The following is a 144,179-nucleotide window of genomic DNA, read 5'->3' as shown; positions in this document are numbered from 1 at the left end:
GGGTATTTTTGTGGAACGATATCATTTTGGGGTTTTCATAATGTTTTCCTTTGGTACATGTACACATGATAATTTGTAATAAATATAATTTGTGAAAAAATCTCCAACAAGTTTGAATATCGGGGACGGGTCTCTCTGCATGTCAAAGCCCTGTAAGCTGGTACTATGGACCTGAATTAAAAAAGCCCGGCGATAATTGAGGCTCCCGACCATGGTACGCATTGCGTAAACTAGCTATTTTTGTGACAAAATGGCTACACTTTTACTGATGCTTGCATTTATTTCATGTAGACCATTACTGTAAAGATTGTGTAATTAGTAAATGCAGCATTAAATGTTCTTTCAAGCTACATACATGATTGCTTTATATCTTACATTAATTTATATATTTTTGATATGTTATTGAGATATATTTAGTAACAATACAGTGACTCGTGCGTGCATAACAAAATGGCTACACTTAAGAAAGCCTTCCTAACATTTACGTTGGAAAAGTAATATAAAATATATCAGCTCAGTTAATCTAAGAAATATATGTACTAAAAGATTATTCACCAAAATTAATATTTGTTTGGGATTTATGTCTGGTACACATCTCCATTTTGACTAATGTCAGTGTAAGGAAACGATTTCTTACAAAAGTTCTAGGTTAAATGTTGATAAAATGATGTTAAAAACATGCCTAAATATCTTAAAGAATCTATATTTTATTTATCATATTTCAAAATTCCATCAATTGTAAGCCATTTTTTTCAAAGAGAATAAAAAGATTAATTGAAGACTGTGAATTTCATAAGTGGGAACTCATTATAATATTAAATTATTTAAAAGAAGCCTTACTTAGTTACTACATACCTTTCTGTAAATACTATCGCAAAACTCTCTTTCTTGTGGCCTAGTTGAAATGCAATACAAGTCTTTGCAAGTAAATGGCCAAAACCCTCATTGAGAGTGTAGGGCTCAAATAAATTAGGACATTTCTGAATGCTGAAGATGGTTTTGATTTCCAAATATCTTCAGAATAACACAGATGAACAAACCAAGCATGGCTTGTGTCTCCATGTTGGTTAATATTCGTTGTGAATAAGACGCTTTAAATTACACATTCAGTGCTGCCATTGTCAAATTTAAAGATTTTATTTGATAAAGATAATTTTTAAAACCAAACTTGGGTGGATATGAAAATTCCGGATTATTTTGTTTAGAAATCGGAAAAAATCGGGTCGGCGGATCCGTAAAACGAAAAATATAATTTCTCTCGCCTTATTAGGTTTATACATGAATAAAATTTGAACAGTTTAAAACAGATACTTTATAAGAGGTATATAAATTTTCATAAAAATCAAGCTTTAATCAAGAATTTTTTTTTTAATTTGCATAGGGAAAATGGCTTTAAGTACAAAATATGTTAATCATTTAAATTCACTTGTCATGCCTCTAAATTTGTTATATCCTTCTAGAATAAGATAAAACTCTTCAATAGGCACTTTTTTGTATATTCGCTATGTTTTAATATTTCGTTAAAGATTAAATTATGACAATTTAAGCAGTTTAGTATAAAGCAAACAAAGAGATAACAATGTAAATATTTTCAACCATTCCTCTTCAGGTGAAGATCAATATATATTTGTTTTTTTAATAATGAATATGTCATATGGTTAATATTGATTAAATACTAGGTATAAATACAATGGAAATATCGTTAAACACTGTATTTGACAAAGAGAAAATTTAAAAGCCTAATGCTTTTAAATATTCCCAGAGAGGATTACATGTATTAACAACATATAATATTTAAGCGTTGATTTTATTAAGCAGGAATCATGAAAATCTTCAATTATCTTAAAACTGCTTTTATTATCCTTAATATCATTTTACGTATCCATGGAGATTTAAAAGCTGGATATTCTTCTATACAATATGGCTACAGACTTCTTTATAGAATGATAGAATCTTACGTGAACTATAGCCTACTGGACTGTGTTGAAGAGTGTCTCAGAACCAAAAGGTGCAGGTCGGTCAATTATTACAAAGGCGCAAACTTTTGTGAAATTAACTTCAGAAGAAATATTACTCGACCAGCATTTTACAGACAAGCCCCGGGCTGGTTATACACTGACATTAGGTACTGGGATGAGGTAAATATCTTTGTATTCTCTATCTAGAGAGAAGAGAGAGAGATGAAATACAGAGGGGGACGGGTTGAATTTCAGTACTGAAATAAACACTAACTTCTTCAGGAATCAAAGTGTATTTCTTATGCGATAGTCCACATTTTATGATAACCATTAAATTTAATGTTTAAATGAAAACTAGTTATAAAAGTTTAGCATTGAACATTTAAAACGTTAATGTTCCTGTTATTGTGTAATTCTGTAGGAAACACACTGGCGATTATCAGCATCAAATGAATACCTATTTGACTAAAAGATATTTTTTATAAGTACAAAATGTTGATAAAAAATCAAATGGTATACATTGAAGAGCGGATATGATGTTATCGACTTTAGCTAATGAACTATGATAATAGCTAATGACCCATATGTTATAGATATGTGACGTTACACGGTTAATTCTAAATTAACTATAGTAAATTGTAGTTAACTATCATAAACTATAGTTAACTATAGTTTTTTTGTTAGGGTTACATTTGCAAAATTTCATTACTTTTCATCTGTTGAACAGGAATTATCTCAATTAATGTCAGTAATTTTCAGGTTCATAATTTCATTATTTCTGTCTGGTGAACAACCTTATAACATCCATTTATGTCAAAAATTTTCAGTTTCAATTTTTTTCTGTTGAACAAGAATTATCTCTCTTTTTTGAATATACGTTTTAGGTTCTCGCAGGATCTTGTGCAGGATCACCCTGTAAAAACTATGAAAAATGCATCCCTAAACCTTTTGGAGAATACGAATGCGTTTTGTCAGGTGAGATATTAAAGAAATCGTTAAGTATTAAATTTTGAAAGTAAAATAGAAGAAATGTCATTGAAAAATGAAAATGTATTTTTTTATACACCTCCCAGCCTCTCTAGGCGATAAACTCGCTTGAATGAATTTTCAGCAATCCAACAAATAATTCTAATCAAGCGAATTAATCACTTGTAGAGAAATTGAACCATGAGGGAAAGTGGAGAAATTCTCCCCAAAAGTGCACATGAAATCGCGCCGTAAATTGTACCTGTTTTGCCTTACGGGATCTGTAGAGTTATAGTTAGAGACTAATATATGTATATTTATTCTCTCTAATAATCCTGTCTTCATACTTAGTGTTCAGCAGATAAAAAACAACTTTTGATTGCATAATACACCCATATGGGTCGAGGAATACAATCCATCTAATATTATTATTTTTTCAGTGAAATAATAAAAACAATTATTTTAACTTTAAAATAGGTATTAAGCCTTCTTTCGTTTTGAAATTATTTTGAACTATATTGCGTGAAGAATCGTGCGTTTGCTTTAGCAATCGTGTAAGATCGTGACATGTGTAGAATCGTGTGCGTGAAGGATCGTTCGTGTAACAGATATTATCGTGCGGAATCGTTCGTGTAACGTGATCGTGCGTGTGAGTTGTCAACAATAATTAACGTTGCAGCCACTGTATATATATATATATAACGGAAAATCACTCATAATTATTTATTTAATCAAGAAAATATTGCCGTTTGTTACAAATTCTTGCAAATATCGGTAAATAATTATTTTGAGCTCTATTTCCTTATATGGAGCAATCAGGGCGGAGCTACTGTCATGACGTAAAACCTCATTACCATATTACTTTCATATGTAGCCTTAATAACTGTACTGCTAATGAAAATGCACAAATTTGTTGAAAATCTTCTCTGCTCCTTGGTATTTAATAAACGCTCCTTGGTATTTAATAAACTATCCAAGTACGTATTTGTGTTGAATAAGGCTGAGCCTTCCAAAATTGTAAGTTTCATGGCCCCTGGTTTGGGTTTTTAGCTCTATTATTAATCTAGTGAAAATTCATTAATTCTTTAAAAATCTCCTCTTCACCTGGGTGATAATTTAATGAACTATGTACATAGTTATGATGAGGAAGAATGCCTCTTCCAAATTTGAGAATTTCAGGAGCGCTAGGTCAGGGTGCTTGTGTTAGGACGGGCTCTAATGATTTAATTGCAATGACCTACTTACATATTTATGATGAAGAAAGGCGTTTCTTCCAAAATGGTTAATTTCAGGGCCCCAGGATCAGGGTTACCGTGGGTGGGGTGGGGTAACAGAGTCCGAAAATAAATGCATTGAATTCTCCTCTGTGGTATTGATCAACCTTTTATGATGAAAAAGAATTTATGATAAAATTTCCAAAATCTTGAAATATGTGACCCTGAGTCAGTGGTTCCTGTGGGATGGGATGCACAACTGGTTATAAAGTGGAAAATGAATGCATTTTTCTTTTTGTTACTTTCATCTACCTCTAGGTGCTAAGTAACCAAAGTAAGCGTGCTTAGTACCGTAAATCTCGAAATTTTTGCTGTAGATAAATTTTTAGCTAATTTGCAAGTTCATTGCATTCGCAAAAATATTTTTCTTAAAAATAAATTACAATAAGAAAATGTGAACAAAGCAGCGGTCATTCGTAAAAATTAATCAACAGCATTTTAACCCGAATTCGCAAAATGAAATCGACGTAAAAATTTCCAGATTTACAGTATATACATGATTGTGTAGTTATGATACGTAATGATGCCTCTTTACATATTGTGAATTTCATGGTCTCTGGTTTAAAACAAAAGCCAAATTCAGTTGTTGAAAAGTTGTTACAAATGTACATCATACTAGGGTAACCAACAATGTACAAGGCAGGGGCGTAGCAACAGGGTGGGCCAGGGGGGGGGGTTTCCCCAACCTTACTTATACTATACGAAATGTTAATTGAAAGCCTGGTTGGCCCCCCCCACTTTTTAGGCTTATAGTGATGTCCAGAAAATGTAGTATTAGAATTGGTACTGAAAGTAGTTGTAACTGAGAAAAAGTTTACCTCTACCCCCCCCCCCCCCCCCCCCCCCCCCCCCCCGAAAATAGGATTTTCGACTCTGGGCAAGTTTTCTTTTTTTTTTTTTTTTTTTTTTTGTTTTTGCTTTTTTTTTTTGTCAACTTTTTCAGGTAAGTAAAAAAAAATTTTTCTCTGGCTGGCCCCCCCACTTTCAAAAATGCTACGCCACTGCAAGGTCGGCACTCAGAGTCATTAAGCAGTGAGGGATCTTTATCGTGCCAATGCTTTGCGTGACAAGGGACCTCGGTTTTTAATGTCTCATACGAAAGATCCGCAACTTTCACTTCAATTGCCGAGCGCCTGACGAAGGAACAGCTGTCACTCGAGGCCAAGATTACAACTCACGACCTCCCGATTACGGAAGTTTCGCTCTAATAAATGATTGTAATGGTACGAAAATCTCTGTAGGAGTCAATGCAGCTTTGCAGCGTTCATTTTTAACAATTAGTTTAAAATTGTTTTAGAGATTTAAAGCACGCAGTCAAACAAAATACTTTCAAACCCAAGATGGAACATTAGCAGTTCAAATATGTCTTGTCGCTTGGGATGTTCTCATTCATGGGGTATAAATTTTTGTCCCCCGCTTGAAAAGTGTGGGATATTAATTGGGTCTGTCCGTCCGTCTGTCCGTCATTCTGTCTGTCTGTAACGCTTACGTTTCCACACCATATCTCGAGAACCCTTTGAGCTTTTGCAATGAAATTTTGCGTAGCAGCTCCTTATGGACTAAAGAAAAACCCTATTGATTTTGAGGTCCAAAGGTCAAGGTCATATATTCGCAAATTCTTTTTCTTATAACACTTTCGTTTCCGCGCAATATCTCGGGAACCCTTTGAGCTTTTGCAATGACATTTTACAGAACAACTCCCTGTGGCTTAAAGATTGATTTTGAGGTCAAAAGGTCAAAATTCCAGGTCATAAATATATACATTCTGTTTGTGTGCAACACTTTCGTTTTCGGGCGATATTTCAAGAAGATGTTGAGCTTTTGCAATGTAATTTTATACCAAAAGTCCCTATGACCTCTCTCACCCCTCTCAAAGTGCCCCGCCCCGTTTGTTTTATTAGTATTTATTGTATTACATGTCGCTATTTTTGGCACAGGGACATGAAGGAGAGTTATTCCGTATGAAAAAGGTTCTCGGCTGACTTTATATTTTACATCTATTAGAACTTTTTAATAAAGGTTAAATTAGACACCATGCATTGTGTAAAATTTTTACAATATCGAACGTATATACATGTATGTGTCTTTATCTGTGCATATTATTTTTGTTAAAGTACAGCAGTTCCGTGGTGTAGTGGTATGTCTCCCGCTTCACATGTGAGAGGTCCCGGGTTCGATTCCAGGACGATCCATTTTTTTTTTCCGAAATACTTTTTTTTACTAAATGATAATATTCAGCATGTGAAATGAAAAAAGTATGAGGTCTAGCTTGTATAACCTCATAATATCATTACAGTGTGATAAATATTCCATATAAAAGGAATCTTCTATACACATAAGCAATCAAATCTTTATATCCATACTGACATATTTTATTTGATTCAGTATACATGTATACATTTAAGGATACACCAAAGGTTTCCAAAGGGCAAAATTTAATTTGCTTGTAATTCTTTCATTAACAAAGATAACATATTAAAAGTATATATCATTTGAAAGCTTGTTAAATTCACTATTTAATGATCTTAATTTAAATTTTCATTTTTATCTTATTAAAAAATTATTAATATTTTAATGTAAATATTGGTGCATTTATATTTTATAAATCAACGTTTTTGTATTCCACCTCTCAAAGTCAAAATTCTGCCTCAATGTAGACTAAAGATTGAACTTTAAAACCGTATCTCAGATTTTTGATAAATCTTCTTATTCAAAAGTTACATCCATTTGTCTTTCAATGTTACCAATTTATTAGCCTAATTCTACATTTCCCCCAGTAATTCGAGAACTGAGCAAGATATCAAAAATCTGAGATACGGTTTTGTGAAAACACATTTGAGACACATTCTGGCCACTTTTCAGAGAAATTGGTCAATAAATAAGGGAGCTGAATCCTTTCAAATAATACCACCAACTGTCTGATCTTACTTTACAGTAGAGGGCAAAAACCCATTACACAACAAAGTCTGCCAAAGCTGGAAATATATGACACCTCGGAGATTCAGCTTTGGATACCTGTCACTTATCCATATTTCCTATGCATATTCACAAGAATGGGAGGTTCTGTTCTTTATTTAGGTGCTTTTAATGAAGTAAAATAGGTTCAATTCTGAATCAGAAAGATTTCCCGGCAAAATGGCAAGAGTTAAGCTCCACCTCCTATTTCATGGTCATTAGTGACCTGTTAGATCTCCTTCCCTAAATCTAGAGTCCCTGTAGTTTAATTACTGATAGTGGCTAGTGAAGAATTCCCCAAGTGGTCACAGTGATTTATTGCTCCTTTCAGAAGCAGGCAGTTACAGACCAAATCAGAAGCTTCAATAACGGCACATTCACATGTGTTAGTGTTTATGTTTGATTATTGTTAAATAATTAGAAAACCATTTAATAATCAGCAAGAATTTTTCATGCATTATAAAGCAATAATTAGCATTGTTTTCTTAGCCAAAAATCTCAAAATTGACAAAAATCTTGAAAAAAGTCTTTGGTGTATCCTTAATAATTCTACAAATTCAGTCAGGGAGATCCGACCCCCTCCCCCACCGAACTGCGCATGGTTTACTTTTTCCCTAAGCGGGCGACACAAATTAATTAATATACAGGATGTATACTTAAAAAGCGGACCTGATATTTTAGCGGGATTGGCGGATACAGCGATGCACTTACGCTATTTCATAATCACCGTTAATTAATGAAAGCGATATTATTTTTTAGGTCACCTGGGTAAACTCAGATGACCTATTGCTATCCGTTTTCGTCCGTCGTCGTGCGGTAACATTTGAACATTTTCAGCTTTTTCTCTGAAACCCCTGAACCAATTTCAACCAATTTTGGCATATAGCATCTATAGGTGAAGTGGAACAAAAATTGTGTATTTCATGGTCCCTGCCCCCCTAGGGCCTGGGGGGTGGGACCAAAACCTCTCAATTTAGTGCAATCTTTAAAAATCTTTTTCTTTACTACTGGACATCAAGCAGTCAAACTGTTGGTATGATCGTAATCAGCATTGAGTTCTCTACCAAAATTGTGAAATTCATGGCCCAAAGGACAGGGGTTCTACCGGTACATATGTAGTGCTAGGGCGGGGCTATATTATATAGTGAAAATGCATAAATACTTTGAAATTCTTCTTCTCTGCTCAAGAGCACTAATGAATTAACCAAGTGCATAGTTATGTTGAATATGGCTGCCTCTTCCAAAATTGTGAATTTCATGGCCCCAGGGTCAGGGGTTCTTGTGCTAAGGCGGGGCTATATAGATTAAATAGTGAAAACGCATAAATTCTTTGAAGTTCTTCTCTGCTCATGCGCATTAATTAAACTAACCAAGTGCACAGTTATGTTGAATATGGCTGCTTCTTCCAAAATCGTACATTTCATGGCCTCAGGGTCAGGGGTGCTAGGGCGGGGCTATATATAAAAATTATCTAGGGTCTGGGAAAATGAATTGTTTCTTTGAAAACCTTCTTTTCTGTGCTTGGGTATTAAACCAATGAACTATGTACATAGTTATTGGAGGAAGGATGCCACTTTGCATCAAGCAGTCAAACTGTTGGTATGATCTTCATGGCCCCTGGGTCAGGGCTTCTTGTGTTAGGGCGGGGCTCTGTTTATATAATGAAAATGCATTTCTTTGAAAATCTTTTCCTTCGCTCCTAGATATTATGCCATTTATCTAAGTACATATTTATGATGAAGAAAGCTGCCTCTTCCAAAATGGTTAATTTTTGGGCCTTTGGGTCAGAGGTTTTTGGAGGGGGTGGGGTACATAGTCTGAATATAAATTAATGCTTTAATATTCATCAACAATTTATGATGAAATAAAATTCTTGATAATATTTCCAAAATTTTGAAATATGTTGACCCAGGGTCAGTGGTTCCTGCGCGGAGGGATGCACAAGTGGTTACAAAGGTAATCAAAGTAAGCATGCTAAGTGTATAATTATGATAAGCAACGGTGCCTCTTTCAAAATTGTGAATTTCATGTCCTCAGGTTTAAAATACGAATGAAGTTCAATACGGGATACTCAGGTGACCTATAAGGCCCATGGGCCTCTTGTTTATTAATTTACTTGCTTTGATCTGCCAATTAACAGGCCTTGAACACCGAGTCTATTTTGATAGGCAAAAAGCCTATATAAATGTATGTAACACAGGCCTTTGGATCGCTTATAAAAATGTGTGTAAAAAAGATATATTTTTTTAACATCTCAATTTTTTTCTAAGCGATCTAAAGGCCTGTGGTATGTAAATATAATTCCATGTTTAATATTTTTTTTCAAATTCACCTAATAACATTTTTAGCGCGTATTATCACTTCGCTAACCACTCCATACCGAGATATAATGTCAAATTTTGAAGACGCTAATTTCTGTACACATACCATATATTAGGCTGATTATTTTCGTCACATTTCATCCACCTTTAAAACACCTTTTGTATTCTAGAAATGTTGCCCGCGTGGCGCAGTGATTAGAACGCAAATCGCGAAGGAATCCACCCATACGTCACTGGTTCAAATTCCACTGTAGGACGTGGCGTCCCATTCTTCGTACGGGACCGTATTAACAGAGTCCCTGTGTCGGAGTAGGTGCCGGCTCGATAAAGATCCCTCACTGACCAATGGCCCTAAGTGCCGAGTATAGGAAGAAATTTGAAGCTCTACATCGACATATAGTAGCGTCTCCATATGAGTGAAAAACTCGGGAGAGAGGGGCGCTAAACAACATATAATCAATCAATCTTGCTTTTAATACCCCCCCCCCCCCCGCTTGTAAATGTTGAGATGAATAAAGTTGATAGATTTTTTTTTTATCAGATTGTGGGATCCCTGTCAAAAGAATAAAGAATACCAAGTGGGATGTACGGGACTGGGAAGGAATAGGGATAAGAAAACGTATGCACATTAAATGCTTGAATTCCTTTGAACAGCAAGGATCCGGAATGATCGTGTGCCATAAAAATGGGACCTGGATAACGGACTTGGTTTGTCAAGGTTGAAAAAAAATGTTGTTTTTAAGTCTTTGTGTTTTTTAATTATTTACTTTCAAAATCCGTATCTAATACAAAATGTATCTGCTTACCTCGAGAACAAGAGGCCCATGGGCCATATCAGTCATCCGAGAACATTGGCTAAAAAAAAAAGCTAAAATCAATACTAGTAGTTAAACACCGGGGTCTGGGTTGAATTTTAATTTGAATTCTGAACTTCCTGAAGATACTTTAACATCAATATAACCAAAGCCTTTCCTGATCTTGGACATTAAACATTTTTATTTCTACATATTCCTTTTCAAAAAATCGCCATTGTGGCCCCCTCCTCAGGGAGAGTCATAACTTGAACAAACTTAAAGATGCAAAGACACAGATTTGAAGTTAATATTTTCTGTACAATATCACGACTTATATATTGTATTAGCATTTCACACAAAATTTTGGATTGGTTTGATTGTCACATCCTTGCACTTTCACAAAAGTTTATTTTATACTTAATACTAAGGAAAAGTAGCAATCTTGTGTATTAATAAAAATGCACGATTCTAAACATAATGATACAATCAATCAATATTATCGGCCAGTCACTCCATACATATATAATGAGTGATTAAATTTCAACATCATTTTTGTAAAAAGAACCAAAAGAAAGCCTATCATACAAGAAGGAAGCAGTAAAAACAATATCCTGTAAACACACAATATTAAGGTAGAAACAGTAGAACTATGTGATTTTATAGTTTGATAAGGTATTATCAAGGATTAATTTTACAATCGTGAATTGAGTTTAAACGGACCAATCAAAAGGGAAAAGAAGTGGTCCCCAGTATAAAAGCAAAAAAAATATTAAATTATTTTTGTAGCGACGAGAACGAAAACATTTGAATTTAGATGCTGTGGAAATAAAGGTTTATTAAAGCTCAGTTACTTGTTAAATCAATGATAACACTTAAATGTATCTTTGTAGTGGATAAATGTTATGGAAGCATTTTTATATTAAAGGGTATTTATATTAAATTTCTCAGTAATTGAATCTTTAAAAGAAAATTGAGGAAGATAGATCGACTGATCATTTTGCTGACATCCCTGAATAAGAGGTCCTAAGATGGGCCACAACGATTACCCGAATCAATACGGCTCTGCTATTCATCAGCAGTTTCTTTTTCTATCGTATAATCTTTTATATAACTTGTATCCCTATCGTGACCCCCACCCTACCCTCAGGGTCATGATTTGAACAATTTTACATAAGGATTTCTCCATATCAATTTGACTAATAGCTTCCTTGTTTTTGAGAAAACCGTTCACGGAGCTCAGTCCGCAAAGCACTCACTCAGTGATCGGGAGGTCGTACGTTCGAATCTCGGCCGCGACTGATCTTAGTCGATAAAATGTGTAGCCCACCGTTCTTTCACCGAGCGCCCTGCACTCTGAATCTTAAGCTGCGGGTCCTTCGGAGGAGACTTCAAACAACCGGGGCCCCGTGTCACGGCAGACGTTGGCAGGATAAAATCCGTTGCTGCTCAATGTCCTGGAGTATCGAGTAAAGGTCAAAATTTGGTACATGTATATGCTGACGTCTCTATATGGAGTGAAATTTTTTTCGAGCGGGACGTAAAACAATATACAATCGATCATTTCCTGTATATTTCCATGTAAAACTATGTGCTAATATTTCTCATTTGAGCTGAAATAAGGCATTCATAAAGACTGAGAATGAAAATGTCAATGCAGAAACTATAGAACACAATACTATTCTACAAGTATTTGCAGTGCAGTGTAAGAAAACTGTGCAAGATAAGCGATATATTAAAATTGAAGAGGAAAAGATTCTTTAGGGTCCTTTTTTTTTTAAAAACTTGCATATATTCCAAGTGTTAATATACGTGTGATTTTGTTTCTGTTTCAGTTCGTACTGATTGTAAGGATCACCTTGAGAAAGGTCACACTAATTCCGGTGTATACCCGATTTATCCTTATGGTACCGACTCCAGTCCTATCAACGCTTACTGTGACATGATCACAGAGGGAGGCGGCTGGACGGTATCTGTTATTTTTACGAATTAAGTTTTAAAATTGGCAAAAGAAATATTTATTTGTATCTCATTCTGTTGAGCAAGTGATTGATAAGGGACAAGAAACACAATCTGAATCTTTATTGAACTTTCCACAAACAAATATTCGTCTCTATAAAAATTGAATGAATAAGTAGATGTGTTTTTTGTTGGAAGGTTATACAAAAACGAGTGAATGAATCCCTGAGCTTTGAGAAGAACTGGGAGGCGTATAAGAATGGTTTCGGAACACAGGAACAGAATGTTTGGATCGGTAAATAAAAATCCTATGAAAACTGAGCCATTATTCCGATTAAATATTTGACAAATGATCCATTTAGGAACATATCAATTTTTTCAGAGGAATTTAAGGCCAGAATCTAGCACAGATTATTACATGTATGTAATTTACATCATGTTTTTGGTAATTCTCATTGATTAGTACTTAAACATTAATGTGAGGAAAACATACCATTTTACTTTAGGCCATATTACAATGCTTGTGTTGTGTCCTTCCCTATTATACATGTAATAAGAATCGAAAAGTCTAAGAAGAAAAAATACTGTAGAAGTACATTTTTCCGCGTGGTATTAATATACGCTATGTACGCGGTCACAAATTTTGCGCGGAAATTTGTCCAAGCGTACTTAATATAAATGTAAAGCGTATACTGACAGTCTAGGAAATCCGCGTAATTTTCTACCCGCGGATTAAACAGAAATGTAGATTCCGCGGAATTATGACCCCGCGGAAAAAAAGTACGTCTACAGTAATATAATTTTTAGGGCAAAGAGAGAATAAAATAAAATAAATGTCCAGTTGAATATGGAAAACAATCTTCATAATCGGTCAGCTGCTGTGGAATCATTGTAATTCATGGTGGTCAAGGTTCGTTTGTAACCAAATTTGACCTGTTCGTGGGGATGTAATTTCATGGGTTACTCGTAAATATAATGACTCAATGAACTAATATGATAACAAAATAAACGTTAGTGCAGGGAATGTAAATTCGTTGGTGAGGGTGACTCTCGAAATCCACGAACATTCACGAACATTAGCCCCCCACGAACAATGATGATTCCCCAGTACCTTGATTAAATTGAAAAAGAATATAATCTGTCACATTTTGGGGGAATATTACTTTTAAAACTGTGTGCATTGCAATATACACCTATTAATCTGTATACAGGAAATGACGTCATTCATCGGTTAACAAAGGGAAACAACTCGTCCCTTTATGTCTCCATCACTCTCCAGAATGGTACAAGTCTGTACGAGTTGTACGAAAAGTTCGCCATTTCTGACGAAACAGAGAAGTATAAACTATTTCTGACGGGACCTGCACGGGGAACATTAGGTAGGTGACAGGTAGATTGTTACACATAGTGAAATATATTGGCAAATTTGTCACATTAAGAGAAAAAAAGAAGTATATCGATAAACGAGAGGGGTGAGGGGGTGTAAAACGTGTTGTTTACAAAATAGTCTTCATTTAAACTTAAACGTTAACCTTACGTGCAAATTTGATTACGCTTTACATATCTGTAATATTAGGTATAAATTTGCGATAGAAGTGTGTTGATAGGAGTATTAAAAATATTATTTTACTTTCAGACGTCTTGTGTTGATTCTATGGAGTAAGGAGATCCATGAAATCCAACTTTTTTTTCTATTAAATTTCAAATATATAACATTACAAGTCAGCAGTTCCTAAACTATGATATAAAATTCCCATGAACAAATATTGCGTATAATCTTCAAAATTTGACCCGAAGAAAATTTTGTGTTTGTTTGATTATTGTTTTACGTCCATCTCGATAATTTCACTCAAATTGTGACGACACCACTTCCTGGCGGAAAGCTGCAAACCTTGTTCTAAACTTGGCACTTAGAGGCATTGAGCAGGGAGGAATGTTTTCGTGAAAACACCTACAGTTTCATTTGAAGTACCAGTCTTCAAGTCCCACAGTGGGATTCGAACTCGCGACGTAAGGATTAACGCCTCACTCCGCGATTCTAGAGGAGAAGCTCTAATCACGATGTGGTTCTACAGTAAACTTAAATTGAATGATAGAAATCTTTATCAGTTTGGAATCAATAAGTTCTGATGAACTAACTCGAAAGTGTCCTAATTGCGACCTTTTGATATATCACACGTACTTGGATATACAGATGCTAAGCAATTGCTTGGCTGACATGTTAACTTGTCATTAGACTGTAAATAAGGGACTCAAAGGCATACCGCCAATGACCAGGCAATTTTTTTAATCCCTATGTCCAGACCTGTTCATAAAACATCTTCCTTCCTGCCCATGCCACGTTCATACATATATAACTAACAATCTGTTGACATACAAGTTCCCTTCTTAATGAGAGATGATACAATGAAAAATTAGATGTTAAACTTTGTGTTTTGATGTTTTTAATTGTTATCTTTCTGGCCTTGTTTTTGACGTTTATTTTAATTTAATTTTGGCTAACGTGAGTTCTGTTTAATCAAATGACCACACTTCGATATGTTTATGTGATGCTATAATCTTGTAAATATTTAAAAAATGTAAACTTTGACTTTGATGTTTTTAATAATTTATCTCTCTGCAACCAGCCTTTTTAACTCTTTATTTATTTACTTAAAAAGACGAGCTATTTTATGGCGACTTTCTGTCTGCTGTACGAGTTCAATATCGTTTTGTGATGCTGTAAGATTTACGTAGAAGATAAGAAACGATTCAGCTGTTGCTGCTGTTATAAAAATGACAAGCGTTTCTTTCCATAGGTGGGATAATTGAGCCACTCAGTTGACAAGAATTTATAATGGATTAACAAATGTATAACAGAAAAGAATATTATCTGAATAATGAAGCTGTTTAATTTTAATTTGGTTTTCTGTAATTTAATAGGTGACAGTATGTTAACTGCAGATTCCCGCTTTCGGTTGCCTGGGATGTATTTTACTACGTACGATAGGGATAACGACAGGTCATCTGATTATAACTGTGCTATAAGGTTTAAAGGGGGCTGGTGGTTTAACAGGTGCTACAACGCCTTTCTGAACGGACCCTTGTCAACTACAGATTGGGCTTGGCCTTGGAATCCTAGAGTTATGAATGGCACATCCGTCAGAGAAACAATGATGATGGTCAGACGTCGCTAGGTAACAATATTCGGTGTTTCTTTTTAATTTATGATTCAGAGTGGCAGATTACGTGATACGCGAATGATTTTATTTTATGGTTATATGACATCTGATTTACCACTATGTCTTTATATTTTTAAGAGGTATTTTTTCATATATAGGGCGTTCGATTGCTTTCTTATCCACTCTCTAAGATGTATACTTTAGGGGTCTTTTATATTTAATCTTTCACTCACAGATGATAATTAAAAAAGGACTTCCTAAAGGATCTCAGAACTTTTCCCATGAAAGAAACGTTTTACATCTGTATTGCAAGAGACACAATTTTCTTTGACTTAATCAATTTCGTGTAATTTTTATGCCCCTCCCCTATTGAAAGATTACGGGGGTATATTTTGTCCTGTCTGTTGTCAAATTTAACCTACATTTTGCTATTAAGTGAGTGGGGCTATGGCTTTACGGGCTATACGGAGGCACCAGTGTTTCAAAAACACATATTGTTCTTGATTATAATAGACTTTCTGTACGTATTAAAGTGTTTTCAATAAAATTGAAATCAAATTACTTTGTTCTTGTTTTAAGAAAACTGCGATATGGACATACCTGCACAACTGATAAAAGGAGGATAGTTGTTTCCCTTACCTCATGAGTTCAGTTCACGCAAATCGAGAAACGCACTAGTGGGGCAAATTAAACCTTCTGTCGATATCAATGTTGTACATCAACATTTAAAGTAACTCAATGAGTCAAATTGATGTGCTTCTTTTAAGATATCAGTAGTATACAGAGAATATAGCTACGATATGACAATTAAACTGCAATTAAGAAAAGACTGCACAATAAAAGTGCCGGAAAAAAGGTGGTTTCTACCGTTTCGTTGTATGTCAATTAAAGCCACTTTTTTTTTAGCTCAAACTTGTAAACAACATTCAACTGGAGCATACATAGGTGAGAAATATGTTTTAACACCTTTTTAACTCACCTGAGCCAAAGGCTCAAGTGAACTTTTCTGATAAAAATTTGTCCGTCGTCGTAGCCGTAAACTTTTCACACTTTCATCTTTTTCTCAACAACCACTGGACTGGCAAATTTCAACCGAACCTGCCACAAAGTATCCTTGGGTGAAGGAGATTTAAGTTTTTTCACATGAAGGGCCAAGCCCTCTTCCAAGGGGAGATAATTATGTATTAATGAACATTTAATGGCATTTTTCAAAAAATCTTCTTCAGAACAATTGGGCCAGGAAAGATGAATCTCATGTGGAAGCATCCTCAGGTAGTGTAGATTCAGTTTTGTTCTAATCATAATCCCCTGGGGGTAGGGCGGGGCCACAATGGCCGATCACAGGTTTACATAAGAATAAATAGGAAAAGTCTTTAAAAATCTTATTCTCCAGAACCACTTGATCAGGAAAGATGAAACTCATGTGGAAGCATCCTCAGGTAGTGTTGATTCAAGTTTGTTGAAATCATGACCCTCGGTTGTAGGGCTAGGCTACAACTGACGATCAAAGATTTACAAAGGATTATATAGGAAAAATCTTTTGAAAAACATTCTCAGATAGTGTAGATTCAATTATGTTCAAATCATGACTCCCGGGGGGTGGGGCCATAGCTGACGATCAAAGATTTACAAATTAATATATAGGAAAAATCTTTTGAAAATCTTCTTTTCAAGAACCACAGGACCAGGAAAGATGAAACTTATGTGAAAACATCCTCAGATAGTGTAGATTCAATTATGTTCAAATCATGACTCCGGGGGGGGGGGGGGGGGGGGGGTAGGGCCGGGCCACAGCTGACGATCAAAGATTAACATAGGAATATATAGGAAATATCTTAGAAAATCTTCTCAAGAACCACTGGGTCAGGAAAGATAAAACTTATTTGATAACATCCTCAGGTTGTGTACCGGTAGATTCAAGTTTGTTCAAATCATGACCTCCAGGGATAGGGCGGGGCCACAGTGGACGATTTAAGTTTTCCATAGGTGTGAATACATCGGAATTTTTTTTTTAAAAAACTCTTATTCTTAAGAACCACAAAGTCATGATTGGTCATATCTTATTGTAAGCATCCTCATGCAGTGTTGATTGAAGTTTGTTTAAGTCATAAACGGGAAGTAGGGGTTGGGTAGGATGTGCCACAATTGGGGATCAAAGTTTTGCCTAGAAATATCAAGGATTTTTTTTTTCCCAAGAACGGAAAAGCCATGTTTAAACATAATAATTTGAAGGCATCTTCAGGTAGTACAAAGTCATACTGAATCAATTTAAATAGGATTCCCAGGGGTAGGGCTGGGCGACAATGGGGGGGGATGAATAAATAGGGAAAAAAAATGATCTGCTCAAAAACAGCAAAGGCATTTGTTTGATGGAAGCATCATCAGGTAGTTGGTAGTTTCAAATTCCAGACCCCCAATTCCCTTGTAAACTTCTCAATACTGAAGTGATTTTTTCTATTATTTCATAGCCTATGTGCTCAGGTGAACGATGTGGGCCATGGGCCTCTTCTTTAAAAGATTGAATCACAATTTTGTTTTACTTACAATCATTCTTTGGTACATGAGACAATGGTTACTATGGAAACACTTAATTTTCGGAAACCTAATACTTTTAGAAATTGAACAAAATTTACACGTCGAGTCATGCAAAAATTATACATTTGTCAGTTTTCCACTTTTATGCGTCACGGTGTCTCGTTAAAGTTATTGTTTTAAAGAATGAACTCTCAAGTGCCTTCGAAACACACTTTTTATAAACAAAAATAATTGTCTTTAATTTATGAGATAATTTTGAAATTTTGTCATTAGTTGAACACCTCTCACTTTTAAAGAAAGTAAATTGTGTGTAAATATTCTATACATTTTTCAATGAATTAAATTTAGACTTTAAACATCAATGTTACAATAGGTCATTAAAGTGACGATCGATTTTGTTCTGAACTTTTCTCTCTAACAACAACTAAGCAACAATCACACCAGTGCATAAGTCATAATCAGCAGCATTTTTAAAAAAAAAAAAGGAATTCAAATAGAATAACCGATTGTTTTCTCTCCCTGGAGAGCATGTAAAACATGCACTTCCTTATTAAATGTCTGATACAAATTACATGTAAAAGATGAAAAATAACGTAGCTATTAGAATCAATATAAAACGTGTAAAATATTTATTTTAATGCGAAGTAATAGTTGAAGGTGACAAAAGCGTCACAACGCAGGAAATGCGATAGCATCCATCCTTAGCTTTCCCCTTGTGCGTTATTCATTTTTAATAAAATTAATAAATCGGGAAGTTAACAAAAAATTAACGATAGAGTTTAGCTAGAATATTTTGAACTCGCATGACTGATAAAGTGGGAATGTCCCTTTATTTTCTTCTTTCTTAAATTCAGTATATTTGTGCCCAATAACGAACTTTATTTCTTTTTTGTGCTCTTTCAAAGCTGAATATGTTCAATATTCTTAGGTATAATTTAAAGACTTTGGATCCTTTTTTTATGAGAACACACATGACTTAATTAAAAACGAGGCCATTTGTTTTAATATCTATTGCACTTTGTTGTCGTCAGTCGTCCTACATAAACAATTAAACATGTTCAGCTTCTCTCTGGAACAAGTGAACCATTTTCAAGAAATTTTGGCCTATAGCATCTATGTGTGAAGGGGTGTTAATCTTGTAAAATCTAATACACCCTCCCCCCTTGACTTATCTTTTACAGTGTTATATTATACTCATCTTTTACAGTGTTATGTTAAACAATTCAATTTGGTGTGTTTTAAACCAGAGGCCATGAAATTCACAATTCATAATTTTGAAAGAGGCACCATTGCTTATCATTATTATACAAAGTTTGAAATGTGCAACTCTATTTACTTAATACCTAGGATAGATAGTAACATTAAGAGAAAATGCACTTCCACTTTATAACCAGTTGTGCACCTCATCCCAAATAAACCACTGAACCTGGGGCCACATATTTAAAAATTTTGCAAATTTTATCATAAAATGGTTGATTAATACCAAAGAGCAGATTTCAAAGCATTAATTTATTTTCAGACTTTGTAAACCCCCCCCCCCCCCCCCCCGACCCAGAATAACCATTTTGCTAGATGCACCTTTCTTCATCATAAATATATATACTTGGATCATTGGCATAAAACCCAGGAGCAAAGGAAAGAATTTCAAAGATGTATTTACACTATATAATCAAAAGAACAAAGGGCCACAAAATTTAAAAGAAGCACTCTTGCTTATCATAACTATTTATTATATAGTTTATTTAATACCCAGGAGCAGAGAAGAAGATTTTCACATTTTCAATATAATAACCCCATAACAAAACCCCTGACCCTGGGGCCACAAAATTCACAATTTTGCAGAGGCACTTTTCAAACTATTTACTTACATAGTTTATTTAATACCCAGTAGCAGAGAAGAAGATTTTCAAAGAATTAATGCATTTTCACTATATAATCAATAAGGCCCCACCCTAACACCAGAAATAAAAATTCACAATTTTTTAACTATTTACTTACATTTTATTTAATACCCAGAAGCAGAGAAGAAGATTTTCAAAGAAAATGGCATTTTCAATATAACAGCAATAGAGCCCCGCCCTAACACCAGAAAAATCTTTAAATCCATTTGTCATTAACTATTTTTTTATTTAATACCCAGGAGCAGAGATGAAGATTTTCAAAGAAATCATGCATTTTCACTGGATAATCAATAACACTAGAACCCCTGACCCTGGGGCCATGAATTTCACAATTTTGGTAGAGGACTCTTTACATTCAGGCCAACAGTTTGTCTGCTTGATGTCCAGGAGTAAAGAAGAAGATTTTTAAAGATTGCAATAATTTTAGTGGTTTTGGCCCCATATAAAATTCACAATTTTTTTCCCCTTCACCCATAGATGCTTTGTGCCAAAATTGTTGATACTATATGTTCAAATGTTAACACATGACACACGACGACGGACAAAAACGGATTTTATGTTAAAAATTGAACAATTTAAAACAGTTATACTTTATATGAGATACATAAATTAACATAAAAATCAAGCTTTTAAAGTAAATAATTTTTTTTAATTTGCACAGGGAAAATGGCTTTAAAAACAGCAATATGAAAAATCTTTAAATCCATTTGTCATTAATCTGAATTTTTTATTTCCTTCTAATAAAATAACATGAAACTCTTCAATGAGCTCTTTTTGCATATTCGCTATGTTTCTATATTTCGTTAAGATTTTATGTTATTGTAAGTATTTTATTGGGTGTGCTTGATTGTAAAATCAGATTTCAATTCCGAGAGCTCCAAAAATTCTACCAATCAATGGAATCGGAATTAGTTCACAATATGGCTGCAGCTCGACATATAAAGAATTTCTTGCTATTAAATGATTTATTGTAAGATGCAGTGGAGGATCAAAGTGCTATTGAATGCTGTGATGAATAGAATATCATGATGTTTGCTGTGTGCTGCTCGTATGTGGACTTAACAATAGTATTAACATGATTTGAATTAAACTATGAGAACAATATTAAATTTTTATTTGCAAATAGGTCTATAGGATTGTATTAGGGTCCGAATACAGGGAAAAAATGCATACATGTTTTCGGTACTGTTGGCAAATGTACACAGTAATCGCCATCTTAAATTCCTTTCACACCACCCCCCAACACGGGATTGATAGAACTGAGCCGGAATTGAATTTCGGCAAACTTGATTGTAATTCCGCCAATTCCAAAAATTCAAGCTACCAATCAAGCACGCCTACAGTGACATTTTACGCAGTCTAGTTTAAAGCAAACCAAGAGGGAACGATGTAAACACTTTAAACCATTCCTCTTCAGGTGATCAATATGTATTTGTTTGTTATTTATGAATATGTTATATGGTTAATATTGATTAAATACTAGGTATAAATTAAATGTGCAATATCGTTGAACACTTTATTTGACAAAAAGAAAATTTAGAGGCGTAATGCTTTTAAATATCCACCGAGAGGATTAAATGTTTTAACAACATATATGACATTTAAAGCGTTTGATTTTATTAATCAGGAATCATGAAAATCTTCCAGCATCTAAAAACAGTTCCTATGATCCTTAGTATTATTTTATGTTGCCATGGAGATTTAAAAGCTGGATATTCTTCCATACAATATGGCTATAGACTCCTTTATAGAATGATAGAATCTTACGTGAACTATAGCCTACTGGACTGTGTTGAAGAGTGTCTGAGAACCAAGAGGTGTAGATCGGTCAATTATTACAAAGGCGCAAACTTTTGTGAAATTAACTTTAGAAGAAGCGTAAATTATCAAAAACTCTACAGAAAAGCTTCGGGCTGGTTATACACTGACATCCAGTACTGGGATAAGGTAAGTATCTTTATATTCTCTATCTAGCGAGAAAGAGAGATGAAAAAGATTGATTGTTTACTGTTTACCGCCCTCTCAAGAATGTTTAAATCATATGGAGACGTCACCACTTTCCGATGGAGAGCTGCAAATGTTGTTCAATACTCGGCACTTACATATAGGACCAATTAGCATGGAAGTTTTTTTTTCGAGCCATGCACCACAATGGTAATATATGATAAACGTGATGACTTTAACTTTTCTATCGTCAACCTCCCTTATTATGCAGCAATATACCTTCATCACCTGCATACGGAGCATATATATCTAAGTTGATTCGAAATGCAGGAGCATGCTCTTCGTATGAACAATTTCTGAAACGAGCTAAATTATTGACAAGCAAGTTGATGAAACAAGAATATCAGCAGTTTCGTTTAAAGTCATTATTTTGTAAGTTCTATGGTCGATACAATGACCTTGTCAGCAAATACAATTTATCATTGAGTCAAATGCTGAATTTCGTGTTTCATACCAATTGTTAGTCCATTACTTATACACTGAATTGACGACGGATTTTTTCTGTTATTTCCTGATCATGACAAGGAGCACAAGGCGGGTGTGACCGGTCGGCAGGGGATGCTCACTCCTCCATGGCACCTGATCCTACCTCTGATGTTTCGGGGGTCCGTGTTTGCTCTGCTCTTATTTTGTATTGTTTTATGGACTTTGAGATTGAATACTGTTCGTTATCTGTATATCCTTCTTACTGCGACACGGGACTTCAGTTTATACGGTCTCATTCGAGGGTCCGGTCTCCAAGTGCCATAGTGGGATTCGAACCCTTGACGTAATGCAGATGAAAAGAGAGAGAGAAGTGGATTGAATTTCAATATTCAAATATACACTTTACGATAAACATGTATGATTAGTGATTTCTCGAGAAATCTATGGGTGTATTTCTTATGCGATAGTACACATTATTTGAAAATCAATTACAGTGAAACCTGTCTTATCCGACATGCACTGGGAGACGAATTTTTTGTCGGAATAGTCACGGTGTTGGATTAAACAGTGTAAAGAAACATGGAAAACAGTAAAATTGGAACGTAATTAAATGTCGGAATTCACAATGTGTCGGATTAGACAGTTTTCACTGTATTTCATTTATTGAAAACCAGTTGTACAAGTTTGGCATTGAACATTTAAACCATTTATATTCCTTGTATATGGGTTACATGTATTAGGCAAAAGACAGAGGATCGTTCATTTTATCTACAACTTTCATATATTTATTATGATAAAAGTCCCCATGCGTTTTCCCCTGCAGTAACCATTTGTTCTTTATCGTAGAGTATAGACGCTCACATTTGCAAAATTTCACTATTTTTACATCTGTTAAACAAATATCATCTCTAGTTTTTGTAAACTATTTTCAGGTTCATAGTTTGATTATTTTTCATCTGTTGATCAACTTTATTATCTTCATTTTTCGTCACTCACCTTTAAGTTCAAATTTCATTTTTTTTTTTTTAAAATCTGTTGATCAAGAATTATGTGTCTTTTTAGGTCACCTGAGTAACTCTGGTGACCTATTGCTATCCGTTTCGTCCGTCGTCGTGCGTAATGTGCTAACATTTGAACATTTTCAGCTTCTTCTCTGAAACCACTGAACCAATTCCAACCAAATTTGATATATAGCATCTATGGGTAAAGGGGAACAAAAATTGTGAATTTTATGGTTCCCGCCCCCCTGGGGCCTGATGGTTGGGGCCAAAACCACTAAAATTATTGAAATCGTTAAAAATCTTCTTCTTTATTCCTGGACATCAAGCAGGCAAACTGTTGGCATGAATGTAATGAGCATTGAGTCCTCTACCAAAATTGTGAAATTCATGGCCCAAGGGTTAGGGGTTCTTGTGTTAGGGCGGGGCTATAAAGATGATGTAGTGAAAATGCATAATTGTCCCCCGCTTTCGCGAAATCGAGGGGACATTAAATCTCAGTCGTCTGTCCGTCAGTCTGTCCGTCTCTCCGTCCGTCACAAAAACTTTAACCTTGCCCATAACTTTTGATTTAGTGGAGCTATGACTTTCATATTTCACATATGTATTCCTTGTGATAAGACCTTTCTGTGGGTACCACCAAATTTGACCTTTTGACCTTGACCTTGGAGTTTGACCCACTTTCACACAAAAAATTTCATACTTTTACTTTGGCCATAACTTTTGAATCGTAAATACTAGGACTTTTATATTTCACATATATATTCTTTGATACAAGACCTTTCATTGGATACCAACAACTTTGACCTTTTGACCTTGACCTTGGAGATTTCCGAACTTATGAAAAAACTTTAACATTGACCATAACTTTTGAACGGTACGGACTAGGGCTTTCATACTTAATATATGTAATCCTTGTGAGAAGGCCTTTCATTGGATACCAAGAACTGTGACCCTTTTACCTTGACCTTGAAGTTTAACCTACTTTTAAAAAACTATGACCTTTGCCACAACTTTTGAACAGTAGATACTAGGACTTTCATATTTCACATATGTATTCTTTGTGGCAAGACCTTTCATTTGATATCAACAACCTTGACCTTTTGAAGTTGACCTTGGAGAATTTTTGTACTTATGAAAAGACTTTAACCTTCACCATAACTTTTGAATGGCAAGGGCTAGGGCTTTCATACTTCACCTTGTGAGAAGACTGTTCATCAGATACCAAACACTTCAACTCTTTGACCTTGACCTTGGAGTTCAATGATGATTTCTAAATAAATGATATATGATAGGGTGTTCATATTACACACAATATGTCATTAAAAATGACATCTCACCCACAAAGACACCGAAAGCGGGGGACCACAATTCCTTGAATTTGCTTTTTTTTTTTAAAATCTTCTCTGCTCCTGGGCATTAAGTAAACTAAGTACATAGTTAAGATGAGCAAGAGTGCCTCTTCCAGAATTGTGAATTTTTTGGCCCCAGGGTCATCGGTTCTGGTTTTAGGGTGGGGCTCTATTGATTATATAGTGAAAATTCATTAATCCTTTGAAAATCTTCTCTGCTCCTGGGTATTAAAAAAACCAAGCACACCATTATGATGAGCAAGAGTGCCTCTTTGAAAATTGTGAATTTTATGAGCCCAGGGTCAGGGGTTCTGGTGTTAGGGCGGGGCTCTATTGGTTATATAGTGAAAATGCATTAATTCTTTGAAAATCTTCTTCTCTGCTCCTGGGTATTAAATAAATTAACTAAGTACATAGTTATGATAAGGAAGAATACCTCTGCCAAAATTGTGAATTTTTTGGTGTTATTAGGGCGGGGCTCTATTGATTATATAGTGAAAATACATTAATTCTTTGAAAATCTTTTCCTTTGCTCCTGGGTTTTATGCCAATGATCCAAGTATATATATTTATGATGAAGAAAGGTGCATCTAGCAAAATGGTTATTTTTCATGCCGGCGGGTGGTAGTCTTAAAATAAATTATGCTTTGAAATCTGCTCTTTGGTACATGTATGAATCAACCATTTTATGATAAAATTTTGAAATATGTGGCCCCAGGGTCAGTGGTTCCTTTGGAATGAGGTGCACAACTGGTTATAAAGTGGAAGTGCATTTTCTCTTTGTTATTCTGATCTGCTTCTGGGTATTAAGTAAGTAGAGTAAGCATGCTAAGTCTATAATTATGAAAAGCAATGGTTCCTCTTTCAAAATTGTGAATTGCGAATTTCATGGCCTCCGGTTTAAACACGAACCAAATGTAATTGTTTGAAAGTTGTTACACAATACTCAGGTGACCTATAAGGCCCATGGGCCTCTTGTTTGTACGTGGTTTATGATTTTAGGTTCTCGCGGGGTCGTGTGCAGGGCCACCTTGTAAAAAGAACCAAAAATGCATCCCCAAACCTTTTGGAAAATTCGAGTGCGTTTTGTCAGGTGAGATAAAAAAAATCGTCATTAACTACAAGCTGAAAGTCAAATTAAAAAATGTAATTTATAAATGTATGTTTTTATTGTATTTATGCCCGGGTAATCGAAAATATGGAGACATTATTTTAAACTACAACCTTGGCCATAAATTTCTGATTGGTTGGAGCTTAGACTTTTATGTTTCACATGTGTGTTCCTTGTGGTAAGATCTCTTTTGAGTAAATACACATTTTACCTCCTTACTTTGGAGTATGATTCACTTTTGCATAATTTTAAAATTTAATTTGTATTCATTGTGAGACATGCAAGACCTTTCATTTCTACCAACAATTTTGATTTTAGAGTTTAACTTTATGTTGAAATAAAATTAATATTGGTCATGACTTCTGAACGGTTGGTACTAGGGCTTTCATATTTTACTAGTATATTAATTTTAACAGGACATGGTTCTACCAATGAAACCGAATAATCAAAAGGTTCTGCGTCACTGTTGGTGATGGTACGATAGAGTTTGTGTTGTTTTTCGTCATATTTGAGAATTTTTACTCATGTAGACGTTACCATAAAACTGACGGTCTTCAGATTTTCACCTTTACTCGGCCCTCAAGAGTCACTGAGCAGTGTGGGATCCTTATCGTGCAAACGCCTGGTGTGACACGGGACCTCGTTTTTTAAGGTCTCATCCGAAGGATGGTGGAGAGCGCTTGGCGAAGGAACAGTTGCTTCCCATTTTCCATTGGCTAAGGTCAGTCGTGGGCAAGATTCGAACTCACGACCTCCCGATAATGGTAGGAGCGCTCACTCGAAAGGTGCTAATGGTACGGGAATTTATATAGGATCTTATGAAGCTGTACAGCGTTAATTTATAACAATTATTTAATGAAATGATGTAGAGATTTAAAGCACACAGTCAGACTTAAGCTGAAACGTTAACTGCCAAATATGGCTGATACTAGTCGCTCTGAATGTTCTCATTCATGGCATATATGGACTTTTCTTAACAAGGGGACACACGTTACGTTTTATTTAAACAATAAAATGCTTTCTTTGGTTGTTAGTAGGGAATGAATGTCGCAGCTATTGCAGAAAAAATACATAACCCGCCTAAGCAGGTTACTGTAGAAGTACTTTTTCCGCGAGGTATTAATTTACTCTATGTACGCGGTCACAAATTTTCCGCGGAAATTTGTCCAAGCGTACTTAATGTAAATGCAAGGCAATTAGTGACAGTGTAAGAAATCCGCGTACTTTTCTACCCGCGGATTAAACAGAAAAAGAGATTCTGCGGAATTATGACCTCGTGGAAAAAAGTACGTCTACAGTATGGAATTATATGCCCGGATCGATAGATCCGAGGCGTATATTGTTTTTATCCTGTCTGTTTATCTGTTTGTCTGACTGCTGAAAACTTTAACCTTCGCCATAATTTTTTAACCTTGAGATATAGAGACTTCATATTTAGTATGCGTACTCCACTAATAATGTTCTTTCAAAAAACAGCAAGGTCAATGACTTTGTGACCTTGACTGTGACCTACATGCTAAAAATAGCTTTTTCAAACTTTTGTCATAATTTTCGAAGCAAAGGAGATAGGGACTTCATATTAGGTATGCATACTTCATTAATAAAGCTCATACGAATGCCACCAAAGTCATTGACCTTGTGACCTTAATGCTAAAAAATAGCTATTTCCGAACTTTTGCCATAAATTTTGAACCATAGGAGATATAGAATTCATATTTGGTATGCATACTCCACTGCTAAAGTTCCTTCAAATAACATTAATATCAATGACCTTGTGACATTGACTGTGACCTACATGCTTAAAATAGTTTTTTGTAACTTTGTTGCCGCCGGGCGCATGGTGTTTCACAATCACATCTGGGTTTTTTTCTGCAATAGCTGCGACGTTCATTCGGATTCCCGTACTAACAACCAAAGAAAGGCATTTTATGTTTATATTTTTATCTTTTTAAATGATAATTATGTTCCCCAAAACGAAATTGGGGAACATGTTGTTTTAAAAAGTACTCTCTTTCTTATTATTATGTTCCCCAAACGAAGTTGGGGAACATATTGTTTTTACTCTGTTTCTTATTCTTCTTCTTCTTCTTCTTATTATTATTATTATTTTTCTTCCTGGGAAAATTTTGTACGCGAGTGATCTTGTAAACTACACATCCGACTTAGGTGAAACCTTTTTAGGTCACCTGAGTAAACTCAGGTGACCTATTGCTTTCTGTTTTCGTCCATCGTCGTCCGTCGTGCGTTAACATTTGAACATTTTCAGCCTCTTCTCTGCAACCACTGAACCAATTTCAATCAAATTTGGCACAAAGCATATATGGGTGAAGGGGAACAAAAATTATGAAATTCATGATCCCTGCCCCCCTGGGGCCTGAGGGGTGGGGCCAAAACCACTAAAATTAATGCAATCTTTAAAAATCTTCTTCTTTACTCCTGGACATCAAGCAGTCAAACTGTTTGCATGATTGTAATCAGCAATGAGTCCTCTACCAAAATTGTGAAATTCATGGCCCTGGGGTCAGGGGTTCTAGAGCTAGGGCGGGGCTAAATAAGTAGGTAGAGAAAATGCATTATTTCTTTGAAAATCTTCTTCTCTGCTCCTGGGTATTAAATAAACCAACTAAGTACATAGTTATGATGAGCAAGAGTGCCTCTACCAAAATTGTGAATTTTATGGCCCCAGGGTCAGGGGTTCTGGTGTTAGGGCGGGGCTCTATTGATTATATAGTGAAAATACATGAATACTTTGAAAATCTTCTTCTCTGCTCCTGGGTATTAAATAAACTAACTAAGTACATAGTTATGATGAGCAAAAGTGCCTATACCAAAAATTCTGAATTTTATGGCCCCAGGGCAGGGTCAGGGGTTCTTGTTTTAGGGTGGGGCTCTAATGATTATATAGTGAAATGCATGAATTCTTTGCTCCTGGTTAATATACTAATGATCTAATTAAATATTTAAGGCCAGGATTTATTTTATTTTCTGTTTTACAAACCCTCCGCTCAAGGTTTTGAATTTTCAGAAAAAATAAAACAAAAATTTCTTTCCGGTGTCAAATTTGAGTCGGGATCGAGATTTCAAATTTACGAACTCGCACTTCCGGTTTTAAGATGAAACGGCGGGTAATAAATCTAGATCTGAGAAGATAGCTTGGTTTAGTGTAAAATTCATCGATACGAGTGCCATTCAAAACCTTTCACCCCTTCAAAGGACAAATAAAATGCTGACGACTTTGTTGCACAATGACATGCTGGTGAGATAATTATGTTTCGTTTCAAAAGTATCTGTCTGTAAATTATTTTCCTCCCCAGGTTTTAAACTGCTCGTGGTAGCTATTGCATTTTGCCAGCGACATTGTCTAGGTCTCTGTTATAGCTTACAGTCTAAGCATCATTCTTCAGAAAAGGGTTGCTTATGCATCAGATGTAATGAATAGAACTATGGGAGAAGTTAAGTCCATTTGAGGAAGAAATAAACAATAACCTGCATGAAGAAATGAAAAAAAATTCAACTATTAAAAGGCAAGAATATACAAATATATAGAGGCATGTAGTATCATTTGTATCAGCCAGAAAAATTATTTTTACACTTAATTGAAAAAACGTTCACCCTACTCACCGATACTCCCTGTCTGTTTTATGATAGGAATTATAATTTTAGGCATCAAGTAAATTTTAGAACAATGTCTACACATTCACCTAACACATATTAAAAAAAATGAAGATATATTGAAAGACTTTTAAAGAATTGATTTTTTTAAAAATATATTTTGACCCAACATCACAAAATTTATATAACTGGCCCAAACTGGCAGATGATGAAATAAGCAATTAAATGTTCTACTTTCCTATTTGTAAGCATTATGTGTCCGGTGGTAAGGAGCCTATTAGAATACCCTAAAAAAAGAATGTACAAATGTTAATAATTGATTTATCAAAAAAAAAAAAAATTATTTCCTCCTCCTTTGGGACTTTTTTATTCTCATGTTCATAACTAAACCTAAACATAAAAAAATGCTGGCCTTATAATGAAGAAAGGGGCCTCTTTCAAAATAGATAATTTGAGGGCCGCTGGGTCAGGGGTACCAGGGGGGTACTTTGACTAAAAATAAATTAATAGAATAAAATAAATTAATGCTTTGAAATCTGCCCTTTGATAAGCAATGGTGCCTCCTTCAAAATTTGTGAATTTCATGGCTTTTGGATTAAAACACGAGCCGAATATAATCGCTGGAAAGTTGTTACATGATACTCAGGTGACCTATAAGGCCCGTGGGCCTCTTGTTAGGGTAAGTAGGCATGTTATGTAGATTTGCGGAATCAAGGTCATTTTGCGCGCACGTGCTTGCAAGAGCGCGCACGTGCAAAACTTAAAATGACCAATATATAATGGATATAACCGTATCTTTTCTATTTTGTGACGAAATGTTTTGAAACTTATAATGGAAGGATATATTAGTAGTATGCACAGGATGACATGGTCAAAATAGCAAGATCGCACGCGCATGCACGTGCGCTTCGCTCTGATTGGCTGAAACTAAAGTCTCAATACCTTTTTTGTTTTTTGATAAAATCATTTGAAATTTTGAACATAGTCATACATTAGGGAGATCTACAGCCTGTAATATAAGATTTATCATGAAAGCATGTGCATGCACATGTGCTTGCAAGAGCTCGCACGTGCAACACGAGAAATATCCAATATAATTGATACAGGCGTACCTATTTAAATTATTGATGAAATGCGTTGAAACTCATATTATAAGTATATATTAGAAGCATAGACAAAATGACATGGTCAAAAAAGTAAGATCTCACGCGCATGCACGTGCGCTTCGCTCTGATTGGCTGAAACTAAAGTCTCAATATCTTTCTTGTTTCTTGTCATAATCCTTTGAAATTTTGAACATAGACCTACATTATGAAGATCTACAACATGATATATAAGAATTTTCATGAAATCATGCGCATGCCCGCGTGCTTCAATCTGAATGGCTGAAACTTTAAATGGCTATATCTCCTTTGTTTTTTGACGAAATGCTTTGAAATTTAAAACATAGTCATGCATTAGGATATCCTACAATATGATATAGAAAAAAAAAATCATCAAATCACGTGCATGCACGTGTGCTGCAATCTGATTGGCTTAAACTTGAAATGGCTATAATTCCCTTGTTTTTCAACCAAACAGGATGGGATTTAGAATATAGATAGATATAAGGGACTCCTACAAGAAGGTATGGTCATCATGCACGTGCACGCACGTGCGTGCATTTGGAACGAGTGAAATGAAAAATACACTTGAAAGAGTGATTTTTCATACTTTTGGACTGAATGCTTTAATACATTGTATATTAAAATATGTAGGTACTAGTGTAGACAAGATGATATGATCATAACGCACATGCATTCACGTGCGCGCGGGTGCAATGCTAAAATTTGAATATAATTTGTATCCTTCTGAGAAAACGTTGTTAAAGTAAAAAATGCACAGAGTTTGTCTTATTTAATTAAGACAGGGAATATGGCACCAAAAGGGAGTTGGGGAGCGTTTGGGGAACATCTGTAACGGTTCCCGTTACAATTAGCACTAGTTATTTTTCTTCTTCCTGGGCACTTTTTTGTCCGCGAATGATCTCGTAAACTAAACATCCGACTAAGGTGAAATGTTTTTAGGGTCAGTAGACATGTTATGTAGATTTGCGGAACGAAGGTCATTTTGCGCGCACGTGCTTGCAAGAGCGCCCACGTGCAACACGAGAAATGGTCAATATAATGAATATAAGCGTAACCTTTTACATTTTTGATAAAATGCTTTGAAACTCACAATATTAGGATATATTAGTAACACAGACAATATGACATGGTCAAAATAGCAAGATCTCACATGCACGTGCGCTTTGCTCTGATTGGTTGAAACTAAAGTCTCAATATCTTTCTTGTTTTTTGACAAAATCCTTTGAAATTTTGAACTTTGCCATGCATTAGGATATTCTACAACAGGATATATAGCAATTTTCATGAAAACACGTGCATGCACGTGCGCTGCAATCTGATTGGCTCAAACTTTAAATAGCTATAACTCCCTTGGTTTTCAACCAAACAGGATGGGATTTGGAACATAGATAGATATAATAGACTTCTACAAGAAGGTATGGTCACCATGCACATGCATACACGTGCGTGTACTTGGGCTGCAATCTGATCGGCTGAAACTTAAAACTCCTATAACTCCCTTGGTTTTCAACTAAACAGGGTGGGATTTAGAACATAGATAGATGTAATGGACTTCTACAAGAAGGTATGGTCACCATGCTCATGTATGCACGTGCGTGCACGTGAAATGAGTAAATTCAAAAATACACTTGAATGAGAGTATTTTTTACTTTTGGATTAAATACTTTAATATTTAGTATATTGAAATATATAGATTGTGTAGACAAGATGATATGGTCATTACGCATCTGCATTCACATGTGCACGCGTGCAAAGCTAAAATTTTAATGAACTTGGTACACTTCTGGGTAAACGTTGTTAAAGTCTCAAATGCATAGAGTTTGTCTTATTTAATGAAGCTTACAGGGAATATGGCACCAAAAGGGAGTTGGGGAGCGTTTGGGGAACATCTGTAACGGTCCCCTTTACAATTAGCACTAGTTTAAAATAGGATTAAAAAGATTACTTAGTGTATCATTGATAGGTACGTCTTAGTACGTTTCATTGATGGAACAGCCACTGATCAAGAAATCGATACAGGTCACATGCCTAGTGTAGTTCATGCACTGATTAACGCAATGGGTTTTCTTAAGAAATAGAGGAGAAACTATTCATTGGATGTAAATGTTAATTATTATCTTAAGCATCTTTGCTGCTCGTTTTTGTCACATTTCATTCACAATTAAAATGCCTTTTGTGTACTTTAGTAATGTAACCAGTGTGATTAGAGCGTCAGTCGCGAAGAAATGAGTCGATCCTTACGTCGCGCGTTCAAATCCTATTGTGGAACGTTGAGACCAGTCCTTCAAATGAGACCGAATACAAATCAAGGTCCTTTGTCACAGTACGTGCTGGCATGAAATACATCCATCACAACTCAATGGTCTTAAGTGCCGATTATAGGACGAAATTTGTAGCTCAAGTGGCTGCGTCTCCGTGTAAGTAAAAGGTTCTCAAAAGAGGGACGCTAAACAACATACAATCAATCAATATTACTTCTTTAGATATTGTTTACAGTTGTAAATTTGACAGAAATTTTCTTAGATTGTGGGATCCCTGTCAGTAAAGAAACAAATACAACGTGGAATGTACAAGACTGGGACGGAATAGGAATAAGAAAACGGATGCACATTAAATGCTTGAAACCCTTTGAACAGCGAGGATCCGGAATGATCGTGTGCCATAAAAATGGGACCTGGATAACGGACTTGGTTTGTCAAGGTTTGGAAAAAAACGTTAAAAAAACGTACCCCAGTACATTCAAGATCTTTATCGAATACAAAATGTATATGCTTGCTTCTAGAACAAGAGGCGCAAGAGCACATAACTCAGCCAAGCATATTGGCTGAACGAACAAAGTTAAAATCAGTCAAATTTTGCACCCCGGGGGTTGGCTTAAATTTAAATTAGAATTCCGAACTTCCTTAAGATACTTTTTTTCTTCATATTTCATTGTAAAACTTCCTCATTAAGACCCTGGTAATGTTTCCATATCACAACTAAAAATGACATTTTTTTAGCTCACCTGAGCTGAAAGCTCAAGTGAGCCTTTCTGATAACCTTATGTCCGCCGTCCGTCTGTATTTCCATCCGTCCGTCTGTTAACTTTCCACATTTTCAACGTCTCAAGAATCAATGGGCCAATTTTAACCAAACTTGGCACAAAGCATCCCTGGATGAAGGGAAGTTGAAATAAAGGGGAAATCTTCTTTCCAAGGGGGAGATTATCAAGAAAAGACGAAAATCGGGTGGAGTCATTTTAACAAAAAAAATCTTAAGAACCACTAGTCCAGAAAAGCTGAAACTTTTGTGGAAGCATTCTGGGGTTGTGTAGATTCTTAAATATTTAAATCATAACCTCCGATGGTCGGGTAGGGCCACAAGAGGGAATCCCAATTCTCACACTGAAATATACATTGTTTCAGACGGTGAGCTTAGTCGATTAAAAATGGGTAGCCATGTTATTTGGCCATGCGCTCGGCGCTCTGTATACAGCCATTGCTATATTTATTCCGTATGTTGTTTGTGAATTACTGATTTTGACCTGTTCCACGATCCGATTTTTGCAGTTTTCAATTTTTCAATTCTTCATAGGTTTGAAATTAATCATGATAATTCAAAATTTTCAATACAGATCATTTGGATTTGATGATTAAATATTCTACCAAACTTTGATAGCATATGACGTTAAATAAAAAAAAGATATGACAGTAGTCCACAAACTTTTCGAACAACCATCGTAGCTTTATGTTAAAAGTGAATAGAAAAAAAATATTTTGGGGGGTTCTTCATTTTCAAACTTTCATAGATTTCCTAGAGTAAATCTATTTTTCTCTTTCAGTGCGTGCTGATTGTAAGGATCTCCTTGAGAATGGTCACACTAACTCCGGTGTATACGAGATCTATCCTAATGATAACGACACCCGTCCTGTCAGTGTGTACTGTGACATGTCCACATTGGGAGGTGGATGGACGGTATCTAGCAATTAAGTTTGAAAACTGGCAACAGAAATGTTTATTGGATTCTCTCAATCATATTTGCAGGGCATTGATACAGGGCAAAAGCATTCAGAATCAGAATCTTGTTTTCACTTAACAAAGAAATATTCGTCACAAACGTAACGGAATAAATAACCGGATTTTTTTTTTCTTTTGGAAGGTCATACAAAAACGAGTGAATGGATTACTGAGCTTTGACAAGGACTGGGCGGCGTATAAGAATGGTTTCGGTTCACCAGAACAGGATCTTTGGATCGGTAAATATACTGTTTTGGAGACTGTTATAAATAATTCTTTTATTGACTTTTTAAATAATACGTTTAATAACTTCAATGTTTATTTTGTGTCATGATTATCGTTTTTGTTAAAATGTATTTATGTCGCTTTAATCACGTGATCATTATAACTGGTATACAAACCATGAGTTATGTTAAGGTTTCGTCAAAGGTCATGCGCTCAAAAAAATTATTTTTACAACATACTTGGAAAAAATAATAATATAGAAAAATTCTTCTTCAAAATGCATATATTTTCAAAAATAGACCTAATTAATTCCGTACTCTTAGTGAAAACCATCATTGCAATTAAGGGCAAGATAGACTTGGATAGCCTCTGGAAAGTTTTTTTTTTGTCCAAATGTTAACAGCCTTTCAGATAAACATACATTATTTCTGCAAAAATGGTTTTCAAAAAAAGGACAAAATTAAGCAGGTGCATTTTTAAAAAAAAAATATGCACATTTTCTGATACAATTTTTCTCCCCCAAAAAATCTTTTAAAAATATTTTTATCAAGCGATACTGTCTATCTATAAATCAATAAAATGTTTATGAACTATAAACATTTTGACCTTATACCACACATAGTTTTGGAGCTATTGTAAAAACAATATTTTAGACATGTTGACCTTTGACGAAACCTTGATTTGTCAGTCTGTTAGCTCGCGTGGTTCTGAATAAGAAGCATAGTTCCTGCATAAGGAAACAGGTGCTTAAAAAGACCTGAATAAGGCAAATATTCTTGAATATGGAAAGAGAACGGTTTTCATCCTGAATAAGGATACAAATTTTTGCTGTGTCTTGCTGACGCCATATGATGAATAATATAGACTTCTTATAAATTATATTAAAACTACATCTTTTATTTCCAAGAAGTAAGAAGCAAAAGAGCCCCGTAACAATACACTTTAAATTTTATTTAAGCTTGGCCATTATTCCAATTTCATATTTGACAAATTTTCTATTTAGGAACATTTCAATTTTACAAAGCAAATTTAGATCCGATTTTAACACAGGTAAATACATGTATGTACATATATTTGTAAATTCTGATTGATAGTTCTTAAACATTTAATTGTTACAATGTGGAGAAAAAACCGAACATTTTACTAGAGGGCATAAATACGCTTATGTTGTTTCCTCTTCCATGATTGAAACAATTAACGGAAAGGTCTATGAAAAAAAATATTTTCGAGGGCAAGAGAAAATATAAATTTTCTCTTCAATACGATGAACTCTTCCAATCAATGGTCAGCAAATTGGTTGAAATAGATTAAAAATATAAATTTGGGGGATATTACTTATAAAACAATCGTGCATTGCAATACGCCTATTTATCTTACTACAGGAAATGATGTAATTCATCAGTTAACAAAGGGAAAAAACTCGTCTCTTTATGTCTCCATCACTGTCCAAAATGATATATGGCTGTACGAGTTGTACGAAAAGTTCGCCATTTCTGACGAAACAGAGAAGTATAAACTATTTCTGGCGGGACCCGCACAGGGAACATTAGGTATGTGACAGAATGTTACACAAAGTCAGATATAAAGTAAAAAAAAGTACGTAGGAAAACAAAGGAGAGAGAGGGGAAGGGGGCCATAAAACGTATTAAATTGAAATAAACTAGTACTTACATTATGTAGCATTAATTTAAACTTTAACGTAAAGGTGATTTTTTTAATATTTAAACTATATATATCTTACAATAATATCTTAATTTCTTGCTATGGCTAAACCACTAAAGTTCCTTGAAATTTAAAATTTTGTTGATTTAATGGTATTAGGAGACCCATTCAAATAAGTAGACCCATGAAATCAACCCTTCCATATGAAATTTCAAATAGTTAAGATTTCATCAACCATTGCATAAAATTCTTTTTTTTTAATATTCAACAGGTGACGGTATGCTGAACTCTGGGGATGTAACACGTGACCTGTCTGGGATGTATTTCTCGACTCCAGACAGAGATAATGATCCGGCGAATACAGCAAGCTGTGCTTCTCTATATAAAGGAGGCTGGTGGTTCAACAAGTGTTACCGCGCCTTTCTGAACGGTCCCTGGTCTCCAAGTTGGGAGTGGATTTGGTATCCCACAGTTAAATACGAGGCCTCTTTCAGGGGGACTCTGATGATGATCCGGCGTCATTAGGTAACAGAATTCATTGTAAGAAAATATAAAATCCTACTTTGACATTGTCATTTAACTGTGGCAGATTACTTGATACGCAAGTGATAAGTTCTGCGGTAAAATGGCATCAGTCGTGACAGTGCCTTTTCAATTCAAACAAGTATAATTTCTTTCATATGTATGAATATTTGGCGTTATTATACACTCTCTGATTAAGAGAATTAAGGTACGATTTTTATTTTTTTTTATTTTTCTTGCATAGTTACGCATATGTGAATTAAAAGAAGAGCTCCATGAACTTTTTACGACATAAAATTGAGGCTCATTGAACTATCCAAATGGAATGGAAGAAACATTTATACCTGTAGTGAAAGAGAAGTTTTTTCCCTCTGTAATTTAATGTTTTCCTTTTATATTTTCTGGATTTAAATGAATTCGTTTTAAGAAATAAAATAGAAATTAAAATTTTTTTGTTTGTATTTTAACATAAACTGCCAAATGGACGGCAGAAAATGAAGAGTGACATTGATATTCTATATTGTTCAAAAACTCCATTTACGTAGTAAGGTATCCATTATGTCAAAACATACATGTGTAACTACGAAAAAAAAATCGTGACATAACCTTATACGCAATGTATTATGATACAATAAAGAGTTAGTTAATATGTACATTCATATACTATGTTATTAATCAAGGGCATACGATGTTATAGTTCCCATAACAGGTACTGTTACTACAGAGATCACTTAAATGATACATCCCGTCTCTTTTATAATATCAATGTAAAGTCTACATTTTGCTCTGGTAGATCCAAAACAAGTGACAGTTCAAAAAGTAAAATATGTCACCTTGACATCTGTGGAAGTATAATTAATGTTTATTTAAGGAATGACAATAATTCTTAGAATTTATTTTAAAACAATAAAACAGCTTCGTACGACGGCGTATTCGTGCCATGTTGACAATGTAGAACAAAATTTAAAATCCTTTGTACGATTTTTTAAAGCGTTCAAACGATTTACAAAATCGTTTGAACGATTTAGAAAATTGTTTGAACGATTTAGAAAATCGTTTGTACGATTTGTTAAATCGTTCGGACGATTTAGAAAAGTGTTTGGACGATTTAGAAAATCGTTTGTTCGATTTGTTAAATCGTTTGTACGATTTATACCCCCTAGAACAAAGATTGAGGGGTTTATATTGGAATCACCTCATCTCTGTCCATCAGATCAATCGTATCTAGACTGTCGGTAACTTCTTACTGGTATGTTGGATGTTGCCAATACTTCATACAGTTAATCTCCATGACCCAAGGATGTGTCGTAATCTTGTCCAAGGACCTATGACCAAGGTCAAGGTGGACTTAGATCTGAAAGTTACCTTATACACGGGTTTCGATAGGGTATTAGTCCTTTAGCAGAGTTTTACTTTATTTTTGTTAACCCATACTAGGCATACTTTATTGTTTGCACCTTTAAAGCTATTTTGAAACCTGCGGCGCATTGGAATAGATATAGAACATTAGTTGTCTGGCATCTGTCTGGTATTTGAAATAACAGCATTTATACATCATTTTTGTAGGTCATAAACAAAAGAAGGTTGCTGCAACATCTTACTCTTAAAACTAAAGTCTTAAAGTAGTAAAAAGTAGTGGATGTCAGACTGACCTTGAGTAGATGCTTTATCTCGTCATGTCTAATGGTCTATGAAGTTTTATGAAGATGTGACTTGTCATCATAGTATTATGGTCATTCATGTGGGGCTAACAAACATGACAAAATTGAATGAACAGTGTGAATGTAATTGTGATATAATGATTTACTAATTATAACATTACAATAATATTCATACAGTTTAAGTAACAAGATACAATTTATTATAAGTGTTTCTGTACCTGTTATAGTAAGCAGCGAATGGGTTTCTCTGTACTATAGCTTTACCCGGTTTCTTATCAAGTACGCTTCTGTTCCGAATCAGAAGACAAAAAAATCGTACAAACGATTTTCTAAATCGTACAAACGATTTTTTGAATCGCACAAACGATTTAACAAATTTTACAAACGATTTCTAAATCGTTCAAACGATTTAAAAAATCGTACAAACGATTTAAAAAATCGTACAAACTATTAAACAAAGCGTACAGACGATTTTCTAATTCGTACAAACGATTTAGCAAATCGTACAGACGATTTTCTTAATCGTACAAACAATTTCCTAAATTGTACAAACTTTTTTTTAAAAAATCGTACAAACGATTTAACAAATTGTACAACTGATTTAAGAAACAAATTGTACAAATGATTTAACAAATTGTTCAAACGATATAGCAAATTGTACAAACTATTTAACAAATTGTTCAAACGATTTATTAAATTGTACAAACGATTTCACAAATTGTACAAACGATTTCACAAATTGTACAAACGTTGTCTTAAATCGTACAAACGTCTTCTTAAATCTTTCAAACGATTAAAAAAAATTTCTACATTATCAATATGGCACGAATACGCCGTTGTTGTTTCGGATGTAAATTTGTGTTGCTTTTTACGAGTTCAAATTTACCGCGCAATAATAAAACCGTAGTAACGGGAGTGATTGGAAGCGAGGGGAGGTAATAACTGATACATAGATTTAGCAGCCATGATGTTTGTTTTCATGAGGTAAGAACGACTAACTGTTTGAAGTTAAAGGTAAATTTATTAAATCTGTTATTTTCCATGGATTCCAAGGACTGAAAATGAGGAAATGACATGGATAAGATGATTAAACTGGTCATCAAGGATGTGTGTCCCCATACCAAACCTCATTATACAAAATAATTTCCTTTTTGGAAATCAACCAATTAGAGCGGGAAGACACACAAAATTTAATTACTGTATTTAGTAATATAGAGGTTGAGGTATCCGAATTAGTTTCCACAAGATGAAACACACCCTTTAAGTCCGGCTTAATGGTGGCTTATAGGTCCTTAATGGTGGTTTAATGGTTGTCTTTAAGTCACCATTAAGTCACCATTAAGCACCTTTAAGTAACATTTACACCACCATTAAGTTACCATTAATCCAACTCAAAGTCCTTAATGGGTGCTTAAATGTAGCTTAATGGTGGCTTACAGGTCCTTAATGGTAACTTTTAGACCACCATTAAGTCACCATTAAGCTACCATTAAGCTAGACTTACAGGAGCTTAATGTCCAAACTCCATTAAGCTACCATTAGGCTACCATTAAGCCACCATTAAGTCACATTAAGCAGTCGATAATATTGTTTATATGTGTGAAAAATTATTTTTATAGTGATTTGTTATCAATATTATAAATGTAGAGTTCGCTTATATCTTGATTTGGTAAAAATAATGAAAAAGAACGAAATTGAAGATAAAAAAAAAAAAAAAACAAAAAAAAAAAACGCCACAGTCGGGGCGCGATCTCAGGACCTTATGATTGCAAGGCGAACACCTTATCCATTAGGCTATCGCCGCTCATTCTAGTGTGATGGAAATATTAAATATTTAACCTTTATTTTTTTCAAAATTTGTTTGGCCTTGTAAAGGTATTTACTAGTATTTTGTTGAACATTTCCAAAAGTCTTGAATTGATTTATTAATCAAAATATAAACAATTTTATTTGTGGATCTTAACACATTAATAAATATTTCTACACTGAGTTCGGCTTTTAGATTGATGTAATGTGATTGCGTTCTTCGCTCTGTTACTCAAAAATTTTCGAAATGTAAGCATTAAATCATGATTGAAAATAAATTAATTATAGATAAAATACAAAAGTCTATCATCGAAAAAGAAAGAGGAAAAAACAGATTCTACTATTATTTTTAATATACTACGGATATTAACGGTTTCTGTGTCAACAATTTAGTGACAATCCTCGCGTAAGAGTTACCTGGTTAATTACGTTTACAAAAACTTTTTTTTAGGATATCATATTCAGTTTCAATTCTTTTTGTATCATAATGGGTATCAAAATAATTGACTTTTTACGATGAATCATAATTTTTAATTTGTTATCTGCTTGCTTTAAATTTAATTTTTTTTTAAAAATAATTGATCATTAAAATCTGTCAGTGTACGTTGTGTATGTATAGTTTCCTGTTAGTTAACCGGGGACGAGGGGACTCCTAATTAAGGTCTATTGTCTGACCAGTCGGTTTACTGTACACTGATCATCCGTTAATCTTACCCCGTTTCTCAATGTGCATACATCTGGTCGGATGTCATGTTTAGTCTGATCGGCCGTTCCTCCGAAAATCGATTTTGAAATAACAATCATTGAAGACCGACTAGATTTTGACAGATACTTACCGCTGCATTATTAAAAAAATAACGAATTAATTAGAATTATTCATGATGTAAAAGCCATTAAAAAGTTTTTTCATGGTAAAAGTCAATCTTTGAAAACTAAACATTTGTATACCAGTAGCCCCCCCCCCCCCAAAAAAAAGGACAGAGATTTTTTTCATGAGATTATATAGTTATATTCCTGTGAATTCTTTAGCGGAATGTTTCTTTTAACACATGAAATAAAAATACCATTTTGTTTTTAAAAAGTAATATATATTTTGTGTTCATGAATATAGATAATTTTAAGAACAAATTGATTTTTGGTATTGTAAATTTAAGATATTTCACAAGGACTTGCTCACGGTGTGTAATAATTATTTATTTTTTAAAATCATATACACTAAAAATAAAAACAACGCATGTAATAATAATTTATTTAAAAAAAAATAATATACGGTTCTGATACAGGATGTCTTGTAATATTATCACTTTAAATGATTTTAAGAAAAAAATACAGACCTCGAGCAGGCCCCTTTGGCTATTAGCTAACTTTGTTCCCAGTGATCAAGTTTATGCATGTTGACAAAAAACTCGTAGAAATTATGATCTAGACAGAATTATGAGTTGGAATAGATTTTGCGTAAATGATATTAAAATAACTAAAAGTTAGTTCAAAGATTCTATATAAGATGCGTAAAAGTTTAATGAGGGTTGACCATTAAGTCACCATTAAGCTCAGCTTAATGGTGGCTTAATGGTAGCTTAATGAAGTTTGGACATTAAGCACCTGTAAGTTGCAGCTTAATGGTGGCTTAATGGTGGCTTAAAGGAATTAACTTCTTTAAGCCACCATTAAGTCACCATTAAGCTACCATTAAGCGATTACTTAAAGGTGGTCTTTCGTCTTGTGTTCAGATTCAGTGGAATTGAGTACAAAACATATGTGAATGTGATGAATACCCGGTACTCAGTACATTTAGAAAAAAATTTCCATCTTTCACAGGCACGTAGCATCGTTTTTGAAAGTGGGGGGGCCAACCTGAGAAAATTTTCTTTACTTACCTAAAAAAAAGTTGACAAGCAAAAAAAAAAAAAAAAAAAAAAAAAAACGAAAATTGAAAAGTTACCCAAACTCGAAAATCCTATTTCGTGGGGGGCGGGGGGGGGGGGGGGGGGGGGTAGTGGCCAACTTTTTTCAAGGCAAAGTTCCTTTCACTTTCAATTTTTCCCTATATTTTCTTGCTATGTATATACTGTGGTATAAAGTGGGGGGTCAACCATCTTTTCAATAGGCATTTTCTATAGTAATGGTAATTTTAGGGAAAAAAGTGGGGGGGAGGGGGGCAGGCCCCCCTGGCCCCCCGGATACTACGTGCCTGTTTCAGTTTCAATATGTAAGAGTGGGATATGTCCTGATTTATGAGCTTTTCCTGACCATCAAATATCCCCCTTTGATTAATTTAAATAAACAAAATATTCAACAAAAAAAAATTCGATCACGTTAAAATTTTTTTTTTTCAATTGTGTATCTATTCCTAATGAACAAATACACCTTTCCACCGTAGCAGTTAATATTTATAGTTTTTTTTATTCCATATCATACATATTTTCAAAACTTAATTACTTCCATATAATCTCCAATGCTATCATCAATGATTAATTTCTGCTATGGTAATAATTCTTTTGGTAATTTGATTGCTTTTCTAAAATGCATTTAAATAATATCAGGATATTATATAAACAGTAAATATTTAAAGGTTAGAAAATTTAGTCCTATTTGGGTCGAATATCTAAATAGAAGTTAGGCGCCACATCGCTCACAGGAGCGACAAACTACACTATAATATGTTCAAAACATACTACACTGTATGTAAAAGCAAAAACGAGTTCCATGTTTAACTATAAAACTGGATTCGGAGATTTGAACAATTTTAAATCTGTACTGATTTTGATGTTTTTATATTTTGATGCTCAATCATTTCTTTGTTGTTCCTGTGAAGATTTTTCTGTTATCCTTCTTCAAACTATGATTATGGCCCCAACCTTGCCCCTGGGGTTCATGATTTAAACAACTTGAATCTACCTTACCTGATGATACTTGCAAATAAGTATAACTTTGCTGTTCTTTTGAAATGATTTTGAAAGATTTTTTCCTATGTATTCTTATGTTAAACTTTGATACCCTATTGTGGCCCTATCCTACCCTCATGAACAAATTTGAATCAACATTACCAGAGGATGCTTCCATAACTATGACCATTCGTAGCTTCACTGTTCTTGAGAAGATTTTAAAAATTTTTTCTATGTATTGAAATGTTAAATTTTCATCACCCATTGTGGCTCCATTCTACCTTCGAGGGTCTTGATTTAAAGAAACTTGAACCTACACTACCAGAAGATGGTTCAACTTGAGTGCGATCTTTCATGGCCCAGTTGTTCTTAAGACTTTTAAAAGTTTTTTTTTCTGTATATTCCTATATTAAACTTTTATCCCCAATTGTGGCCCAACCGATCCCTTGGGGTCATGATTTGAACAAACTTGAAACTACAGTACCTGAGGATGTTTCCACTTGAGTTTCATCTTTCCTGGCCCTGAGATCTTGAAAAGAAGGTTTCTCAAAGAAGCCATTAAATTTTCACTTATTCATAATAATCGCCCCTTGGAAAAGGATGTTACCCTTCATTTGAACAAATCTGAAACGCCACTACCCAAGGATTCTTTGTGGCAAGTTTGGTTGAAATTCGCCAAATGGTTCATGAGAAGAGGATGCAAGTGTGAAATGTTTACGATGACGTCATAGATTGGACAAATTTTATCAGAAAACCTGAATTGAGCCTTCTGAGGCTTTAAAGAATATTGTGGTTCTCACTCTTTCACTATTATTTGATACATTATATCCTTTACAAGTATATCTATTTCAAATAAAGAATTTGAAATCTTTCGGAAGACAGCTAAAACCCGAAGTCCCGTGCCTACAGGTACATGTAATCTAAAAACCGAAGTCCCGTGTCTACAGGTATAACAAGAAGCCAAGGGGCCACATCGCTCACCTGAGCAATTGGCTAGGAAAAAGCATATATCAGATCAGAACTGCAAGTTTACTGAAGGGGGGGGGTGAATTTTAAACCCCTAGTTGGTCATGATTTGAACAAATTGGAATCTACACTACCTGAGGATGATTCCCTATAAATATTACTAAGCATGGCTTTGAAGGACTTAGAAGGTCTCCCTATATACTCCTATGTAAACCTTTTCTCGGCCATTTTGCCCCACCCTACCCCAGGAGGTCATGATTTGAACGAATTTGAATCTTCACTACCTGAGGATGATTCCACATGAGTTTTATCTTTCCTGGCCCAGTGGTTCTTGAGAAGAAGATTTTAAAAGATTTTTCCTATATATATTCTATGTAAAACTTTGATCGGCCATTTTGGCCACACCCTACCCCCAGGGGTCATGATTTGAAAAAATTTGAATTTACACTACCTGGGGATAATTCCACCTGAGTTTTATCTTTCCTGGTCCAGTGGTTCTTGAGAAGAATACTTTTTAAAAATGCCATTAATTTTTCTCTAATTCATAATTATCTCCCCTTGGAAAAGGGCGTGGCCCTTCATTTGAACAAACTTGAATCCCCTTTACCCAAGGATACTTTGTAGGAAGTTTGGTTGAAATTGGCCCAGTGGTTCTTGAGAAGAAGATGAAAATGTGAAAAATTTACGACAACGACAGACAATGGACAAATTTTGATCAGAAAAGCTCACTTGAGCCTTTGGCTCAGGTGAGCTAAAAACCGAAGTCCCTTGTCTGCAGGTAATCTTGAGGCATAAGTTGACATACATCGCACATAAACACATCAATCCCTAGCCTGATTAAGATGTTTATTTTCAAACATAAGCAGAGTTTGTACATGTACATTGGATGCTTTTATTCCCCTTCGATCTGGGACAAAAAGGCGTAGACTCAGACTTACCGCCGGTACTTTTAAATTTGAATATAAATTCTTCGATGCAACTAAAATTGATTGTGACATTTGAGTGCACATTAAAGGACATATCCATTTTTCTGTCTTTTAATAAATGAAAATGTTCATATCTTATCCTTGTGAATCAAAAACAACACAGCACTCTAAATTTCCGTGAACTGCACTTTTAACAAAATTGTGAACAGTAATCAATCTCATAAAATAAGTAGAAGAAACACAAAAAGCTCAAGGGCCTTAACGCCAAACTTAGTACATGTGTATAATACAACCATGAAATTCGTAATAAAATCAATAAGATCCTGCCAGAACTCTTGACCCAAATACCGGGAATTTTACAATTTTGACAGACATCATGCTCAACATAACCATGTACTTGTTGTATCTGCCAAATACTATGGGGTAGAGAGAAATAATTTCTATGCATTAATAACAGTGATATACTTTTAGAAGAAAAGAAAATGCTAATTAAAACCATACATATATACATAAATGGGGGACAGTTTGGGTGCATTATCAGTATTTGATTAATAAAGATTCATGCATTATACAGATGGAGCTTCTCTCTACATAATGTCGGTAGTACACTTAACCTTTATTACATTCGTGCTAAAGATTTTTTGATGTACAGGAATAAAGAAGATAATTGAAAATAGCTTTAAAGGCAGAGATTTTAAGCACCGCCTTCAAAAATACCTGGTCTGGGTAGCCCTGTCAATCAAGTGCATGAAGGTCCATCATTGGATGCTGGAACTTGATTGACACTTACTTACTGGTCTCTGTGTATACCCTGAACACCTTGTTTGGGACTCATGGTGACCTTCTAATTAACATTTGATCCTTTGATGTTTACTGAACATAGTATACAGAAACTGTATAACTATGAAATTTTTAGATTACATATGAATTAAATATACCTTCAGTATTTGAAAGGATTATAATAATATGCATTAACAAAATTACCTGTGGTACATAAAACTTTTTTTTCAAATAAAATTTCGATTTTTTATTTTTATATGCTAAATGGTAAACCTAAAGTGAAAATGTTATTAATTAAGTTCAGAGAAGCGCTGTGTGAAGTACTAGTAATTAAATTTAAAAATAATGTTTCTAATCATGGGTCACTTAGTATGATTTCCTTTTTTAATCAAATAAGAATTTACAAGCAATCTTTTTAAAACGTATCATGGTGACAAAGCTTTATTAAGGTTATGATAAATCTGGATTTTTTTTAGTAAAATGTAGTTAACACGGCTCTTTTTTCTTTTAAAAGATGGGATCATGGGGATGAATGAAAATTAAGTCTAATTTGGTTGTTACAGGAGTTTTTTTTTTTTAATTTACAGATCCACTAACATCTAAAACTATCTTTGTTTTAATATTTGATTTAGAGTATGATATCATAATAATTTTTTTTTCAAATGTGTAGGGGTGTTTTCAAACAGTCAAAATAAATCAATATATGATTGAAAAACCCTTTTACTACTAATTTTCAAATTGTCTCAAAATCCTCAACACAGGTAAAGTTTGACACCTGGGGTATTTCACTGTGTATTAAATCACTTCCTGTGTATAGGGATTAGGAGACAGATGACCACAGGTAGACTGCTAGCCCCCAAGGCATTCACACCTGTATAAAATAAGCCCCTCCCTCACCTGGAATTTACCACCCGGTAAAAAATCTCTGCCTTTAAGTTTGAAGGTTTTGGCCCCTTCTTAAGGTCACATGGTGGAGATAACATTCAATGTACAATTTTCGTTCTGTAATGTCCAAGATTGCTATAATCTAATATTGGTTGAAAATTTCTCGGCGGTTCAATGAAAAACTTAAATAGCTAAATTCTTAATTAACGAGCACAGAATAATACAGATAGAAAAAAAGCACCCGAGTCACTGCGGATATTTAAAAAACAGACCTGTTTACATGTACTCTCACGATTTCGTCGTGTTTTTTACGTATTATTAGTCCAAAGTACGTCTCACGTTTTGCTATCATGTAATGTAAATCGTTATGATCTGTCTCAGTTTCATGCTTTTTTAATCATTGAAAAAATTCAGCTTCAGTTATGTCGGTTTGCCAAAACGCCGTGGTATAAAATGATCAAGATCATGTTATTTAACCATGTTTTTGTAATCAGAAAAGCAGTTGATCTCCATTTATATAAATTGTATGTAAAATTAATGGAAAGTGAACTGGCAAATGCCAGATCTCACGGACAAATTTAAGCAAAAATACTGAGAAACAACAATATGGGTAAACAGGTCTGAAAAACGAAGCAAACTAGTGCGCTTTAGACCTACCAAATTAAGGTACACGCAGCGCCCCCTGTCAGTGAAATCATACAAAATCACAATGTAAATACTTTGAAGCAGACATTTTCAACAATAAAAAAGGTTGGGTTTGAAATCGAAATTCTTTTCTGAGGATTTTTTATTATGCCAAAACACAAGTATAGCAATTTTTGAGAGTTTTGTTTTTTTTTTATTTGTTTGTTGTTTTTTTGAAGAAATTCTTTAAATGGATTATATCTCTCACCGTGAAACGAAAAGGATTTTTATACCCAACGTTTTTTAATGGCTTTGACATTAATTCACATGATTTTTAATATTTACAAAGTCCAATATAAAAGGAAAAAAAATTGTCATCCTTTAGTACTATCAGTATCGATAGGTATTTTCACTGTTTGTGTAGTATTCCTGTTCATTGTTTCTTCGACCTCTAGGGATGTAAAAATTATGCAATTTATCTCCCTCGTCGAAGTATTTCCTCCATTTTGCAACATTTATGTCCTTCGTTGAATCGTCGTCCTTGTAGTGTCTTTTAGAGGACCTAAAATTATCGAAAAAAAATTTAAACAGTATATCAATTTCCAGAGGTTACTTAGCTCAAAAAGGCAATTAGGAATGACCACATCTAGTCTAGTTCTTGAAACTGAATTCCCCTTCTATTAGTTTGTAATCAACACATTTTTTTTTTAATTTTTCAAACGTTGTCGATTATGTAGCCTATTATGTAAACTGGTTTAAATAATTTTATATAGTTTTCGACTGATCGATGCATGCAACTCTAATCATCATCCGCCTAATCCCTCTTAAACTTCGATTAATTCTTTTTTGAAAAGATAGCAAAACATGGGATATACAAGCATCAATAAATTCCTTTTTCATTCGTTTTTCTTTTCATAAATTATTATCACTACTGGTCGAAGACCGGAAAGGCTTCGTCGTCCGTCTGTCTGTCGAAAAATTTTCAAAATGCTACTATTCCCTCAGTTTTGGCATGTTTTCAATATAATTTGACAAATACAAAAGCAGAGTAAACGAAGATACATAATGCTCTTTATCGTTGACGATTTTGCTATGGTTCCAGATAAAAAAAGAAACTTCTTTAAAATATTTTTAACTTTACCTACGTATACAGATTTAATCTCTTTTAAATATGACTTGGCACACAAGCAGACTACCATAAGACAGATAATTAACTTTATTGATTTTGGATGAACGGTGTTGGTATCATCAAATTTTGTCAGTTGATGCGTCTTCGGTTCTCAGGAAGTTGCCACCAAAATGCAAGTCAATTGATATACTCAAAGAATATCAAGGCTTTATAAAAAAAGGATTGTAAGAGGCTTAAAATAGAAATGTTAAGTTGTAAAATTTATCAAAATATTCAAGGTCTCAGAATCTCATGTATACAGCCTATACTGTAGAACCCTATAAATACATCTGCTGTTGATTGAAATTCAAGACCAAGTTTGCAATGTATTTTTTTAAATTAGGAAAGTCTAAACATACTTGATTACTGTTGAATACTTACGATCTACATCGCCACGCTAGGATAATAACAACCAGAGTTCCAACAAAAACCGCAGAAACTATAGACACTGTAATAATGAAGGCTGGTGTTGATATTGGAGACTTCGTTGTTTGTGGTGGTGACGTGGTTGAAACACAGTCTTTTACAGGAAGGAAATAAAGTTCAAAAGGTAAAAAGAATAAAAATGTTCTATTGCAAAGGAGAAAATCTGGTGAAGAACGGAATGATAAAATTTACTCAGTTGAGCATTATGGCCCATGGACCTTTTTTAAGGTATATACCTTGATGCAATGACCAATCATACTTTTGACTTGACGGATTGCAAACCTCACAGCTGTGTCCCAGTTTTGAAACATCTTTTTGTACGCATTTGCTGTCTATGTAGCAGTATCCTGCCTAGTAGTGAATGAAATTTATTTTTAACAATTCATATTAAAATGAATTTAAATTGTTATATACGAAAGGAATGGCCATATTTGCGTGTATATAATTTTAGTTGACAATTTATGCTTCTGTAAATTTAAATTCAGTTAAAATATATAAGTACCTTAAGAGTGAACTGTCCAAAACCATCTACGTAAGATTTCTGCTGGCATTCCGACTTATATATGTATATTGGAAAGGCACGGCTAAATGATTTTCCATCATAAGAGATCTTAAGTGTAAATTTGGTAATCCATGTGGAGATACTGTCTTTGGGCAAAGGACACGCCCCATGAAATAAAGTTCTGTCATCCAACGGTTGCTCACTGTCCGTGATATCCACAGCATTGTTGTCATGGTTCACCTTTAACGAAAAGCAAAACGCACTTTAAAGCAATATGAACTGAATTTCTGGGAAAATATTTTTGCTGTTAAAATGTGTTATATAAATTAATTCTATGCAATTGAAACCCTCATGATTAATAAAACTAAAATAAGATTTAAATTGTTTCAGAAAAAAAACTTCTGTACAATCAAACATATAGCTTATAAATAATATACAGGACGACAATAATGTCATTTTACTTACATGTAAATTAAAGTTAAAAAAAATTCTCCATTGCAAATATGAACAACACTGAAAACTTTATTAAATTTATATTTTTCTGTCATTGAAATAATTGATTACAAATCTGCAAGAAAATTTTCCCATGTCAAACTTGCAGCTCATATTGCTTTAAATCATCCTGTAGACAAAGAAGATACTTGGAACAAACATGTAAAAAAAACATTTATTTCCCTATTTTGGCCGCCTGCGTCAAATTGTAAAGTTAACATAAAAAAAATTGAACCCATTTTAGGTCCCATGGTTTGAGATTGAAAAAAGCTTTTTCGACACCACTAGGATACCGTCTATCATGGATTAAGTCTGTTATGTTTGAAATAAAAGAATATTTTAAGGAGACACACATAGTACAGGCCAGAAAAAAATAAGATACCAAAAACTTTCTTGAATGACTTTGACATTGAATATTGAGCAGTAAAATGTGATCACACATCATTTTGAGTAAACAAGTGTCCTTCTTATTAATGTTGTTACTTATATAATGAACTTAAAAAGTAACTTTCTTGAAGCATTTCGGAGGCCACTGAGGTAGAAAAATACTTTATCTGGCGGCCGCCAAATAATTTGCCACTGAGGTAGAAAAATATTTTATATGGCGGCGGCCAAATAATTTTAACTGGCGACCGCCAAAAACAATTCTAAAAAATTTTCTTGCGGCTGCCATATAATTTTTGTCAGATATTAATGTGACGGCCGCCAGCTTACCTCCTTGCGGTTGACTGGCGGCCGCCAGGTTTTTTTTTATCTAGCGGCTACTAGAAAATTATTTGGTGGCAGCCAGAAATTAATGTGGCGGCCGCCAGATAAAATATTTTTTTCTACCTTTCACCCATTGACTTCATGCCTATACAATCTCATGGTAATTAATTTTTTTTTATTTAAATACCAATTGCCTGGTTATGAAACAAGTTATGTTTATGTTTTCCAAGAAATATCTGCCCTCTAGTAGAACTTCGGAACAGTTGCTTGAAGACATATCACAGGTTTCGTTTGGCGACGTCCTCAGGATCGTGGGTGGTGCTCGAACATCAAAAGAACAGTCACTTCCCCCGAAATCAGAATCGCACAAGCAGTGTCCTGTCGAGTAAAATTAGTATATCATGTGCTGGTTGGTCACCAGCGGTCTTTAAAAAACTAAATGGCATAACCGTTACCAAATGGCACTTGTATTATTAAGTAGTGTTTTGTTCAGTTTTAGTTTTCTTGGAGAACACGAAGACAGATTTTACTCACATGAAAGTTTGTCATTGGGGAATAATAAGTATCCTCAATTTAAATATCAGGGTATTCTAAATTTATTTAAATTCTATTCAAGTTGAATATTAGAGAAAACAATAAATAAAACTGACAGAGACAATTATTCACCAGCTTGGAATGGAAAAACAACAGACCCACGGGCCTTACACTGTACAGGTCACCTGAGTATATATCATATAACAACTTTCCAACAATTGAATTTAACTCGTGTTTTTAATCAGCTGCAGAAGCCATGAAATTCAAAATTTTAACAGAGGCATATGATCTGTCTTCGTGTTCTCCAAGTATCATAACTATACACTTAGCATTCTTACTTTGGGTACTTAATACACAGAGATAGATCAGAGTATCAAAGAGAAAAAGCATTTCTACTCTGTAACAATTTGTACATTCCAGTCCACAGGAACCACTGAAATAAACACTAATTACCAAAGTGCAGATTTCAAGGCATTAGTTTATTTTCAGACTATGTACCCCCACCCCCACCCTCTCCAAGTACCCCAGACCAAGGGGTCTGAAAATTAACCATTTAAGAGTAGGCGCTTTTTTTCATCATAAATATGAACTTAGAATATTGGCATAATACCCTGGAGCAAAGTAAAAGATTTCAAAGAATTCATCCATTTTCACTATTTAAACATTAAAGCCCCACCCTAACACAAGCAGCCATGACCCAGGGACCCTGGAATTCATAAATTTGAAAGAGGCATCCTTCCTCATCATAACCATTTACATAGTTCATTGGTTTATACCCAGGAGCAGAAGAGAAGAAGTTGATAGAATTTATGCCTCTTCACTATATAATCAAAAGAGCCCCCTAAAAGAACCCTAACACCAGAATCCCTGACCTTGAAATTCACAATTTAGGAAGAGGTACAATAACCTTATTCAATTTACCTATTTTCTTGGTTAGGTTAGTTTATTCAATACCCAGGAGCAAAGAAGAAGATTTTCCACCCCTGACCCTAAGGCTATAAAATTTCCAATTGTGGTCTCCTTCACCCATAGATGCTTAATGCCAAAATTGGTTGAAATTTGTTAAGCTGTTTCAGAGAAGAAAGCTTAAAGTGTTCAAATGTTCATGCACGAAAAACGACGACGGACGAGAAAGGATAGCAATAGGTGGCCTGAGTTTACTCAGTTTACCTAAAAAGCCATATTATTTTTTCTTCAGGAAATGTAAATAGATCTAAAAGGTAAATTTCCGAAGAAATTATAATTTTATAACTTATGTAATCTTACCCTCTTTGCAAATGCCATGACCACTACAGTTGTTCGAGCACAGGGACTGAATTTGGTTGGTGATATCCGGCTGTTGTGTTTTCAGTGTTGTATTAAAGACTATTAACCTGACACACTGCTTGAGGGCATCTTCGATATGAATAGATGGTATATTTTCATCCCCTGTCAACTACAAAATAAAATTGTCACATTCCAATTACTCTCAAGTTAGATGAGAGAAGTACAATAATTATAAACATCGCTGAGAAAAACAAACATTTAATAGTATTTACTCTGACATCCATTATACAGTTTGATAACGATACATTGGTCATATCACTGACGTATTCTTCACATTTTTCGAATGATTCTGATCTGTTGAACGCAGTTTTGCAGACATTCCCTGCTCTTGCCTCCGATGTGACGTAAATTGATTCTTGCCGCTTTTGTCGACTCTGTCAATTGAAAACACTGTGGTTATTATAAATATTTACTCCTCATTGTACAGCTCAAAATACTTTCCGTAGTCATCAAGGGCCCCGCTGAAGGGTAGAAATATAAGGATGCAGCGCACTGAATGAAAGTTTTACTTGATTTTTTTGTTTAAAAATGTATATGAAGAGAATAAGTAACAACTGTACTTTTCAATTTTCAAGATAATTCCTGAATGTCCAAAAAAACCTGTAAATAGTGTAACCTTGTATTTACATAAAACATGGAAAACCTCACGTCTTGTAAAAAAACTAAATTAAATGTGTATTTAAAAAAGATTTCAGCTGGCGTTTTATAAAATTCAAGCTTTCAGTGAATGCAAATATCACCCAGGTTTGACCTCAACTTCAAAACAAACATCAGTTGCAGACAAAGTTGTTCATTAATCTTCATGTGACAAATAAAGATAGGCCTCTAAATTTTCTGCAGTAGGCTAGAGAATTAATCCCAAGGGATTAATTATACTGCTCTCTCATCCTTTTCTTCTTAATTTACAATAAGAACTTTTTTATCACTGACAGGATGGGGTTATTATCTGATTACCTGTTAAAATTAACAGCATTAAGACAGCCCCCCCCCCAAAAAAATGAATGAATAAATAATTAAAAAAATAAAATAGTAATAATGAAAAATTATATCTTAATATATATCTTGATTTTAGAATTCAATAAAATTATCATAAATCATTGTGTACAGTATTTTACCCAAAATAAAGTATGAACATTATTTTAAGTCCATATTTCAGAGAATGTACACATCATTCAAAATTGACCTTAACTTAAAAAACGAGTTCATTTGCAGACAGAGGCGGTAGAGTTATTGATCTCAGTGTGACAGATAAAGATAATGCTTAGGATTTTCTCCATGTGGAAGGTTAATTAATCCCAAATGACAAATTGCACAGCCTTCCCAGTTTACAATGGTAACATTCTCAGCGGTTATCTCTCTTCGCCCATTCGTTCTTATATGCATAGTTAAGGAATCTACCCCACCACCCCAGCTCCAAACCAGAAGACATAGAGAACCAAACTTAGCATCAAAATATGTATTTCTGCCTACTGAAATACCATACCAAATTTTGAACTTGATTGGGCAACCATAAAAAAAAGTTATTAGAAAAAAAAAACAGAAAACTTGTGGACGGAAGACAGACGGACAAACAGAGTGATTACTATCAGACTTTCACTCACCCAAACCGAATTTTTACTCAGATGAACCCCCCTCCTTTTACGTGAAGCTTGTAGCAGGTTTGTTTGTCCACAGTAGTACTGTTTTCCGGTGGTTTTTGAACATTCCGAGAATGCATTATAGAAGCACTGATCTCCATTTGCAGAACAAGTACAAATTCTATCGAGAGAGAAGGGTACTGATGGAAGATCTGACGGAGCTCCGTTTAACAAGTTTTCATTGCTCTGTACCCTGTAATAAAATTCAGTAAGGAATAGAACCGCAGATATATTATCTATGAAATATGTTTTTTTTTCACTGAACAAAAATCATAAATTGGCATACGCTATATGGAACAGTGACTAAGTGAGCGGATTATATATGAACCCACTGTAATAAGTGATAAATCGAATATGGCCGATAATCTTTAAAGTATATGTAACTTCAGCTTAAAGGAATACTTTTAAAAAGAATGGTCCTTAAATATTAATTACGCCATTCAACATTTTGGTAACTCGCTATTTAATATATGGTTATCTTAACTAATACTGAATCCAAATTACACATATTTTTGGCTTGTTTAGGAATTACAAAATATAACAAAGAGGTTTCTAAAACGCATTACATCCAAGATCTCGAAAAATCATCAGGATATTCCAATGAGGAGCTATCTTTGTGTCCGTTCCGATGTGTAAAATCATTTCCTCCGTTTCCATCTAAGGTTCCACATAGACCAACAGTATTGTTTACGTCAGACAAAGATGGGTAGATATCGATGTCTATCTGCCAGGATCCTTCAACAGGCCATTCAACTAAGGAAGCTATAACAATTGTTCCCATTGGAAGCAATATCTGTAAATTTATGAAATCTTTGAGATATTAAAGAAACAACTGTTTTTTCATTTTAAATAAAAACGAACTCCTAATATAAGAGCCTCGGTAAAGTCCCTGTGATCTTTTTATACCTCGCATTTCTACATCCGAAGGCTATTTTCAATGAAGAACTAAGATTTATTCGGAATATTATGCGTTGAATAGGTTTTGAACAATTGATTCTGAGATACCTATATTTTTGTATGAAGTGAAACAATCGAAAAAAAATCGTAAAATCTGTAAGCATCAGTATACAGTTTCATACAATATATTATTGAAGGTGTTAGGAAGATTCCAGTGCGCCTCGGGATATAGTCCTGGACTTTGAGAACTGGAATCTTCCTAGCTTCCTTAATTATCCACTTTTTAACTGTTTTACTATACCGATATAAAAGCAAAATGAAGGATCACGAATCACGGGGAATAGCTCACTTGACTTTTGCACGGGGATTAGTTTAATAACAAATTATACCGATACAAAATTAAAATACAGATGATTACGGATAACCATATAGGAAATTGGCTTGCGAAGCAGGGATTAGCTTATTTGACTTACACACGAGGATAAGTCCATTCACAGTGATTTCTATGAAATTATTCAAATTTTATTTTGTACTTTTATAAAGAAAAAATCTGTATAGGTATTCATTAAATCAACATTGTGGTAATTTCAATTTGTAACCAGAAGATGTGGCATTGCTTCCAGATTTCTATTTTGGAAACTACACAATTGTTTTGGTTTTGAAATGAAAGATAAATTAATTGATTGTACGTTCTTTTCCGCCCCATTCGAGAATTTATCTTCCATAGAAACGTCAATTAAACCTTTAACGGGCTTCAAATTTTAACCTTTATTTGGCACTCATAGGCCACAGTGAGGTAATGTAATCGTGACCTCTCAGTGTATCGAACACGGAATCATTATCGAAAACACTTTCATGTAAGCAGGGAATATGAAATGGTTTGATATAAATATTACCAATTTCCTAATATTTTTTTTCAAAATTATTTTGAAGATGCTTTCGGACCATGACTAAATTCCGATCTTTCGGTCTGATACCAGGATTTATCTAAAATCAGCTGTGTGTTATACAATATATTTTGTAAAAAGTAGACCTTGAAAAGTTTATCTTCCTCTTTGTACACTTTAATGACATTGTCCTGACATCTCAGGAAATCCACAAAATTGTTATTTTCACAAACGTCAATCATAAAGAGGTCCCTTCCAGACTTCACGGAAACAGCACATGTGCACTGAGGGAAAGGGTAACTGTCGTGGCATTTCTCGTGTCGAGTTTGAACCTGGTAGAATGGAAAATATATTAGAACCATGAAAAGATGCTTTAATTTTGACTTAATTATGCCAACATGTGACAATTTCTGTTCCCTCGTTGATAATGTTAATCGTTTAAATAGAAAGTTTATTTTTAGGCAGAGGGTGGCATATGTAGCCTATGACACTTACTTCCTGATCGAATTTCCAATTACGATATAACACGAAATCCCCAGTAATATGGCTTTCAAATGATCTGAAACGCAAATTTAAAAAGATTGTTGAAAAAAGTCCCATAACATTAGCGGAAGTTTACATTCTTATGTATGTGAAAGTAAGCAAGTTTTAAAAATTGATAAGGAAAAAAAATCCTACACTCCATCAAATGTGTGCAAATGAGGATCGGTTTTGGACCCACAGGATTTTCCTTTCCAGGTTTCAGTTGCCTCAAATACTGTTATCTGATAAGAAACACATGACATATTTTGTTAAAGTATAAATCACACTCATTTTATTTATTTGATTTTTAACAGAAAATTGATTTAAGTTTTTACCAAAGTATTCCCAAAAGAAATGTTGTGAAAAAATCCATCTTCACTTTCACTTGTCTTTAGGAAAAGAGAAGCCTTTGTGTTGATGCTATATCCATCTGTGTCAATATGATACACTGTGATGTTATGGTCACTCTTCCATTCATCCGATTCATACTTGCTCTTTTCAGCAAAGGGGAACGCAGTGATTTCTACCTTACACTTATCTACACCTATATAGCCTTTACAAGCATTCTCTGACATAGGGAAAGTGTTAATGTAAATCTCCAGAGGACGTAGTGCTTGCACGGTTTCATTTAAAATGATTGTCGGTGTAACAAAAGGAACTGTCAAATGAATACGTATTTGACCTCTTCCTTTCCTAGGAAGGTTAAGTGTAGACTCTTTTGTCTGAAAATGTAAAATAAGTTAAGAACCAACTTCTGTACAAAATTGTTGTAGAAAATCCTTCTTTTACGGCTTCGTTACTTGCTTAAATTTTACAAATGATTTGCGATATTGGTACATTTGTCGTTTTTATCAAAACTTTAAAACTTTTTTCCAACTCAGTTAATAAAGATATCTTTATTTATCTATTATGCTCAATACATTAAATCTTTTTTTCCTAATGAGAATTAGAATAAAAATCACCCTTATTCCCGCTGAAAATGGCTCACTTTTAAACATTTTGCAGGGAGATATTAGCTGATTCTTCGTTGCGCCGACTTTACATGTTATCTAAAATGATAAAAGAGGCAGTACATTTAACTAACGCACGGGGAATTAGTCCATTCAATGAGATTTCTAGGGAATTATTCACATTTTACTGCCTTATTTTTATATAGGGAAAATCAGTAGAGGTATAATATTAAAGCCAACTTTAGAGAAATGCCCTCTCCCGATTCGGCCTCAATATTTTGAATTTGTAGGCTCATGTGTAGGTGAGATTTTTTTTATAAAGTACATCATTACTTATTGTAGGTTCAAAAGATAATGTTTTAGTCGGTATGGATAGGGCAACCAAACAATTTTAAAATAGCTTTAGTTGGATATAACAATTGACATCTTCGATATATTTAAATGTCTAATTAAATGCCACATTTTTTATGGAGTTTAGATTGTAGAATTTTAAGTTGTTAACGTTAACTAACATAAAATCAAGCAAAAATATTGTAAATAAAGACTGACAGTTTCCCATCTTTTAAATACATATATACAAATTACACTACACTTGAAAAGATAATTCTGGATCATTATTGACCCCCCCCCCCCCCCCTTTAAAAAATCAAACATTACCTGAATTCCAGATTTCAAAGCTTTTAAGGATAATAATGCATGCCTGACGGACGATCCTCCAACCAGGTCGGATTTGACAAACGTGTGGTCGTTAACATACCATTCAACTTTATAAAATAGCAAGTTGTCAGAAGATGAGGAGACAAAGCTACATTTCAGGTTCACGTAGGGGTTGTGTACTGTCCGAGTTGTGGGGCCCTCTTTTTCGATTGTGGTGTTCCAAGACACGTTATGGAAACTTATTTTAATATTGTTTATGCTCATATCAACACCTACAAATATCAAGATGCATAGTAAGTACATGTAATTGATTGCAACTGATAGGATTTAATTAATGACTTGGATGAAACATATTCATCTTACAAGAAGGTTCTGTTGTTCTCTCCTGAGAAATTGTTGATTTAATGGTAGTGTCAGATTTTTCGGCGGTGTTTATTATTTGTAACGTTGTTTTTAGGTCGGTAGAACTCTTCGTTGATTGTACAGTTTTGAATTCAGTTGTACTTGAAGATTCAGCTGTGCTTGTTGTTTGGGCTGGTGTTGTAGATTCAATTGTACTTAATTGTTCTGTTGTGGTGATTTCAAGTATACTTGTCGGTTTTGTTGTACTTGTTTGCACGGTATTTGTTGGTTCAGTTGTACTTGTTGTTTGTACAGTTGTGAATCTAATAGCTGTACTCGTGTTGTCTTCAGCTCTACTTGTTTGTAATGTTGTCTGTGTGTCAGATTTGATTGTTGCGTACGATTCGTTTGGTGTTAGTTGTCCCGTGGTACTCTGAAGGATTTCAGTGGTGGTTTTCGGTTCCATAGTAATTGTAGATGTCGTATCAGGGCTCAGGCATTCTAATATAAGGAATAAGAAATCTTAAGTATTCTAAATCACACTACACAAAGAACAAGAGGCTCATTGGCCTTAAAGGTCACCTGAGTATCATGTAACAACTTTCCAACAATTGAATTTGATTCATGTTTAATAATTCAGAGGCCATGAAATTCACAATTTTGAAAGAGGCACCATTGGTTATCATAAAAGAACACTTAGCATGCTTACTTTGATCACTAATTACCCAGCGGTAGATCACAGTAACAAAGAGAAAATGCATTTCCACTTTATCAATTGTGCACCAAATCCCACAGGAACCACTGACCCTTGGATCACATCTTTCAAAATTTTGGAAATTTTATTTCATTTTGTTGATTAATACCAAAGTGCACATTTCAAAACATTTAATAAATTTTAGAATATGTAACTCCCCGCCCGGAGCCTCTGTTCCAGGGACCTGAGAACTTACCATCTTCGGAAAACAGTTTTCTTCGTAAAAATATATGTATAAAGATCATTGGCATAATATCCAGGAGCAAAGTCAAAGATTTTCAAAGAATTTGGCGTCATGCATATTCAATATATAAACATTAGGGCCCTACCCGAACACAAGAAGCCCTGACCCTGGGGCCCTGAAATTCACAAATCTCAAAGAGGCATCCTTCCTCCTCATAACTATGTACGTAGTTCATTGGTTTAATACCCTCATGCAGAAAAGAAGATTTTTAAAGAAATTATGCATTTTCACTATGTATACTGGTGTCTCATTATATCGTGGTACTTAATTCTTTTGCATTAAAAGTGTAATTCAAAATCTTTAATTTAACTTGTATCAAATAATCTTCGTAATTCTAACTATGGCCAAACTTTTTAGTGTCAAATTACTTTCCAAGCTTGCATCGTGTAATTTGTAGTCTTTTTTTAAAAGAGGAAGTCTTATTTCCCTCCTCAATCGGAGAGTCTCATTAATTGTAACGCGGTTTGGGAAAACATGTAACCTTGTAGATGAATTGGACCTCAATTTTTATTTTTAAAATTTACGATGTAATTCTTCATGAAAAATAAACAATTGTACGAACTAAAGACTTTTTATATTCTTATAAGGTTGTAAATTTAATTGCTCTTATTATAATAAGAACGGGACTGGAAATCTTCAAAATTTCGTTTTATTTGAATTTTTTTTTCAAACGGATGTTCGATACTTCTTAATCATTAAAAAACTAAATATTCAGACAACATACAGATTGTCCATCAATAAAATGAATATAGGCTATGTACCCACATTTTGCAATATACAATGAAAACCGCAATATGATGAGAATCGAGTATAATCAATAGAGCCTCACCCAAAGACACCAGAACCCCCAACCCAAGGGCCATGAAATTCACTATTTTGAAAAAGACAGCCTTATTCAACATACATGTAACTATGTAAATATGTATTAATATATTGGGTCTATTTATTAATTTTTACTTTTTTCTTTACAGTGCCATGCCATCAAAACTGTGTATGGCTTTTTGTGCATCACACTTAATAAAATCTTTTGTGGTTTTTTTTTTTTTTTTTTTTTTTTTTTTTTTTTGCATAGATCACTACAGAATGATCCCAAAGAAATACATTTTGGCGTTTTAATATTTTTAAGAAATCTTTGTAAATGGTGAAAGACAAGGGATAAGTAAACAAAAAGAGTGCATATACACTTGATTACTTTGATACATTATTTTGTAAAATGTATTGTTCTTTGACCATATGTATATCTCTGAATTGTTAGTAACATCACATGGGTAAGGTGTGTGTAATTTGTTTTTAAGAAGAACACTAATACAGTTACTGAAGAAATATCCTGGAATTTTTAAAAAGAATTGTAAAAAATTGCTTGCCCCCCCCCCCCCCCTCCCCCTGAAAAATGGTAAGTTGGTAATTATGGAGCTTGTGAAGGAGGAACAAAGATCCCCCAACAAAATTTGAAGACATGCTTTTCACGGAGTGGATTGCCTTTCCTTAAAAGCTTGATTTGTTTTTCTCAAAGTTTTTTTTACAATTTTCAACACAATGTGCTCAATCTTAAGCGCTAGTTTGTAAACATAAAAATGAAAAAAAAAATACAGTCCGTAGAACGTTAACTTCCTCCAGGATATTTACAAATAAATGTTAGACTTTCTTGCCTATGCTTCCTGAGAAAATTTTTGAAATTGTTCAACGTATTTAAAAGTTAAAATTGGGTTCCCCATGCCGACACCCCACCCCCGATCAGCATTTAAATATGAAAAAATTAGAATCTACACTACTCTCAGAATACTCATTATAGGTAACAGTCTTTTTATGCCAAGTTTTTCTTGAGAAGACTTTTTAATGACTCAACCCTATTTTTATTTTTTCTTGATTATCTCCCCTTTAGAGAATACAATGCTCTTCTTTTTAACAATTTTTATTTCATCTAAAAAAGCCTCGTATCAATCTTGGTTAAAATCGTCCTAGTGATTCTCGAGAAGTTGAAAATGTGAGATTTTTACAGAAAGACAGACGTTAGGTGATCAGAAAAGCACACGTGAGCTTTCAGCTCAGGGGAGCCATTAACAAAAAACATGCTTCTTATTTTACCCTAGGTAAATCATACCTTCGGAAAGTGACCACATTTTGTGTTCAAGCGTTGTGTTGCAATATAAACATCCATTACTCGCATTTCTTTCTCCGTCAGCAATGCACTGTTCACCAATTTTGCAATAAGCTTGAAACAAAACAATAATGTATACTACAGATAGTAATTTGTATGTTAACCAGAAGTCTCTGTCGAGACTGAAGCTCTACTGGTTTGAACTTACAGCAAAGGAAGAGAGAGTACTGAAGCAGCTGGGATTTGAAACTTTATAAACAGCATTAAATAGAATAATGATCGTTGATAAAGTCTCTTTATGTTCTTAGTGTAGTCTACTTGTGTGCCAAGTTATACTGAAATCAGACCAAAACTGTAGGAGGAGTAGCATTTTGAAACAATTTTATAGACATTTCTATTTTTAGTAACCACGGCAACACCGTTCATCAAAATTAAAATTCGATACACAGAATTATGTATCAGTGTAGTCTACTTGTGTGCCAAGTTATATTGAAATCAGACCAAAACTGTTTGAGGAGTAGCATTTTGAAACAATTTTACAGACATTTCTATTTTTAGTAACCACGGCAACTTTTTAGAATTATGTATCTTAGTGTAGTCAAAGTTATACTGAAATCAGACTAGCATTTTGAAAGAATTTCACAGAAATTTCTATTTTTAGTAACCACGGCAACACCGATACACAGAATTATGTATCTTAGTGTATTCTACCTGTTTGCCAACTTATACTGAAATCAGATCAAAACTGTAGGAGGAGTAGCATTTTGAAACAATTTCACAGAAATTTCTATTTTTAGTAACCACGGCAACACCGTTCATCGAAATCAAAAACCGATACACAGAATTATGTATCTTAGTGTAGTCTACTTGTGTGCCAAGTTATACTGAAATCAAACCAAAATTGTAGGAGGAGTAGCATTTTGAAAGAATTTCACAGAAATTTCTATTTTTAGTAACCACGGCAACACCATTCTCGAAATCAAAAACCGATATACAGAATTATGTATCTTAGTGTAGTCTTGTGCTAAGTTATACTGAAATCAGAAAAACTGTAGGAGGAGTAGCATTTTGAAAGAATTTCACAGAAATTTCTATTTTTATTCAAAATCATACACAGAATTATGTATCTTAGTGTAAAAGTTATATTGAAATTACCAAAACTGTAGGAGGAGTAGCATTTTGAAAAATTGTTTACAGACAGACGGACAGACAGACAGACAGACAGACGGACGGACGCCGGACGCATTACTATCGCATAAGCTCTTCTGGTCTCTGACCAGTAGAGCTAAAAACTACTGTGACAGATGATCAAATAAGGGTTTACATGTAATACAGGGCCATTTTTAGCTCTACTGGTCAGAGACCAGAAGAGCTTATGTGATAGTAATGCGTCCGGCGTCCGTCCGTCTGTCTGTCTGTCTGTCTGTCTGTCCGTCTGTCTGTCCGTCTGTCTGTAAACAATTTTTCAAAACGCTACTCCTCCTACATTTTTAGTCTGATTTCAATATTACTTGGCACACAAGTAGACTACATTAAGATTAGAATAGTGCATCGGTTTTTGATTTCGATATGAAATTCCTTAAAAACACTACTCCTTCTACAGTTTTGGTCTGTTTTCAATATAACTTGGCACACAAGTAGAAACTAATAGAATAGTGCATCAGTTTTTGATTTCGATGAACGGTGTTGCCATGGTTACTAAAAATAGAATTTTCTGTGAAATTCCTTAAAAACGCTACTCCTTCTACAGTTTTGGTCTGATTTCAATATAACTTGGCACACAAGTAGACTACACTAAGATTAGAATAGTGCATCAGTTTTTGATTTCGATGAATGGTGTTGCCATGGTTACTAAAAATAGAATTTTCTGTGAAATTCCTTAAAAACGCTACTTCTACAGTTTTGGTCTGATTTCAATATAACTTGGCACACAAGTAGACTACACAAAGAAACATAGAATAGTGCATCGGTTTCTAATTTTGATGAACGGTGTTGGCATGGTTACTAAAAATAGAATTTTCTGTGAAATTCTTTAAAAACACTACTCCTTCTACAGTTTTGGTCTGATTTCAATATAACTTGGCACACAAGTTACACTTACATAGAATAGTGCATCGGTTTTTGATTTCGATGAACTTTGTTGCCATGGTTACTAAAAATAGAATTTTCTGTGAAATTCCTTTAAAACGCTACTCCTTCTACAGTTTTGGTCTGATTTCAATATAACTTGGCACACAAGTAGACTACACTAAGATACATAGAATAGTGCATCGGTATTTGATTTTGTTGAACGGTGTTGCCATGGTTACTAAAAATAGAATTTTCTGTGAAATTCCTTAAAAACACTACTCCTTCTACAGTTTTGGTCTGAATTCAATATAACTTGGCACACAAGTAGACTACACAAAGATACATAGAATAGTGCATCAGTTTTTAATTTTGATGAACGGTTTTGCCATGGTTACTAAAAATAGAATTTTCTGTGAAATTCTTTAAAAACGCTACTCCTTCTACAGTTCTGGTCTGATTTCAATATAACTTGGCACACAAGTAGACTACACTAAGATACATAGAATAGTGCATCTGTTTCTGATTTCGATTAACGGTATTACACTAAAAATAGAATTTTCTGTGAAATTCCTTAAAAACGCTACTCCTTCTACAGTTCTAGTTTGATTTCAAAATAGGTTGGCACACAAGTAGACTACACAAAGATACATAAAATAGTGCAATGGTTTTTGATAAGTACAAACCAGTAGAGCTACAGTCTCGACAGAGACTTCTGGTTACTTTCATATTGATATTGGTTATTACAAAACTTTTTGAGACAAATTTATACACAACTAAATGAGAAATACTTTTATTTTATATTATTCTCTCAAAATATCTTCTTCTTTTTAAAAAAAAAAAAATCAGGCACTGATATTAAAATATATAACAAAAAGATGTGTTTGTTACCTGGATTCTGCGACCATGAATCTCCGCTCATAGAAAGATTACAGACATCGCAGAAGTTTGAGATGTTTGTCTCTCCATTTGAAAAACATTTATCAGCAATAAGGCAGTATTCTGCATGAAATTCAACGTTTAAATAAGAATACCAGAAAGCAAACAAAACCCCATAAAATTACTCTTTTACAAAAAGGAGAGTAAATACAATCTTTTGTACATTTCTTTTGAAAATTACAGTCACCTGTGTTGTAGTGCCAATGAGTATTGTTAAAAGTAGAATTACACGTTCTGCAAGGATTATCTCTTTCTGTCTCTCCGTTCCGAATACACATGCCATCAATAAAACAATTATCTAAAATTTAAATATTAAAAATTAAATATTGCTCACATAGTATTTTTCTTTCTTGTATGGAAGATTTTAAACATTCCCAATTTAGACATTAAAATAAACGATCTTTTTTTGTATTTACATAAATAAATTCTGTTTCGATTGTAGATTAAAAAAATCTTTTAAAAAACATTGGTCAGCATTAACTTGATTTCAATCCATTGACATCGCTCATAAATAATTTTAATTGAATTGTGCACGTTTTTTTAAACACTGCATTAAGATTTTTTTTTTGTTTGCAAAGAGTTTTCTCAAAACCTTACATTTATCAATTGGGTTAATCAAAATACATGTAGATGATCTCAAATAAAATATGAAATAAGGATACTTTATCTCTGAATCAATTTCCAGTTGATCAGCTTAAAGGGGCATGCTCTCGACTACATTTTTAGCCGGGCTTGCATGGACCCCTTTTCTTATATAAACAGCTCCACAGGAAAAAGTAAACAAAAAGTCAAACAACATCAAAGGTGTTTCCTATAAACAATATAGTCACAGCGAGAAACGATACATAAACACATATTTCTAAGCATCTCAGTCTTTGGATATATTAATCAATATTTTTGTTTGAGAATTAAATTGAAAAACGAATAAGATATTCATTTTATCAGGGTAAATGCGATATAGGAATGTGTGCACATGAGCTACTGAATGCATATGTACGCGAACTATTTTTAAAGCGCGGACTTTTCGAAAGGATACCATGGACCTATTGATTTGTTGAAGAATGTAATTATTTTTACCTTCGATGCCAACTGAGTGGTTATTAGTTCCCTATCGTTGAAACCAGAGGGGTCTATCGGAAATTTCCCGGTAATATGCACATCTACACGTTGTGTCAAAAATAAAGTTTGACGAAATGAAATTCCGTACAGCGATTTACGAGGAGTCGTGCTCAGTTTATACCTACTGGCGAATCAATTCATCATTGAAAATATTTTCAATGGTCTGTTTTGTGACAATATCTCATATGTGCTCCCAAACCGCTCTTTAGTATGTTGAGTCTGTGCACATATTCCAATAAGAGCGTCTAAAAAAAACACGCAATCTCTCAAGCGTGCTGCAAAAAAGTCTTTTTTGTATTATATATATTTTATAAAGCTATCAGGATGTCCATTTATCTCTATCTAAGTACAACAGATTTTAGTTTTTCAGAAATATTTGTTGATGTTTTAGCTACAAAACTGAATCATTTTTCCCATAAAATTTTTAATATGGCCTATTTCCCATAGATTTTGAGGGGTGATATATCATTATCACACTGAACAGTAATAATGAAACCTAAAAAAAACATTGAATTGAACTTTATTTAGACACTGGAGGATAAGATGATTTGATTCGATTATTGATATGAAACAAATGGGTAAAATTATCATGTTGGCTTGTTGATAAAGTGCAGAGTGCGCCAGTGTGGTATGACCTTGAGGCAAGTCTCATGCTCACTGATAAAGAAATTAATTCTTTAAATGTCTTTTAAAGGTCAAACATTGAAAATTGTTTCCTGATACACGATTGTTATTGCGCTGAGTAGGTGTTTTGGCCTCGACTTAAGGTTAACACTCTACAGCTCGAATGAGATCTACTCGTTGCTCTCCTGTCCGCTTTGCTCTATTTTTTCTTTCACTTTCTTTTCGTAACTGAAAGTTCTTAACATAACAACTTTTCTTTTGAACTTGTTTGAACCTTCAATAATGAAATCTAATGTTTGAAAAAGATGTGCTTGGGAGGGGGGATAGAACCCCCTGCATATGGATATTAACGAGGCCCGATCTAGTTGAAAATTACGAAAACGGAATGATAAAAAATTTTAATTCTTGGAAATATTGCTGTACGTTTTATGCTTAGAAAAATTAGAATGAAAGGACAAGATAGGGTAAGAGCCGAATCTCGCCCCTTATTTAATGTAAAAATCAGAGCACTGGTAAAATTGTGATAGTTTGTAGCTAAGAAGTTAAAATGATGCTACCTTCAAGACAAGCACTTATTTTAATTCAAAGCTTACATGGAGGCCACTAGTTCTCGAATTTCCTCCATTCTGGTGGAATTTCATCATATTTGGGATACATTTCTCTTCGGAAAACATAGAGCAAAAGCTTGCCTATCTGAGATTTTTACATGTATAGTGCATCTGATATCAGTGTATAATATATAAATTTCGTAGATAGGCAAGCGTGTGCTCTATCTTTTCCGAAAGAAAATGTGTTGTAAAATTGATGAAAATTTGCATAAAAATGAGAAATTTCGAAAATTGACATTTTTCCTGACCTCACTGTGACCCCTGTAAATTCTAAATCTTAAAACCAACACTCATTTTATGGCAGGGATGAAAACAGGTTTTCATGGATAAACTGTTGGATCATTCTGAAAGACGCCCAAAATCGGGGGCCAAATACTGGTCTTACCCTATCTTGTCCTTTGTTACCTTGCCTTTATTGTAGTGAAATGGGGACACTGTCAAGATATGGACCATTTTTTTGTGTTTTTATACACAATTACATACTACAACTCTTCTATAAACGAAGATATTTTCAAATTAAAAAAATAAACATGATGAAATTCTTTGTTTTTTTTACATTATATCATGCAATTTTCATTCTTATAAAAAATGAAAAGAAAATTGGTGGTAGCCTTTATTGCAGTGAAAGGGGGCATGTCAAAACACAAAAAATAGGATTTATTCTATCCAACTACGTATTTTATAGATCGCAATGGGTTTACATAACGTCAACAAACGACTGTATTAGTTTCTAAAAAAATAAATAATTCTTAGATTTATCATTATGAAATAATTTTCTCGTAATTCTTTATTTTTCTCTTAACACGCAACGTTGTTTTAGGTGGAAAAAAGGGGTGGGGGTGGCGGGTGGGTGGGGGTAAAGGCGACAAAATTGCGATTTTTACTAATATCATGTAATATACAGAAAAATAAATTATTTCAAGGGTTCAATATAAATGACATATAGACTTATTTTATTTTTTAAAACTGAAGATAATCCACGCATATTTAAGTCCGCAATAAAAAGAGTGTGTATAAACACTTCAACATGTTCAAAGAGAAAGACTAAAATCGTTTACTTTTAGTTGCAGTGTTTGCTTTTTTAAACTCACAAATTGAAACAAAACAGGATAAAATTAGTGAATATGTACCAAACAATTAATCCCTCAAAATTGATTAGGTTCCAAAGTTGTTTATTAATTTAAATATTTAAAAAAAAATAATAGAAATGCCAGCTTTCAATGCATAGTCTATAGAACTAACAGGTAAGCAAGATCAGCGAAACATCTTAGCGCAATTTGACGTCATTTTAACTGTGACGTAATTGTGTTCAATTGTGACGGAAGTCAAGGGTATTGTGACGTGCCTGAGTCGACGCTGCGTTAAAAAGTATGCGCAGATCAAGTAGATCGGGCCTCGTTAAAATTAATTGAATCTGAAGAAGTGTCTTCTTATGGATTGTTTACGAATTATTGCATTTAGACGAGACATATCGGAAGCCCTTTCAACTGGCGCTAGGGTTCGCTGTTATGAACGATAACTCGTTGCTGAATCTTATTTTGAGCAGGTCTGAGGGTATCGAAATGTTTATACATAAGTCACTTTTTTAGTATTTCACAAGTGTTTCTTTGCTGTCAATAGAATCATGTGGTTTCAAAATTTAGCGCTAATGTTAAACTTATTTACTATATACGAGGGTTGATCAAAAAGTTCGCAAACTAATTGAATAACTTCCATACAGGAAACAATATTTGGTTTTAATGTTGATTATTTTAAAATGAATCCTCCCCGATTTTAATGCACATCAGCCACCGTTCTGCGCATGCGCGAATCACGTGATATTGGCGGTCACGTGACCCCCTCCGAAGCGTTCTGTCACAAAAGTTGAAAGATTTTTCTTGAGTTTTATATTTCTTTCCATGTGATTTAATTTTTATGACAAGAAAAGTTCATTTGTCAGAAATGGTCATATCTCGGCAACAGAATGGGGATAATAATATCCTTTCCAAAAATAAGCATGGCGACCATTAAAACACAAATCTTCTGTCTCAGGAGAGACCTTTATTCAAGGTTAATAGAGAATGGGTGCATCCTTTTTATCATATCTAATATGTTTAAAATCTAAAGTAAACGATATCTTAGGTATTCAATACTTATATCTTTGTTCAAATATTCAACTATTTTTCAAAGTGCTAATTGGAGATCTTTGATTGCAAATTGCTTAATTAAAAATACATATATTTTCAAAGTTGCTTTCACTGGGCAAGATGACAAGTGTCATTTTTAAAACAATTAATCAAATCATTAATTGAATTTATAGGAACTAATTAATCTCAATAAACTGTCTACAAATTATTATATGATACTGTAGAGGGATTTCTAAGATATACAGTAAATTGTACAGTCGTTTGTTGAACGAGTTCGACTGAGACAACCATTTTTCGTCACAAGTGACCTACATAGTGACGTCACTTTCACATTGTGACGTCACAAACAAGGAGCGAAACTTTATTTAGCATATGCTATATATAGAACTTGTAAATGGCTATGTGTGTACTGAATTTCATTCTAATCTGAATTGTGGTTTTCTAGATATAGAGATAGTTTGCGAACTTTTTAATCACCCCTCGTAGTTGTGCACACCGTTTAATTAGATATGAGTAAAATTTTTAATTAAAATAAAAAGTGAAATCTACCCTCCTTTTTAGTTTTAACCCTATTAAATGGTTTTACTCGGTCGTTCTTCTTCGTGTTAGGTTACACAAATAAGATAATTGTTCCAATTACTTGTAAAAATAAATATATTTATATAGGAAGCGTAAAAGTGCGCACGAAAACACCTCATTATATTTCCTTCCTCATAACAATCGTCAAAGAGAGTTAAACATATTGAATATAGTCTGCTTCCCATTCATTTGTACCTGTTATTTCAGGTAGAGTGAAGACATCAATTTCTATCAGTTGTATTGTTTGAAATATTTCGGCATGCGCAAGTATAATGAAAAGTATTTGTTAGGTCACGATATACAAGGTGCTGGTCAGGCGTGAAGTGGTCATCGACGAGCAATCAACCAGTTTCGAACACGCTTTTTTGATTTATTCAAGGAATCACTGTCTTGTTTATTGGGTATTGCCAGGGCTTTTGCATGCATATAAAGCCATATGGTTCCTGATCTTTGGCTTGGTGAAATTTACATTCCAGTAGAGTTATCATGAAATCGATTAATTTCAAAGAGTTAGGGAAATTAAAAGTATTTTATAAGTAGCAAGTATTGAGAATTTTTAGCGTTACAATTATGCATTTTACATAATAATCAATTTTATTCATGATGCTGTTTACAAAATATGTACCATTTTTTTAATGTTGACATATGCTTCTGTCTATTTATGTCTCCCATCTTAAATAATATGGCGGACTAAACAATTTTGGAAATGATTAATTAATAAACTGAATTAAATGAAAATAAATTAAATTTTTGTACTTTGACCATTAAAATTGTATGTGCAGACAGACCTTAACAACAACAAAAAAAAAGAAATGGAAATATTATTAGAAAATATGCATAATTTTGATATGTATATTTAATATTTACATTGTATTTTGTAGATTGTAACGTTGAAATTACTTCTTGGGGTCTGCTTCCAGTGCATCTCTGATAATTTCGGATGTTTATTGTACATATCACAAATAAACTGGTCGATAGGCGCTCATCACATTCTATATCTATGTTCTGTTGTTTATTCACTAAAATACTTAGAATAGAAATATTTTATGTTCGGATGAGTGAAACGAAGGAGAACGTAAATTTTCCTTCTTTTGGTCAACACTGTTGTGTACAAAACAATGGAAGGAACCCTTCTGTGTACATAACAATACCAATGCTGAAGAAGCCTTTATGTCAATCCTTTAGACGACAACTCATAAATCGGCACTAAGTTGGTCATTTTTCACACCTGAGGTACCTGTCCTTAAAACACATCATCGTAAAATTCAATTACAAATAATTCATTTTTTAATGATTTAATTAAATGTATGCATAAGTAATTTCTTTTTGATAATTTCATGTACATGTACCTATAAATCTATCAATTAAATGTTTTTTACTATATGTGCAAATTAAAAAATTAGATGAAAGGTCTATTGTCGGTTCTACCGAAATAAAGTTTACATGAAATGAGCTTTTTATCATTTGTCACATCAGGTTTACATACCCGTAACCGAACAGACAAAGATTGTCTTTTCTACTGTAAATTCGACAATGCTCTTTCAAAGCAGATTGAAAATTTTTACAAGCATTAATTTCTGCGCATTTGTGAGAAAAATTGGAATTTAGTCTTTCTTGAATACTGCCACAATCGCTGGTCGCTATGTTAAAAATGTAATTTTCGTTTTACAAAGAGTGTTCGCATTATCAAACGCATCGGCAGAAAATTAAATAAAATTCATAATATGTAAGGATACCAATTAGTCTCCATTTTAATACCCATAAAACCATTGAATTGCGCTTAAAAAAGCAAGCATGTTATTTGATGATATCAAGGGAAAAAATTACTGAATATATAGCGGAATTTCACTCTAATAGTTATATACCACTATTATAGCAGAATTTACCCTACCCCCCCCCCCCACCACCAAATTGTACAGTAACAAGTACAATTTCAAATTCAACTTCAAACTTATGTTACTTGGTCATGGCTCCAGATACTTTGATTTATCGAGACATTACAATAATGACAGGGATATGTTGAGTTTTCGCCTCCATCAACAACACAGGTATCGTCAATTAAACAAAAATCTGTAAAAACTGTTTCTTTGCGTTCAAATCAATATCTCATTTAAAAAATTCTTTATATCAATTCTGAGTGTTTCTGGAGATGTTCATTGACAAAAGAATTTATCTTATTACATGTTCGTTCTATTACATGTATTCAAATTTGAAACTGTAAGGCCATAATAAAAATATTCCTAGATTCTCATCCCCGCCCGCCCCGATTTTATACCCCCGCCTCGATTTCTTCGTCTTAATTCTGATCGGGATCGATATTCATCTACCATTCTACTTTCGTTTTAAATCCCGCGAAAGTCGACATGATTTTGACAGCTGAAAAGATAGTAATTGCTGTAATACATGCGTATATATTTTAAACAAGGGTCTTGGGTTGAAATAGATTGGTGATGATGTGAAGTAAGAGATAATTGAACCTTTACTATGACTTTTATTCGGGTATTGTAGATGAAATTACACCGACTGACCAGGTCAATAAGAAATCTGCAAAATTGAAAAAATAAAAAATATATAATAAAAGCCGCCCGCCCGCTTCGATTTTTAAAAAAAATTCGGATGAGAATCTAGCAATTTATTTATTATGGCCTAAAGGAATAAATGAAAGAAAAAGTGAGCAGGTTCACATATTTCACGCCCCCCCCCCCGCCAAACTCTTAAGTGCTGAAATTCATGGAAAAAATAAAGGAATCGGCATTTCCCAATTATATGCACATCTACACTCTGTGTCCTAAATATCTGCAAAGTTCGAGGAAATTCTGTGCAGCGGTTTAAGAGGAGTTCCGCTGATAAACTGTTCATCTCTATATTCAAAATATCCCGAAATTCTAATTAAAAAGTGCGGATATATCCGGAAAAAATACAAGAATAGAAATTTGCACATCTACATGTACACATTGTGTCCAAAATATCTGCAAAGTTTTACGCAATTCTGTGCAACAGTGTATAAGGAGTTGCGCTTACTAGTTGTTAATCTCTATATTGCAGATATCCCTAAACATCTAAGTTAAAAAGTGCATAAATTCCGGGAACAAATAAAAGGAATCGGAATTTCCTGGTAATATGCACATCTACACATTGTGTCCAAAATACCTGCAAAGTTTGATGAAATTCTGTGCAGTAGTTTATGAAGAGTTGCGCTGACAAAAAATAGGACTGACTGACACTCTGATTGACTGACGGGTAAAAAACATTATTTCTCACGCAACTTGTTGCGTAGGGTATAATAATATGTCCTTACCATTCTTCACTTGCCAGCTTGTTTTATTTACACTTGAGTTGCATACTTGACAGTCCATAATGGTATTTGTGTCTCCATTTCTTACACATAGTCCATCGATAAGACAATATTCTAGGGTAAAAATGCGGAGTGTTTGAAAAATTCTATATGTTTATAAAAACAAATGTGACTTTTCGAGTTATACTCACTGAAGAAAAATTTTGGATCAACCTATGGTGCAATTATCATCAATAAGAACCACACATATTTTGAATTTTTTTTATCTTATATCATAATTTTTTGATTTATCTTACAATCTTGAGGATTAATAACATCTATTTTTGTAGCTTTTACATATGAATGAGGTTATCTTAAAAGAAAAATACTTAGCAGTTATCAAATTTATAGTTGAACATACATTTAAAAGACCTCTGAATAAGTCAACTTCAAAGAGGGTGTTGCAGAAACTCGCGATAATTCCCTATATATCGAGAAGGATATTTAAATACCCTCGTTATCTCTAAATATAGATACAGCTACATAGAGGACTAATAGATGTTTAAGGCGGTTATTTCCTGCTTTATACAGTAAAACACTTTCGTCATTTTGCACGAAAAAGGTTGGAACAACAAAAAGCATACTGGCTAAAGCAGCATTTTGAAAGATATACTGTAGACATCGTATTAGAATATTTTTCATGACATAAAACTGTGTCCCATAATCACACTGTTGGTGCTACGTCCAAGATATTGCATTTGTTTCAAATCAAATCTTGGCTACTAAGAGACCTGTATTTTTCAAAAATGTAATGACTACAGTATGTAAAATAAATAATACTTTAAACAATAAAGTAATTTTTTCCACGACAAAACTAAATCAAGTATTAGTTTTAAGTCACAGCATATAAAGGAATACAATTTAAATTTAATTTCATTGCACTACCATTACAAAGGTTAAAAAAATATTTTTAAAAATATGCAAAAAAGGTCCTTTCCAGGATTCAAATCCATTCTCTGGTTAAAGTGCTAGTTTAAAGCCGACCAGCATATCCAGTAGACCATTTCGGACACGATGATTTTCTAGTGTTATTTAATGTACACATTTTGCATTTCGTTGAGAGAACAATTATTTTTCAATTTTTGCATTTTTTAAAAATGTGCCTCTTTGAAACGAAAGAAAATTCCTGCCTCTTTTTGAATATATAAAGATTATTCTGTTACAAGGAGGTACATTTTCGGAACAACGGGGATTCCCAATTTAAAAATGGAAAATCTGATATATTTTGCAATGAGACTAATTTTCACACAATTTTAATATTGGCAAATTGAAAGCCAATACGCAGCTTCCAAATATTATTTCTCGTTATGCTTTATATATTTTTGCATTTGAAAAATAGTTATTCGAGTTTTTGCAACATAAAAAATCTTCTTTATTCTGCTACACATTAAGTGAAAATAATGAAAATAAAAATGTTATGGCTCCAGATACGTGGATTTATTGAAACATTACAATAATGACAGGGATATGTTGAGTTTTCGCCTCCATCCACAACACAAATATCCCCAATCAAACAAAAATCTGTGAAAACCATTTGAATTAATTGAAAAAGAATTTATTTTATTACATTTTATTACAATTTGAAACTGTAAAGGAATAAATAATATATCCTTACCATTCTTAACTTGCCAGCTGATTTTATTTACACTTGTGTTGCATACTTGACAGTCCATAATGCTATTTTTGTCCCCATTTCTTACACACAGTCCATCGATAAGACAATATTCTAAGGTAAAAATGCTAAGTGTTTGAAAAATTCTTAATGTCATAAGATTAATGTGTCTTGACGAGCTATACTCGCTGTATGGAAATTTTGGATCAGCGTATGGCGCAAACCTACATGTAATCAATAACAACTACATAGCTTTCAAATTTGACTTTTGATGATACTCTAACATAAGCTTTTGATTAAAGCTTTCAAATCTAAGAATTTATAAAGTTTATCAGTGTTTGTGTGACTTTAGATATGAAAGACGGTATTTCAAAAGAAATGTATCTTTGAGTGATAAAGTTTACAGTAACACATACATTTTCAGACCTCTGAAATAGTCAACTTCAAATTTATGTTACCTGGGTTGTGGCTCCAGATACGTGGATTTATCGAGACATTACAATAATGACAGGGATATGTTGAGTTAGCGCCTCCATCCACAACACAAGTGTCGTCAATAAAACAAAAATCTGTAAAAAACAATTTCTTTCATGTTTAAATCAATATTTTAGGAAAAAAAATTACTGAAAATTATAATTCTTTATTAGTGTTTCGGGAAATTTATGAAAGAATATATTTTGTCCAGTTCTATTACATGTACATGTGTCTGAATTTGAAACTGTAATGGAAAAATATTATATCCTTACCATTCTTCACTTGCCAGATGGTTTTATTTACACTTGTGTTGCATACTTGACAGTCCATAATGCTATTTTTGTCTCCATTTCTTACACATAGTCCGTCGATAAGACAATATTCTAGGGAAAAAATGATAAGTGTTTGAAAAATTCAAAATGTCATCAGATTAATGTGACTTTCCGAGCTATACTCACTGAAGAGAAATTTTGGATCAACCTCTGGGGCAATTATCATCAAAAAGAACTAAGAACTACACAGATTTTTAAATTGGATTTTAATGATACTCTAACATAAGCCTTTGAATTTATCTTTCAAATCTAAGAATTTATAAAGTTTATCAGAAATTGTGTGACTTTAGATATGAAAGACGGTATTTTGAAAGAAATATACCTTCGAGTGATAAAGTTTATAGTAACACATACATTTTAAGCCCTCAGAAATAGTCAACTTCAAAGAAGATGGGCGCATTTGGCGATTGATCTGCAGGAATCATTTGTACGAAATATTTATTGTTTAAATGTTCATGAATTGGTTGGCTGAACATAGCTAGTCAGATTTTACAAACACGTACATAAGTTTTTTTCATTCAGTTTGAAAGACCTTGTGAAATTGTAACATTTATGCCCGTTTTTCCCAGGTGGTAACATAACATAGTAATGTTTCACAAAAAATAAACACCTAAAATATTTAATGCATAGATGCATGATATTTGTACATGTACATTATTGAATAGAAGATTAGAATTTATTTCGCTCGAGAATCAAACTGAACCAAAATTTATCTAATTTAAAATTTTAATCCATCAGTACATTAAACGAAACGGACAAAATAAATGGTTGTTTGCATGAAAAAAAATTCACGCCCCATGCCAGGCTCGAACCAAAAAACTTTTCGCTTTGAGTGCACTAATCAGGTAACCCAACTTACTGAGCTATCGCCGCTACACATACTCAGATGATTTTAAAAGGACAAAGAAACACCACATTCACACATTTGGAGTTTTTGGGAAAAACTTCATTTTCGTGGTCTCTGGGTCTTCTCTCCATTTTTTAAAAAAAGTATATTCGTTCCTTTGAATTAAAATACACACAAATAACGTTTCAAAATTATTGAGAGAAGACCCAGAGATAGAAAAATTTTAGAAAAACGTGTTTAAAAATGTGCCATTTTGTACCAAATGTCTCATATTGCCAATTTTCAAGGTTTTTTTTTTGCAAATCAAAGCTCAATTTCGTAAAATATTTTCCTTGTGTATTGCACAGCAACCTGATGAATTAAAAAAAAATGTTAAAATTTCATGTGACACGTCGATAAAATTTTTACTTTTCAATTCCGCCAAGATTCCTGCCGAATGCCAATCAAAAGCGCCCTCGTTCTTTATGTTACCTGTGTTATGGCTCCAGATGCGTGGATTTATCGAGACATTACAATAATGACAGGGATAAGTTGAGTTTGCACCTCCATCCACAACACAAGTATCGTCAATTAAACAAAAATCTGAAAAAAGCAACATTGTTTTCATATTTAAAACAAAATTTTATAAATATTAACTTAAAATTATAATTCATTCTGAGTGTTTCAGGAAATAAATTAAAGAATATATTTATAACATTCTATTACTTGTATCTGAATTTAAAATGTAATGGAAAAAATATATATAACCTTACCATTCTTCACTTGCCAGCTGGATTTATTTACACTTGTGTTGCATACTTGACAGTCCATTATGGCATTTGTGTCTCCATTTCTTACACATAGTCCATCGATGAGACAATATTCTAAGGTAAAAATGCGAAGTATTTGAAAAATTCTAAATGTCATAAGAATAATGTGTTTCGACGAGCTATACTCGCTAAATGGAAATTTTGGATCAGCGTATGGCGCAAATGTAATCAATAACAACTACATGGCTTTCAAAATTGACTTTTGATGATACTCTAACATAAGCCTTTGATTTTATCTTTCAAATCTAAGAATATATAAAGTTTACCAGTGTTTGTGAGATTAGATATGAAAGACTGTACAGTATTTGAAAGAAATGTATCTTTGAATGATAAAGTTTACAGTAACACATACATTTTCAGACCTCTGAAATAGTCAACTTCAAATTTATGTTACCTGGGTTGTGGCTCCAGATACGTGGATTTATCGAAACATTACAATAATGACAGGGATATGTTGAGTTAGCGCCTCCATCCACAACACAAGTGTCGTCAATTAAACAAAAATCTGTAAAAACAATTTCTTTCACGTTTAAATCAATATTGTATATTAAAAAAATACTTAAAATTATACTTCTTTCTAAGCATGCTTAGTGTTTCAGGAAATTTATGAAAGAATATACTTTATCCAGTTCTATTACATGTATCTGAATTTGAAACTGTAATGGAAAAAAATATATCCTTACCATTTTTCACTTGCCAGATGGTTTTATTTACACTTGTGTTGCATACTTGACAGTCCATAATGTTATTTTTGTCTCCATTTCTTACACATAGTCCATCGATAAGACAATATTCTAAGGTAAAAAAGATAAGTGTTTACAAATTTCTAAATGTCATCAGATTAATTTGACTTTCCAAGCTATACTCACTGAAGAGAAATTTTATATCAACCTCTGGGGCAATTATCATCAAAACGAACTACACAGATTTTTAAATTGAATTCTAATGATACTTTAACATAAGCCTTAGATTTTATCTTTCAAATCTAAGAATTTACAAAGTTTATCATTGTTTGTGTGACTTAAGATATGAAAGACGGTATTTTGAAAGAAATATACCTTTAAGTGATAAGGTTTACAGTAACATATACATTTTCAGCCTTCAGAAATAGTCAACTTCAAATTTATGTTACCTGGGTTATGGCTCCAGATACGTGGATTTATCGAGACATTACAATAATGACAGGGATATGTTGAGTTTGCACCTCCATCCACAACACAAGTATCGTCAATTAAACAAAAATCTGAAAAAAGCAACATTTCTTTCATGTTCAAAACAATATTTTAATATATAAATATTTACTTAAAATTGTAATTCATTCTGAGTGTTTCTGGAAATTAATTAAAGAATATATTTTATAACGTTGTACTACATGTATCTGAATTTGAAACTGTAATGGAAAATATATATCCTTACCATTCTTTACTTGCCAGATGGTTTTATTTACACTTGTGTTGCATACTTGACAGTCCATAATGCTATTTTTGTCTCCATTTCTTACACATAGTCCATCGATAAGACAATATTCTAAGGTAAAAAAGATAAGTGTTTACAAAATTCTAAATGTCATCAGATTAATTTGACTTTCCAAGCTATACTCACTTAAGAGAAATTTTATATCAACCTCTGGGACAATTATCATCAACAAGAGGCCCACGGGCCTTATAGGTCACCTGAGCATTATGCAACAACTTTCCAGTGATTGAATTTGATTCATGTTTTAAACCAGATGCTATGCTATTCACAATTTTGAAAGAGGCACCATTGATCATCATAACAATACACTTAGCAGTTGCTTAGTTTGTTTACTTAATACCCATAGGCAGGGTAGGGGAACAACAAATGCATTTCAAGTAATCAGTAATATTCAGCAATAATCAGTAATGCCCATCACACATCAACCCCTGACCCTTAAGCTTAGATACACACATTGCATAATTTTTGAAAAGGCACCCTTGCTTTTCAAAAATATTTTAATATATAGGAGCAGATTTCAAACAATTCATCCAGTTTCAGTATATATAAGTATAGTCCCCCCTATGGTACCCCTGACCCTGGGGCCTTGAAATTCACAATTCTGGAAGAAAAGCAACTTTGCTCATCATAACTATATAGGTAGTTCATCTGCTTAATACCCAGGAGCAGAGAAGAATACTTTCAAAGATTTACTGTATTTTCACTATATAATCAATAGAGCCCCGCCCAATCACTAGAACCCCTCACCCTGGGGCCATAAAATTCACAAATCTGGAAGAAGCACTCTTGCTCATCATAACTATGCACTTAGTTAGTTTATTTGATACCCAGGAGCAGAGAAGAACATTTTCAAAGAATTAATGTATTTTCACTATATAATCTATAGAGCCCCGCCCTAACACCAGAACCCCTCACCCTGGGGCCATATAATTCACAATTTTGGTAGAAGCACTATTGCTCATCATAACTATGCACTTAGTTAGTTTATTTAATACCCAGGAGCAGAGAAGAAGATTTTCAAAGAATTCATGTATTTTCACTATATAATCTATAGAGCCCCGCCCTAACACAAGAACCCCTAACCCTGGGGCCATATAATTCACATTTTTGGTAGAAGCACTTACTCATCATAACTATGTACTTAGTTGGTTTATTTAATACCCAGTAGCAGAGAAGAAGATTTAAAAAGAAATAATGCATTTTCACTATATACTTATTTAGCCCCGCCCTAGCACTAGAACCCTTGACCCTGGGGCCATGAATTTCACAATTTTGGTAGAGGACTCCATGCTGATTACAGTCATGCAAACAATTTGACTGCTTGATGTCCAGGAGTAAAGAAGAAGATTTTTAAAGATTGCATTAATTTTAGTGGTTTTTGCCCCACCCCCCATGCCCAAGGGGGGCAGGGACCATGAAAATCACAATTTTTGTTCCCCCTTCACCCATAGATGCTTTTTGCCAAATTTGGTTGAAATTGGTTCAGTGGTTGCAGAGAACAAGATGAAAATGTTCAAATGTTAACGCACGACACACAACACACAACACACAACACACGACGCACGACGACAGACGAAAACAGATAGCAATAGGTCACCTGAGTTTACTCAGGTGACCTAAAAAGAACTACACAGATTTTTAAATTGAATTTTAATGATACTCTTACATAAGCCTTTGATTTTATATTTCAAACCTAAGAATTTATAAAGTTTATCAGTGTTTGTGTGACTTTAGATATGAAAGACGGTATTTTGGAAGAAATATACCTTTGAGTGATAAAGTTTACAGTAACACATACATTTTCAGCCCTAAGAAATAGTCAACTTCAAATTTATATTACCTGGGTTATGGCTCCAAATACGTGGATTTATCGAGACATTACAATAATGACAGGGATATGTTGAGTTTGCACCTCCATCCACAACACAAGTATAGTCAATTAAACAATAATCTGAAAGAACCAACATTTCTTTCATGTTCAAAACAATATTTTATATAAATATTTACTTCAAATTATAATTCATTCCGAGTGTTTCTGGAAATTAATTAAAGAATATATCTTATAACGTTCTATTACTTGTATCTGAATTTAAAACTGTAATGGAAAAAATATATATCCTTACCATTCTTCACTTGCCAGCTTGTTTTATTTACACTTGTGTTGCATACTTGACAGTCCATTATGGTATTTGTGTCTCCATTTCTTACACATAGTCCATCAATAAGACAATATTCTAAGGTTAAAATGCTAAGTGTTTGAAAAATTCTAAATGTTAATTATTACTGTAGATTCCTTATTTTTCGCGCGTACTTTTTATCGCGAACAGGCTCGTAAACGTCAAATCGCGAGAATTGTAATATGCGAATGTACGGTTGATCAACAGATTTAACATAGATTTCAGCACCATAGAATTAAAAGCGAGTATTATTTTTTTCGTGAGTTTTTCTTCACACGAAATTACGCGGAAATTAATTCTTCGCGTATAATAAGGAATCTACAGTATAAAATTTTATAAGCTAATAAGGCGCAGTATTCCGTCACTAAATTGGAAATGAAGTTTTTGAACATCGTTTGGTTAAAACATCATCAAAAGGAGTTACACGGCTTTTTAAATTGATTTTTAATGATACCCTTAACAAAACGTTCAAATGTAAGGATTAATAATACATTTCACTGTTTTCCTTTATTTCACGTATACATGACAATTCTTAAAGGATGGAGTAATACATACAAATATATATATTTTTACATTTTTGGAAATGAGTGGCTTACACAAAGCTTATGAATATTAAACAACACAAAAAGGTACACTATACTCACGTTCATTGAATGACCAGGTACTATGTGATATTTGCGAAAGACAAATATCACAGTTATTGCTTGGATTAGTTTGGTCATCAAAATAGCAGATGCCATCAATAAAACAAAACCCTAAAACATGATCAAGTTAATTAATACATGTATAAATAAATAAAGTTCTCATCGAGATTTCAACGGGTCCAATTATTATAGTTCTAATGGAATGGGTACGAGGGAAATAGCAAATTTATGGTTCCCTGAGGGAGGAAACTATACATCCCGCGGGATATAGTTTTCTGCCGAGGGGAACATTAAACTTCAAATTTCCCGAGTTCCCATTTCATAACTGTTTTATTATACCGAAACAATCATAGGCGCTTTAATTTTATTTTCACCAGATATTCCGATATTAAGAAAAAAACACTGTGGAGGCATAATTACAAATACATGAGGTTTAACACATTTTACATGTATGATAAGTAATGTATCGTATCCTAAACAAATTAAATTATTTTTAAAAAGTATTTTCACTGATATTCACTAAGATTTATCGTTGTCTTCATTTTGCTAGAATTCAAGAACGATTTATACATCGCATGTCGAAATGTTTTGACGTCATAGTTACATTGCTAATAACATGACCCAAGATTCCTTAAACGCCCCTCCCAAAACTTTGATTGGTTAAATTACTAAAAGTATTTTTAGGGAGTAGTCCCAGGGAGTAGCTTTGATTATCCAGAGAATAGTCATCAGATGAGGGCAATAGCATTAATTTTATATAGAGTAATAACAGTAGAGGAAATATAATAATTATATTATAATATAATTAGTATAATAATGCTAATAGTTTCCACATCTACCCGGATTAGAAGACCAAGCTGTTATGTTGAGTGATGGATTGCAAACACTGCAAGGATTTGTTCCATTTATTGCTCCGCCCGGAAAACAATTTCCATCAATGAAACAGTGACCTGTTTTGTAAATATATAATATATTAACTTTTTATTATCTTTTTCCATTTAAGTAAATATATTATGAAAAGAAACAGGCTTGATGGACCACGAACCTGTATTATAGGTCCACTGATATTTATTTTTCCCAGTAATACAAACGTCACAAAGGTTGTCTGGGTTTGAATCCCCATCAGCCACACACGTATTGTTAATGTAGCAATAGCCATCCTACAAAACAGTTCATTATTTCGATCTGTGTAAACAAAAAGTCTAAGCTGAAACAGACTTATATATATATATATTACTAACAATAACATGTTACAAGATTATTATTTTTTTAAAGTAGGTTTTCGTTTTTGTCTCTCAGGAATAAATAAAGGAATGAAGATTATTTCAACTTTTGTTTTAAGAACTTGGGGCAGTTTACGCTTTATAGGTCTTAATAAACCACAGTGATTCGACCCGCAACGTTAAATACACACCTATGCCGGGAATCTACAACTGATATATACTGCAAATCAAAACCTTCACTTGGGATAAATGAGTGGATATACATCCAGTTCAAGATTAATTAATGAGCTGAATGTGCCATTACAGTCTTACTCAATCTGCTAGTATATCTGTCTTAAAACACATTTTATTTATGTCCCCGGCCTGGGAATTGAACAGAAGATTTAAAGAAGTCTCTATAACTCCCATTGCATAGCGTCATGTCTCAAAAAGATGGCGGAAAATTGCAATGATATTTTTACTAAATACAATTATTACTATTTTGATTGCTATATTAAGCTTAGGTTTCATAAATCATTCGTTATAAATACAATGCGCAATTAAATTTTTACTGTCAAAAAAATGAATGGGAACACCTAGATCGATGTAATACTTTTAATGACTTTATACCCTTTCTGATTGACTGATTGATGTTTATTCATGCGAGAATCTTTTACTCGTACAGATATTTCACCATATACCGGTGAAAGGCTTAAAATTATTATCTTTACTCGGCACTAAGGGCCATTGAACAGTGAGGGATTTTTAGGCATTGACCTGTCGTGACAAAGGGCCTCGTTTTTTAAGGTCTCACCCGAAGGATCCGCAGCTTTCTCTTCAAAGTACCGAGCACATGGCGATGAAAAAGTCGATTCCTATTTTTATCGACCAAGGTCAATCGCAGCGGCGATATTCGACTTTCTTGAGCGAGCGCTATTCCGACTGAACTACCGTCTTACCTCTGTTTGTACAGCAGTATATCGATGTGGCATTTAAACAAATCGAGTATTGGTCGTTTTGGAAGGATTTAATCCCTTCTGGTCGTAGAGGGACATCTTGAAATTTGATAAACTTTAAAAAGAATGTTTCTTTGCCCTTTCCCGACCGACTATTTGAAGTCAATCATCTTTAAACTCTTTAAAAAAGCTGAAGAAATTAAAAAAAAAATTTTGATTCCTGGATATTCTTATCCTTTCAATATCTTTGTTGAATCTTTTTAAAACAATGAATCTTCCTACCAACCCATTTTTTTACTCCGAGTCGGAATAATCCTAAAAACCCATTATTTTTAAGATGGCATTAGAATCATTATTTCTTTGTAAGAGTTTTACCTTAAATGTAAATGTTATATTCCCTGTATCATTTTTTATTTCCTGACACAGAGATTGATAGGTGTAGACGTTGTAGCTGTCTGTAAATTGACTCCCGTCGTTTGATATATTGAAGCGAAATTCTGTTACCCAGTGATAATCGGCATTGTAGTAAAGTGGGCAGTATCCCTCAAACAGCGTTCTCTCCTGCAGGCTTATTTCTAAGTTTGTTTCTGACAATACAGACCCATCTTCTCCTACCTAAAATACATCTGTTTTCTAAAGAATTTTGTCTTAATTACAATCTTCAGTTACAAGATAGCATATAAATATCAATAATTTTATAATACTTTTTATCTTTGATCGATTCCAAACACTACTACAAATCATTCACAGCAAATACCGTTTTCCTCTTCAGATAGCAAGTTGTGTCCATATTTTCCAAAAAGTATCTTCCATACAAAGTTATCTCATCACATGCTTCAGAAGTCTTGTCGCAGAACCCAAAGTCCGAGATGTGTGTTATTGTCGGAGGCCCAGTTAGATCAACGGAGCAGTCACTTCCTGCGTAACCGCTATTGCAAGTACAGTTCCCTGCAATGATGGATATGAATCAGCAGAGATGATACACTAAAAGATAACCAGATGTCTGAGGAGACTCCAGCTGTTATTGTTTTTATTTTACAACAAAGGAGAAGTATCACTTTACTGGTGCATCAAGAATTTCAAGAGATGTTTGTAAACTTATGCCCTCTTCCCAAAATGGGATTTTTTCCACGTCCAAGGGACTTAAATGTCAAAAAGTTCGTACCAAAAACAGAACTTGACGTAGAATTTCATCTGATAAATCTGTTTTCTCGTCACCGACCGACATGGTATGATCAAGAAATATATGAGAGAGGAACATGAAGGCAAGAACCACTTTTTTGATGTATGGCATTTGGCAAAATGTAATAATCCATTCTTCAAAGAAATCTAGAAATTTATATATATTGACTACTTTCCTGTATTTGGAACTACATTATGTAAAGATTAGAAGTATACATTAAATTAAATATCAAAAATTAAATAAATGATAGGAATTCTTTTGAAATGTTTTTATTAATTTATTATTATGTGTGCATAATATTTTTTTTTTTGCTTTGTTTTGCAGGCTTTGTTTCCCAGCACTCCATTTCAATGAAAATGGACAACGTCACCAAGCTACAACCAAGGAAGGACAAAGCAGATGGCAGATATGCTATACAAAGGGAAGAAGGAGACACTGGCTGTTGTAAAGCCCAGAAAGACAGCTGTTACATATGGTATGCTTTCTTACTCGAGTTCATTAATGTCTTTGTATTGGTCAATGAAACAAAAAGTAATTTTTCAAGTTTATTTTTTTCTTTATACATTTAAAATTTATTTGACAGTCACTTGACACTCATATTCTACAATAAAACAATAATCAAGTGTATGAAGGTCACTATTGAATATAAATCCATGCTAAATGTCACTCAAGAATAAAAAATCTTAATGTCTTATTTGTAGACTATGTAGTTGTCCTCAGATTGAATCGTTGTGAGTGGCAAAAACAACATCCTACATACACACAGTCCACTGATGATGCTCACAGATTCCTAGGTTACCGCCCACAGTCCCTGACATCAGAATCTGAATAAAGCTATATAGCTTAATCAAGAGATTGTGCCGGACCTGATTACACTGTAATAGGCACTGTCAGACGGGTATATAAACCGTTCGCTTTCGTTACACCCGATTGCACACTCGAAACTCGTGGCCGACATGTAGTAGTCCTATCGTGGTATTAGATTCTTTTGCGTTTATTTCTTGTTTTTATGTGTACTTTCTGTTTGTAAATAATGTATTGACCTGTATTTTCCATGATACTTTTGTCCTGTTTTGGAAAAAATACGTAAAATTTGATAATTTCATCGATATTGAGTAGCACGCTTTGTTAGATGTACGTCTGCACTCGTCGGATCTCTATAGTAAAATACATTGAACTGACTAGCGATCTGCTCCTTATACAGGTCCGCCACAATCTCTTGATTAAGCTATATAGCTTGATTTAGCTATATGGCTTTATTAAGCTATTCAGAATAGCTTGATTAAGCTATTTTCTCAGACTTTTTTTTCAAATCTGTTATTTTTTCAACATGTGCAAAAAGTCGCACCTTGATGCAGTTGAAATATTAAACTTTGTACTCTTCTGAAAACAATGCATGTAAAAATCACTCACTAAATTGCGTCTCCTTGAGAGACTTTGTACTCAAAGTTTTAAAGGTTTTGGGGTTATTGATGAGTGACCACACAGTTATTTCTTGAATGAAATTATAAAGGAGGCCAGTTATAGCCAACAGGATAATTGATTAGTAACAGTTCAACACAATGAGAAGCAATCATACTTACCCACGCCTCACCGCACACACAGTTACTCAAACAATGGGAATTCATATTTTGCTTAAAAGTATTCAACAGCAGCAATGTTAGAACTTTCTATGATTTAGGTTGTATTTTTGATAGTTCATAGTACATATATGCATAGTCAAATATTTGCGACTTTTTGTTTATTTCTTTCAGAAAACGTTTTTGTGAAAAACTGCATATATAAATAGCTTTATCAAGCTATTTTGAATAGCTTAATAAAGCTATATAGCTTTTTAAAGCTATATAAATTAATCAAGAGATTGTGCTGGACCTGTTATATACGAGTTGTAAGGAGAGCGTTGAAGAACGAGATATATGGCGGACTATGCCTATAATTTACGAGTAGTGTTCAGCTTTAAAGGAATTTCTAATTTGGTCAACAGCTGAAATCTCTGTGTAACAAATATACTCTACTGTAGTTTTCATCACCTCGCAAGGTCCATAGTCACACCTGCATTTTAAAATCAATTATTTTTAATTATAGAAATAAATATTATGAGTTAAATAGCATTGTCAGAAACAACAATATCTCAGAGCTCGCATAGAATTATAGTTTATAATGGCGTCCGGTTATAATGAACTGACGTTTTCGTTCGCGGTAATTTCGTACTATGGAGACAAAATAGATAAATTAATTTACGTTTTTTTTAATCAATAGACTTTACAACATTTAAATTACTAAGATTTAACGCACCAGAAAGTTCCATTCAGCCGGTGCCCTGGGTTGCCACGGGCTTCGTCGTCGCTCTCCTCGCAAAAGCTGCTTGTCGCCGAATTTTCTGTATTAATCCTATTTGCCGGGGGGTCCAAAATGTAAGTTCAAACATGTAGGGTTGAACGTCCATAACCAAGGGAATGTCGTCAATGTCGTAACTTCTGTCTTCCATGATGTAGACTTGTTTTTATTTATCTTTAAAATCTGTTTGATCTCTTAATCCTTACGATCAGCTGTTTCAGAATTGACATCTATGACGTATAGTACCAGATGACCACTATCTTATTAGTGGAGATTATGATTGCGAAGGCCTTGGAATACGGCCGTTTTCACACCTAATTACTACTGTTTACGTGTAAATAAGATGGAAAAATTTTATACTAGTATGTAGGATTATTATGTATAAACAAATTTTTTGATGAGATGATAAAAACCTTTTAAATTTAGTTACATATATAAAGACACTAAAAGCAGGCGACACAATTGTTCCTTCGAACACTCTAATAAAAACAAATCTTACCAGAATTGCATATGCCATTCCCGCTACAGTTATTTTCACAGATACTCTTAATTCTGTATGTTATATCCGGTTTTACTTCTTGAAAAGTACTGTTTAAAACAACAAACGTGGAACACTGCACTAATGCTGCTTCTACATGAATCTTTGTGATGTTTAAGTCTTCAGTCATCTTAAAAAAATGAACTATAAAGTGTTAAAATATTTTTCCAGTGGTCTCCGATAAGACTGACAAGACTGTATCTCTACTAGTTTATACTAATAACGAATGTAAAGAAGCATTTAAACTTGCAACTTTGCAAGAGCAATTGACTGAAAATTGACATTGGTTACGTCATTCTCTTTGCAAAAATGAAAAACCAGGAGTTCCGATTTGAAGATCGATTGTGGAAAACGGAATGCGACCCTTGAATAATTGATGATCATTTCACTGTAGGCAAATAGCATAAAGACTATTCTGCGGCAGTTTACTAATTGTCATCTCCCTCGGGAGATGACACATTAAGATTGTATGCCGGAAGTAAAGTCCTAGTGTAAGCCACCATTAATTTTTCGGGAATCCTCGATGTTTTACAATATCTCAAGTGAGAATCTACACAAGGAGTTCCAAGTAGCCTGTAAACTGGTTTTCACACCTAGAAAAACTAGCTTAGAAGTGTGTGATATACCTTCGGTTTAGGCCTATTTGCCTTGAAAGTCAAGGAAATTTTAGAAAAGAAGTATTATGCTTATAAATATCTAAAGTTTTGGTGAGTCGTATATATATTGATCCTCAATACTATGCCTTATGAAATTGGTAAGCCACACAATAAGAACTGACAATGACGTGATTTCTATATATAGATTTGTAGTAGTATCTATAGTTAAATCACAAATCTTACCAGTAGCAATGCCATTCCCCCCCCCCCACAGTTTTTTCACCCAACCTTACTTATACTATAGCCCCCCTCACTTCAGTGATGTACCGAAAATGTAGTATTTACTAAAAGTAGTTGACACTGAAAAAAAGCTTTCCCCCCCCCCCCCCCCCCCCGAAATAGGATTTTGCACTTTGGGCGATTTTTTTCCCTTTTTTTTTTTTTTGCTTGTCGAAGGTAAGTAATTTTTTTTTCTCTGGCTGGCCCCCCACTTTCAAAATCGATGCTACGCCACTGATCACTGCATGGCACCCTGCTCCTCATTTTTAATAAAAGTGAACAAAACGTAGGTATAGGTGGCTTCTTTCGAAAGGTTTAAATACTTAAGCTACGTGGGTAGGAATAATCTTTGGACTGCTCTTGCTTATGTTCAAATATCTGTCAGCTTAGTATAAGTCATCCGGGAACTTCAGGTATAATAATCCACATATTCATTGCATTAAACTATTTCCCTTTCTGTTTTATTTCTTTGACATTTTTGATACCAAAGAGATGACATTTCAGGCTTTCTGGAAAGCCAAACTTGTCATATAATTATATTTAAAAAATCGAGGCTTTAGGCCACTTGAGCTTCTGCCATGACTTAGTAGCATTCTTTTCATTTGATAAAAATGGTTATGAGAATTCTTCCAAGTTCTTTTCAGAAGCAGTTTTTCAAGTATTTATGAATATATAAGCATATTCCCTATAAAATACAAGAGGCCCACGAGCCTAATAGGTCACATGAGTATCATGTAACAACTTCCCAGCAATTGATATTCGTTCGCATTCTTTAATTGGAACCTGTTCTTTAAACCAATTAAATCCATAAAATTCACAATTTTGAAAGAAGCACAATTTTTTTTTTAAATTATAATTATACACTTAACATGCTTACTTTGGTAACTTAATACCCAGAGGTAGATCAGAGTAACAAGGAGAAAATGCATTTTCACGTTTTAACCACCAATTGTCCACCCCGTCTTACAGAAACCACTAACCCTGTCCAGGGGCCAAATATTTTAAAAAAAATAAATTTTTATCAAAAATTTTATTTCATCATAAATGTTTGATTAATGCCAAAAAATCAAATATCAAAGCATTGATTTATTTTCAGACTAAGTACATCCCCAACCTCTGGTACCCCTGACCAAGGGGACCTGGAAATTGATTTTTCTGGAAGAGGAACATTTTACTGCTGCGCGTAAACTCTACAACCAGTTAAATTTTAAACGAGGGAGAACCCTGAATTTCTCATCATAAATATGTACTCAGATCAGTGACATACATTGTAATATCCAGGAGCGAAGGAAAGGATTTCCAAAGAAAACATGCATTTTCACTACATAAACATAAGACCTCCGACCTAACAAGAGAACCCCTGATCCAGGGGCCCTAAAATTCACAAATTGAAAAGAAGCATCCTTCCTTATCTTAACCAAATAGTACTTCAGTGGTTTAATATCCAGGAGAAGACCGGAAGATTTTTAAAGGATTTATGCATTTTCACTACAAAATCAACAGAACCCAGCTCGAATACCAGAACTCTGCCCAGGAGCCATAAAATTCACAATTTTGAAAGAGACAGCCCTATTCAACATAACTATGTTCTTTGTTAGTTTATTTAATGCCCAGGAGCACATAAGATGATTTTTAGAACAATATATGCATTTTTACAATGTAATCAATAGAACCCCGCCCCTGACCCAGGGTTCCTGAAATTCACAATTTTGGAAAAGGCAGCCTTATTTAACATGACTATGTATTTGGTTGGTTAATTTAATACCCTGGAGCATAGAAGATTTTCAAAGAATTTATTCATTTGTTCTTTATAATCAATAGAGCCCCGCCCTAACACTAGTAACCCTGACCTTGGGGCCATGAAATTCACAATTTTGGAAGAGGCAACCTTATTTAACATAACATTGGTTAATTTCTGACTAAAAATTAAAAAGATCGTTCTATTTGTTTTGTTAATATAAAGAGGCAACCTTACTTAACATAACATAACTAGGTTCTTGGGTTAGTTTATTTAATGCCCAGCACCACTTATAATGGTCATGGTAGTCTAGTTTTAAGAGTGAATTTCAGAACTTTCAGTGTCAAATGAGGCCACACAGTGGGTTAGAAAAAATAATTTTCTCCTAGACAAGTTCTGACTTTTAAAAATGTGTTAAAATTAAAAAAATCGTTCTATTTGTTTTGTTATTTTATATAAGGAGAAGACTTTCCAGTAAACTACACAATTTAAATCAGTTGCGTTTTAAAGTTATCGCAGAATTTAAAACAATAACCAAATTATTTCCGACATGGCGGAAATAAATATTTCATGCACATAGTTTAAAGTCAATTTAAGTAATAGAAACGAGGGGATATTAAAGTTCAAAAAGTGGTGTAATGAGCCTCCTTAAGTTCAGGATAGAAAAAAAAATTAAATTTGAATGTAAATAACAAATATCGTGTAAATCTCAATTTACTTAATTTCGTATTTTTATTTTTTACCTCAGATACGCCATATATAGCTTTAAATTGAAAGTCACTGGTCTTTCGGATATGACCTTAAAAACAGAGGTCCCGTGTCACGGTAGGCGTTGGTTCGATAAAGAACCCTCCCTTTTCGATGGCCCCGAGTGCCGAGTATAGGTAAATCTGAAGCCTTTCACCGACAAACGGTGACGTCTTACTATTTTAAAGTTTAAAATTCTGAGTAGGACATTAAACAATATATAATCAATCAATCAATATTTAATGTTCAGGTGCAGAGAAGTATATTTCAAAAGAAATAAAGCATTATCACTAAATAATCTAAAAAGCCCTACCCTAGCAATAGAACTCCTAACCCTGGGGCCATGAATTCCACAATTATGGTAGAGGACTCAATGCTGATTACAATTATGCCAACAGTCTCACAACTTGACGTCAAGGCGTAAAGAAGACGATTTCTAAAGATTGCATTAATTTTAGTGGTTTTGGTCCTGCCCCTCCATTGGGGCAGGGACTATGAAATTCATAATTTTTGTTTCGCTTCTCCGATAGATGCTTTCTGTTTATATTGGTTGAAATTGTTTTAGAGGCTGCAAAGAAGAAGCTGTAAACTATGTTCAAATGTAAACACACTACGGACGATGGACGACGACGACAGTACATAGCAATAATCAGGTGACCTGATCTAAAAATGGACATGGAACCATTGAATATATCACATATGATATACAGACTATCTCAGAGTTATTGCAATTATTCACGGCTATAAACTTACCATAAGATCCGCAATGCAGTTCACCAGTGATGTGTTCCCTAGACCACTGACGTGTTCTTGACACATCAAATAAGAATCAGATGCTTGGAATGCTTCCACACATATGGACATCGCCTCTTCATACGACATCAAATATATGTTGGTTTCTCTTTTTCGATGATTCTGAAGCAGAAGACATGAAAATCAACATGTAATGAAATAAAAATTCTAAATATTCATGTATGTAGTCCGTTCCACGGTATTCTTCACCGTTGGGTTTTTGATTTCGATGAACAGTGTTGCCATGGTTATAAAAAATAGAAATTTCTGTGAAATACGTTAAAAATGCTACTCCTTCTACAGTTTTGGTCTGATTTCAATACAACTTGTTACATAAGTAGACTACACAAGATCCATAATTCCGTACGCCTGTTTTTGATTTCGATGAACAGTGTTGCTGTATTTTATAAAAATAGAAATTTCTGTGAAAAACTTCTGAATCCTACTCCTCCTACAGTTTTGGTCTGATTGAAATATACGTTAGCACACAAGTAGACTACTCAAAGATACATATTTCTATGTATCGGTTTTTGATTTCGATGAACATTTTTGAGATCATTGTGGTCCCACCCTACTCACATTGTCTATGATTTGGGGAAAAAACCTTAATCTTCACCACGTGTGGATGCTTCCACAGAATTAAGACTATTCATGGTTTTGCTGTTTTTGAGAAGATTTTAAAGATTTTCCCTATACACTCTATGTAAAACCTTGATCGTCCGTTGTGGCCTACCCCTGGGAGTCTTCATTTGATCAAATTTGAATATTCACCATCCGAGGATGCTTCCATATAAATATAACTAGTCACGAAGGTTAAGGTTTTTGCTATCCGTTTTCGTCCGTCGTCATCCGTCGTGTGTCGTATGTTAACATTTGAACATTTTCAGCTTCTTCTCTGCAACCACTGAACCAATTTCAACCAAATTTGGCACAAAGCATCTATGGGTAAAGGGGAACAAAAATTGTGAATTTCATGATCCCTGCCCCCCTGGGGCCTGAGGGGTGGGGCCAAACCCACTAAAATTAATGCAATCTTTAAAAATCTTCTTCTTTACTCCTGGACATCAAGCAGTCAAACTATTTGCATGATTGTAATCAGCATTGAGTCGTCTACCAAAATTGTGAAATTCATGGCCCTGGGGTCAGGGGTTCTAGTACTAGGGCGGGGCTAAATAAGTATGTAGTGAAAATGCATTATTTCTTTGAAAATCTTCTTCTCGGCTCCTGGGTATTTAATAAACCAACTAAGTACATAGTTATGATGAGCAAGAGTGCCTCTACCAAAATTGTGAATTTCATGGCCCCAGGGTCAGGGGTTCTCGTGTTAGGGTGGGGCTCTATTGATTGTATAGTAAAAATACATGATTTCTTTGAAAATCTTCTTCTCTGCCCCTTGGTATTAACGTAGGTCGCGGGTTTGCAGGGCTTTTAAAAGTGCCCGAAAACATACTATGAAAATTACCTATATGATATCTCTACCTTTGAATTCCATTCTCTGAAAATTTTATAAAAATCGTCTGCACCGTTTTTGTGTAATTGAATTCCAAAGATGTCATTGTTGTAGTAACATTTTCGACATTATTCTATTGAATTGTATAAGAAAAACGTCGTTTTGGGCTTGTTTTCGTGCAAGGTTTTGATTTAAAAAATATCATTAACTTTTAAATTATGCAGACGAATTTCTTTATCCGTTGGTGTTTTAAACTAAATTTGATTTGCAATAAATCTATGTGAAAAAATTAATAAGTCTTTGGGTTCATTTTCGTTATTTAATTGTAAATGATTGCTTTTATGTTGAAAAATGTAGCATTTTTTTAATTACGACGTCAAAAAATATCGCGAGGTCACGCTCAAGACGTCGTGAATATCGATCCGGTAAATAGAGAGAAAAAAAAATCAAAGTACATTGATTTTTTTTTTAAAAGGAAATTCACACCTATCTGCTTTCAAATGACCAACATCATAATAATTAAACCCAAAAAAAAAAAAACCAATTATTAGACATTTTTCTCTTAACGTCTTATATATTAGTGAAAATCCTAGCAAAAGGCGAAAACCAACAATCATTCCTTCAGTTTCTTTTCTTTTTTATATATATTTTCTTTATGTGTTGATTTCTTACCGTTTCTTTTCTTTTTGTTTTGAATTCTTCATACACGGATTCTCGCCGGAATTGCAGAATAAAAGTGACCTTGAATTCCCTTCTGGAAGAGGCAGACCCCCCCCCCCCCCCCCCGGTTGAAATCGCAGATCAGTGATAAGTTTGTCTGAAAAAGTCGTAGGTATGAAGATACTTTAGAAGTCAATGACTAACACTGTCCGCATCCCCCGAAATATGTTTTTACGTTTTGCTTATATTTTTTTTTTTTTAGAAAATTCCGTAAGGCACTCAAATCAACGATAACTTCGTATGAATGAATTTCTGCCAAACATCGTCACGGGTATAAATACATGTATTAATGCATTCAGAGTATATATTGAAAATATTTTTATTTAAGTTTACATAGAGGCAGCGATTAACTAAAATAAATCTTAACTTGGTTTTTCTTTTATGCTTATTCATGTACGTATGAGGAATTTTTAGATGAGTAAATGGGACGAGAATCTAAACATTCATTTTCTTTGGCGTAATCAACAGGCAGATTTTTTTTATTAGCCTTTCAATATATATAACATTAATTCTACTGAATGAACATAGAACGCAACGTATCGAATAAGATTTGTACATGTAACTTACAACGTTTGCTGTTACTTACACAGGCAATTGGGGTGTCGAACCCCCCCCCCCCTTTCAGTTTTTCTGGGTTTTTTCCTATTTTGGATTTTTAATACGTTTTGCATGTTATTAATAATGTTACCTTTTTCTCTTTTTATGCTGTTTTTTTCTTTTCTTTCTCTTTACGCTTTTCTTTTTACAGCGTAAAAAACAACAAAAACTCTTTACGCTGTTTTTAAATTCATGTATTTCGTCGCTTGATCACTATCTAAAGCGTACGAAATCATGGAATATACAGACATAAATAAATTTGAAACACATTCTCCTTCCTTTTAAGATTTCCAAGATTTCCATTTAAATTTTTATGTGCCTCCGATTTGCAAATATTTCGATTAAATCAACCGCATAATGGCGCATATAGGATGAAGTTAAATTACAAAAATAGAAAAAAGTTTACTTATCTCCTGCTTTAGCAAGGCAAAAAATTGGAAAGGAGGAAGGGGGTCATATCCTACGTGCCTATGGTCATTTACAAGAGGTCAATGCCGCTCAAAAAATGTATTAGTTTATGTTTCATTAGTATTAGTACCTTAGCAGTTTTTAATTTGTGACCAACCTGTTTACTAGTATATATATTTTTCAAATACTCTTTTTAAAAATAAAGGTTAAACTTTTAATGTACCGGTTCATCTGCGATGTTTAAAATATAATGAATTATTATTATTATGAACTTTTAATTTGAATAGGGCAAAGAATTTAATTGATCCCGAATTCGATTGGCTAAAAATCTCTATCTAAAATTACATGGGGAAAACTACATAGTGTTTATATGGAAAATAAGACTTGATCAAATTTTACTTATTCAATGCAATTTTCAAAATATGGAATTTTTAAACCCATTCATTTTTTTAATTTTGCTCTTTGTCCGAGATTAGCACATACCCTTTCATAAATGAGTTGGACTTTCCTCGGCGAGAGAGTTTTGACGCTGTTTGCGGAGATAATTAAAGAAAACAAACACATGCGTGCCATATATGGTTGTGTAGATAAATTATCGTAGAAGACAATGGTAATAAACAGTTTTTCAGTGCATTTCCTCTGAAAGTGTAAATGAGGGTATTTCTGAGGAGGGGGCACTGAGTGTAATTCGGAGTAAGATACCCTGTGTTATAATTATACTAAGGGTTAAAATTTATTTCCGAAACAAGTGCATGTGCTCTCAGAATAAACCCGAGAAGATGCGATTGATAACACATAATGAAACGCTTTCTAATACTTTCAGTGTTGGTCATTCGAATAGAAATAAGCCTTCCTTGCTTTTTATTACTTCAGCAGGTTCTATGAATACTGTTACACAAAACTACCAATTTCAACAAAATTTATAGCTAGATAATGTACCGAGTTTTTCCATTTCTCTGTGTGACGTTAAATCAGATGTGCACAAAAAAGTCGCCCAAATCATATAAATTGCGTACCCCGTTTTAATGACGTCAGCAAACCCGCGAACTACGTTAAATAAACCCAGTAAGTAAATAGTTATGATGAGCAAGAGTGCGTCTACCAAAATTGTAAATTTTATGGCCCCAGGATCAAGGGTTCTGGTGTGGGGGGGGGGTCTCTATTGATTATATAGTGAAATTACATGAATTCTTTGAAAATCTTCTTCTCTGCTCCTAGGTATTAAATAAACTAACTAAGTACATAGTTATGATAAGCAAGTGTTCCTCAACCAAGATTGTGAATTTAATGGCCCGAGGGTCAGGGGTTCTGGTGTGTGTGTGTGGGGGGGCTCTATTAATTACATAGTGAAAATATGTGAATTCCTTGAAAATCTTCTCTGCTCCTAGGTATTATATAAACTAACTAAGTGCATAGTTATGATGAGCAAGTGTGCCTCAACCAAAATTGTGAATTTAATGGCCCTATCATCAAGGGTTCTGGTGTTGGGGGGGGGGGGGGGGGGGCTCTATTGATTATATAGTGAAATTACATGAATTATTTGAAAATCTTCTTCTCTCCTCCTAGGTATTAAATAAATTAACTACATGTAAGTGCATAGTGATGATGAGCAAGAGTGCCTCAACCGAAATTGTGAATTTTATGGCCCCAGGGTCAAGGGTTCTGGTGTTGGGGGGGGGGCTCTATTGATCATATGGTGAAAATACATGAATTATGAATTCTTTGAAAATCTTCTTCTCTGCTCCTAGGTAATAAATAAACTAACTAAGTGCATAGTTATGATGAGCAAGAGTGCCTCTACAAAAATTGTGAATTTTATGGCCCCAGCGTCAATGGTTCTGGTGGGGGGGGGGGGTGCTTTATTGATTATAAAGTTAAAATACATGAATTCTTTGAAAATCTTCTCTGCTCCTAGGTATCAAATAAACTAAGTAAGTGCATAGTTATGATGAGCAAGAATGCCTCTTCTAAAATTATGAATTTCATTGCCCTATCATCAAGGGTTCTGGAGTTGGGGGGGGGGGCTCTATTGATTATATAGTGAAAATACATTAAATCTTTGAAAATTTTCTTCTCTGTCTCTGGGTATGAAGCAGATGAACTACTTCATTGTACCTATTGTACCTATATAGTTATGATGAGCAAAGGCCCTAATCTTGCAGAATTGTGAATTTCAAGGCCCCAGGGTCAGGGGTGGGGGGGGGCTCTACTTATATACTGAAAATGAATTAATTGTTTGAAATCTGGTTCTTTGTATTTATAAAGCATTTATTTACTTTTTGATAGGCAATTTTAAGGGTGCCTTTTAAAAATTTGTGCAACCTAGGGTCAGGGGTTTATGTCAGAGTGTTAGGGGCACTACTGATTATTGATGAATATTACTGATTAGTTGGAGTGCATTTTTGTTCCCCTACCCTGCGTATGGGTATTCAGTAACCATATTGAACCTATTAACTATATTGAACCTAAGGATGTTTCCACCTGAGTTGCATTTTTTTCTGGTCCAGTGATCCTCGAGAAGATTCTAAATAATTGCCGTTATTTTATTTCAATAATTCAGAATTATCTCCCGTTGGAAGAGGCTGTGTCGCTTCATTTGGACAAACTTAAATATTCATCTCCTTCATCAAAGTATACTTTGTGGGAAATGTGGTTAAAATTGGCCCAGTTTTTCTCGATAAGAAAGTGAAAAAAACGACGGCAGAAAACGGACAAATTTTGATCAGAAATGTTCATGTGAGCTAAAAAGCCCACAAATAACATGTAAAATAAGCAAATTACATAATATGTAAAATAATAAAAAGCGAAATACTAATATTTTCACAACTAAGGACCCCCCCCTTTCAAAAAAAAAATAGACTGCCCATTACATTTACGGGGGGCCGCACAAATTATACGGCCATTAATTTATTGTAAAGGGAAGACCAATTCAATCCAACCATAGACCCCCCCCCCCCTTTAACAAATAGACTTCCCATTACAGTAAAACACGTTTAGTATGAACACGGATATAGCGAATTCACGATTATAGCGATGTCGTTCTAGGTCCCCGGCAAAATTCTTATTAAATCTTTGTAAAATTTTACGGTTATAACGCACTCTGATATAACTAATTTACGGATATAGCGAACTGATTTTGAGTCACATTGAGATTAAATATAATGAAATTTACATCTTTTATAACGAACTTTCAAAGATCTCAAAATTTGATAGGTTGAACTGACTTTATTTTCTTGTAGCTTTTGAATATAAAATTCAATTCATAACAAAGCCCTAGTTATCTAAGGTATGTTTTGTAATATTTGCTTCACTTAACATGTTTGGTAGTAATACTTGAGGGAAAACATGCATATTGCGAATTTGCAATATATGATTATACGAATTCGTTATAATGATATAACGAATTATGGATATAGCAAACTAGATTCACTGGTCCCCAGGACTACCCTATAACCGAGTTTTACTGTACATTTACGGGAGGCCCAGAAATTATACTGTCATTAATTTATTGTAAACGGAAGGCAAATTGAATCCGGTGGACAGGCATAATTCCCCGCCAGCTTTATTTCCACGTCAGTAAAAAACAATTGATTTTTGATAAAAAAAAAAATCTGCCACCCCCCCCCTTTATTTTCAGAATTAAACTGTAGGCCTTTTTAGCTTTTCTGAGCCAAAGGCTCAAAGAGCTAATGATATGGCCCATTTGTGCGGTGTGCGTCAACTTTTTTGAATATGGGCCATAACTCAAGAACCCCTTGGCCAATCAGTACCAAATTTGTCACAGGGTATCCTTGGCCCAAGGGCTACCATTTATACTAAAAGAAGGGATGGGATTCTTAAACAAGGGGAGATAATCAGGAAAACAAAACCAAAAGCACTGGTTGCTAAAAAATCTTCTTCTCCATAACCACCAGGCAGATTTTCACCAAACTTACATACAAGGATCAGGATATGTCGAAAATTAAAATTTGCACGGGGAATAACCCTGAGGCAATGGCGTGGTCTCAAGGTCACTTCAAAGGTGACCTAAATTTACAATTAGTAAAAACGTTGATATTTTGCTTACTTTAAGGACTTAGGATCATCAAATCGTGTAAGTTGATGCATCGTACGACCTCACATCATTTTAACTCAAAAGTAGGTCACGGTGATTTTGCGGGGATTTGTTTTCAAATTAATTTGAAGGCATATTTTGGACACTTTAAGGCCTTTGATCATCAAACTTTGTCAGTTGATGCATCTTGGGTCTTCGAACAATGTCAACTTAAAGGTAGGTTACCGTGACCTACTTTTTGAACTTTATGACTTACCCTTTAAAAAGCATTAAATCCCATTATTTCAGACACTGGGGGGTTTAGAATCATCAAATCTTATACTTTGATGCATCTTGGGACCTTAAAACATATTTATGAAAAAAGTAGGTCACTGTGACCTACTTTTTGAATTTTGCCGACATTTGTTTTCAAATTGTTTAAAATGCATATTTTGATTACCTTTGATTACCTTCAGACCTACGATCATCAAACTTGGTCAGTAGATGCATCACGGGTCTTTGAAAAATGTCGACCAAAATGTAGGTCACGATGATGATCTACTTTTGACATTTAGGGCTTTATTTAAGTATCTCTGGTACTTATTGGCTTAGAATCATCAAACTTTGTGAGTTAATGCATCTAGGGTTTTCAGAGAGTGACGACCAAAAAAAAAAAGGTCATAGTGACCTACTTTTGACATTTTATGGCTTTATTTAAGTACCTCATGTACTTATTGGCTTAGAATCATCAAACTTTGTCAGTTGATGCATCTTGGGTTTTCGGAGTGTGATGACCAAAAAGTAGGTCATGGTGACCTACTTTTGACATTTTGTGGCATCAAATTTTGTGAGTAAAATCATTAAACTTTGTCAGTTGCATCTTGGGTTTTCGGAGATCGTCGACCAAAAAGTAGGTTACAGTGACCTACTTTTGACATTTTATGGCTATATTCAAGTATCTCAGGCACTTATTGGCTAAGACTCATCAAACTTTTTCAGTTGATGCATCTTGGGTTTTCAGAGAATGTCGACTAAAAGGTAGGTCACGGTGACCTACTTTTGAATATCTCAGGTACGTATTAGCTTAGAATCGTTAAACTTTGTCAGTTTTGGCACCTTGGGTTTTCGGAGAACTTCGACCAAAAAGTAGGTCACTGTGACCTACTTTTGACATTTTATGGCTTTATTTAATTATATCTGGTACTTATTGGCTCGGAATCATCAAATTTGTCAGTTAAGGCATCTTGCCGTTTCATTGAATGTCCAACAAAAGTAGGTCACAGTGACCTACTTTTGAATATCTCAGGTACTTACAGTCCCTGAAACGTTCTACTTTCCCACCTGAACGGTGAACGAACGGTGAACGAACGCAGGTCGAACGGTGAAGGAACGATGTGCGAACGCTGAACGCAACTATGTGAAAGATGTGTGAACGGTAAACGCAGAACGCGAACGGAGCGCAAAGTGAACGGTGAACGAACAGTGAACGCAAGATGAAGGATTTATTCGGAATGCCTCCGTTATTTTCCTGCATTGAAATTATTCTTTAATTCTCATTTCAGGTGCTTTAATATAAATACACAGTAGATAAATAAATAAATAATAAAAACATTTTTTTCTGTACATACCCGGTATATGCACCTTAGAATTAAATCGATACTTTTATAACAGGATTTTAATTGTCGTAAAACATGTGTATTTGTTACATGTACCGAACGCGTGTAGTTTAGATATAAAATTAATCTATTTATAAATATAGTAAATATTCTTTTCTTTTCTTTTATGAAATAATGTGGACTTTAGAAGATAAAACTACTACTTATAGAATGAATTAATTACATTGTACTCGGTTGAATCAACCATACATGTATTTCCGTGCCAAGGCGACTCTGAGTAAAAGAAGGGATTTTTTTTTTTAATTCACAATTGCCTGTTGACGCATTGCATAAAACCTGTCGTTTTTTAAAATTCTAATGCAAAATTTTCTTTGTAATGTGTCTTTTGTATTCTTCTATGATGATTATTTCAGCAAACTTCTACATGTATTTGTAGACATTTCCCGGCCGTGACTATACTCGGCAAGATGATGGAAATTAAGAGGCATTAAAAAATTATTTGTAAAAGATTAAATTTTCAAAACTAAATAAGTAATGTGCTGTCATATTTTTTAGTGAACAGAGATATGTAAGAGAGAGAGAGAGACCCTCAATTCTCAGATATCTTTTGTAGTAAATAAAAATCCTTATTATTTTTCCTAGATATTCAAAGAAGTAAAAGTAGTCAATTTGTTTAGACTAGCAAATCCATTTGACAGTAATAATTAGCTTTTATTTTCCGTCATCAAGTTCACAAGAAGTGCACAAAGTCACGTGTTTGTCCTGTCAATCAATATCATTCGACACAGTGGAGTTGTGGAAATCACGTTTCACCGAACAAAATTACCGAAGGCAGTCACTTAGTATTTCCCAGAAGTTTTAATATTTTTCCCTATCATTACAAGATCTGATATTTGCATTCCTGCTGAAAAAATGGGATTTACATGAGGCCCATGGGCCTTATAGGTCACCTGAGCATTATGCAACAACTTTCCAGTGATTGAATTTGATTCATGTTTTAATCCAGATGCTATGGCATTCACAATTTTGAAAGAGACCCCATTGATCATCATAACAATACACTTAGCAGTTGTTTAGTTTGTTTACGGAATACCCATAAGCAGGGTAGGGGAACAAAAAATGCATTTCAAGTAATCAGTAATATTCAGCATGATCAGTAATGCCCCAATCACACATGAACCCCTGACCCTTAGGCCTAGATCCACACATTGCACAATTTTTGAAAAGGCACCCTTGCTTTTCAAAAATATTTGATTAATACCAAGGAGCATATTTCGAACAATTCATCCAGTTTCAGTATATAAGTACAGCCCCCCCCCCCCCTCCTTTATGGTACCCCTGACCCTGGGGCCTTGAAATTCACAATTCTGGAAGATTAGTACCCTTGCTCATCATAACTATATAGGTAGTTCATCTGCTTAATACCAAGGAGCAGAGAAGAAAACTTTCAAAGATTCAGTGTATTTTCACTATATAATCAATAGAGCCCCGCCCTATCACTAGAACCCCTGACCCTAGGGCCATAAAATTCACAATTTTGGAAGAGGAATTCTTGCTCATCATAACTTTGTAATTAGTTTATTTTATTCCTAGGAGCAGAGAAGAAGATTTACAAAGAATTCATGTATTTTCACTATATAATCTATAGAGCCCTGCCCTAACACCAGAACCCCTGACCCTGGGGCCATAAAATTCACAATTTTGGTAGAAGCACTCTTGCTCATCATAACTATGCACTTATTTAATTTATTTAATACCCAGGAGCAGAGAAAAAGATTTTCAAAGAATTCATGTAATTTCACTATATAATCTATAGAGCCCCACCCTATCACCAGAGCCCCGGACCCTGGGGCCATAAAATTCACAATTTTGGTAGAGGCACTCTTGCTCATCATAACTATGCACTTAGTTAGTTTATCTAATACCCAGGAGCAGTGGAGAAGATTTTCAAAGAATTAATGTAATTTCACTATATAATTATAGAGCCCCACAATTTTGGGGCCATAAAATTCACAATTTTGGTAGAGGCACTCTTGCTCATCATAACTATGGACTTAGTTAGTTTTTTTAATACCCAGGAGCAGAGAAGAAATTTTCAAAGAATTCATGTATTTTCACTATATAATCTACAGACCCCCCCCCCCTTACACCAGAACCCCTGACCCTGGGGCCATAAAATTCACAATTTTGGTAGAGGCACTCTTGCTCATCATAACTATGTACTTATTAGGTTTATTTAATACCCAGGTTCAGAGAAGAAGATTTTCAAAGAAATACTGCATTTTCACTATATACGTATTTGGCCCCGCCCTAGCACTAGAACCCATGACCCCTGGGCCATGAATTTTGGTAGAGGACTCATTGCTGATTACAATCATGCAAACAGTTTGACTGCTTGATGTCCAGAAGTAAATTAGAAGATTTTTAAAGATTGCACTAATTTTAGTGGTTTTTGCCCCACCCCCCAGGCCCCAGGGGGGGGGAGGGACCATGAAATTCACAATTTTTATTCCCCTTTACCCATAAATGCTATATGCCAAATTTGGTTGAAATTGGTTCAGTGGTTTCAGAGAAGAAGCTGAAAATGTTCAAATGTTAACGCACGACGAACGACGAACGACGATGGACGAAAAGTGATAGCAATAGGTCACCTGAGTTTACTCAGATGACCTAAAAATACATTGTACAACTGTCGGCACAAGTGTATTCTAAAATATTAAAATGTTTGATGTTGGTTTTAAGACTGATTTACTTGCGGTACAATACACATTAAGTACGTATTAGTTAAATACTGAAAATACTCATTAAGAATTATATTTCGGTAGAAAATACACCGGGGGGGGGGGGGGGGGGGTGTATTAATTATACTAAATATTTATTTATGCCAAACATTTATTTAGGTACGGTGAGGAAATGAATTTTCTTTCTCTAATAATAAACTATTTTAAAAAGTTGGTTGAAATTAAGAAATTTCAAAACAAAAAGTCTGCGACACTTCGTGAGCTCCAATCTTTGATCGGTATGTTGAATTTTGCATGCAATGTTGTACCTCCTGGGCACACATTCTAAAGAAGGCCTATCAATCTCACTGTTGGCCTCAAAAAACCCTATCTCCACCGAAAACTTAATTTGGAAGCTAGGGCCGATCTAAAAGCTTGGGCTGTGTTTTAAGAACATTTCAATGGAAAAGCATTTTTTTCATCTGGCATCATCTTCCCTACACCTTTTCACAGATGCTAACAATTTAGATTTTCGGTGTACGTTCGGAAAGAAATGGTTTTCTCACCATTTACATCTGATTGATGTAGTATCACATCTCTGTACGTGAGTTTTTACCCATTGTTGTTGCTTTGGAAATGTGGGGCTTTACGTTAAAAGATTCTACTGTGGATCTCCATTTAGATAATTGAGCAGTTGTTCAAATCATTAACAAAAAAAATCATCAAAAGATCCTAATCTGATGCAACTAATGAGACGTTTGATGATTCTGTTCCTTACACATAATATACATTTCTATGCTAATCATCTTTTGGAATAACTCCTATTTTGACCTTGCAGTGACATAAACGGGTGTCTGTATATCTTTAGAATTTGCATTGACATTAACGAAATACCCTTTTTAATAAACTATTCTTGCTCAATGGTTCTAGAAAACAGGATATTTCTAATTTCTTTCCACACCGTATTTACCCCTTTCCCCACAGTCACGTATTTAAAAAAAAAAAACGTTTCCCTGCAATCATGCATTTTCACGCACTTTAAAAAAGTTAATTTAATATTTCATTTAGTGCCAATTTCCTTTTAATTTATACTTGCTAAATAGTTATTTTCTTATTTAAAATATTACTTGAGAAAAGTATTTTCGTTTTAGTGAAACATGTACCGCGCTATAATAATGTCATATTTTTTTGACGTGCACACTAAGTGTATGTTGCATAACAGTTCAGCAAGTTGAAAAAACATCAAAAATCATAGGTAACCAGACATAAATAATAAGATATATCATTGTTTGAATAGTGAATATTTTGTGTTCCATGTCTTTAAGGAAAGCACTACATTTAATAACATATACATGTATGTGCTTTTAACTGATTGATAAGCAAATGCTTATTTTTCATTTTTAAAATCTTGTGACAAAGACTTTTCCAACATAGGTAAGATCGTATGCAGGAAAGATTTAAGCGTACCTTTGGGATAACACTGTCCATAGGAGGTTCACTCAACTTTATCGATTTCAGATGATGAAGATCCCTTTTTCTTCTGGATTGGATATGATGATTAACTATACAATAATGCCTTTTTCCAACAGCGAATTTACAATCCTTGTAATTGCCGTAACTGCAGTTTATAACTTTGTTGTTCTTGTTACATCTACACACACGATCGAAGACCGTTGTAATGGACTTTAGACTTCCATAAACGCTGTTGTCAAAGAGATTTATATCGCCATTTTTAACCCTACAATAAAAATATTTCTTCTACATACCAAAATAAGAAAGAGAGGGGTTTTTATTTATATTATCGTATAATCTCTATTAAGCGCCCCTGTCCCTATTAAATCATCTAGAATCGTACATGTATCAAAAGTCTGCCAAAATTTAAAGAAAGTGTAAATGAAACTTGTCTATCATCGAATTTCCGGTGGAAATGAATCATTTATGATAAATTGGATGGATTTTCTCCACTTAAAGTAAAGTTAGACATTATTTTAATTTGTGGTTCTTTGAATTTATTAATTTTATTTTCAAAAGATCTTTAAAAGTTAAAATATGAATTAAAGTAGTAAATGAAACTCACGTCTATCATTTAATTTCCGGTGGAAAATTAAACAAATTTATGAAAAATATTCAATTGGAGCATGGAAACATTTTCTTAATATTTTACCACTTTAATTAGTAAAGTTAGACAAAATTATGTTTAATTTGTGTTTCTTTGAATTTCAACTTAATTTTATTTATCTTTCGAAATGTAGTAATATTAATAGTAATTTGTAAAAGTTAAAATGTGAAAAAATAAACAATGACATTAAAAAATTTTTCATAGAAAATTAATTGGTATCTAAACCATGCGATTCATATAACCAAAAATCCACGCCTATACAATGTAGTAGGGGTCAGCCGACATTTGCATTTTCTATAGTAAATTGAGAACGGTCATTCATTTCAAAGCTTTTGATAACTATGAGCCTAACGTTGGCAAACTTGTGCGAACAAAAGTCGCATAATACATTTATAAAACTTGTGTGAAAGTATGAAATTTGCACACGATTAGGCTTTTTATAATGTATAAAAAATACAATGTGTTTCCTATAGCTTGAGAGCTATTTACTGTAAAAATATGTGTGGAATAAATTATTTAAAAGCTGATAATCACGTAACCAGGTAAACATATGCATGTAAAACATGTTTCTGTATATTTTAAAGTTGTGCCGCAGATATTTGTATGTATTTGATTTACATTAATTAATGGTGCAAGACAATGAAACAGATAAAAATTTCAAATTGTGTGTTATTGTAATTTTTCAAATGCAAGAGTATCAATTTGTTAATCATATAGGCATTTCAACTTAAAATTTTAACTGTGTGCCATTGAATATTTCTTTCGATCTATTTACATGTAGTAATATTAATAGTAATGTAAATTGTAGCAAGTATAAATTTCAAAGTGTTGAGAGATTCCGATATCATTCCAATTTAATGTACATCTAAAATATTCCCGTTTAAATTTATGAAATGCTCAAGAGATGCTGTTTAAAAATATCCAATTGAGACCACGCCATGCGAGAATCGTGTACAAAGTTTTTGATAAATGTGTACAAAGCGTTTCGCGAAGCGTTTCTCTGTGAACTGTGGTCGTTCGTGCAAACGTGTAGGAGGCGTGCAACGTGCGTGTGGGGATGAAGCACGTTTTATAGCTAGATAGTTGTAAGTCCATTTGAATGTATGTTATGATGTACATGTACGTGTGTCTCTGTGTGATGAAGACGCATACAAACCTCCAAGATTTGGAAAATCCATCTGGGTGAGGACGGCGCCACTGGTGATAGTGATCTGGGTTTTCTACCGTTTTCTCTGGGTTATTCCAGGTAAAATCATTTTTATAATTGCCATCAAGAATTCCACAAAGTCCGCTTGAAAGGCCGACATCCGAGGGTGATGGGTATATGTTAATATTCAATTGCCAATCATTCCTGTACGGCCATGATACCAACTTGATTTCAACAATTGTTCCAGTCGGAAAAATTGCCTGAAATGGAATGAAACAATAGGCCCATGGGTCTCATTGCTCTTCAGTCTAAATATTTTTTTTCTCTTTTAGCAGATTTTTTCCTAGTATGTAAAATATTAAAATAATAGAGTCCCTGAATATGTCAAACTGGAGAAAACCGATAACTTTTCTACTCAAAGTAAAATACTTGACATATCTATGGTACGTATTCTAGATATCGGTGCAGACCTGCCTTCCTTCTTAATACCGGCGGTGTAAGATAGACCCTTTTAAGTTGGTGTATTTTTGAAGACAAAGGCGTAATACGTATCTTATTACAAGTCCTCTGCTATGTTTTATTACAATTCTTCTGCTGTGTTTTATTACAAGTCTTCCGCTGTGTTTTATTACAAGTCTTCTGCTGTGTTTTACTTATAAAACATTACAAATGACAAACTATACTAAATCAGCTCTACTGGTTTCTACTTTTAATAAAGAAAGAGAAAATTAGAAGATGTGAGTTTAAACTTTACAAAAGCAGTAAATAGAAAAGTGACCCTTGATTAAGTCTCTTTTTGTGGCAAGATTGCATTAAGACTACAACTGTAGGGTTTTACAGAATTTTCAATTTTAATAACCATGGCAACATCATTCATAAAAAAAACAAAAATTATGTATCTCAGTGTAGTCTATTTGCATGCCACATTATATCATAATCAGGCTAAAATTGTATTTCTATAAGTAATTTCTATTTTCGTAACCATGGCAACACTGTTCATGGGGGGGGGAGAGGAGGAGTTTACGGATATTTTAAGGTTCGTCAAAATCTGACTTGATGAGCATCACTTTTGAAATAGGACATATCGAATAGACATATTAAAATTAAATTATTCTGTTTGTCTAGTCCCTGTATCATAACAAAAATTGCAGTAAGAGTGCAACATATTTTATGGGTTTGCATTTCTTGGATGACAAATATAACGAACGCCAGCTCTAAAGATAAAAAACAAATAGAGAAATTGACCACTAGGGTTTGACCTTTTAACCTAAACGGTTCCAAGAAAATGAATTATTGGAATTTACTTGTTTACAAGTAACAGCTTTTCAAAAAGCTTGCCTGACGTAATCAATCAATATCTGTAAGAGAAGTGATAAACCTTTTGAGCAATACTTTTTTGTGTTTGAAATATGTCTTTTTATTTGAAAACCTTGTAAAAATATTTAATTATTTAACTTGTAAAAGAACGATGCCTTTGCTGCATTCTGAAGAGTTGTTAACAGAATGCTTAATGTATGTGGGTTTTCTGCCAATCGCAACTCCTCGGGCCTTATCTAGGGAAGGAGACCACAAATGTATTGTTAATTTATACGCCATGACACCCCCCCATCCCTTTTCACAAACTTTGAAATAAAAGTATGGATGATGTATATAGACCTATTTTCTGTGGAATATGGAGTTAACTTTATTCAATGTAACTATCTAAAATACACTATAGAAGGGACTTCTAACTCCGTTTTTACTATGAACAGGAAATGTATAAATTTTTAACATCCGATGATGTCGATACATTTGAGTTTGTTTTCCGACCTCTGACGAAAAGACCCGAGATGATGCGATTGACTTTTCTGCAAGTAGATTGATCTACCCCTGGATCTAAATTTAAAGCTACACCTATTCTGAAATCTGTTGTCAAATCATTCATTGTGAACATTTTAGAGAATGGATATAACTAAATATTTCCATTTCTAATTTTTTTTCTCTGCGATAACTCTTTGAAAGTTTTCGGAGTTAATTTCTTGATAATTCTGCCGGAATGTAAATTAGGCAGGTCGATAGGTCAGGAGCTAAGGAGGCCTAAAATGCATGCAAATTTCGTGCACATCTGTCTCTGTGTCTGACGCTAGGAAGCAAAATGTGCATGTAAATCTCGTGCGGCTGCCTAGGTGTTTGACGTCACTGGGCGAGGACTAGTGAAATTGGAATGGAAGTCCTTGTGTAATTTAAGTCTATGTCTACATTTTTAAAATCTAAATCTACCATTTCATTTCACAATGAAATGAAAATATAAGGAATCACTGTCTAGTTAGGAGAGTATGCCAGGGACATCAACAATAGTGGGAAACATGGGATAATTTTAGCATACCCATGTTTCCCACTATTGTTGATGCCCTGGCATACTCTCCTAACTAGACTGTGATTCCTTAAATACATATGTTGTAGGAAAGCATTTTCTCCAATGAAGTAAACAGTAGTAGTTTGTGTTCATTTATCTTTTTTTTCTGAAACGTGGGTACTATAATTTTTTGAGAACGAAATAGGTAAAACCAACATTTACAGTGGCTGGAACGTTATTGTTGACAACTTACACGAACGATCACGTTACACGCACGATTCCGCACGATTAACGCACGATTAAACCTGTTACACGAACGAACTTTCACGTTCACGATTCTACACATTACACGATCTTTACACGATTGTTAACGCAAACGCACGATTCTTCACTCAAAATAGTTCAAAATATTTAGGAATCAATATTTTCAAAACGAAATACGGCTTAATACTTATTTAAGATTTCAAAGAATTATCAATTGATAAATATCATTTAATAGACTTTGAAGAAAAAATCGGAAAATGATATTTCTGTAACTAAATATATGCAAGACTTAATATTTTAGATTAAAAATAATTATTTCTAAAGTAATTCTCTGATTAAAAAAAACGGATTTTGTTCGTTCTATTAGACGATGTACATGTATGTGGGTCGTATAATTTGATTGAATTGGATATCATGATATGCAGAAAGGGGGATACGATTGAACAAAAATGGCAGCATGGAATGACTTCAATTATAATTACAAATTTTATCCTTATGTTTCCAATGATTCAGTGTATGATAAACTTGCCAATTATTTAACTTTTTTACTTGCAGAAATTTAAAATTAATTAATCACAAATAGGCTCAAGAGATAAACACAGATAAACAAAACTCCCGAAAATCATGCCGTGTTCATGTATATTTGTCGACTAACTAGTTATGTAAGCATTGAGAAATGTTTATTTCTTTGTAAAAAAAAATATATATATTTATTTTCAATGAATTGATTTCAAGATTATCTTGACAACAATAAGAAGTAAATAATAATTAAAATAAAATTTTTCAAAAAGGCGTTAAAGATCTAAGTACGGTTTATCACAATATTGATCGCGCTATTTGACGAGAACTTGATATTGTACGACTTACTATATTGCTTGTTTACGGGCGATAATTAGTTCGTTCTGCATTTTATTATGTAAATTGCGTTTTTTCATTTATTTGGATTTTAATTAATAAATTAAGAAAAACAAACAAGGGAAATGCTTATTTTACAAATAACATTCCGATAAAAACTTACAAAACGAAATTTACACGATTCTAAACGCACGATCTCGCACGATTAAAAACGCACACGATTGAGTCTGATACACGAACGATCTTGCACGTTACACGAACGATCACTCACGATACACGAACGATTCTACACGATTTTTTTGTCAACAATAACGTTCCAGCCACTGTAGGCCTTTATGGAAAAGAAATCCAAGATTTCGCACAGGTTATTTCTTTCGTCAACCTGGTTGAACTGCGTCGATCGTTTGTGGTGATTGGACTAGTCCATTAAAATATGGAATAAATCAACAGAGGGGAGACAAATTAGAGAAATCATTTCTTTTGTTTTGCATGTCCATATTCTGATACATGCGATTCATATGTTGTTTTAAGGAATAAGATATAATTTGTAAATAGAATTTCTGAATCATAAGAAGATGGAGGTTACAATAACAAACTTTATTCAATTCCATGGAAGTTAGCACCCCCATTCATACAATAGAACAATCCAAGAAAAGGCGCGAAGATCGCTTACTCGTGACATTTGGCGCGAAAAGAGCGATTCACCCCTTTTGTAGAACATAAATGGACTGATCCAGTAGTATAGAAATGCAGAAAAAAAGATACACGGACACGTTGAAACGGTAAATCACATGGAATAATCTGTTTCATGCAAACAGAGTAAACAAAGTAAATACTGCATTATTTTGCATCAGTAAAATCATTGTTTCCCTGAAAAAAAAGTTTCTTTTAAAATGCAGGTAAAAGATTTCCAATGTAAATCAGCTTACACAAAATCTAGCTCTCTGGGTATGATCTAGTAGTTTCGGATCAAGCAATTATCAATCCTTATACATCCTGACACCGTGACGTCAGGCAATTAAACAATGTTTTGGTTAGGATGAAGTAGCAACCAATAACATTTAAGAGAGCAGAGGTCAGTTGTTGATATAAATTAAATACAACAAGTAAAATTTAAAGATTTTGCAAAAGATAGAAAATATTTTTTTAATGCATTATTAAACATAAGAGTGTTGGAGGACAGAATAATGGTAAATAAAAACTTAAATTGAAAGTAATCATTGGAATTTTGAAGGTGATCCAAATAGGGAGATGAAAATCGGAGGAAGAAGAGGGGTATAAATTAAGCTGACGACGGAAATCCGCGAGTTAAGAGCTAGATTGTGTTTGTCTCTGCTTTCATTTTATACAGGTTTATTTCGTAGGCTAAGTGATTAATATCAAGTTACTTAGATACATCAAGAAGAGTTTCAGTCTATTTTTTCACTATTAAGATGCCATCACTTAGGCCTTTCAACTGCCGCTAGGGGTCGGTGTTATGAACGATAACTCACTGCTGAAACTTGTTTACAGCAGGCTCGGGGTATCTAACTGTTTACACGCAAGGCAGTTTTTAACATTTCCCAAGTCTTTGCTCTCAGTAGAATCCAGTGGTTTTAAAATTTAGCACCAATGTTAAACTTATTTACTGTATAGTTGCAGACACCGGTTTACTGCATATAATTAAATTTTTAAATTAAAATAAAAAGTGAAATCTACCCTCCTTCTCAGTTCTAACCTATTTAAATTTTTACACTCGGTCGTTCTCATTTGTGCTTAGTAACACATATAAGATGATCAATTGTTGCATTTAATTGTAAAAAAATATATATATTTACACAGGAAGCTAAAAAGCGCGAACACAAAAACATGACATTAAATTTTCTTCTTCATAATAATCGTCAAAGAGAGTTAAAACTATTGAATATAGTCTGTTCCCCATTCATTTGACCCTGTTATTTCAGGTAGAGTGAAGGCATTCTCTTTCTCTTGGTCAAAACTTTTTATATACAAAACAATGTATGGAACCCTTTTGTGTATATAACAATACCAATGCTGAAGCAGCCTATATGTCATTCCTATAAACGATAACTCATAAATCGGCACTAAGTTGGTCATTTTTCACACCTGAGTTACCTGTCCTTAAACACAACATCGGAAAAGTCAATTATAAATGATTAAACTTTTTAATGATGTAATTAAAAGTATGTATAAATTATTATCTTTTTTGATGATTTCTTGTACCTATAAATCTATCTATACAATGTTTTCTACCACATGTGCAACTTGAAAAATAAGTTGAAAGGCCTACATCACTGGCCGATAGGAGACTGAAATAATACATGTATACAGATAGCCCACTGCGACAAGAGACCTCGATTCAAAAGTTCTTGTCCGTAGGACTTAAAATCCGAAGGTGACCTTTAATAAATTGATTGTATGTTGTTAAAATCCCTATCGAGAAGTTTTATTTCATTATAAATTTGATGTAGCCACAACTTGTCGACGGAGACCTGGAAATTCTGTCACACTCGTCACTTACGGTCATTGAGCAATGAGGGGTATTTTTTCGTGACAATATCTACCGCGACACGGGATCTCGGTTTCTTCCGTCTCATAATAATAATCGGTATTCACGCCCCAAATTGGGATTCGAACCCGCAACTTAAGGATCAACTCATTACCTTGTAACTTTAGAGCAAACGTTCTAACCACTGCTCCAGTCGTGAGACAGGTAGCATCCGATCCCGCGACGAGATAGAATCATACATGTAGTGTTTCACAATTAAATATTCTTAGTTTCAAATAAATATAATATTATCTGAGATTGAAATACCTTGTAGTGCCAGTCACTTTTTTTAAAGACTTTCAAAACGTCATCCTCACAATTTGGAAAATGAATGACATGTTGCAATTGAGCGTTGCAAATATCTATGATAAAGACATCTTTTCCTGATCGAACAGCAACAGCACAGGTGCATCTTGGAGAGGTATGTTTAGGGTGACATATATGGTGTTTTTCTTGTACCTTAATTTTAAAAAGAAACAAATAGAGGCTCACGGACTATGACTGCAATCCTAGTAACATTAATTTTTAATTTCAATCACCTAAAAATCGTTTAACACAAGAAAGTCTTAAATAAGGATGCCACACCAACATTTTACAAATAAGAAGAAAAAAAGAGATTTTTTTTTAAAATGATTTATATCCAAATTAGATGCCTCGTAGATAAAATGTTCCAATTAATTGATGCATCATATGTATATCTAACAGAAACCCTGTGGTTGAAATCTTCACAAAACCAATCACAACTATGTAGAACATGTTACTTAATCATTTAATCATCAATTTATAAAAGAAATTGAAATGAAATCGCGAAATTTTACTGAAATTATTTTTTTTTTGGCCAATCCCGATCAAAATTTAACCAATCCCAACCAGAATTGTATTGGCATTTAATAGCATTTTCCAAGAATACGGGTTTGATTATGTGTAATAAGGTTAAAAAATAAATGAACTTGACATTCAAATTTTTTTCTAAAATGTAAGTACATGTACATGATCGAGGCAATGAATTCGGATTTTATTCATTTTGTGTAAAAGTTACACTATGAGATAAAATCATGTGGGTTTTTTTTATTTAAGATATCCGTAGCATGCAGAGAAACCCTTTTGAAAATGAGTATATAGCAAGGATGAGACAAACTGCACTGTAACTAGAAACCCTTGTTGCTACAGCAACAAAAACGGTCTTCCTTTCTCCTCTATTTGTCTGTATGAATGATCCTTTTGTCTATGTTAAAAAAGTCATATAATATTTACTATGATTACGGGAAAACATATGGCTGTAGGTGTAACTTACCAAGATTCTCGACGTTACTTTAGACAATTATGATCTAAATAACATTTATTTAAACCATTTTCAATTTTTTTATCACTTCCTGTGACGACCGGAAGTGACGGCGGACGCATTTTACCTTATATCGGTTGCCCAATCCTCATGGTTTATTATTCATATGTTTAGTGTCCTGATATGTTACAGAGATCTCGTAATGTTAACTTCTCATTTTGAAGACATAATCACGTGACCGGAAGTAAATTTAAAAAAAGATATTTGAGTTTACTCTAGACATTTGCAGACTGAGTAACATGTCCTAAAATCATTCCAAATACTCTTTTTATAAAAGATATATATGGGATAGTATGATACTCAATTTTTGCAGTTTTTCTCTCGTACCGGAAAGTTGTCGTTTTTGTTTCTGGTGAGACTGATATATTTCGAAACTACAAATAAGAACCTACAATGTAATACTAAAAACAAATCCAAAAAAAAAAGTTGAAATTTTTGATTTATTTATTAAGCGGAAGTGACGGCGGACAATCTTAACCGACATGGATTTGCCAACTCATCAAGATCGACCACTCCTATAAGTTTGGTATCTTAATCTCTTACCGTTTACGAGCTAGCTATGATAACTTCTCATTTTGAGGACAGGAAATCACGGGACCGGAAGCGAATTTTACAATGATATTTGACGATACTGTAGACAAATGCAGTCTGAATATAATCAATAAAAAATATTTATGAGAAAGAAAACCCCAAATTATGTAGTTTTTCTCTTATAACCGGAAGTTGTCGTTTTTTTTTCCGGTGGTACTGATATATTTTGAAACTACAAATAAGATGCTCTAATGTGATGCAAAAAAGTTGAATTTTTCGATTTCTTTGATCACTTCCTGTGACGACCGGAAGTGACGTCAGACAATCTTATTTCCAACTGGTTTTGCATACTCACCAAATCAGGAAATCATGTCCAGAAGCGAATTTTACAAAGATATTTGACGCTACTGTATTATTATCTTTGTATTATTTCTGAAAGGTTCATGTCTTAATCTCTAATCGTTGACGAGATCTAGCTATAATAAGTTCTCATTTTGAGGACAGGAAATCACGCGACCGGGAGTGAATTTTGCAACATTATAAGACGTTACTGTAGTCATTTGCAGTCTCAATAACATATCCAAAAATCATATTAAATACTTTATCTATACAAAATATTTATGGGAAAGAAAAATACTCAAATTATGTAGTTTTTCTCTTATAACCGGATGTGGCCGTTTTTTTTTCAGGTGGGACTGACATATTACGATACTACAAATAAGAAGCTATGATGTAATGTCAAAAAAGTTTCAAAAAAAGTTGAAATTTTCGATAAATATGATCACTTCCTGTGACGACCGGAAGTGACGGCGGACAATCTTATTCCAAATGAGCTCGTCTATTTACCAAGATCTATTACTCATATAAGTCTGGTGTCTTCATCTCTTACCGTTTCTGAGATATGACTCGGATAAAAAAGCGGAAATCAGACATATCTGACGACTGGAAGTGATATTTGAAAAAATGAAAAAGAAAACCTGAGCATATTTTCATTTTCCATAATCCTTGAAAATTTCAGGAAGATCCGTCCAGCCATCTCTGAGAAATCCGTCTTACAAGAAAAGGGGAAAAATAATAATAATAACTAGAGGTACTGTGAGCAATGAGCTCACTAAATGATACCCCCCGCCTCCCATAATATCCATGTGTTGCTATATATTATTTTACGGTAATGTGTAAAGAGGAATAACTTGTCCTATCAAATGTTATCCAGAAGACTCTATATGTGACGTCATAGGTAAACATATAATGGCAATGTCCATGTTTTGCTATGGGAAACCTAAAATACCTGTCGAATAAAAAAGTAAAATAGGAGGTGCACAATGGCAATATGTAATAAAGATTCTGTGAAAGTTTCAATTCATTAAATTTCACTCAGTAGTAAGAGGAGTTGCGGATAAGAGATAAAGCGTAACAGACAGACGGAAGGAAATCCCGACTACTATATACCCTCCCACTTTTCAAGCGGGGGTATAAAAAGAAACAGTAGAATCACTATTATGTTTTCCGTCTGAAACGGAAGACCTTAAAAAGAAAAAAGAAAAACAGTAAAATCAATATACACTGTAAGGTCTTCAGTCTGAAACGAAAGACCTTGACCTTAATTAAAGGAAGAAAAAGACTGCACAATATACATTAAAGTACCGGAAAAACAAAATTTGTACCTGCCGTTTAGTTGTTTGCGAGTAAGTCAAGGTCATGCCATTTTCTTTTTTAGCTCAAACTTGTAAACAACATTAAATTAGAGCATAACAATGTAGGAAATATGTGACCGCGACTGCGAAAAAGGGTCCAGATGCGGCACACGTCATAATGAGAAATCGGCGATAGTTCTGAACGTTTGCGTCACAATCGAAAAAAAAACGCCAGAAAAAAATATGCAGTACACGTGCTTCTGAAAAAGATTATCTCTGTCTCGTATTTTAAAGTGTTAACTATGAAATTGAAATAGATTGTTGTAATGTTTTGAAATATATTTTATTACGTTTTTTTTTATTTTAATTTGAATTTACCGCGGGTTGTAAAGAGCAATAACTCTGTCCATAACCAATCTCTCACCAGAGGGCGCGCTCCGCTTACACCTCTGTTGTCGTCTAAAAAGTAGCGCGGGTTGTCAAATAATTATTTGTCGACAAAAATTGTTAGACATTGATTGTTTTGTATGATTTTTCAATGATGTTACGTGTTTTAAGCTCTCTGGTAGTAAATATTTCCTGACTTTGTCTCCTTGGTTTCAAAATGAAAATATGTGTAAAAATTCAGAACAAAATAGTGCCGTATATATTGAAGCTATTTTAATATATATATAAATTTTGAAAGAACAAAAGAAGTGCTACAGATTGATATTTCTAATTTCATTTAAGAAAAAATACCAAGTTGGTGGAAATCTATAATTTATTTTCGTTTTACAAGATTCTTGTAATTTAGACGTTAACAGAGGTGTGTTGGCGCGATGAGCGTAAAACGCCCTCTGGTGAGAGATTGTGTCCACAACAGCAAACGTGTTTACATTTCCGGTTGAAAATAGATTGAAAGTGAAAGTCGCAGTAAAGTTGTAAACTGGAAATGTAGGGAGTTCTAGCACTAAACATGAGCCAAACATCCACAGCAACATCAATAAGTATACCTTCAGAAATTGTTCTTTATCAAGTTAATGAATTTTTAGAAGATGTAGAGCGTGTGGATGAATTATATTTCTCTAAACCTGTTGCTCCAAAATCTAACGTGCGCGACAGACAGTTTTGTGATCTGTCAAGTGACAGCGAGACAGATACGAGTGATTTTGGTGATATAAACTATGATTCTGACTCTGAAAGCGACAATGACAACAATGATGGAGATGTATATATACCGAATGAAGTTAATGACACCGACACGAAGGAATACAAAATCCGTTCCAAATTTCAGAATGACACTTGCGGGTGTAAGGAGTTTTATGGAATGCCATGTAGCACGAAAATTGACTTTGATGCAGCATGTGAGTTTCGTGATCATTGTCTACAGTGTACTCGGGAGGAACTTGACACTATAATTAAAGTTGAAATGTTTGCACATAGGCGATCTGGTTCTGTCACACAGTCCCAGAAACACAGAGAAAAAGAACGAGAAAGACCATTTCAGGAGTACTACTTCAATGGATGCAGAGTGTGTCGTACAACATTTTGTTTTGTACATGCGGTTGAAAGAAAAAAACTCCATAAAGTTGCCAGATCTCTTGATACAGAAGGGTTTTTACCCAGAACATATGGAAACAGTGGTATGGCTCCGCATAATAGCTTAACAGTGACAGACAGGGACCGAATCAAAACATTTATTACCAAGTATGCTAGTGACTTTGCCCTGCCTCTACCAGGCCGACTGCCAAATTATAAATCTGAGAAAGTGCTTCTACTTCCATCAGATACAACAACTGCTGACATTCATGCTAAATATGAGATTCTAGCTGAAGAAATGAACTTCAGAAGAATACACTTAAGGACATTTCAAAGAACTTGGCATGAGTTGTCTTGTGTCCATTCATTACAATCATGAAGCCATGCACTGACCTGTGTCAGCTTTGTCAAAATTTCTCTCATCAACTGTCTACAGTTTCTAATATGAATGATGAGGAAAAGGAAGAAATCCTTTCTACTTACACGCAGCATGTTTCCCAAGCTAAACAGCAAAGCGACTACTACAGACACCAGTGTACCACCAGCAAGGAAGTGTTCGTTTCCTTACCAGAGGAATGTAAACAAACTGGTAAGTTAAAATTTTATTGCAAAGTTAAATTTTTTCCTTTTTGTATAGTAACAAGTATGGTATAATTTCCTTCATTAGTATTAAATGAACATTCATGTACTATTATAATTATGTGATTGGATTTAGACTATTATCAGCCTGGGTAGCTCAATGGGTAGAACACCTGACCAGGGGTCAAGGGTTTAATTCTAGCCATGCATTTTCTCCTCTTTTCCTTAGTATTAATAGGAAAACAGACATACCAAAGTGTTTGCAAAAAAATTCTCTGTGAAATTGAATTTCTTTGTTCATGAAACAATAAAAAATATGAATAACTTTCAATGCATACAAATGATCATGAATGATTAATTTTATTCTAGGAAATGCTCCATGCTCAATTGATGTGGAAATGCGTTATTCCTGGGACTATGCACAACAAGTGCATTTTCCACATCATGCCCAACAAGTGGGACCAATATTTTTTAAGACGCCCCGGAAATGCAATGCGTTTGGTGTATGTTACGAGGGTTCAGGTATGTTAATTCATAAGTCATGATATATTGTACACAAGGAAATTTTCGCCCCCGATTTATTTTCGCCCCTTTCGCCCTACCCACAAGTGGGTGAATTTAAAACGGGGGGGGGATTAAAAATACACAGCATGATTTCTTGAACAGAATTGTAAGTGGGCGAATTTAAAACAAGGCAAAATTGTTTCCAATTGTGAAAGGGCGAAAATAGCCCTGTATACAGAAATAACTTTACATGTAATTCTTATAAGAATTTTATTAATGAACTTTTATGTGGAAATCTAATATTTGACGAAAAAGTACAATCTAAAATATATATGTAAAGAGGATACTCTTTCAAATATAGAATAATACATGTATGGGGCTGAGTCAAAATAAAACAATTCTAGTTATTATGAATTCTATTAAATATAGTTGCAGCAAAATATTCAAAACACATTCTATTTTTGTCATAATGCATACATATATTAAGGTAAATAAACAAGTCAATGGTTGAGTTATTTAGTTAGGAAAACAAGTGTTCTACTTGATTGACGAGGCTGAGAACACAGGGAAGGGTGCTTATTCTGTCATTAGTATGGTTCACCTCTTTTTTCAATACCATGGATATGGAGAAAAAACAGCATCCATTCATTTCGACAACTGCAGTGGGCAAAACAAAAACAACTTTGTCTTATGGTATGCTCTACGGAGAGTTCTTGTAGGTAAGTGTACATCATATGAAAAATATTTGATTTTAATTATTAAAATTTGTAAAAGCATTGTTTGATATTCAGTATGTTCATGATGTTCAATGCCCAAAGTGTTACATACATGTATGATGTCAGTTTTGATAGTAAAGAAATGCAAACTCTTCCTAAATGTAGCATTTGTATTTAAATTAAGGAGTGTATTTCCTTTCAATTAGGACTCCATGTTATTGTGCAATATTCTATGATGGTGGCAGGACACACTAAATTTGATCCTGACTGGCATTTTGGAGTCTGGAAAGTAAAATGGCGTTCATCTACAGCAGAAACCATGACTGATATAGCAGACACAGTCCGTCATTCATCCCGCAGAGGCCATAACATTCTTCAGCTCGTGTCAGATCCACAAACACCTGTGCAGTTTAGGGACTGGAAGTCGTACATTGAACAGTTCTTCAAACCCTTGAAAAACATTCGAGGCTATCATCATTTCCAAGTAAGTGCTGAGACTCCTGGTGTTGTTGAATGTAAGGAGCTTTGTGATTCTGTTCCTTTGTTTGTGAATCTCCTGAAAGATCAGAATATCCTTCCCATCGTAAATGATCCTCTGCCTCAAGAAATCCCAGCACCTGGTATGGGGGCCAAGACGCAATGGTACCTATATGAGGAAATCCGTGAGCATTGTCTATCACTCTCTGCTAAAGACACATCATGCCCAAAACCAGTCATATCAAAGAAAGAGGTGAAAGTTTATTCACCTGATCATTCTACGTCACACTTGGGGAAAAGGAAAAGTCTTCTCCTTAGAAGAAAGGGAGGGTTATTTTGTGTAAGAAAGATTAGAAGTAAAACGTATACATGTAGTTCCTATTGTATTACTTCCAGTAAAGTGTTACATTGATGTACTTTTCTGTTAGTCGAATTTCAGTGCTTTAAAACATTTGTTGGAATTAGCATTGTTACTCAATTGTTTACATAAGCTGTATCCTATGAGTTTTAGTGTTACATCTCAACAGTTAAAAAAATGTGTAACAGTATGAAAATTGTTAACTGATGTTTGCACCTTCTCTGTGACATTTTCCTTTAAATGCACTTTGGATATATTTAGTATAACCAAAAATATTACAAAGCTTTGTCAAAAATGATTAACGACAGATTTTTAATTTTCAAAAGATACCATTTTCACACTGCCCCCAAAAATTTAATTGTTATAATCTTTATACTTAATACTGTTGACTATGTTAAGAAAGTACAGATGCATACATCTGTAATATCATAACAGTACATTTTATCCATAATATGCATGATTGCAATATTTAGAGTGTCTGTTTTAAAAATAGTTACCTAGCTGCTTTTCCTATTTTTGTGATTTTGCTTACAGCTGTCAAAGAACCTCTGTCATTCTGTAATTTATGTGATTCCTGGTGTATTCTGTCATAACTACGAATAATAACTTTTTTGTTATTTGGGAATGTAATTTCAATTTGCATATTTATCTTGCATTTCTCATGTTTCTAGAGTTTATTTTATTGAAAATAAATGGTTGGATTATTTTGTTCATTATGCATCTTTTCTTCCCTTTCTCTTGTTGGTCATCGATGCTGGTAGGATAATAAGTCAGTCTTCTGAATCAAATTCAGTTGTTCCAACAGCCATATGTAATAAGTAACAGTCATATGTAATAGGTAAGAATAACAGTATATTTAATGATTCAGTTTATTTTCATAATATCTAAGCAAAATTTTAAGAAGAGTTTAAAGAAAAAGAAGTGATTGTTCTTAATATTCCAGTAGACTGAAAGTGTTGAGATATTTTTTTCTAATTACGATGTTATGGTAACGTCACTGACGTTAGGATATGACTGGAAGATGCCTGCATACCTGGGCCTGTATCTTCTTTATTTTCAATGATATTTGCATGAAATTTTGAATTTGTGTTATTCAAAGTGTCCTGATTTAAAAAAGAAAATAGAATTAATTTAGATTTTTTACTCATCTGGACCCTTTTTTCCAGTCGCGGTCACATATGTTCTAACAACTTTTGAAAAAGATTGCATTAAAATTTTTGGTCTACTTACACTTTTTCCTTGGTGCTCAAGACCATGGTCACTATGGTAACTTATTCATTATTTTCTGCGCACGTGTACAATAGAAAGAAAGAGGTAAATGCAATATTTTCGTTATATTGAAATTGTTTTTATTTTTCTCCATAAAAATAGATTTTTTTAAGGTTTTGAAACCCGTTATTTTATGAAACACAAAGCGTTTAGGAATTGAATTAAATTTACTCGAATCATGCAAATTTCTACGTTTGTCAACTTCCCCCTTTGTGCATCACGGTGTCTCTTTAATTTTGATCGGGTAAGGTTCAAATATGAAAAAAAAAAGATTTTTCGAAGATTTCGCAATTTCATTTCAATTTCTCTTTAAATAATGATTGACAAAAAAATCATATAAAATGATTTTGAGCCAATAATTGTCTTTCAATGCTGAAACCATTGTTTTAAAAGTATCACTTGGAGATCTATAAAATAAAAAGTTTGTGTGACATTCCTCCTTCAGTGCAAAGAATATTTGACGATTATTTTTTTTCTCTTTTCTCATTTAACCACCTATAACTTGGATCATTAAATTTAGAATCTTTGTTTCTGTTCATCCCACAGGAGTCTGAATTTTTTTTTACTGTCATCCCAAAAAAAAATCTGGACTGAAAAAAAATTTTCCACCCTCGTTTAAAAAAAAAGGATGCAACATGTTTTGGGGGGACCCATAATAAATCTTGGCTTGGTCAGAACAATTTTGCGACTACATCGTTATTCAGTATCCGCAGAGTTTGTGCTATTAATTCGAATGAAAAATCCAGTCTGCCTTGCGAACCCCTCCCGAAAAACTCTTTGCCATCCTGGAATTTTCTAGTTCAGGGTGGGAACATTTTTTCTAAATTTTTCTTTTGACGATCAAGATTTCAGACGCCTGTTGTTAATCCACAATTGGTAGGGAAAAAGTATTTTGACTATTTCAGAAATTTTAAGATAAATATAATACACAATAAACGTATTATTTAAGATGAAAATAATAATTAAAACCTCTTGTTGGTAGATCTCATTTCTGTACAATACAAAGGTTCCATCCAATTGACACTCGTACTTTCTACAAAGAAATATACAGAATTTTTTAAATAAATAGCTAGTATAGATAATAGCGCTCAAATTTTTATTTTAAAAATTCCGTATCTGCATAGTTGATATATTACGTAAAGGGCTTTTTTTTGGTTTGAGGAACACATTTTATGGCGATGTCCAGGAGTAAAGAAGAAGATTTTTTAAAAATTGCATTAACTTAAGTGGTATTGGCCACACCCCTCAGACCCCAGTGAGACAGCGGCCATGATTTTCATAATTTTAGTTCCCCTTCACCCATAGATGTAATACGTAAAAATTGGTTGGTATTCTCAACGGTTCCAGAAAAGAAGCTGAAAATGTTCAAAAGTTTACACTGATTGACGACAGTCGAAAATAGATAAAAATAGGTCACAAGAGTGACTCAGGTGACATAAAATGAAATAAATATGATAAGATGGATTTCTCGTCTAAAATTGAAAAACCGTCTTTCCTCAAACATAGGCAGTAGGCAAATTCTTCTCAGTATAAACTGTTCAATTTCTATATGTTTATAGAACGAACAGTAGTTACTTATAAGTGATTTACTATTGTGAGAAAAATAAATCACTAACTGCCTATAGTTTTGAAATAAATTACCAAGCAATAAAGTATGTATTGCAGTCTGTTTGTAAAACAATTAAATGGACACGATCTTCCTTCTTAATTTTCTTTAAACAATATAATGTCATAATATGGTATGCTATGCAGAAAGTGTTTGCCTACTTTTTATCAAACGTCATCATATGCGGATCTGTGTGAGATTCACAAATTGCTTCCTTCCATGATGAGTTGCTGTCTTCTACAAAAACCTTTTATATATATATAAAAAAAAGTATTTTAAAAACATGACAAAACACCTCTTAAACCTCTCAAAAAAGAATCTTAAATTCATATTATATATCTAAGTTGAAATATGCATATTGCTTTGACTTATTAAACATACATTTTGCAACACTTTTTCATTTTTTAATAGGACAGATTGAGTTTACATTTACCTTGTTCAAAAACTTTTTTTCAACACTGTTTGTCTAATTAAGATTTGGCGAAATCAGTTTGAAAAGGTACAAATAAATTGTTTACTTGCCTGGACGTCTGATAAGCCAATTTCTTCGAATATTTTGCTTCCGAGGCCGTATGTTGGACCAGTCTTGAAACGCAGCGTTATGTGTTTGTCAATTTTTGGTTTAACATCACCATCGTCTTCATTATTAACTTTTATTTTGTGAATCTCTTTCCACATATCTGTATTGTATCTCTTACTTTCATTGAATTTGTAAGCAGATATATCAGTATCACATGCTTTTTTTTCAAGACCATCACAGACAGAAGATGATGCGTTATGTACAGCCATTCGTATCTGCAGTGCAGGTTGGTTGTCAATCAGCATATGTGGGAGGTTAGAAATACCGTGCAGACTTATAAATGGTATTGTAAACTGTAGATGGACGTCCACGCTTTTTCCTCTTGGTATTGAAATTGTTGAGTTCAAGACCTGTAAAATTATTGTAAGTGCTAAGGTTGCCTTCAACATCTGAGTCCTAGCACAAACATACACAAATTTCCAATCGGTTGCAAAGTAACACGTGATGTCAAAACACCTTTCGTATAAACATGAAAGTGTAGGTTTAACAGATCGAATAAACTACCATATATGGATATTGTTGTCATTACGCAAAAAGGTGCCCACAACACACAATGGTCCAGTCCAGTGAATGAGCCGAAAAGCATAATGGTCTACTACATGTTTATTTTTACTGCAAACGGTCAAGGAAATTTAAGATGCAATTTCAAATGACTGCAGGAAAGTCAACTAACAATTTTTTGAAACGTGTTTGTGAAAAATACGAAGAATGGGCACTAATCAAAATTTCCCACGCTCACATTAACAAACAAAGTCAGTGTTTCTTGTTAAATAATACTTTAAAATACCACTCACAAAATATTTATGAGTAAATAAGACTCAATTTTTTCAAGGACAGATGATACAAACATTAAGAGACTTAATATCATGTCACAAGTTTAGAAAAGTGGATAATTCTAAGAACTGTAATATAAAATAAAATAGTTGTAATATTTCAATAATAAAAATAAATATAACACTCACTAAAGGTTTACAAGTGAAAATAAATTTCAGAATACGTTACTTTGGTGCTAAAAGTGTAATATAACTTTAGAAAAATATACCAAGCCCGGTGAATTTTATGAGGAAAAACAAAATGACAAAATATCGGCAATATCACATCAATTTTTGGTGTGGCTGCGGGTACTTTTTAAGATTTGTGGATTCACCACTGCTTGCATAATCTGAATGTCAAAACTAGTTATCTTTCTTTTCACAGATGCATGTTTTTTTTAATTTTTTTTTTATTTATACAAAATTTTATTCACAGAAGTGAATGTTTGTTCATATATGTACTAGTTGTTTTTTCCCTTCTGCCTATTTCAAGAATTATCTTAACTTATGAATGAATTTTTTTTAAATACATGTGTAAGGATTCGTAAAAAAAACTTTCAGATGGAGACCCTGGATATGTCTCTAGTTACATGTAGTATGTATTTTATGTATTAACACCTGTCAATTCTGAGGGTGTTCATGATAAGTACAACGTGTAAATATAACATATTAAAAATTTTTTATGACTATCATATCAAGAATACTGCTTTTATAATTATATGTAATCAAGGCTATTTGAAGGAGTGTTTTTCAGTTTTGAATGAATCCATGTCTTACTTTATTCTTGCCCCTTATCTTGCATTTATTTAATATTCGAATCCATGTTGCTTAACGTATTTAACGTGCACAAACATTGCACTAGTTCTGATATACATGGTTTTTGAAAACAAGACGCCCATGGGCGGCATCGCTCAACTGAGTAACCTTGGCCATTCTGTGATTTAACAAATGTGCCCCTTTGTTATACCTATCTTGACCTTGACAATCCTAAAGGGTCATGATTGGAACAAGATTTCTCCCATATACATGTACTTCAATGTAATTTACTTGGATTCCCTATTGTGACTCCGTCGCCCATGGGTCATGATTTGAACAAATTTGAATCTAAACTACCCCAGAATGCTCCCACATAAGTTTCAGCTTTTCTGGCCTTGTAATTCTTGATAAGATTTTTAATTTTTTGAAATGTATATTTCCATGTTAAACTTGGACTCTCTTGGTCCCTCTTTTCCCCGTGTATGATTTGTACAAGGATGCATTCACATAAGTTTCAGCTTTTCTGGCCCAGTGATTCTTAAGAGGAAGATTTTAAAGTTTTTTTCCGATATTTTCCTATGTAAAACGTGAATTTTATTATGCCTCGTCCTTCCCTTGTTGTCATGATTTGTACATTTTAAAATCTACACTACCCAGGATACTTTCACATAAGTTAAAGCTTGTCTTGCGAAGTGGTTCTTGAGAAGATTTTGAAAGTTTTTTCCCATATATTCCAATGTCATTAAATCGGATTCCCTATTGTGGCTCCGCCCTACCCCTAAGGTTCATGATTTGAACAATTTTGAATCTACACTACATGTACCCAAGAATGCTTCCACATAAGTTTCAACTTTTCTGGCCTAGTGGAGGATTTTTTTTCATATATACATGTATTTCTATGTTAAACTAGGATTCCCTGTGTAAAACTAGGATTTCTATCGCGGTCCCTTCCTACCCCCGGGGGACATGATTTGAACAATTTAGAATCTACACTACCCTAAGATACTTCAACATAATTGTCAGCTTTTCTCGCCTTGCAATTCACAAGAATAAGATTTTAATTTTTTTTCCCTTTATTTTTCAATGGAAAACATGGATTTCCTATTGTGGCCCCGTCCAACCCCCGGGGGTAATGAGTTGAAGAATCTAAAATCTAAACTACCTCAGGATGCTTCCACATAAGTATCAGCTTTTCTGGCCCAGTGGTTCTGGAGAAGAAGATTTTTTAACTTTCTTTTCAAGTTTTTCCAAATATATTTCAATGTAAACCCCCTTCCCCCGTAGGGGCCTGGCAAAAACCACTAAAATTAATTCAATCGTTTAAAAATCTTCTCCTTTACTCCTGGGCATCAAGCACTTAAACTGGTGGCATGCTTGTTTTTAGCATTGAGTCCTCTACCGAAATTGTGAAATTTATGGCCCAAGAGTCAGAGGTTCTAGTGCTAGGGCGGGGCTAAATAGATTCATCGTGAAAATTCTTTATGTTTTTGAAAACCCTATCCTCATGGGCATTAAATAAACTAACCTTGGCAATCACATAGTTATGTTGAATAAGGCTGATTTTCCCAAATTGTGAATTTCATAGCCCCAGGGTCAGGGGTTCTGGTGTTAGGGTGGGGCTTCATTGATTATATAGAGAAAATGCAGAAATTCTGTGAAAATCTTATTTTCTGCTCATTGGATTTCAACAAATTAATCACTTACATAGTTATGATGAGTAAGAATATCTCTTCCAATATTGTGAATTCTATGGTCCCTGGGTCGGGGGTTCTGGGGTTAAGCCGGGGCTCTATTGATTACATGTATATGGCGAAAATACATTAATTCCTAAAAAAAAAATCTTTTTTGCTCTTGAGTATTAAACAAACTAACCATGTCCTTAGTTATGTTGAATAAGGCGGTCTCTTCCATTATTGTAAATTTCATAGACCCAGTGAGGGGTTCAGGGGTTCTATTGATTATATTGTGAAAATGCACTATTTTTTGAAAATCTTCTCCTCTGCTCCTGGGTATTAAAACCAATGAATTATGCACATAGTTATGATGAAGAGGGATGCATTTTCCAGATTTGTGAATTGCAGGGACCCTGGGTCAGGTGGTTTAGCGCTAGGACGGGGCGCGAATTACTAAATAGTGAAATTGCGAGAATTCTTTGAAAATCTTTTCCTTTTTTTCCTGTGTTTTATGCAAATATCTTTAGTTAGTATATGGTTATGATAAGCAACGGTGCCTCTTTCAAAATTGAGAATTTGAATTTTATAGCATTTAATTTAAAACACCACCCAAATTTAATTGTTGGGAAGTTATTGGAAGATACTCAGGTGACCTATAAAGTCCGTGGGCCTCTTGTTGTATTTTCGTGATTATCGCCCCTTGGAACGAGACTTCGCCCTTTATTTTAACAATCTAAATTCTCCTTTACCCAAGGATGCTTTATACTAAGTTGGTTAAAATTGACCCAGGGGTTCTTGAGGAGAAGTTGGAAAAATGAATAGTTTATAGACGGACAAACGGACAGGCAGACGGTCAACGGGTGATCTGCTCAGGTAAACTAAAAAAGACTATGCCATCTCTTACCTAAAAAGTCAGAAGCAACTTTTAGGGTCTGTTTAATCTAAATTCTCACTTAACAAGAAATGTGTGTGCCAATTCTCATTAGTTATATCCCTGTTCTGTTTGTATTAAAAAAAATAAGGCCCTAATTTATGGAGAGGCACATGGATATACAGTCAGTTGTTTTCAGATCGAAACAAAAATGATTGCAACCCATAGCATTTTTAACAAAGGGTGTGTTAAAATTTCAAGCTTCTGCGATAAGTTGTTGCTCGGTGAAAAAAATGCGAGTGGAATTTGGTATACTAGCACGCAGGAATATACAAGTAGTTGACACCAGATTTGAAAATGGATACAAAGTAACGGACAGCTAGACAGACAGACCGAAACAAAGACAGAAAAAAGGCAAAATCAGTTTAAACATCTTCTCCTTCGCAGCGGGAATTAAAAAACTAATATCTCTATTTATGAAACAATGTATAAAGATCCAAAAAGAGCGCGGAATCATTTGAGAAATCGATATAAATTACATGCCTCTATATACCTCCTACATAAAATAAAAGAATTGTGAGATTAGCTTTATAATGAAAATGCATATTTGCTGTGTTTTTCAACAAAGCCAACAGTGAAATTGATTTGAGAACCATTTTCGTGTATACTCATGGGTAGAAATATACAGGAGAAAGATGCGTTACATCACAATAAGGCTACAGAGACGTTTGTTAAAGTATAACGATATAAGGCAGCGAGAAATTCAAATTTTGAGTATATTTTTGGTGCCTCCAAACATTTAAAATGTAAATATAAGGAATGTTTTTAAGTTTAGTGTGAATTATTGGTGTGTGAATCACACAGACATGCAGTTAGTAATATTTTTCAAGAAGCGCTAGCGCGCTTCATGAAATATACCTACGTGACAAGTCTGTGTGGTTCAAACACCAATAATTCACACTAAACTTAAAAACACTACTAAACTGAAAGATGAGCAAAATCTAAGAATAGTGTTCATTGACAAGTGAATTTGTTACCTTTATTCCAGCAAAGAAGGGAGAACTAGCGTTGACCTGGCATGGGCTGTGGTCTATTTTATATTTTGCACCAACCAAGCAATGTATCTATAAAAGAAACACATGCACTTCATTTGAACAGATTCTAAAACAAAGTAACTTATTAAAGAATGAGTTAATGAAACGCGAATATCATAAGACTTCACAAAAGTCATCATTGTCACAGTATCTTTCATGATACTACATTGTACATGACTGCTTTACACCAATCATTGTGAAACACTTTCTCTCTCTCTCTGAGGATGCTTCTTTATAAACATTACCAGTAGTAATAGGCGCCGAGCTAGGTGAGTGCACTTGTTATGCAAATGAGGTCAAAAAGGCTGGATTCTGATTGGTTAAGCCACTTAGGGGGAGCTAGGCGGGTCAACTGAGTGCACTTTTTGCCCTGGGGATAGCTGGGTCAACTAAGTACATCCCCTAGGGAGAGGTCCAATAAGACTTGAGACTATTAAAACTGCAGCCTTTGACACTAAGTAAAATACGCTGCTTCTACGATTTGGCAGCGATTCGAAAATGTTATTATGACTTCACGTTTCATTTACAGCCAACCCAGCTGAGCTGCATTTTCTGAAAACGGGGAAAAAACAAATATAACTAGACCTTGTTGTCGTTAAACAAAAACGGAGGGCTTTTCGACCCCTTAAAAATCAAGAGCTTTAAAAAATGTACATGTACACATAAGTACTCTGAAGTTGACATCAAGAAGATGCTTGAGTTTCTGATTGACAATATCTATGTGGTTTTTGGAGACCAGGTATTCCAACAATCTATTGGAATTCCCATGGGTACAAATTGCGCTCCGTTATTAGCAGACTTATTTTTATATTCATATGAAGCAGAATTTATGCAAAATCTTTTGCGTGAAAAGAAAAAAACACTTGCTGTGGCCTTCAACTCGACATTTAGATATATCGACGACGTATTGTCAATTAATAATGATAATTTCCATTCCTACGTCGACACGATATATCCTGGTGAGCTTGAGATAAAAGATACCACAGAGTCCAACACATCTGCTTCATACTTGGATATTTTACTTGAAAAAGACACAAATGGTAATCTAACAACCAAGCTATATGATAAACGTGATGACTTTAACTTTTCTATCGTCAACTTCCCTTACTTATGCAGCAATATACCTTCATCACCTGCATACGGAGTATTTATATCTCAGTTGATTCGATACGCAAGAGCATGCTCTACGTATGAACAATTTCTTAAACGAGGTAAATTATTGACAAGCAAGTTGATGAAACAAGAATATCAACAGTCTCGTTTAAAGTCATCATTTCGTAAATTCTATGGTCGATACAATGACCTTGTCAGCAAATACAATTTATCATTGAATGAAATGCTGACTGACGTTTTTCATACCAATTGTTAGTCCATTATTTATACACTGAACTGACTACGGATTTTTTCCGTTATTTCCTGATTATGACAATGAGCACACGGCGGGTGTGACCGGTCAGCAGGGGATGCTCACTCCTCCATGGCACCTGATCCCACCTCTGATGTTTCGGAGGTCCGTGTTTGCTCTGCTCTTGTTTTGTATATTTGTTTAATGGACGTTGAGATTGAATACTGTTCGTTATTTCCATATCCTTATATAAAACTCATAAGGTTCAATTTCACAAAAGTTGTTTTGAGATCTATACTGAATTGGAAACATAACGAGTCTTTATGTCCATCAGCGTCAAACATAACTCTTTAGTGAATATTAAAAACATTCGAAAAAGTGGGGTGTTGCTAAAACGCGGAACGGAAAACGGAACGGAAAGCGGAACGGAACGGAAAATGGAATATTTTATTTTGGATAAAATCCCTTGAAGTACCCAAATTTTATCATAAACAATATATCTTATACATACAGTGCAGGGAAATAATTTTGTTACAGCATCAATGCTGATTTTGATGCTTCCTTTGCTTGCTGATTTTGATGCTTCCTTTGCTTGCTGATTTTGATGCTAATTATCCTTATCCTGGTTTGATCCTTATCCTGATGCTGGTTTGAAACTAGGTCAATGCTAGTAATGCTACCGGAAGTAGGATTATCCTGCCGGAAGTAGATAATTCAAAAACAGCATCGCTATTTTAGGCCATAAAAAATAATTTTTGTGGTAATTTTATTCATAGTTTGTATTTAATGACTTATTCATAGTTTGTATTTAATGTCTTTCCTTTATCTGTTTTCACTTTTAACCGAAAAAATTAGCGATTTTTTACGAATTTCGTTTTGTCGTAACTATTCTAATCGTAAAGAAACAAAATGGCGACACTGTGGAAGTTGGAAGTGAATCTTCATCTTGCGAAGTTATTGTAACATAGTTATTTGATATCGATTGCAGCTAACAATGCGATGATTTTTTCCTTTTTGTGATGCGAGTTCACTAGGTGGAATAGCCCTAGTGTGTGCAACGTGTAAGCATGGAAACGTGATGGACAATGAACATGATGAAGTTTATGTCAAATCCAAAAGAAAATTTATTGCGTGTCCTGTGAATATTTCAGCGAAAATATTATGCTTTAAATGGAAAAGTGGTAATCCAAGGAACCAAAAGATCATCAGTACAGTCACTACAACCACTCAGAGGGATGTAAACAATGTTTGTTTTTAATCAGATTATATACAAGAATAGATATGGGCTATCCCATATCCAAAGATATTTGACTTTTAGATTTAATATGTTTAAGAGTGTTAATGACTTTTATGAAAATAAAACTGCACTGTTTAGTTATAGAACTTGGGTAAATTTCATGAGTCCATAGCATTACGGTCACCCAGTCTCATAACAAACAGTACACATATCTGTGTCCGCAAGACCAGTTAGCTTTGGTCTACACACGTGCGATGGAGTTGTCAAACGAACTCCCGCGAACAGAGAAGTTACGATGGCAGACAGATTTTTTTTCATATTTAGATCACATGAATAAAAATTCTGATTAATAAAAATTAAACAATTGTCAGTTTAGAAATCCCCGGCCCAGTTCGGGTTTTGTTACACATTTTATAGGTGCTCTAACTTTGTGTAGTTTGTCTACACAGGTGCAGGAATCTGCTCAGGGATTGAAAATTCCGTCATTCAATATACTACACACACAGAATGATTATTTTTTTCTCCAAGAGGAAACTATATGATGATTAACGAACAATAAACATGATTTTTCTACAGTTGTTGATATAGTATAATCAATTCATTGGTGAAAAAAATATCAACCGAAGAATGACCTAGATATTCTCTGTTATCAAATATGTTTAAAAAAAAAGCTGGGGAGGGAGCGAGCGTAGGAATATTAACATTTTTTATTTGCATTTAGGGGGGAAAGTGATCTATGGAGGAAAAATTTACATTAATTTTTGTTTCTTTTACCTATGACATACACAACATTATTCTTATCATGAACAATTATGTTGTTAATTATTAATGATGGAACTATTTTCGTCGGAACAATTTGTGTGAGTCGCCGCTGACTACAGTAATATATCTTGAACAGATAGTAAGCACTGATCGAATATATTAACAAGAGGCCCCTGGGCCTTATAGGTCACCTGAGCATTATTCAACAACTTCCCAGTGACTGAATTTGATCCATGTTTTAAGCCAGATGCTATAGCATTTACAATCTGGTCATCATAACTATACACTTAGCAGTTCCTTAGTTTGGTTACTTTATACCCATAGGCAGGGTAGGGGAACAAAAAATGCATTTCAACTAATCAGTAATATTCAGCAATAATCAGTAGTGCCGCTACCACACATGAACCCTTGACTCTTAGGCCTAGATCCACACATTGCACTATTTTTGGAAAGGCATACTTGCTTTTCAAAAATATTTGATTAATACCAAGGAGCACATTTCAAACAATCCATTCATTTTCAGTACATAAGTACAGCCTCCCCCCCCACTATGGTACAACTGACCCTGGGGCCTTGAAATTTACAATTCTTGAAGATTAGGGATTGCTCATAACTATATAGGTAATTCATCTGCTTAAAACCTAGGAGCAAAGAAGAAAATATTCAAAAATTTAATGTTTTTTCACTATACATGTATAATCAATACAGCCCCGCCCTAACACCAGAATCCCTGACCCTGGGGCCATAAAGTTCACAATTTTGGCAGAGGCACTCTTGTTCATCATAACTATGTACTTAGTTAGTTTATATAATACCCAGGAGTAAAGAAGAAGATTTTCAAAGAATTCATGTATTTCCTCTATATAATCAATAGAGCCCCGCCCTGACACCAGAACCCCTGACCCTGGGGCCATAAAATTCACAATTTTGGTAGTCGCACTCTTGCTCATCATAACTATGTACTTAGTTAGTTTATATAAAACCTAGGAGCAGAGAAGAAGATTTTCAAAGAATTCATGTATTTTCACTATATAATCAATAGAGCCCCGCCCTAAAACCAGAACCCCTGACCCTGGGGCCATAAAATTCACAATTTTGGTAGAGGCACTCTTGCTCATCATAACTATGTACTTAGTTAAATTATATAAAATCTAGGAGCAGAGAAGATTTTCAAAGAATTCATGTATTTTCACTACATAATCAATAGAGCCCCGCCCTAAAACCAGAACCCCTGACCCTGGGGCCATAAAATTCACAATTTTGGTAGTCGCACTCTTGCTCATCATAACTATGTACTTAGTTAGTTTATATAAAACCTAGGAGCAGAGAAGAAGATTTTCAAAGAATTCATGTATTTTCACTATATAATCAATAGAGCCCCGCCCTAAAACCAGAACCCCTGACCCTGGGGCCATAAAATTCACAATTTTGGTAGAGGCACTCTTGCTCATCATAACTATGTACTTAGTTAGTTTATTTAATACCCAGGAGCAGAGAAGAAGATTTTCAAAGAAATAATGCATTTTCAATATATAGTTATTTAGCCCCGCCCTAGTACAAGAACCCCTGACCCCAGGGCCATGAATTTCACAATTTTGGTAAAGGACTCAATGCTGATTACAATCATGCAAACAGTTTGACTGCTTGATGTCCAGGAGTAAAGAAGAAGATTTTTGAAGATTGCATTAATTTTAGTGGTTTTGGCCCCACCCCCCAGGCCCCAGGGGGGCAGGGATCATGAAATTCACAATTTTTGTTCCCCTTCACCCATAGATGCTTTGTGCCAAATTTGGTTGAAATTGGTTCAGTGGTTGCAGAGAAGAAGCTGAAAATGTTCAAAAGTTTACGACCGATTGACGACGAACGACGTACGACGGACGACGACGGACAAAAACAGATAGCAATAGGTCACCTGAGTGACTCAGGTGACCTAAAAAATGGTAAAGATGATGTGAAACAGATTTAGTGTTACAAAAAATTAAGGCATTTAAACATGTTAAACACATGTGATTTTAAAGGTCAATTTTTACAATTGAATAAGACATAATTGAATTTATTTTAATTTAGAATCTGCAGGGGTCGAGGTCGTCAAAGGCTGAAAACGTGTTATTTTAGGGGAATGGACGGGAAATTTTAATTCCGGGAGGGGGAATTCCCACATTCACTCGAAGAAACACTTCTAAATCGCTGGCTCTTTGAATACCTATGGGTCCCATAACACGATCCATTCTTTCTCAGTTCTGCTTGTTTCTTGAGCAACTCTCCTATGGTCTTTTGTCTTTGATCCTTATAATATTGATTGATTTCGTTTTTTTAGACTTTCGGGCATGGCTTTACGTTTAGCCAGAGTTTGAGGGGTGGTGGATTTCCTTTCCGCCTCTGTTTTCTTGGGAGCCCATTTTTTCTTGGGAGGGGCTTTTTTTCTTCTTGGGAGGGGCTTTTCTCTTCTTTTTTTCTGCTCTTTTGAGCTGCTCCTCCGACACGGAAGATCCAATCCGGAAACACTCTTTGTTTCTTATTATCGTCTCTAACCACTACACTCTTCAAACGACGAACACGTCTTTTTTTTAGGGCTATTCCATTTCAATAAATGACGAATAATGACTCCGCCAAGAAATCCAGCTCTTCCGCGCTTTAAATAGCCGTTTTACTGTCTTGATCACTGGCCGATTGATCGGCAATGATCTTTAAATCTTGACGATGATGATCGATAAACTTTTGGGTCTGTTTATTAATAGGTAAGACCCCTTTCATTAAATTGCGTGCTCCCATGGCAAACGAATTCAATAAGGCTTTACGCCCTAATTTGATTAAATGGGCTCGCTTATCGGGATCTCGTTCCCGCTTGAGGCATGTGTACAGTCAACATTTCAAACAATCGACTTCTCAATCTGTATTCGTCTGGGGTCTGGGGACTCAGGTCGACCAGGAGATATCCGTGAGGCACCTTGGCTTCTTGATACGCAGACATCAAATGAGGCAAGGCTACATGTAACTGTCGACTCAACACACTGATCTGAGATTTATCTCTGGGATTTTTAAACAAGGCTAAATAATGAGCATTCAAACTAATGGTGCGATGAGAGGCGGCTCGATTAAATAAATTCTGAGTGATATAAATCACACTGGTATTCCAATGATGCGCTTTACGGGTAAACCAATCCACAATGGATTCGATGGCTTTTCCTCCCATCATGTCGTTAAAAATGAGTAAGTGTGGCAGACTCAAATTGGCTACTAATTTCTCGTCGTCTTCTGGAATATTTCGGATGAAGGACACCTTATCTGTTAAAGAAGTGTAAGCCGGTTGCAATTCTCGATAACACCAGACGATTTTTTCAGGCATGGGGGTGATCCAGTGTAAATTGTCAACTTATTTCTTGACAAATTCTGTTTTGCCCGGTTTCGAGGGCCCAGCGACCACCATGGTAAACTCGTGTTTGAATTGAAAAGAGGGGAGGGGTGTCTTCTCGAATACATGTTGATCAATGAAGGAAAAGATGAGTTCAGGATCCTATATATAGTTTACACAGAAATATGCGTTTGGTTTGTTGATTTCATTTTAAATAAGAATACCTTTTATAGAGAGTATGAAGAAGAAGAAAAAAAACCACACAAAACAAAAACCAATCCATTTTTATTTTTTATTCAATATCAACATCGAACAAACACATCAATAACCATAAGGTAAAGTATTATTAGAGGGTAATAATTGTCTCATCGTACACAATTCTATATTGTTTCTCCAAAGGTTTGGTCACGACTTCATGATCACGGGTCCTCTGGATTTTGTAGGGATAAGGGACTGTGACTTCCTCTATTTCTCCCTTAAGCATTTTTTCTAAAGTCTCTATGGACATGATCCGAGAGGCTCGATGGTTGAGAGTCAATCCTTTGACTTTACAGTCGGATTTTCCTTTTGCAGTCTGATAACCATAATTTTTAGGGCCTCTCGACATGTATTTGGTGATGTGATCCCCGTCTACTTCGTCGGTCCATTCTCCTAAACTGTTGCCCAATGTAAGATTAAAGGCTCCTTCCTGATGTTGGTAAATGATACTGTCTGTATCGAAATAAAGGGCCCGATCGCCTAGAGGTTCTAAAGTCTTGTAAAGGTGTAAGCGGGCATGAGCGGTAGTTAAACAGGCCAGTACCACGTATCCAAAGGGACACTCTTCTACTAATTCCTGTTTCTCTTGGTAATTCACCAGAATCATGTTCAATCTGGGGTCCTCTTTATTGTCTAAGAGTTTCATGCCCTTAATGTCGAGGGTCGAATTTTGTAAGAGTTTCTGTAATTCCTCCACTTCGTTTAAGTATCGAGTCTTGGGTTATAACAATCGTTGAGCAAATTTTCCCCACAGACAATTTAAAAAGAGTTTAGCGATCGCTCTTCTCGCTGGATTCTTCTCGATACTGAGCAGGTCCATCATGATTCCTTCTTTGTGTAATCTTGTTTCTGTTCTGAGGTCTGACAGTCGGGGGGAAGTCCGGACAATTCCTGTTTGATCTTGAGGAAGGTATCGATGTAAGGTCTGAATAAATCCTGAGTGCTTTCTGGAAAATGCCACACTTCGTGTATTCTCTCTAAGGTATATCCCATGTCCAGGGATTTTATGTAATTCGGTCGTCACCCAGGTGCCCGTGAGACTGCGTTCCTGTTCTGTGTGTTGACATAGATTTTGAGAAGTAGAGTCCTGTTGACATAAGGGAAATGATAACTTGCCTCCCGTGCGATAAGGAAATACGGGGTGATAGAGGCCTCGACAGTGAATGAGGCTGAAATAACTTCTCACGTCCTGGAACTCGTCTGTGATGATCTCAGGTTGACCCAGAGGAAAAGGTCTGTGTTTTAACACGTAAGGTTATAGGGAACATACGTCCACATATCTCATGTCCACTTCCTCACAATATAATCGCGTCGCATTGGTCCTGTCTCCGTACAGGGCTTCTCGGGGGTTCAAAGGATCGGGAATGTCCAGGTCTCGTACAAAATGCTGTAAACTCACATCTCTTTGCACTTGCTGATCGAAATCGTGCTCCGAGATGCTATGGACGGTGTGCCCCATTTCCTACACGACCGCACCCCTTCTGAAAGTTTCCTCGTGTAATTCCTGGTAAGTAAATTGGGTCCGGTGAGGATGAGTTTCGGTCTGTAGATTAGGATAGCAGGTGTGGCATCCGTGCCAATAGCAGCCGTAAAATTCGAAGACGGTGCAAGTCGTTTCCTGGTATCGTCGACGGTATAACTTACGAATTGACTTCGCCCCCGTTTCTTGCATGTCATATGTTACATCCGCTCTGCTGACTCATCCAGGTGAGCAACCGACAGGCTTTGACCGAATATTGTCGCTGTGGGTGATACCCCAGGTTAGGTCTCTTTAGGCATGAATCCTCGACGGAAGGCTACAGTAACGACCGCACATAACCTAACACCAGATCAAACCCGAAGCAGACTCAGGGTTCGCCTCCCGGGTTCACTTTCAGAAATTTTGTGACCGCTCTGGGTGCGCTTTGGGTGCACTCCGGGTTCGCTCGGGTCAACTCTGGGTCCGCTAGAGCGAACCTAGTGTTCGCTATCTGGAATCACTTTACGCACTATCGATGGATGAAGCGGATCTCGCTTTAATCTTGCTGCCAGTAAACCCCGCCCCTTGTTTATTCCAATACAGTAATGGGAGTGTGGATCGATCAGTGTTGTTAATGCGGCGATCGATAAATGTGCACTGTACATGTAAACAGAGCACATTGATAAATTTTCAAAATTCAACTGTGGCTTCGACGTAGATTAACGTGTATAATTGATTTCCATGATTTCTCCGATCTCAGAATTTCGATACCGAGAAATTCAAACTTACAGTATATTTGACAGCGGGTTATTAGGCATTTATTTTTCTTAAGTTATAATGTGACAACAAAAACAGAAGAGGAAGAAAAAAGTGTTGAATTGATTTTCAATGCACCGAATGGTGTCCAAGTGAAACTGACGAAAGCATCAAAACAAAATACCTTTTAAATTCATGCGTTATATAGTTTTAAATTATTTTTACTTTTTCTTAAGTTTTGCTAAATCGTATTTCAAATGTATGCCAAACACGTGAATTATGATATCGGATCTATAAATTATATGTAATCTTTTGTACACGTGATATATTTTATCATAAAGTCATTTAAAGTAGTTACAAAGAGGCAGTATTGCTTATCATAATTATGTTCCCCAAACGAAGTTGGGGAACATATTGTTTTTACTCTGTTTCATTAAAAGTTCAAAATAAATATTACCGGGCATTTTGTAAAGAAAGATTATTAATAGATCTTTAATTTCGATTTTCTCAATAACTACTCAGGCAATCGTTTTGAAACTTTCAATGTTTGTTTTTCAAAGTGATTTCTACTTTCAAAATAATTGTAATGAGTCGCTTGCCATAGAAACGAAACAGAAAAAAAGATTCACACATGTGTTCTCCAAGGTCTAGAAAGGGTCAAAGTTCGTCGTATCCAATAAAAGTTCTTTTCACAAGGATTACATATTTGAAATACAAAAGCCCTTGTACTTACCGTTCAAACGTTATGACTATTTACTATGTTCAAGACGACCCCCCCCCCTTTTGAAGCACACAGCCAGGTAGAATACACAGATATAACATATACAACTTACAAGTAACTTTTTAAAATCTTCATTCATAAAATTCAGGTTTTCTTGTATATCTATAACTTGTAAATTATTCATTTCATTAGATAGTGCAAGTATGATCAGATAATTTTTAAAAAAAGAAAATTAATAATGTTGGTGACGTAATTGACCTAAAGCTTCTTATAGTGTTACTTGCTGATAAGTATATTTAAAAAGTCATAGATATATCCCATAAAGGGCCTACTTCACACACATTTAAATGAAATCAAAATTTATCTTAAAAAAATATTTCTAATTATTTAAAGATAACAAAAACAATATAACCCACGGGCCTGTTGAAGGTATTTCAAATCTATAGGAAATGAGTAAATTTATTGTGTATATTCATATGCTTTTGACAATTGAAAAACTTTATTTTGTTAATAAAGTCACAAACGACGTGTTTTGCTCTTAAACCATAGGCCATGAAATTCATAATTTTGCGTTTTAAAATGATACAGTATTGCTTATCCAAATTCAACCATATTGCGAGTATATTTTTAAAATTACCAATGAGTTTAATAGGTCAGATTCTAAAATTGTAAAATAGCACCAACATCGCGCGTAACGTCAAAACATTCATTTCGCCGAAAATGTTCATGATTCCGCTAAACTGAGAAAGTTTACACATGTTTATCATCTCATAACAAACATCAGCTCTCTGCAATGCAGAAATGCTCGAATTGAAGGGGAAAATTCAGGAGTTATTGATGAGAAAAATTCAGCGCCCCGAACGAAGTCGGGGACGACATATTGATATTGTACGCATGTTTTTTTTATCCAGGCTGTTTCTCGGAGATGGCTGGGACAATCTTTCTGAAACTTTCCTCAAAAGACGATCACTGGTTGTAGTTGTGCAGTGAGGTCGTTCAGTTCCAATATGTCTACCGTTGCCATGGAAACCTGTAAAAAGCGACAAATTTTGTCCGAGAGTGTTCTCTCTGGTCCCTTAAACGTTCGTCATGAAACTTTTCTTATTTTAAGGATTAGTATCTGTAGTTGTGCGCCTCGCATTTAAAATTTTCAAATAATCGATTATTGCCATGGAAACCAGGTGAAAGTTAAAATTCTTTAATTTCGATTTTCTCAATAACTACTCAGGCAATCGTTTTGAAACTTTCAATGTTTATTCCTTGCAATGTGTCAAAGTGATTTCTACTTTCAAAATAATTGTAATGAGTCGCTCACAGTTGCCATAGAAACGAAACAGAAAAAAAGATTCAGATGTACACATGTGTTCTCCAAGGTCTAGGTCAAAGGGTCAAAGTTCGTCGTATCCAATAAAAGTTCTTTTCACAAGGATTACATATTTGAAATACAAAAGCCCTTGTACTTACCGTTCAAACGTTATGGCTATTTACTATTTAGAATACATAACATATACAACTTACAAGTAACTTTTTAAAATCTTCATTCATAAAATTCAGTTCAATGTGATATTTTGCCATCATATTTGTTTTGTCTCTTGAATTTATAAATATTTTATTTTATCATATAAAAAAAAAATTACGATTGCCCATTTATACATTTCCCGTTTTCAATCTACGTAAATTATTCATTTCATTAGATAGTGCAAGTATAAATTAAAAAAATGTGTACGTCATTTTCATAGTTTTTATTCATTCAAAAATCTTTTGATCCGCCCCCTGTATACAAAACATTTTTCGAAAATGCACACAGCCAGGTAGAATTTACACATGATATAACATATAACAACTTACAAGTAACTTTTTAAAATCTTCATTCATAAAATTCAGTTCCCATCATGTGATATTTTGCCATCATTCATTCTCCTTCTGTTTTGACTCTTTGTATTTATAAATATTTTATTTTATCTATATAAAAAAAAATTTTGTCGATTGTCAGCTGCATTTATTATCATTTCCCGTTTTCTTGTATATCTATAACTTGTAAATTATTCATTTCATTAGATAGTGCAATCGTATAAATTAAAAAAATGTGTCACGTCATTTTCATTCAAAATTTTTATTCATTCAAAAATCTTTTGATGTACACATGCTCCTGAAGGTTCGCGAAGCCTTGATCACCACTGTATACAAAGATGCTACGCGCTATGTTGGTGACGTTTGACGTTACAGCTTTCATAAAGTTATGGAAAAATTGACCTAAAGCTTCTTATAGTGTTACTTGCTGGACTGGTTGACCCCATCGCTATCTCTTTGTACTTGAAATACAAGTTTAAAAAGTCATAGGCTATTTATAATTCAACTAATGAACATAAAGGGCGCTTTGGATTTGTATATGTATGATAGATTTTGTTAATTACACGAAGCAGTCTTAAACGCATTTCCAAGTATTGACGTTGAAGCAGGACGAATTTTACGCTTCAAGAACGCCCACTGGACAAATATGTTGAACCTCCTAAATGTTGCATAAAATATTAATTAATGGAGTAAATTTATTAATCTGACATTCAATCTAAACGTTGAGAGTAGCAAATTATGAATATTCAATTATTCCTGTAGTCGATGGGGAAAACAATATAACTTAACGACTCAAAAAAGAGTATTGTCTTATTTTTACACGTCATTTTAGACGCTGGACATTTCTGTTGAACTTGTAATCCAATTACTAGCTCCAAAGGATGCGGTTTGATATCAATATTAATGAAATATTTCAAATCTATAGGAAAAGCACATCATTTTGATATAATTTGTTTCTATATAAACTTCCGTGTAAATGAGTAAATTTATTGTGTATATTCATATGCACGTTTTTAATTAAAAGCGTTACAGATTCTTCTTCTGTAAAAACTACCGCTTTCTATTTCTTGCCAACATTTAATTCAAAATTGTTAATAAAGTCACAAACGACATGGTTTTGCTCTTATTGAGTGAGGAAAATGAAAATTCTAGATTTACTTATGAACGCTCTACACACGAAAAATGCGCGATCCCTGCTAAAAAATGTAACGCGTTACACGCTTAAAATACCCTTTATTTGCGTTTTAAAATGATACTTTTTGCATAAAAATTATTTAAATGTTGTTTTCTAACTAGAATCAGGTAGTTCTGTTGAAAATCTATCCAATCATACCAAATTCACCCATATTGCGAGTATATTTTTAAAATTACCAATGAGTTTAATAGGTCAGATTCTAAAATTGTAAAATAGCACCAACATCGCGCGTAACGTCAAAACATTCATTTCGCCGAAAATGTTCATGATTCCGCTAAACTGAGAAAGTTTACACATGATTTATCATCTCATAACAAACATCAGCTCTCTGCAATGCAGAAATGCTCGAATTGATGGTGGCATGTCAGATTCGTTTTTCGGTAGAACCTCTAAAATGAAAGTGAAAGAGGGAAATTTCAGAGTTCTCACTGGCGTTACAATACACAAAATAATTCGGCTGATCTTCTTCATAGAATACATTTCCCAAGCTTTTATGATAGGAAAGATACTGCTAATTATAAAGTATGAGGCTCAGTTCAGTACATCTGCCAGATTTCTTTTATGCAAGTCTGCAAATTTAGGAACTTGTAATTTTCCTGCACTACTTTCTTCTCCTACCGATTCTAAAAATAATGAGTGGGATGTACCCAATTAAGGTCTTCCGTTTCCAATGGAAAGGACCATCATACAACTCGATGGTTGTTCAAACTTAGCTAATGGACTTTTGTTTTAGTGATGAATAAAATGAAAGTCTTGTCCAGTACGGGGCGACATATGCTATTGCTTGCAATAGCAGACTTTCTAGTTATTATTATTTTTCTTCTTCCTGGGCACTTTTTTGTCCGCGAATGATCTCGTAAACTATACATCCGACTAAGGTGAAATGTTTTTAGGGTCAGTAGACATGTTATGTAGATTTGCCGAACGAAGGTCATTTTGCGCGCACGTGCTTGCAAGACCGCGCACGTGCAACACGTGAAATGACTAGTATAATTGATATAGCCGTAACTTTTCTATTTTTTGATGAAATGTTTTGAAACTCACAATGAAAGGATATATTAGTAGTGTTCACAAGATGACATGGCAAAAATAACAAGATCTCACGCGCATGCACGTGCGCTTCGCTCTGATTGGCTGAAACTAAAGTCTCAATATCTTTCTTGTTTTTCGACAGAATGTTTTGAAATTTTGAACATAGTCATATATTAGGGAGATCTACAGCCTAATATATAAGAATTTTCATAAAAGCATGCGCATGCCCGTGTGCTTGCAAGAGCGCGCACGTGCAACACGAGAAATGTCCAATATAATTGATATAGACGTAACTTTTCAATTTTTTTATGAAATGCTTTGAAACTCATAATATAAGGATACATTATAAGCATAGACAAGAGGGCATGGTCAAAATAGCAAGATCTCACGCGCATGCACGTGCACTTCTCTCTGATTGGCTGAAACTAAAGTCTCAATATCTTTCTTGTTTTCAGACAGAATCCTTTGAAATTTTCAACATGCATATACATAATGAAGATCTACAGCATGATATATAAGAATTGCCATGAAAGCATGCGCATGCATGTGTGCTGCAATCTGATTGGCTGAAACATTAAATGCCTATAACTTTCTTAGTTTTCAACAAAACGGAATGAAATTTAGAATATGATTAGGTATAATGGATTCCTACATTATAGTTCTATCATAATTAAATGCCCGGAACATGCATGCATGCACGTGCGCATGCGAAATATGCAAAATGACCAATATATTTGAAAAACAGTAGCATGTATATTTTAAAGATTTTTTTATTCATTCTCACAAATGATATGTTAATTGTTTAGACAATATGCCATGATCATCTTGCATGTGCATACACGTGCTTGCGCGTACAGTGCGTTAAATGACACATAGTTGATATCATTGTAGCTTTTATAATTCTTTGATGAAATCCCTCGATACTGATCATATTTTTAAAATGTCTTACAGGAATTATGCACAAAAAGGGAGTTGGGGAGCGTTTGGGGAACATCTGTAACGGTCCCCGTTACAATTAGCACTAGTTATACACTTAGCATGCTTACTCTAGTTACTCAATACCCAGAAGTTGATCAGAGTAACAAAGGGAAAATGCACTTCCACTTTATAACCAGTTATGCACCTAACCCCAAAGGAACCACTAACCCTGGGGCCATTTATTTCAAAATTTTGGAAATTTTATCATAAATTTTATTTCATCATAAATGGTTGATTAATACCAAAAATAAGATTTCAGAGCATTAATTTATTTTCAGACTAAGTACCCTCCCCAACCCCTGACCCTGGGGGCATAAAATTCACCGTATTGCGAGATGCACCTTTTTTCATCATCACTATATATAAACTTAGATAATTGGCATAATTCAATACCCTGGAGCAAAAAAAAATATTTTCACAGAATTAATGTATT

At 34.2% G+C, this 144,179-nt stretch overlaps 2 protein-coding genes across 2 annotated transcripts; one reads left to right on the top strand and one right to left on the bottom strand.

Moving 5' to 3' along the window:
* The first annotated feature begins 10,140 nt into the window (after positions 1-10,140).
* On the top strand, positions 10,141-15,400 carry LOC134271469 (ryncolin-4-like). The gene is made up of 5 exons (XM_062753662.1): positions 10,141-10,192; positions 12,101-12,234; positions 12,423-12,519; positions 13,436-13,603; positions 15,147-15,400. Exons 1-5 carry the CDS (start codon positions 10,141-10,143, stop codon positions 15,398-15,400), a joined length of 705 nt encoding a protein of 234 aa, XP_062609646.1.
* Positions 15,401-46,140: 30,740 nt separating this feature from the next.
* LOC134271468 (uncharacterized) lies at positions 46,141-123,983 on the bottom strand. The gene is made up of 21 exons (XM_062753660.1): positions 123,537-123,983; positions 106,488-106,738; positions 104,680-104,950; positions 91,630-91,791; positions 87,478-87,646; positions 84,216-84,406; positions 83,834-84,073; positions 82,346-82,460; positions 82,140-82,250; positions 81,301-81,411; positions 58,096-58,367; positions 56,113-56,298; positions 54,749-54,975; positions 54,147-54,375; positions 52,758-52,919; positions 52,486-52,654; positions 50,873-51,063; positions 49,486-49,725; positions 49,220-49,334; positions 48,939-49,077; positions 46,141-47,951 (listed from the first exon to the last, which is right to left on the bottom strand). The coding sequence occupies exons 1-21, from the start codon at positions 123,981-123,983 to the stop codon at positions 47,780-47,782; spliced, it is 4,170 nt and encodes a 1,389-aa protein (XP_062609644.1). The 3' UTR covers positions 46,141-47,779.
* Positions 123,984-144,179: the final 20,196 nt, after the last annotated feature.

Source organism: Saccostrea cucullata, unplaced genomic scaffold, assembly GCF_032062105.1.
Source record: "Saccostrea cucullata isolate Sc308-1 unplaced genomic scaffold, CSIRO_AGI_Scuc_v1 ctg2395, whole genome shotgun sequence".
NCBI classification, from domain to species: Eukaryota; Metazoa; Mollusca; class Bivalvia; order Ostreida; family Ostreidae; genus Saccostrea; species Saccostrea cuccullata.
Note: the sequence above shows the minus strand (reverse complement) of the source record. Positions and strands in the feature narration are given on the sequence as shown.

Excerpts from the sequence above, each read along its gene's own strand:
- LOC134271468 (XM_062753660.1), bottom strand. The coding sequence starts at position 123,983 with ATGTTGAAGGCAACCTTAGCACTTACAATAATTTTACAGGTCTTGAAC. Across the intron at positions 87,647-91,629 it reads ACTGCATTGCGGATCTTATG|ATGACTGAAGACTTAAACAT; the intron begins GTAAGTTTATAG and ends CATTTTTTTAAG. Across the intron at positions 49,078-49,219 it reads TGATTGGTCATTGCATCAAG|ACTGTGTTTCAACCACGTCA; the intron begins GTATATACCTTA and ends TTCCTGTAAAAG.
- LOC134271469 (XM_062753662.1), top strand. The coding sequence starts at position 10,141 with ATGATCGTGTGCCATAAAAATGGGACCTGGATAACGGACTTGGTTTGT. Across the intron at positions 12,520-13,435 it reads GGAACAGAATGTTTGGATCG|GAAATGACGTCATTCATCGG; the intron begins GTAAATAAAAAT and ends ATCTGTATACAG. Across the intron at positions 13,604-15,146 it reads ACCTGCACGGGGAACATTAG|GTGACAGTATGTTAACTGCA; the intron begins GTAGGTGACAGG and ends GTAATTTAATAG.